This window comes from Megalobrama amblycephala, linkage group LG10 (genome assembly GCF_018812025.1).
Source record: "Megalobrama amblycephala isolate DHTTF-2021 linkage group LG10, ASM1881202v1, whole genome shotgun sequence".
Classification (NCBI taxonomy): Eukaryota; Metazoa; Chordata; class Actinopteri; order Cypriniformes; family Xenocyprididae; genus Megalobrama; species Megalobrama amblycephala.
Window position 1 is genome coordinate 17,981,240 of NC_063053.1, and position 143,875 is coordinate 18,125,114.

General features: G+C 37.4%; 11 protein-coding genes and 1 non-coding gene across 31 annotated transcripts in view; 8 read left to right on the top strand and 4 right to left on the bottom strand.

Annotated features, from left to right (window-relative positions):
• Window positions 1–5,575: 5,575 nt before the first annotated feature.
• On the bottom strand, window positions 5,576–9,655 carry LOC125276972 (steroid 17-alpha-hydroxylase/17,20 lyase-like). Its single transcript, XM_048205072.1, is given in 9 exon segments — window positions 5,576–6,281; window positions 6,357–6,464; window positions 6,727–6,782; window positions 6,784–6,884; window positions 6,975–7,184; window positions 7,409–7,495; window positions 8,689–8,918; window positions 9,003–9,141; window positions 9,221–9,655. Coding segments are annotated over 9 exon segments (1,548 nt in total). The 5' UTR covers window positions 9,554–9,655; the 3' UTR covers window positions 5,576–5,997.
• Window positions 9,656–30,916: 21,261 nt separating this feature from the next.
• Window positions 30,917–32,601, top strand: borcs7 (BLOC-1 related complex subunit 7). The gene is made up of 5 exons (XM_048205131.1): window positions 30,917–31,109; window positions 31,348–31,410; window positions 31,516–31,559; window positions 31,866–31,886; window positions 31,972–32,601. Exons 1-5 carry the CDS (start codon window positions 30,978–30,980, stop codon window positions 32,021–32,023), a joined length of 312 nt encoding a protein of 103 aa, XP_048061088.1. The 5' UTR covers window positions 30,917–30,977; the 3' UTR covers window positions 32,024–32,601.
• Window positions 32,602–35,540: 2,939 nt separating this feature from the next.
• On the top strand, window positions 35,541–50,731 carry cnnm2a (cyclin and CBS domain divalent metal cation transport mediator 2a). Of its 2 annotated transcripts, XM_048205100.1 has the most exons (8): window positions 35,544–37,439; window positions 42,805–42,948; window positions 43,569–43,706; window positions 43,826–43,995; window positions 45,846–45,939; window positions 46,316–46,378; window positions 47,828–48,006; window positions 50,004–50,731. In XM_048205100.1, the coding sequence occupies exons 1-8, from the start codon at window positions 35,987–35,989 to the stop codon at window positions 50,199–50,201; spliced, it is 2,439 nt and encodes an 812-aa protein (XP_048061057.1). In that variant the 5' UTR covers window positions 35,544–35,986; the 3' UTR covers window positions 50,202–50,731. The 2 variants fall into 2 exon arrangements, with proteins under 2 accessions (XP_048061058.1, XP_048061057.1); XM_048205101.1 differs by lacking the exon at window positions 46,316–46,378 and having other exon boundaries at window positions 35,541–37,439.
• A 2,799-nt stretch (window positions 50,732–53,530) lies between these two features.
• On the bottom strand, window positions 53,531–68,555 carry nt5c2a (5'-nucleotidase, cytosolic IIa). 2 transcript variants are annotated; one of them, XM_048205102.1, is made up of 19 exons: window positions 68,496–68,555; window positions 67,308–67,425; window positions 66,301–66,339; window positions 64,634–64,707; window positions 61,193–61,310; window positions 61,010–61,105; window positions 60,599–60,690; window positions 60,442–60,499; window positions 60,235–60,328; window positions 60,081–60,134; window positions 59,869–59,952; window positions 59,684–59,725; window positions 59,215–59,322; window positions 59,064–59,130; window positions 58,797–58,967; window positions 56,836–56,887; window positions 56,491–56,551; window positions 55,767–55,943; window positions 53,531–55,664 (listed from the first exon to the last, which is right to left on the bottom strand). In XM_048205102.1, exons 2-19 carry the CDS (start codon window positions 67,406–67,408, stop codon window positions 55,419–55,421), a joined length of 1,734 nt encoding a protein of 577 aa, XP_048061059.1. In that variant the 5' UTR covers window positions 67,409–67,425; window positions 68,496–68,555; the 3' UTR covers window positions 53,531–55,418. The 2 variants fall into 2 exon arrangements, with proteins under 2 accessions (XP_048061059.1, XP_048061060.1); XM_048205103.1 differs by lacking the exon at window positions 66,301–66,339 and having other exon boundaries at window positions 68,496–68,552.
• Window positions 68,556–69,527: 972 nt separating this feature from the next.
• inaa (internexin neuronal intermediate filament protein, alpha a) lies at window positions 69,528–73,079 on the top strand. Its single transcript, XM_048205105.1, is given in 5 exon segments — window positions 69,528–70,189; window positions 70,191–70,361; window positions 70,363–70,971; window positions 72,137–72,261; window positions 72,362–73,079. Coding segments are annotated over 5 exon segments (1,413 nt in total). The 5' UTR covers window positions 69,528–69,925; the 3' UTR covers window positions 72,606–73,079.
• A 3,458-nt stretch (window positions 73,080–76,537) lies between these two features.
• pcgf6 (polycomb group ring finger 6) lies at window positions 76,538–84,087 on the bottom strand. 2 transcript variants are annotated; one of them, XM_048205126.1, is made up of 10 exons: window positions 83,771–84,087; window positions 83,384–83,483; window positions 83,138–83,234; window positions 82,791–82,846; window positions 82,621–82,680; window positions 82,362–82,482; window positions 81,620–81,647; window positions 81,258–81,356; window positions 79,109–79,195; window positions 76,538–77,499 (listed from the first exon to the last, which is right to left on the bottom strand). In XM_048205126.1, the coding sequence occupies exons 1-10, from the start codon at window positions 83,879–83,881 to the stop codon at window positions 77,452–77,454; spliced, it is 807 nt and encodes a 268-aa protein (XP_048061083.1). In that variant the 5' UTR covers window positions 83,882–84,087; the 3' UTR covers window positions 76,538–77,451. The 2 variants fall into 2 exon arrangements, with proteins under 2 accessions (XP_048061083.1, XP_048061084.1); XM_048205127.1 differs by lacking the exons at window positions 76,538–77,499; window positions 79,109–79,195 and adding an exon at window positions 79,213–79,735 and having other exon boundaries at window positions 83,771–84,021.
• A 614-nt stretch (window positions 84,088–84,701) lies between these two features.
• polr1c (RNA polymerase I and III subunit C) lies at window positions 84,702–88,170 on the top strand. Its single transcript, XM_048205125.1, has 9 exons — window positions 84,702–84,861; window positions 85,106–85,177; window positions 85,281–85,388; window positions 85,536–85,668; window positions 85,807–85,926; window positions 86,966–87,118; window positions 87,292–87,441; window positions 87,528–87,644; window positions 87,736–88,170. Exons 1-9 carry the CDS (start codon window positions 84,778–84,780, stop codon window positions 87,852–87,854), a joined length of 1,056 nt encoding a protein of 351 aa, XP_048061082.1. The 5' UTR covers window positions 84,702–84,777; the 3' UTR covers window positions 87,855–88,170.
• A 6,360-nt stretch (window positions 88,171–94,530) lies between these two features.
• ldb1a (LIM domain binding 1a) lies at window positions 94,531–118,404 on the top strand. Of its 11 annotated transcripts, none has more exons than XM_048205110.1 (13): window positions 94,531–94,646; window positions 94,846–94,885; window positions 97,394–97,494; window positions 111,379–111,481; window positions 111,676–111,720; window positions 112,089–112,164; window positions 112,354–112,456; window positions 112,582–112,754; window positions 113,082–113,204; window positions 114,727–114,810; window positions 114,923–115,046; window positions 115,437–115,585; window positions 116,125–118,404. In XM_048205110.1, exons 3-13 carry the CDS (start codon window positions 97,467–97,469, stop codon window positions 116,353–116,355), a joined length of 1,239 nt encoding a protein of 412 aa, XP_048061067.1. In that variant the 5' UTR covers window positions 94,531–94,646; window positions 94,846–94,885; window positions 97,394–97,466; the 3' UTR covers window positions 116,356–118,404. The 11 variants fall into 11 exon arrangements, with proteins under 11 accessions (XP_048061067.1, XP_048061069.1, XP_048061063.1 ...); XM_048205112.1 differs by having other exon boundaries at window positions 115,437–115,579; XM_048205106.1 differs by having other exon boundaries at window positions 94,532–94,646; window positions 112,351–112,456.
• Window positions 112,880–113,013, top strand: LOC125277684. The gene has a single exon (XR_007186968.1). It is a non-coding gene; the product is annotated as a small nucleolar RNA SNORA13 (small nucleolar RNA).
• A 987-nt stretch (window positions 118,405–119,391) lies between the features above and the next one.
• prom2 (prominin 2) lies at window positions 119,392–136,062 on the top strand. Of its 2 annotated transcripts, none has more exons than XM_048205098.1 (25): window positions 119,392–119,548; window positions 120,071–120,092; window positions 120,233–120,520; window positions 121,526–121,587; window positions 122,218–122,423; window positions 124,331–124,451; window positions 124,712–124,775; window positions 124,893–124,982; window positions 125,154–125,350; window positions 127,225–127,299; window positions 127,907–127,970; window positions 128,853–129,009; window positions 129,143–129,295; window positions 129,426–129,549; window positions 129,695–129,783; window positions 129,872–129,956; window positions 130,043–130,186; window positions 131,374–131,442; window positions 131,525–131,617; window positions 131,769–131,822; window positions 133,334–133,414; window positions 133,532–133,600; window positions 133,683–133,772; window positions 133,885–134,002; window positions 135,219–136,062. In XM_048205098.1, the coding sequence occupies exons 3-24, from the start codon at window positions 120,307–120,309 to the stop codon at window positions 133,999–134,001; spliced, it is 2,418 nt and encodes an 805-aa protein (XP_048061055.1). In that variant the 5' UTR covers window positions 119,392–119,548; window positions 120,071–120,092; window positions 120,233–120,306; the 3' UTR covers window position 134,002; window positions 135,219–136,062. The 2 variants fall into 2 exon arrangements, with proteins under 2 accessions (XP_048061055.1, XP_048061054.1); XM_048205097.1 differs by having other exon boundaries at window positions 119,393–119,548; window positions 133,885–133,997.
• Window positions 136,063–137,489: 1,427 nt separating this feature from the next.
• On the bottom strand, window positions 137,490–140,811 carry LOC125276977 (Hermansky-Pudlak syndrome 6 protein). The gene has a single exon (XM_048205099.1). It carries the CDS (start codon window positions 140,809–140,811, stop codon window positions 138,346–138,348), a length of 2,466 nt encoding a protein of 821 aa, XP_048061056.1. The 3' UTR covers window positions 137,490–138,345.
• A 207-nt stretch (window positions 140,812–141,018) lies between these two features.
• The window catches only part of nsmce4a (NSE4 homolog A, SMC5-SMC6 complex component), a 7,532-nt gene continuing 4,675 nt past the window's right edge, over window positions 141,019–143,875 (top strand). For 2 of the 6 annotated variants that reach the window (XM_048205118.1, XM_048205123.1), the window contains exon 1: window positions 143,300–143,455. The gene's annotated coding sequence lies outside the window, so the exon portion shown is untranslated. Of the gene's footprint in view, window positions 141,160–142,914; window positions 143,067–143,299; window positions 143,456–143,546; window positions 143,595–143,875 lie in introns of those variants that run through there. The other 4 variants (XM_048205119.1, XM_048205120.1, XM_048205121.1 and 1 more) reach the window with 4 other exon arrangements.

Here is a 143,875-nt window from a genome sequence, read left to right on the forward strand (position 1 = left end):
AATTTCATTGCATCAACACATCTCAAAAACGTTGGGACAAGGCCATGTTTACCACTGTGTGGCATCCCCTCTTCTTTTTATAACAGTCTGCAAACATCTGGGGACTGAGGAGACAAGTTGCTCAAGTTTAGGCTTTAGGCTAATACAGGCTTCTAGTTGCTCAACTGTCTTAAGCTGGGCACACATTTAACGACTAGTTAAAACATTCTAAGACTGTGCTGAACATACAAGCGATTGTTTCCTGCGACTGAAGCCGATTTAAATACTTACACATGGAATTTGAACACCAACTGTAATCGCAGACTGAACGCGACTGGACGCGTTTGAGCGCGATCAGTCATAAGTATCAATTTACATTCATAATCGGCCTTACAATCGTTAAGTGTGTGCGCGGCTTTAGGTCTTCTTTGTCGCATCTTCCTCTTTATTATGCGGCAAATGTTTTCTATGGGTGAAAGATCTGGACTGCAGGCTGGCCATTTCAGTATCCGGATCCTTCTTCTACGCAGCCATGATGTTGTAATTTGATGCAGTAGGTGGTCTGGCATTGTCATGTTGGAAAATGCAAGGTCTTCCCTGAAAGAGACGACATCTGGATGGGAGCATATGTTGTTCTAGAACTTGGATATACCTTTCAGCATTGATGGTGCCTTTCCAGATGTGTAAGCTGCCCATGTCACACGCACTCATGCAACCCCATACCATCAGAGATGCAGGCTTCTGAACTGAGCGCTGATAACAACTTGGGTTGTCCTTGTCCTCTTTAGTCCGGATGACATGGCATCCCAGTTTTCCAAAAAGAACTTCAAATTTTGATTCGTCTGACCACAGAACAGTTTTCCACTTTGCCACAGTCCATTTTAAATGAGCCTTGGCCCAGAGAAAACGCCTGCGCTTCTGGATCATGTTTAGATATGGCTTCTTTTTTGACCTATAGAGTTTTAGCCGGCAACGGCGAATGGCACGGTGGATTGTGTTCACCGACAATGTTTTCTGGAAGTATTCCTGAGCCCATGCTGTGATTTCCATTACAGTAGCATTCCTGTATGTGATGCAGTGCCGTCTAAGGGCCCGAAGATCACGGGCATCCAGTATGGTTTTCCGGCCTTGACCCTTACGCACAGAGATTGTTCCAGATTCTCTGAATCTTTGGATGATATTATGCACTGTAGATGATGATAACTTTAAACTCTTTTCAATTTTTCTCTGAGAATCTCCTTTCTGATATTGCTCCACTATTTTTCGCCGCAGCATTGGGGGAATTGGTGATCCTCTGCCCATCTTGACTTCTGAGAGACACTGCCACTCTGAGAGGCTCTTTTTATACCCAATCATGTTGCCAATTGACCTAATAAGTTGCAAATTGGTCCTCTAGCTGTTCCTTATATGTACATTTAACTTTTCCGGCCTCTTATTGCTACCTGTCCCAACTTTTTTGGAATGTTTAGCTCTCTTGAAATCCAAAATGAGCCAGTATTTGGCATGACATTTCAAAATGTCTCACTTTCAGCATTTGATATGTTATCTATATTCTATTGTGAATAAAATATAAGTTTATGAGATTTGTAAATTATTGCATTCCTTTTTTATTCACAATTTGTACAGTGTCCCAACTTTTTTGGAATTGGGTTTGTATCTTTTAAGTTATTAATCAACATTTATATTTCTGTTAAATTATTTGAATGACTTCTTCAATGTATGTTAAAGCATCTATTTTCCTCTGTAACTCTCACTGAGAGAAAGAACATGTTATCAGTATGTTTTGTTAAAGTTTACTGCTCAGAGCAGAGCTCAGATCAACTTCAACCTCGAAGAAGCTGTGAATCATGTATCTGTGTATATGCGCTGTTTTGTGCAGGTCCCTTTGTACTGGACAACTGGCATTCTTCTTAAGACCAGCAGATGCCATGTTATGACCCCAAAAGGACATCCGGTACCTAAATCCAGGGTCCTGACAAAGGGAGATATGCTTCTGACTATCTGTCCATGTGTGGAAGATTACCAAATTTGTCTATTTTTCTTAGCCAATCAGAATCATCCAACCTGAAGTAATGATGTAGTTAGATGACTCTGTTAGAGTATAATTGCTATGGAAATGTGAATGTACGCAGAGCGGCCTACGACCTCCTTGTGAGACTGGCTTCTGCTGATGAAACTGCAAACTATTCTTCATCAAATTTTTCTTCAATTTATTAATTTTTTTAAACTTTGACTCTGTGTCTTTATTCAACATATCTGGTTTCAAGGGTCCTAAACTGTTTATCCCAAACAAATGGCACTTTCTACAATACAAAATTGGACTTGAACATTTTTTTTTTAATTGACTTTTTCAATATATGGTCAAAGGAAGAGGTGCTTAACCTTAAAAAATGATGATCACTAACATAGATCAAACTAAACTTTAAATGAACTTGTCTTGAAGATGTCTTTTTTTCTGTAAATTGCATAAAGGGTTTTCAATTTTTACACATATTACATTTGTTTTGTGTGGTTTTTGCTATTTTCTAGAAATAATTACATAAAAACATTAGCCAATAACAATAAATAAACATTAAAATCACATACAAAATGAATAACTATTTTAGTTAAAACTAAAATAAATATTTAGTTAAAAACTAAAACAAAAATAGATAAAATATATAATTGTTGGTTTATAAATCTAACATATGAATGAATAATTTGTATTTTTTTCTCACAATAACTCCAGTAAAATTAAATAGGCCTAATTTAAATATGTTTTTAGTACATTAATGGATCTTGAGAGAGGAAATGTCATTGCTGGCTATGCAGGCCTCACTGAGCCATCGGATTTCAAGGCATTTGATACCATTGATCATAATCAGCTGTTGGCTAAAGTAGAACGATATGGTATCAGGGGCATTGCTCATGATTGGTTGAGAGATTATCTTAGTGGCAGAGATCAATACGTACATGTAAACAACTTTGACTCTGAAAGAACAAACATAATGCATGGAGTTCCACAGGGCTCTATACTGGGGCCAAAGCTGTTTATAATGTACATAAATGACATTCCGGAGGTCCTGACAAAGTTAAATTGTATCTTGTTTGCCGATGATACTAGTCTCTATTGCTCTGGACAAAATTTAGAGTTCCTCTTGGAGATAGTGGAAAAAGAGCTGTCCAAATTAAAAACTTGGTTTGACCATAACAAATTACCAATGAATTTGAATAAAACTAAATATATTATTTTTGGTAATAGAAAAATTAATTAAAATTAATCATATAGAAATCGAGAGAGTGTGTAACACAAAATTTCTGGGTATCTACAGGTGCTGGTCATATAATTAGAATATCATCAAAAAGTTGATTTATTTCACTAATTCCATTCAAAAAGTGAAACTTGTATATTATATTCATTCATTACACACAGACTGATATATTTCAAATGTTTATTTCTTTTAATTTTGATGAATATAACTGACAACTAAGGAAAATCCCAAATTCAGAATCTCAGAAAATTAGAATATTGTGAAAAGGTTCAATATTGAAGACACCGGGTGCCACACTCTAATCAGCTAATTAACTCAAAACACTTGCAAAGGCCTTTAAATGGTCTCTCAGTCTAGTTCTGTAGGCTACACAATCATGGGGAAGACTGCTGACTTGACAGTTGTCCAAAAGACGACCATTGACACCTTGCACAAGGAAGGCAAGACACAAAAGGTCATTGCAAAAGAGGCTGGCTGTTCACAGAGCTCTGTGTCTAAGCACATTAATAGAGAGGCAAAGGGAAGGAAAAGATGTGGTAGAAAAAAGTGTACAAGCAATAGGGATAACCGCACCCTGGAGAGGATTGTGAAACAAAACCCATTGAAAAATGTGGGGGAGATTCACAAAGAGTGGACTGCAGCTGGAGTCAGTGCTTCAAGAACCACTACGCACAGACATATGCAAGACATGGGTTTCAGCTGTCGCATTCCTTGTGTCAAGCCACTCTTGGACAACGGACAGCGTCAGAAGCAGCTAAAGACAAAAAGAACTGGACTGCTGCTGAGTGGTCCAAAGTTATGTTCTCTGATGAAAGTAAATTTTGCATTTCCTTTGGAAATCAGGGTCCCAGAGTCAGGAGGAAGAGAGGAGAGGCACACAATCCACGTTGCTTGAGGTCCAGTTTAAAGTTTGGTATGGGGTGCCATGTCATCTGCTGGTGTTGGTCCACTGTGTTTTTTGAGGTCCAAGGTCAACGCAGCCATATACCAGGAAGCACTTCATGCTTCCTGCTGCTGACCAACTTTATGGAGATGCAGATTTCATTTTCCAACAGGACTTGGCACCTGCACACAGTGCCAAAGCTACCAGTACCTGGTTTAAGGACCATGGTATCCCTGTTCTTAATTGGCCAGCAAACTCGCCTGACCTTAACCCCATAGAAAATCTATGGGGTATTGTGAAGAGGAAGATGCGATATGCCAGACCCAACAATGCAGAAGAGCTGAAGGCCACTATCAGAGCAACCTGGGCTCTCATAACACCTGAGCAGTGCCACAGACTGATCGACTCCATGCCACGCCACATTGCTGCAGTAATTCAGGCAAAAGGAGCCCCAATTAAGTATTGAGTGCTGTACATGCTCATACTTTTCATGTTCATACTTTTCAGTTGGCCAAGATTTCTAAAAATCCTTTCTTTGTATTGGTCTTAAGTAATATTCTAATTTTCTGAGATACTGAATTTGGGATTTTCCTTAGTTGTCAGTTATAATCATCAAAATTAAAAGAAAAAAACATTTGAAATATATCAGTCTGTGTGTAATGAATGAATAAAATATACAAGTTTCACTTTTTGAATGGAATTAGTGAAATAAATCAACGTTTTGATGATATTCTAATTATATGACCAGCACCTGTATATTGATGACAAACTCAACTGAAAATTACATATAAACTATCTAAAGACAAAAATATCTAAAATTATTGGTATAATGTGTAAAATTAAATCATGTATAAAGCAAAATTCACTATATTTATTATATAATTCGCTCATTATTCCGTACCTAAATTATTGTGTGAAAATATGGGGGAATAATTATAAATCTGTTATCAAACCTATCTTTTGTATTGCAGAAGAAAGCTATTAGAATTGTTAACAGAGTTGATTATTACGCCCCAACCAACCCATTGTTTATTAAAATAAATGCGTTGAAATTACAGGATTTAGTTGATCTTAGCACAGCTGTAATGATGTATAAGGTTCACAATCTCAAGCTCCCAGTCTGTATTCAGGAGAGGTTCAAGCCCAGAGAGACTCTGCATTTTATAAGAAGACTCAACCAAATGAAAGAGTATCAAAGAATGTTCCATATGAATAAAAAAAGCTGTTAAAGCCAATTAATTTCTGTGAGTGATTCAGTTATTCAGATAACTGTTTTTTTTTTTTTAGTGGCCTTGGTTCCATACGTATTTTTACCATTCATTTATCCCATAGGAATGAAAAAAATAAAATAAAAATAAACCATGAACCAAGCCAGCCAGCTACAAGGTGAATCACAACATTATAAAATTTGATTTATTGCAAAGAGCATTTGAAGATTGGACAAAAAGACAAAAGGAACAAGACTCGCTATTTCACTTTAATGAGGGAAATAATAAACAAACATAATTAAATTAAAAATGGTGGATAAATATAAAATGTTGATGTTTATAGAAACAATGTATATATGTTATATATATGATAATGTAGATTGATTGGCTTGAACGAAAAACATACAGTATACCATTGATTAACAACCTCATAACTCACAGCAGGTCTGTCTGTAAAGGTTTATAAGTGCGTGTTAAAAATCAATTCCCCTGTGGAGCAAATTGATCGGATTTTTACTTCCAGAACCCATCTGCTACACTTTATTCAATACTGTTGAAGATGGATCTATATTGTCTCAAGATATGCTTTTTAGTCATGTTTGATTTGTGATATTTGATAGTAGCCTTCATCAAAAATGTTTACAAATATCACAGAGTAGAAAAGACAGACATTTATTTAGCAGTGCTGCCTTAGTGGGAATTTTTCCCAGTCTGCTCTTAGTTTAGCAACGACCTTGTATCTCTCAGGTTGAAGAACCACACCAAACTTGCCCTGGAGGTTGGGCAGAGGCTGGCCAGCGGGCATCTCTAGGGTGAACCTTTGCAAAATCCATGACAGGAAGAGGAAGAGTTCCATCTTTGCCATGGCCTCACCGAGACAAACACGTATCCCTGCGCCGAATGGCAGGTAGCTGGCGGATGGGCAGCACAAACCATCACCCTCCTCGTTCAGAAATCGTTCTGTCAGAAGATGCAGAAGATTTTGGTAACTTTCAAAGACATACACGTCTTTTAGATGTCATTGCAGATTCTTACCTGGGTCAAACAGCTCAGGATTCTTCCATTCCTTCTCATCATGATGTAAAGACCACAGATTAATAATGACTCGGGTCCCTTTCTGCACAGTGTATTCTCCCACACTGTACATGAGAGAAGAGAAGACATCAGGACTCTACTCCAGTCTTCAGTGTCACATGATCCTTTAGAAATAATTTTAATACGCTTATTTGGTGCTCAAGAAACATTATTATCAATGTTGGAAAATGTAATACTTAATTCCTCAGGATTCTTTTGAACTTTTTATTCATCAAAAGTTTTATTTGATATAGAAATATTTTGTACCATTGTCACTTTTGATCAATTTAATGAATCCTTGCTGAATAAAAGTATTATTATCTTCAAAATTTTTCTTGGAGTGCCACATGAGGGATGAGGGGCGTGACGGGTCGGATCCTCATGACTTATAGTGGCCTCTAGGTAAGGCAAATTCCCTCTATCACCGAGCTGAGGTTGTCTGTCTTTTCCAATCTTATTGTCTAGCTCCTCCTGAATCTTTCTCTGCACCTAATGTCAAATGCAATGTTTCATTACAAGAAAATATTAACTGATTCAGTACAAGCCAGCTCAGCTGTGTCTGTGAGCAGCTTTATTTACCTGTGGATTATGGATAAGGTAAGCTATTGACCATTTCAGTACAGTGGTCTTGGTTTCCACCCCTGCTCCGAAGATGTCCCCCACAGTCATGAGCAGGTGGTCTTCAGTTAAACCAACATCTTGAGTGCTGGTGTTGTTATTTTCTGAACTGCGTTTGGCCCTCAGAAGCGCATCCAAGAGGTCCCGCTGGGCGTTATCACTGTAATCCACCTGTAGAGGGAGACAAATTTCAGGGAATTAAGCGAGGCTTTCCCTTTAAATGGACTTGAATGAAAACTGCTGTTTGTTGAGTCTGCACTAATTACAAACACGAGGAGTTGACATATCCTGGTGTCACATGCATCTAAAACGGTTTCATAATTATTATTCATGCAGCTTTTATGATCTCATGTTAGTTACAGACTATTTACTTTTCTTCTGTATTTTATGTTTACCTTGTGTTCCTCGTATTTCTTTTGAAGCAGTTTGTCTCTGATGGAAACACACTGTCTTAAGATTCTGAGGTCTTTATTTGGGAATATCTTGGAGGAAGGAATACATAGTTATTAGAATTCAAAACATAAGACAAAATTTGTTTTTAATAAGTCTCAGTTAACAAATCAGTTACTACATAACTAGGACGTCTTAGTGTCATAACTGGCGTTGATGGTTCCGTGAAGAACCTTTAACACCCATGGAACATTCCCATTCCACAAAAGGTTCTTTATAGTGGAAAGAGGTTCTTTATATTATTAAAATGTTCTTTACACTAAGAAAAACATTGTTATTTTAAAGAGTTAGTTCACCCAAAAATGAAAATAATGTCATTTATTGCTCACCCTCGTGTCGTTCCACACCCGTAAGACCTTTGTTCATCTTCGGAACGCAAATTAAGATATTTTGTTGAAATCCGATGGCTCAGTGTGGAATATTTTTTGTGCCCCAAAAAATAAATAAATAAATAACGACTTTCGGAGCGCCAAAATCACGTGATTTCAGCAGCTTGGCGGTTTGACACGCGATCCGAATCATGATTCGACACGCTGATTCCTAAGGCTCCGAAGCTTCATGAAGCAGTGTTTTGAAATCGGCCATCACTACAAGTCATTATTTTGTTTTTTTGGCGCACCAAAAATATTCTTGTCGCTTTATAATATTAATATTGAACCACTGTACTCACATGAACCGATTTAAATATGTTTTCAGTACATTAATGGATCTTGAGAGAGGAAATGTCATTTCTGGCTATGGAGGCCTCACTGAGCCATCGGATTTCAACAAAAATATCTTAATTTCCGAAGATGAAGGTCTTACGGGTGTGGAACGACATGAGGGTGAGTAATATAAATTACATTATTTTCATTTTTGGGTGAACTAACCCTTTAAGAACGGTTGTTTTGGGAATGGTTTTCAATGGCATTGCTAGTAATTACAGCAGATCATCATATTAGAATGATTTCTGAAGGATCATGTGACACTGAAGACTGGAGTAATGATGCTGAAAATTCAGCCTTGCCATCACAGGAGTAAATTACATATTAAATATTGAAACAGAAAACAATTGTTTTACATTGTAATAATACTTCATAATATTACTGTTTTACTGCATTTTTGATCAAATAAATGCAGCCTTGGTGAGACTTCTTTCAAAAACCTTACCGACCCCAAACTTTTGAACTGTAGTGTAAATCGATCATTCTTTTAGCTATAAGACACATACTGAGTTAAATCTCACCTGCAGCCATGGAAAAATATCCACCAAGCTGTCCTTAGCGACTGTATCTATGATGCCCTGGTTGTACTGGAGCATGGACTCAAACTCAGCATCCCCACGTTTGTATGAGGAGTTGAAACACAAAGCACACACCACGTTTGTGACGGCACGCGTCAGCTCCGGTGCCAGATCCACAGCGCTGTTCTGGGTTTCAGTCAACACATCACACAAAGAGCTCGCCTCCCTGAAAACTTTAGGTAAAGAAGAAGAAGAATTGAGTAGCAGGTTCTGTGTAATCTACCATCTTTACATATTTGTGTTGCGGTGATACTCACTTATCTTCTCAATAGAAACTGAACCTTCACCAAACATGCAAAGAGCTCCATGCACCAATTTCCGATGGAACTTCCATGTGGAACTGTAGTCAGCAAATGCTATATCTTTCCTATCTCGAGTTAACAAGTCTGATGTAACCTGAAGACAATTATAAAAAGCCTCATTAAGAAACACTTCTTATTAGTGAAATTCAATTCTGGTGAAAGTGATTACTTACAGTTCGTGGCCTCCCTGCAAATATTTTTCCTTTTTTGATCAGGACCTCTTTTGCATGATGGTGGTTGTTCACGATAAGGATTTTGTGGGAGCCCATCATGAGGGAATAAAGATCTCTGTATTTCTTCTGCAGTTGTTGAAAGACGATGTGTGGAGGAAGGTCGCTCACTAGGCTGAGGAGACTCCCAATGATGGGCAATGAGGGGAGGCTTGGAGGAGATCTGTCGCCTGGCACAAATCCGTACATCTTCCTTGTGAAATACAGCACAGCCAGAGTTACTGCAGATAACAGACATGAACAGAGAAGCCATGGCAGGATGAGTGGTTCATACATTGTCAGCTACATTCAAAAGTGTCCAGCAGCTCTTAAAAAACCCAGCTCCAAAACAGCACTGACGGGAGACTTTTATGCAAAATCTTCAATGCCACCTCCTTGACTCTGAAATAGTTTAGCTTCAACTATCTATGTATCAAGGCTGTTTTCAACAAAAATGTTGATTTAGGACTTACAAGCAAGCAGCATGAGGGACAACATGATTTTCACCGGCATCGCTGAATCACCCGCTGACGAACCCGAGAAAACAGTCAAGGATTTTATGGTTAAGCAGCTCAAACTCCCAAAAGAAACTGTCAACAGCATCGCTTTTCACCGTGTTCACCGTTTAGGAAAAAAAACTCAGTAACGCCACCCGACCCCGCTCAATCATTGTTAAATTTGAACATTTTAAGCAAAAAGAATTGGTTTATCGGCAGGGCAAACAGTTAAAGGACACTCACTACGGACTTAACGACCAGTTTCCACAAGAAATCATCCATAGACGTAGCTAAACAGCTAATCCCCATCCGCAAGCAAATTATAAAAGAAGGCAAAAGAGCAATACTTATAGTGGACAAATTGTACATTGATGGACAGTTATTCAAAGACAAGGACATCACACATTCTCAGCCACTTATAATTCAAAACAAAGAGGAGTATCTTGATAAGCAAAAAAAAAAACAATTTGTTCATAATACAACTATTTCTGACCTAGAAGGACGCTTTATTATCATAAACATAACAATTAACAATAACCCAGTAACAATTGCCAACATTTACGGCCCAAATTCAGATAACCCTGCCTTTTTCCACACTTTTTTTTCTTCTATTTCAAACCTTTGTAAGGGCCTGGTAATTATAGGAGGCGATTTTAACACCGTAATTGACTCATCACTTGACAGATCCGCAAATAATAAAAGACACTGGCAATCCACCGACACAATAATAGGCTACAGTCCATGAGAGATTTTGGCCTTGGCGGTGGTTGGAGGCTACAGCATCCAACTGACAGAGAATATAGCCTACATTTTAGGCTACTCGCCAGTTCATCACAGCTACTCTCTCATAGACTTTTTCCTAACTAGCAATTCAATCATACCTACTATCTCTAAGCACAAAATCCACTCCATCAGCATCAGTGACCATGCTCCAGTAACATTCATATGGAATCCAGCTAATTTAAATAAACACATCAGTAGATGGCACTTTAAGAAATCACTCCTTAAAGACCCAGAGTTTGACAGTTATCTTAAAAGAGAGTGGACATCCTTCCTAGAAATAAACGACTCACCAAAGTTATCAGCTTCATTACTTTGGGAAACAGGCAAAGCAGTATTACGAGGTAAAATAATTTCATTCTCTGTCCATAAAAAGAAAATAGAAAAACAAGAAGAAATCAGACTAGAAAATAAAATACTTAAGAACTTGAAATATTACATGCAAATAACCCAACCGAAGTAATATATAATGAATTAAGAAAACAAAAATTCTTACTAAACGAAATCATAAATAAAAAAACTCAATTTCTAATTCAACCTACCTACCAAAACATACCATCATAGCAACAAATCCAGTAAACATTTGGCCAATCAGATTAAAAGAAACTATTAAGGACTCAGCAGGGAAGCCTACCAACTCTCCACAAGAAATAAATACATTATTTCAAAACTTCTATGCTAAACTCTATTCATCTGATAATAACACAATAAAAGACAATATTAACTCATTTTTCAATAATATTCAACTCCCAAAACATAACACCGAACAAATCAGTGCACTGGATAAACGAATCATAGAAGAAGAACTCCATTTTGCCTTAAGTCGAATGCCTAGCAGTAAAGCACCAGGACCCGATGGCTTCCCTGCTGAGTTCTATAAACATTTCTGGTCCATTTTATCTCCATTATTCATCAGAGCAGTAACGGAAATAAAAGAAAATTCAAGATTACCAATGCACATGAACACAGCCACTATTTCACTTATCCCTAAACCTAATAAAGATCCAACCCTTCCGCCAAACTACCGTCCTATATCTCTCATCAACGTAGACATCAAAATAATCAGTAAAGTTCTTGCACATAGAATTGAAAAAATTATCCCATTCATAATCCACCCGGATCAGACGATGATGGTTTTATTAAAGGTAGGCAGGCATCCAACAACACACGCAGACTATACGATTTAATCCATTGGTCATCACTACAGCAGGAAAATACCATTATAGTCACTTTAGATGCAGAAAAAACTTTTGACAAAGTCAATTGGAACTTTTTATTCACCACATTACAAAAATTTGGCTTTGGTGAGTCGTTTATTAATTGGATTAAAATTTTTCTGCCACAGTCACAACCAACGGACTAACATCACAAAGCTTCACACTGCACAGGGGGACTAGGCAAGGATGCCCACTCTCTCCTTCTTTATTCACCATCTTCATTGAACCCTTAGCAGCAGCCATCCATCAGAACCCGCTCATCAGAGGAATCCACACACCCCAAACACAACATAAAATCAGTTTATATGCTGATGACATCTTACTCTTTCTGCAAAATCCTCAATCATCTCTGCAAGAAATAACTAAAACCATTGATTTATACTCTACAATATCAGATTATGCAATAAATTGGAATAAATCTTCAATTCTTCCACTACACCAAATGGGATGTGGTAGCCCAGGTATCACCCATTCCTCTATGCACAGGCCACATCACTTATTTAGGTGTTAGGGTTTCCTCCAGGCTGTCAGAGCTGACTGGACTCCACTTCACTCCTGTACTGAAAACAATAAAAGATGACCTTCACTGCTGGCACAACTTACCACTTTCCATCCAGGGCAGAATAGCTATAATCAAAATGACAGTACTTCCAAAAATAAACTATTTATTCTCAATGCAGAATAATAATAATAATAATAACATCTAATATTAGCAGATTTAGTTAATATATCCTCCCCGAAAAAATTACTTTCCAAAATATACAAAATTATAACTAATTCAAATAAAACCATAACTTAACCAGCAATCAAATGGGAAGAAGACCTTTCGATTTCTCCTGATAGCTACCGACTTCTGGACTCAAATTTGTAAAAATATTTACTCCATGACTAAAAACGCCAACCTTCAGCTCAGTATAAAACTCTTCATAGAACACACTGCACTGGGGAAAGGCTGTCTAAAATGGGATTCACATCACACTGCTCACAAAACTGTCCGGACACATATATCCATGCCACATGGCACTGCCCACCCATTACATTTTTTTGGAAAGACGTCACTGAATCCCTATCCCGTCTCCTGGGCTGCACACATCCCATTATCTCCCTCCCTCTGTAAACAAAAGGATGCTCCCTGTAGCCTTAGCCATCGCCAAGAAAGCTATCTTCTTGAACTGGAAATCCCAAAACACTATTCACATAACGCATTGTAAAAATTTGCTCATAGACTACATCTCCCTAGAATATTTTTCACCTCATTACAACTGTATATCGGAACCACAACACTCCAGATCAGACCTCCTTCAACTATTACAAATCTGACACACTCATTCTGTTTAATTATATATTCATTTATTGTTATACATATTTATACAAGGTTTTAGTAATAATGTGAGTATTTTCATTATTATAATTATTATTGGCATTATTGTTACTAATATTATCAATATCATAGAAACATCTAGCAGTAATGGAATGATGGTGGTGTGATGATGTTTTGCTTGATACAAGGACGGTAACGGTATAATGTATATCTTTAATAATTACAAAATAAATAAATAAATGAATTAAATAAAAAAAAAGCAGCACACTGACACAGAAACTAGGAGAGGTTATTATTATTATTATTATTGTTATTATTATTATTATTATTATTGTTATCACTGTCCCATCATCGCAAAACATTATCATCATCGCCATCCTTAGAATTACTATTGTTTTAATTACTATTGTTGTTGTTATTATTATCATTATTATTATTTTATTATTATTGTTGTTGTTGTTATTATATTATTACTATTGCAGTTGTATTGTCAATACAAAATTATCATCATCACCATATTTAGTATTACTATTTTTACTGTTGCAATTATTATTGATACAAATGTTATTATTATTATTATTATTATTGATTTTACTTTTTCTGTCAAACACAAATATTATCATCACCATCTTCAGTATTAGTACCACTACTGTTATTATTATCATCAATGTTATCTATTATTGTTACTGATATTACTATTGCCGTCAGCACAACTTATCATCACCATCTTTAGTATCATTATTGTAATTACTGTTATTATCATTAATGATACTACTGTTGCCATCATCACAAAATATTATCATAATTATACATGCTATTACTGTTTAAATACTTCTACTATTACTATTATTATTTGTCATTTCTGCTTATTTTCCATTGCTGTTACTATCACTGCTGTTTTATTGTTGTTTTAGTGTTTTGTTGTTGTGTTTTGTGTTCACCCTATGTTGTAAGTTTTGCACTCCTAATAAAAAAACAAAAAAAGCAAAGATGTTGATTGTTTCTCCATATTCAAAGATGCATAAAAGTGTGAGCACAGCTGATTGTTACAACAGAGACGGCACAGAGGCAGATGTAAAAGCAAACACTTGTATTTATTGATATCAGCAGAGTAAATGGTGAGTATTGAGCAATGAGGTATTCAGACTGAGAAGCAGAGAGATAATACTGTCTTTGAATTGTATGCAGGTTGGAGAATGACGATGGCGTTGGAGACAGGAGACTGGGACCACTCACACACAGATGGGGAATCACACGAGGAAGACTGGAGACGCTGGAGACAGGTAAGTATCGAGCTGGAGTCCTTGAGGTAAGCATTCAGTAGAGTGAAGTGCAAACAAGACCGGACAGTGAGTGTATGTGAGCGTGAGTCTTTTGTAGTGCGGGTGATTACGGTTCTGATGATGTGCAGGTGGTGATGATTAGTATTCTGGGGATTGAGTGCTCTGGTATTGAAGGGAGGTGGAACCTGACGTGTCTGTGACAGTAACCCCCCTCCCACGGCCCGCTCCTGAGGGCCGAGGACCCTGGCGTCGTGGTGGTCGTCCTCTTGGACGTGGGGCAGGTCTGTCCGGGTGGTTGGCGTGGAAATCCTGCAGAAGACTGGGATCAAGGATATCATTCTTGGGGACCCATGAGCGCTCCTCGGGACTGTAGCCCTTCCCAGTCCACCAGATATTCCAGTAGACCACCACGGCGCCGGGAGTCCAGTATTTCATGAACCTCGTAGGCTGCACCATCATCCAGGATGAGTGGAATGGGGGGCTCGGCGGCTACCACGTCAGGTTCTGTGGAGGGAGAAACAGAAGGGTGGTGAGGTTTGAGAAGAGATACGTGGAAGGTGGGATGAATTTTGTATTGTGGAGGGAGTTGCAGGCGATACGTGATGGGGTTGATCTGTCTGATGATGGTGACGGCGGGGACTCAGCTTCTTGCAGGGCAGACGCAGTCTGATGTCCCTCGTTGACAGCCAGACCTTCTGCCCCGGTTGGTAGGATGGAGCGTTGGAGCGCCGAAGGTCGGCTGTCATCCTGCGTCTGCGCAGGGCTCTCTGCAGCTGGTGATGAGCTGAGTCCCAAACCCTCTCGCTCTCCCGGAACCAGTAATCGACTGCTGAAACGTTGGAGGGTTCCCCGTCCCAGGGGAACAGTGGGGGTTGGTAAAAGAGTACACACTGGAAGGGTGTGAGTCCAGTGGATGGTTGCCGTAAGGAGTTCTGTGCGTACTCGGCCCAACCCAGGTACTGGTTCCAGAAGTCCTGGTGGCCATGACAGAAGGTACGCAGGAAGCGGCCGATCTCCTGGATCTTCCGTTCCGTCTGCCTGTTTGACTGAGGATGGTATCCTGAGGACAGACTGACGGTCACACCCAGGAGGGATAGGAAGGCCTTCCAGATGTGGGAGATGAATTGGGGTCCTCTGTCTGAGACAATGTCCTCGAGGATACCGTAGTATTGAAAAATATGGTTAAACATAAGTTCAGCAGTTGCCATAGCAGTTGGTAGACCTCTCAGGGGGATCAGACGACAGGCTTTGGAGAAACGGTCTACTACTACTAGGATGCATGTGTGGCTGTCAGATGCTGGGAGATCCGTAATAAAGTCCACTCCCAGGTGTGAGCACGGTCGCTCAGGAACGGGCAGAGGATTGAGCTTGCCGGCTGGCAGATGGCGAGGGCTCTTGGAGATGGCGCACTCCCTGCAGCCCTGCACGTACCTTCTGACGTTGCTGGCCATGTTGGGCCACCAGAAGCGTTCCTTAAGCAGCGAGAGGGTCTCATTGACCCCCGGGTGGCCAGTGCCAAGTGACGAGTGAGCGGAGTGAATGAGTGGAGTGCGTCGTGCCTGGGTGATGAATTGCAAGCCTTGAGGGCAACCCAGCGGAGCGTTGGAGGAGGCATTGGAGGAGGTTTCTTCTGACCACTGAATGGGATTCACGAAGATTGACTCTGGAAGGATTGTTTCAGGAGTTTCATTCTTCTCATCAGGAGCGTGGAGACGGGACAAGGCATCAGCCTTAATATTCTTGGAACCTGGACGATAGGAGATAGAGAAATCAAACCTGGAGAAGTACATGACCCAACGAGCTTGACGGGGGTTAGGTCTCTTAGCAGCTTTGAGGTATTCCAAGTTCTTATGGTCTGTCAATACTTGAAAAGGGTGTTTGGTACCCTCCAGCCAATGCCTCCATTCCTCCAGGGCAAGCTTGACGGCCAGGAGCTCGCGGTCACCGATATCATAGTTGACCTCCGCCGGGTTGAGCTTGCGGGAGAAGAAGGCGCATGGATGGAGTCTACTTGGTGTCCCCTGCTGCTGAGATAAGACCGCTCCCACTCCTGTGGTGGAGACGTCCACCTCTACGATGAATGGCAGGTTAGGATCGGGGTGGACGAGGAGGGGAGCAGTGGTGAACGCGTGCTTTAGGGCTTCGAAGGCGTTGGTGGCTTCCTGGGACCAGGACAGAGACTTGGGCTGATGACGGAAGAGATTGGTGAGTGGATTGACGATTGAAGTGTAGTTCTTGATGAATCGGCGGTAGAAATTGGCGAAGCCTAGGAAGCGTTGGAGTTCTTTGATGGTTGAAGGAGTGGGCCAGGATTTGATTGCTTCTGTTGGGGATAAACAGTTTAGGACCCTTGAGACCAGATATGTTGAATAAAGACCCGGAGTCAAAGTTTAAAAAAATAATAAATTGAAGAAAAATTTAATGAAGAATAGTTTGCAGTTTCATCAGCAGAAGCCAGCTTCAAGTCTCACAAGGAGTTCGTAGGCCGCTCTGCGTACATTCACATTTCCATAGCACTCTAACAGAGTCATCTAACTACATCATTACTTCAGGTTGGATGATTCTGATTGGCTAAGAAAAATAGACAAGATTAGAAATTTTCCACACGTGGACAGATAGTAAGAAGCATATCTCCCTTCATCACGGTGATGACGAGGGGGACCCTAGATTTAGGTACCGGATGTACTTTTGGGGTCATGATGTGGCGTCTGCTGGTCTCAAGCAGAATGCCAGTTGTCCAGTACAAAGGGACCTGCACAAAACACTTAGCGCACATACACAGATACACATGATTCACACCTTCTTCAAGGCTGAAGTTGGTCTGAGCTCTGCTCTGAGCAGGAAACTTTCCCCAAAACATACTGATAACATGTTCTTTCTCTCAGTGAGAGGTACACAGGAAAATAGATCCATTAACATATATTGAAGAAATAATTTAACAGAAATATAAATGTTGATTAATAACTTAAAAGATATATATTGAAGCAGCAGTGGATTCCAGAATCCACTCCTTCAGTCCCCCCTTAAAAGGCCGATGTGAAGTCTTAAACACCACATCTAGGTCTTAACAATTTAGGCCACTTCAAAATTTAACATTGCTCACCCATGCTCCCCTGGCATGTTACAATTGTATAAAATAGACAATAGGTTTTCCCTCAAAGGGCTTAACTAGAACAGAATATTCTAAAGAGCACATAGTGCATTATTGACCTTCAGTCCTTACACATGGTCTTTACATCAATCTTTGTGATTTGGTTTATCATCAAATTCCTTGACTACAAAACAAATACACATTTATTCTCTGGAAGCTGGGCTAAAAGAGTAATCACTGTTACTGCATTCCTGGCATGGGCCAGACCCTCAGTCACTCCTCAGATACTAAATACAGACATTGCCTGTAATCATAAACACCAGGAAATATACACTAGTTTTTAGAAAAAATATAATTTCCAATTCATTATATATTACAAGGTGATGGATCGTAAATCCACTCCTTTCACTAAACCCTTATAGATCATTTTTAAGATTAAAAACAAAATTGTGGTCTAACTTAAAATAAACAAAAAATAAAAAAAAATAAAAATAAATAAAGATCATAATCCATCATAATCCATCTGAGTATTTTAAGTTTCTTAAATCATTGTTCAGTTTACAGTCTATAGACATTGCCTTTAAAAATAGAAATAAAAGAAAACATGACCATAACCATTTCAATTATCCTTTTTCAATAGAACATTGAATTGTTACTTTTACTTAATAATCCTTTTGTTAAGATTTCTTTTCACAACAGATCCATTATAGCCCACAAAAAAATAAACAATATAAATAAAAATAAACATAAACCTAAACCTTTGAATTTCAAAACATTTCGTTAAAAACCTTTCATCAAAATGAAATAATCATCAAAACATATAAATTTAGTTAGAGTAGCAATTTCTTTGTCTTGACTGATATATTTTATCATGACATTCACTGTTAATAATACAAATTTGTACTATAAGACATTATCAATTTCTTTAAAGCTGTTTTTGAAACAGTTTCTCTTTTTTTTTCATTTTAACTGCTTATAATTTTGTCTCTCTATCCCATCAAATTGTTAGTCTGCAGATCTAAAAAATATTATCATCATTGTCTCAGTCCCACTTATCTCTACTGTGTTTCAGAAACCAAAGTATTACTTAACTCAAATCTCAACCCCTAGGTTACACGGACAGCCTTATAGCTTCTTTCACCTTCAACCCTTATTACATAAATTATATTTCTCTAGGCATCTAATGTCATGCATCCATTTAATGGATGAAAAATAAAACTTTTATCAGTTATATTCACTCCTCCTTTGTTTGCCCACCGGCCTTCCATAAATTTGAGGGGTTTCTCTGGATAATTTACTAGTGACTTAGCCAATGTGTCACTTTGTCTCTGCCGTCAAATCTTATAACATTTACGTTTATCATTCTGATCAAACAAAGACAGTGTTTAAATTTAGACCCTCAGTTGAATTTAGACAAGGCTTTTTTTTTTAACCCATGAACGGCAATCTTCAATTCCACAATTCCAATTTATATAAATGTTCTTTAACATACTAATCCAGAGAATAATTAAAAGCAACATCATAAATGACAAAAGTCATAATTACCATTAGCAGACAGAGCTGGATATCCAATCCACTTAAAGCTCGTCCCATGTTCTGTATCATCTTTTCATAAGATTCATCCGAAATATCGGCTTGTCAAAATTTGTTGTTTCACTTAACCCATCTGTAATGATAAAACACTCATTCCAGAGGTTAATGACATACACACACTGGGGACAGAATCGTTTCCCCAAACTAACACATACCTTACACTCACTCACACTAGTCACATGAATATGAACTGCTCATTGTCAAGGTTTACTTTTAGTTTTAATTCTAAAAACATATTTAAATTTCCCATTTTCCTGTAGGTTTTACTCTTAGTCTCAAAGAATGTCTTTTCACTATAATTTGTTTTCAGAAAAGTCAGCTGGGTTGTTTTGGTTCTAATCTCAGTGCTTTGTTTAAGCTTTAGCAGGCTGATAACAGAGCACCATCCTTTTCCTCCACTCAAGCAGTCTCTCTTCAGAACTCCCAGGTGAAAGAGACTACTGATGTGTTATCCGTAAGGACTAACACATGTTGGTCTCTGAGGTCTGGAAGGAAGTATTTCAATGCCAGAAATACCGCCACCATTCCCAGGCCATTATATGCCACGTGAGATGATGGTCCCGCTATAGACCTCGAGTTGAGTGACCACTCGGATTCCCCCTCGGTGAGAATCCCTTGGTTTTGAGCCACCACTGCAGCGGTCTCATGTTCAGCAGACCAAAATGTTGGACGTTTCTGCCATCAGACCTAACAGTCTCTGAAACGGTTTGACAGTGAGTGACTGGCCTTGCTTTATGTCCGAAATGGTAGTGAGAATTGATGATATACGAGCCGAAGATAGACAGGCTCGCATAGTCACCGAATCCCCTACCACACCCAGATAAGCGGTTCTCAGAGCTGGAGAAAGCACACTTTTCTTTGTGTTTAGTCTCAACCCCAACCTTTCCATGTGAGCGAGAACAACACCTCGATGTTGAACCGCCATCTGCTCTGATTGAGCCAGAATCAACCAATGCTATGTGTGGTAAAGATAATGTTCTTAAGTTTAGGAAGGAAGAGGACAGGGTTGGTGTTCAACTGCTGACTGAGCTTTATTTCAATAATCACAAACGTCCAACAAAAACTGTGCAACGCACAACAGCAAAACAAAATAATCCACAAAGGGCTTCACTCCAGTCACGGCATATACAATCCACAATGGGCTTCACTCCAGCAGTGTTGTCGTGCACCAGCGGCTCAGTCAGCAGTTCCCCTCTCTCTCACCGACTCCTGCTTCTCACGGCGTTTTAACCTGTCTCCGTGCCAATTACTGAAATGAGAAACAGGTGTTCGTGATTTACATTTAACCCGCTCACTCACCAAAGATCTCCCGATGCTCTCTCCCGCTGCAGACCTCGCTGAACCATGCCCCCCTCGCCACACTATGTAGTTGAGAATGCGGATGCCCTGCATACGCAAGGGCGTCAGAGCCGCATCTACACATTTGGTACAGGTCTAGGGTGACAATGCTAGGCCGAAGGGAGGAACCCCATATTGGAATGCTTCATGAAAGCAAACCTCAGGAACTTCCTGTGATCCGGAAGGATTGATACATGAAAGCATGTGTCTTTCAGATCCACCATCACAAACCAGTCCTCGGACCTGATTTGTGACACGATATGTTATTGTCAGAATTTTGAACTTGAGCCTTGCTACTGTTCAATTAACTGACGTAGATCTAAAATCGGACGCAATCCCCCGTCTTTCTTTGGCACAAAGAAATAGCAGCTGTATACCCCAGACTCCCCACTGGGAGGAGGGACCCTTTCTATAGCCTCCTTTCGCAAGAGTGTCTCTACTTGTGCCAGTACCAGAGCCTGCTCGGGGTTCACCACAATGGATAGACCCCCGTTGAATCGGAGTGGGCGTGTTCTGAACTAAACTGCATACCCCTTTTTTACTGTGTGCAGGACCCACTGAGATATTTTTGACAGATTTCTCTGACAAAAAATCTACTAAGGGTACCAGCCTCTCAAGACTGGCCTCTGGTGGTGTGTGTGCAGCCAGCACAGTGCCCTGAAGCGGAACCCCGGCAGGGAACGACTGACATAGCTGCAGAGGAAACGCGCCACCCTCGGGTGATACGCAGGGAACTACTGCGCCCCGTCATTACGGCGGGGTTAGCAGAGCGCCCTCCTGAAGGCACCGAAGACACACAGGCACCGTAAAAAGAGGTGAACACAGTCTGACTTCGGAGGTTTTACTCAGGAAACCAGCCTCTCAAGGCTGGGCCCTAATTTGTTTTGTGCAGCCAACACAATGCCCTGAATCGGCGCACCGGCGGGGAACCACTGATTTGGCTGTCACAGAAAGTGCGAGCCACCCTCGAGTGACTCGCAAGGAATTACTGCACCTCGGCATTGCGGCGGGGTTGGCAGAGCGCCCCCTTGAGGGCACCAAAGGCAGACAGGTACCATATAAAGAGGTAAACACCTTCTGGCTTTGGAGGGAAAACTACACAGGGAACCAGCATCACAAAGTTGGGCCCTGGTGAGTTTCGTGCAACCAGCACAATGCCCTGCGGGGGCACCAAAGAACAAACAGGCACCATATAATGAGGTGAACACTGTCAGGCTTCGGTTCTGGCGAAGCTCTAACAGCAATGACGGTCCTCAGACCCGTCTTGCTTTCAAGGATTTCGCCAGTGAGCGTTGCCCCGCCTTCCAACTCCTCAGAGGGGAAGTAGGGATAGCAATGCTCTGTCTGGTGTTGTCTGCGCAAGAGGTTCATACCTGGCCTTGGCTGCCCGCCCAGCAGCCACCATAACCGTGCTTTCTCATACCCATACATTTTGATGTAAAATATATAGTATGAGAAAAAAGCTTTTTTCCCAACCCCGACACCTCAGTGTGGAGGTCGGAAAAACTGAAAACCTCTCACGGGAGATTGAAGTGGCGAGTCTTCAGATTCTCCCATAGCCAGGCTAACAACATCCAGCTCCTCAGAACTAGACTCCATTAACGTGTCTGTATTCACCGGAGCGGAAGAAACCGCAATGCGTGCTTCCTGCCTCCGAAATAGATATCACTTTTTTTTTTTTTTTAGATGCAGCAGGTGAAGGCAGAGATAGGGCATGGCCCGTCTCAAACCCATCTGCTACACATATGCGAACCCCAAGACCTAAGACGCCGCCCAGCCTCGACAGAAACGGGACCCAAGCCCGGAGAAACGTGAGCCGAGCCACTCTCCTCAAAGAGAGCTCGGCGGGAGCGCAGCGTTCTCTCATAGAAAGCCCTCGCTTCAATGCACACAGGCAGCCCCCTCAAGAGCAGCCTGGACATATTGCACTCCCAAACAACACACATTCCATGTGTATCACCTCCCGGGAAAAAACGCGGGCAGGGATGAACACATTTCCTGAAATGTTGTTTGCTCGCCATAATCACAATATAAGCAATATATTGGGACAGACAACAATAAATAGGCTTACAGATCACACGTAGCGCTTGCTGAAGACACAGAAGCTGAATGCGAGTGTGTTTAGGGCGGCTTTATGGTTCCTGGTCGGTGACGTCACCCGCCTATGACGTACCGTCTTCCTATTGGTCAGATTGCATACGTGCTTCACGACGACATCACGCAGAGGCGTTCCCATACCGGCAATGCAGCGCGAGTTCCCTTGAAAGGGAACCAACTTTACCCAAGTCTGAGACACTTGATGAAATAATGGAGCTCTTCTGATGTCACACTGTGGATATAGCTTACTCTAGTTTTTCATTGATTTTTTTTTTTACAGTAGATCACATCATTATTTGTGACTGCAGCTGCAGATGCATAAAAATGAAAATGAAAAGGTCATCCTCCTCCTCTTCTCTATGGGCTGCTTCTGGATGCTCGTGCAAATCATGAATAAGACCTTTAAGTGAAGGCTTTCTATGAGTCCAGTATTGATATTTGTCTTTTTGAAATGATAGTGCAATGTCAAAACAATATGGACTGTTTTTGTCTTATCTTTCTAAGCATAAATTTGTGTAAGAACATTTGCTTTTAGACTTTTAGATCTTGCATTCATTGTACACCACCTGTACAAATTGTATTTTCTTTATTTATGTCTTGGTTTATGGTGTTATTATGTTGTTTGTGCTAAACTTGAATATATTTGTATAAAATGGCACAAATAATTGTTTCTGCACATTTTGCTAATTATTTTGTGTGTTTGTAAGCTTGGAGCAACTTTATTAAATGTATGTGGAAAACTATGGCAAATGGATAAAATGTGTCCTTTGTTGAAAGTCCAACACAGGGGAAATTATAAGATTTATCCCAGATATCAGCAGCTCCTCTGCAAGAGCAAGCAGATGGATGTCCTAGACCTAGAGCGAGGCCTTGAGCATAACTACCTATTTCAACAAAGTTTTGACTTTTGCAATTCTTGTGTCAAGAATTCTGCATATATTTTTTACATTTCAGTCAAAATGTAACAGGATCAAAGATACTGATTTCAAAATTGTAACGTATTGTATTGTAACAATTGCATGTATAATATGTTGACAGTTATATAACTTTTTAATAAATAATTCAAGAAAATAATTAAAACATTTGAAAATTTTGAGAAAAATGTAGTTATGCAATATCAACAGCTTTAATAAATACAAATTCATTTTAAGTGCTTGCTAAACGGTCTTGCAATTTGCACATCTGCCCATTCATACTCCGAATCGTGGAAGACCTTGAACTGGAAAGAATGTTTTGTACCTCCCATAGTTCAACTTATCAGTAACCAAGGTCTATAGTTATGTAGCCTTGCAACCTGCCAAGAGCTTGTGTAAAAGCAAGTCTGGATTTAATCGTTACTAAGATGTGTTTTTCAAAAGGATAGTCTTATAACCTAATATATACAAAATAGTCTTTACATTGTTTTATGTGGAATGTCCATAGAAATCGCTCAAAGCAACATTGAGTGCTTTCTCACACAATGATAATCCCTCATTTAAGAATATGCCATTTTAGTTTTATCTTTATTTGGTCTATGCAAAAACACCAGTTTTCATTCAAAATATGACATTCATGTACTGTATAATAAAGCTAACTAGAAGAATTTACAGAGCTAAGCATTGTTGTAGTGGTGTTGTGCCCTTCAAATCTGCAACATCCTCTTGCACATTTTACATTGCCCAGTTTGACTAATTTATATTCAAGTGATACTGATTTTGAAAAAGTCAGGAAGGAGTTTGCAGAAAGTTTGCAGGAGTTTACAGCTCCTCAGTCAGGCAGCGAGAAATATGGTAATTCAAGAAGATGCCATTCTGCATTCTGAAGATGTAAGTGATATAAACGCATAATTATTTTTATTAATAATAGTCGTAAGCCTGTTTCATCTTTAATAAAGCAGGTTTAACTTCTCCAATTATCTTTATTCTTACAGAGTCTACGGAAAATGTCTATAATAACGACCCACTTACAATATCAGTAAGTATGAGTAGCCTACTGTATTTATCCTTAACATCTTGTACACTACCAGTCATATGTTTGGACACTCACTCTTGTTTCTCGTGATTTTAAACACCTTTAGATCCTAAGGCTGTAAATGCATAAAATAATTGAATTAGTTGAAATAAAAGGAGTAAGCAAATGCCTCTGTATAAATTTCGTTACAAAACAAAAAATAGGATTTGATTTTTTTAAAATCTTTTTGGTCTTTTTGTAAGTCCCAAAATGAATTCCTAAATAAAAGAGATAGTCTGTCTAATATATTTCTTTACCTTTTAAATCCAGGCAAGAGGCCATTCAAAAGAAGTAAGTCATAATATTTACATTATTAAAATGTATAAAAAAAAAAAAAAATGCTTTCAATAACTCTTCATCTTTAATGTCTTTCACAGTGTAGAGCACTCCAAAAACCTGCAGGACCAGCTGAGACACACTTGGGTAAAGTTGGATTTATATTTGCACATTCGGACATCCGTATTCAATAGCCTTGTTAATCACACTACATTGGACATTCAGTGGACATTCACAAGTAAATATGCCATTAAAACAATACTTGCCTATTTTGATCGACTGTGAAAAATGTTTTAAGTTGACAATTGTTGGTTGTCAATATCATGTTGCTGCTTAAAATTTGCAAACATTAATTTATTGCACATTTATTGAAAGTCTGAATTTATCAGAAGTCTGAATGTGCGAATATAAAACGTCTTGGTTATGTATATAACCTTAGTTCCCTGAATAGGGAACGAAACGCTGCGTTGCCGCTATGGGAACGCCTCTGCGTGATGTCGTCGTGAAGCACGTATGCAATCTGACCAATAGGGAGACGGTACGTCATAGGCGGGTGACGTCACCGACCAGGAACCATAAAGCCGCCCTAAACACACTCGCATTCAGCTTCTGAAAAGGTCTGAAGCAAGTCGCTTACGGGCATGCAGGGAGTATGGCATAGCAACGCAGCGTCTCATTCCCTATTCAGGGAACTAAGGTTATATACATAACCGAGATGTTCCCTTTCAAGGGAACTCGCGCTGCATTGCCGCTATGGGAACGAGAATACCAACTTCCCCATATGAGCAAGTGACCGTACATGTGAAGCCGAGGTGCACACATTACAGAAACACCTGCGCCCCTAGAGCGGAGCCGAGGTCTAGTTCATAGAACCTCATGAACGTATGCGGCAATAACCAACCTGGTACATCACAGATGTCAGATAGGGAAACCCCAGAAATAAAAGCCTTAGAGGCAGCCATACTCCTTGTTAAGTGAGCCTTGTTAAGTGACTCATAAGCAAGTGATATGGCCTCAACCACACACTTGCTCACTCTCTGCTTAGATGCTGGGAGACCTTTCTTAGGTGCACCAAAAAACAAACAGCTTAACAGCCTTTATCCACATGACAGGTCTGTGGACATATGCATCTAGTGCCCAAACTGGACACAGCAGATTAGCTTTTCCTGGTCCGATGACTTAAATGGAGGAGGACAGGAGGCCTGCAGTATAATAGGTCTCGCAGTATTAGCGAGAACCTTAGGAATGTATCCCGGACTGGGATAGAGGAAAGCCTTTACAGGCGCAAATTAGAGGCACGATGGAGAAACCGACAGGGCTTGAATGTCTCCAATTCTCTTGAGAGACAAAAAAGTTAATAGGAACACTATCTTAAGTGTTAAACTTTTCTGACACTACTTCGAAGGGTTCGAAGGGAGTCATAGAAAAAGGCCTGGAAGGACAACGGCCAAATCCCAGGTCGGAACTCTCATGCATACTGCAGGTCTAAGCCTCAAAGTGCCACACAGGAAACGGTAATAAACGGGTGTCCCCAAAGATACCCCACTTAAAGGAGCGTAGTAAGCAGCTAAGGCCGCCACGTACACATTCAGCGTGGAGGGGGATAACCCTAACAAAAATCTGTCCTGCAGGAACTCTAGTACTGCGCTAACCAGGCAGTTGACTGGACCCCACTGGTGATTTTCGCAGCAAGAAATGAATAATCTCCACTTTAGTGCATATAGTTTCCTCGTGGAGGGAGCTCTGGACTGGAGTATGGTCTCAACAACCTCAGTTGAGAGACCGGAGTGTATGAGACGTGCCCCCTCAGAGGCTACGCCCACAGTCTCCATAACTCCGGGCGGGGATGCAGTATTAGACTGCCCGCCTGAGAGAGAAGGTCCTTCCTGATCGGAATTTCCAATGGAAACCCGTCTAGGAGAGAGACCAGGTCCGAGAAGATACTCGGGTCAGCCAGTACAGGGCTACTTAGTAAGAGGGCCCCGTCCTGGTGAACTCTCTCCAGAACTCCCGGAAGCAGAGCAATTGGGGGAAATTCGTACAGCGGTAGCCTCGACTACGGCTGTACTCTAGCATCCAGCCCAAGAGGTGCTGGGTTTAACATCAAGAACCACAGTCGAAAGTGAGTCGTCTCTCGAGACGCAAACGGATCCACTTGAGCTTAGCCGTAGTTCTTCCTGATCGGGTCAGGAAGCCTACTTCCTGAGCCTACTCGGGATTCACCACAATGGATAGACCCCCGTTGAATCGGAGTGGGCGTGTTCTGAACTGAACTGCATACCCCTTTTTTACTGTGTGCAGGACAGATTTCTCTGACAAAAAATCTACTAAGGGTACCAGCCTCTCAAGACTGGCCTCTGGTGGTGTGTGTGCAGCCAGCACAGTGCCCTGAAGTGGAACCCCGGCAGGGAACGACTGGCATAGCTGCAGAGGAAACGCGCCACCCTCGGGTGATACGCAGGGAACTACTGTGCCCCGTCAATACGGCGGGGTTAGCAGAGCGCCCTCCTGAAGGCACCGAAGACACACAGGCACCGTAAAAAGAGGTGAACACAGTCTGACTTCGGAGATTTTACTCAGGGAACCAGCCTCTCAAGGCTGGGCCCTAATTTGTTTCGTGCAGCCAACACAATGCCCTGAATCGGCGCACCGGCGGGGAACCACTGATTTGGCTGTCACAGAAAGTGCGAGCCACCCTCGAGCCACCAGCATTGCAGTGGGGTTGGCAGAGCGCCCCCTTGAGGGCACCAAAGGCAGACAGGTACCATATAAAGAGGTAAACACCTTCTGGCTTTGGAGGGAAAACTACACAGGGAACCAGCCTCACAAAGTTGGGCCCTGGTGAGTTTCGTGCAACCAGCACAATGCCCTGTGGGGGCACCAAAGAACAAACAGGCACCGTATAATGAGGTGAACACTGTCAGGCTTCGGTTCTGGCGAAGCTCTAACAGCAATGACGGTCCTCAGACCCGTCTTGCTTTCAAGGATTTCGCCAGTGAGCGTTGCCCCGCCTTCCAACTCCTCAGAGGGGAAGTAGGGATAGCAACGCTCTGTCTGGTGTTGTCTGCGCGAGAGGTTCATATCTGGCCTTGGCTGCCCGGCCAGCAGCCACCATAACCGTGCTTTCTCATACCCATACATTTTGATGTAAAATATATAGTATGAGAAAAAAGCTTTTTTCCCAACCCCGACACCTCAGTGTGGAGGTCGGAAAAACTGAAAACCTCTCACGGGAGACTGAAGTGGCGAGTCTTCAGATTCTCCCATAGCCAGGCTAACAACATCCAGCTCCTCAGAACTAGACTCCATTAACGTGTCTGTATTCACCGGAGCGGAAGAAACTGCAATGCGTGCTTCCTGCCTCCGAAATAGATATCACTTTTGTTTTTTGTTTTTTTTTAGATGCAGCAGGTGAAGGCAGAGATAGGGCATGGCCCGTCTCAAACGCATCTGCTACACATATGCGAACCTGAAGACCTAAGGCGCCGCCCAGCCTTGGCAGAAACGGGACCCAAGCCCGGAGAAACGCGAGCCGAGCCACCCTCCTCAAAGAGAGCTCAGCGGGAGCGCAGCGTTCTCTCATAGAAAGCCCTCGCTTCAATGCACACAGGCAGCCCCCTCGAGAGCAGCCTGGACATATTGCACTCCCAAACAACACACATTCCATGTGTATCACTTCCTGGGAAAAAACACGGGCATTTCATTTCCTGAAATGTTGTTTGCTCACCATAATCACAATGTAAGCAATATATTGGAACAGACAACAATAAATAGGCTTACAGATCACACGTAGCGCTTGCTGAAGACACAGAAGCTGAATGCGAGTGTGTTTAGGGCGGCTTTATGGTTCCTGGTCGGTGACGTCACCCGCCTATGACGTACCGTCTCCCTATTGGTCAGATTGCATACGTGCTTCACGACGACATCACGCAGAGGCGTTCCCATAGCGGCAACGCAGTGTGAGTTCCCTTGAAAGGGAACCAACTTTAGTCTGAGACACTTGATGAAATAATGGAGCTCTTCTGATGTCACACTGTGGATATAGCTTACTCTAGTTTTTCATTGATTTTTTTTTAACAGTAGATCACATCATTATTTGTGACTGCAGCTGCAGATGCATAAAAATGAAAATGCAAAGGTTATCATCCTCCTCTTCTCTATGGGCTGCTTCTGGATGCTCGTGCAAATCATGAATAAGACCTTTAAGTGAAGGCTTTTCTATGAGTCTAGTATTGATATTTGTCTTTTTGAAATGATAGTGCAACGTCAAAACAATATGGACTGTTTTTGTCTTGTCTTTCTAAGCATAAATTTGTGTAAGAACATTTGCTTTTAGACTTTTAGATCTTGCATTCATTGTACACCACCTGTACAAATTGTATTTTCTTTATGTCTTGGTTTATGGTGTTATTATGTTGTTTGTGCTAAACTTGAATATATTTGTATAAAATGGCACAAATAACTGTTTCTGCACATTTTGCTAATTATTTTGTGTGTGTTTGTAAGCTTGGAGCAACTTTATTAAATGTATGTGGAAAACTATGGCAAATGGATAAAATGTGTCCTTTGTTGAAAGTCCAACACAGGGGAAATGATAAGATTTATCCCAGATATCAGCAGCTCCTCTGCAAGAGCAAGCAGATGGATGTCCTAGACCTAGAGCGAGGCCTTAAGCATAACTACCTATTTCAACAAAGTTTTGACTTTTGCAATTCTTGTGTCAAGAATTCTGCATATATTTTTTACATTTCAGTCAAAATGTAACAGGATCAAAGATACTGATTTCAAAATTGTAACGTATTGTATTGTAACAATTGCATGTATAATATGTTGACAGTTATATAACTTTTTAATAAATAATTCAAGAAAATAATTAAAACATTTGAAAATGTTGAGAAAAATGTAGTTATGCAATATCAACAGCTTTAATAAATACAAATTCATTTTAAGTGCTTGCTAAACAGTCTTGCAATTTGCACATCTGCCCATTCATACTCCGAATCGTGGAAGACCTTGAACTGGAAAGAATGTTTTGTACCTCCCATAGTTCAACTTATCAGTAACCAAGGTCTATAGTTATGTAGCCTTGCAACCTGCCAAGAGCTTGTGTAAAAGCAAGTCTGGATTTAATCGTTACTAAGATGTGTTTTTCAAAAGGATAGTCTTATAACCTAATATATACAAAATAGTCTTTACATTGATTTATGTGGAATGTCCATAGAAATCACTCAAAGCAACATTGAGTGCTTTCTCACACAATAATAATCCCTCATTTAAGAATATGCCATTTTAGTTTTATCTTTATTTGGTCTATGCAAAAACACCAGTTTTCATTCAAAATATGACATTCATGTACTGTATAATAAAGCTAACTAGAAGAATTTACAGAGCTAAGCATTGTTGTAGTGGTGTTGTGCCCTTCAAATCTGCAACATCCTCTTGCACATTTTACATTGCCCAGTTTGACTAATTTATATTCAAGTGATACTGATTTTGAAAAAGTCAGGAAGGAGTTTGCAGAAATAGCATTTGATTGCCAGCAATTACGTCTGCATTATTTAATACTGTGGATTTGATAAATGCCACTTTCTACAATATAAAATTGGACTTGAACATCTTTTTTTAATTGACTTTTTCAATATATGGTCAGAGGAAGAGGTGCTTAACCTTAAAAAATGATGATCACTAACATAGATCAAACTAAACTTTAAATGAACTTGTCTTGAAGATGTCTTTTTTTCTGTTAATTGCATAAAGGGTTTTAAATTTTTCCACATATTACGCTTGTTTTGTGTGGTTTTTGCTATTTTCTAGAAATAATTACATAAAAACATTAGCCAATAACATTAAATAAACATTAAAATCACATAGACATAATGAATAACTATTTTAGTTAAAAACAAAAATACATTTAGTTAAAAACTAAAACAAAAATAGATCAAATATATAATTGTTGGTTTATAAATCTAATATATGAATGAATAATTTGTATTTTCCTAACTCCAGTAAAATTAAATAGGCCTTATTGTTTATATTTTATGGGTTTCAGAATACAAAATTAAATGTGCCAAATAAACTGTGACTGAACTTGACTTTACTTGACTGAATCTGAAGAGCTTTCTTTTTAGATATATTTTTCACAGTAGCCTAACTTGAACCTTCCTTATCCTCTCATCAAGACTGTGTCATACGCGTTCACATTTTAAATTGTCCCTCTGCTGGTGCCGTAGTAAACAGTGATGGCTTCCTCCGAGACACAGTCGCGTTTCGGCCAATCTGTTAAAGGTTTATTGTCTGATAAAGTGACTTCTTGCAGTGGAGATGTGATCGCTCTGACCCGGCAAGTGTTGAAAGGATCCCGGAGCCAAGAAGTAAATATACGAAACGTTTTCTAACGCGATGTTGTTTGTGTAACGGTTTCCTTCTTATAGCAATAAACACCAGAGAGGAGCCTCAAAACTTATTACGCTGCCTAGACTGCATTTTTGAATAGCATAGGCCTAAATATTGGGTATCATATGATGTCCAGACATGCTGTCTAGACATCTGGCAAGACTCCGTATAAATGCAATTGATAAAATAAAATATATACATTGGTCTACTTTACAGCTCCTCAGTCAGGCAGCGAGAAATATGGTAATTCAAGAAGATGCCATTCTGCATTCTGAAGATGTAAGTGATATAAACGCATAATTATTTTTTATTAATAATAGTCGTAAGCCTGTTTCATCTTTAATAAAGCAGGTTTAACTTCTCCAATTATCTTTATTCTTACAGAGTCTACGGAAAATGTCTATAATAACGACCCACTTACAATATCAGTAAGTATGAGTAGCCTACTGTATTTATCCTTAACATCTTGTACACTACCAGTCATATGTTTGGACACTCACTCTTGTTTCTCGTGATTTTAAACACCTTTAGATCCTAAGGCTGTAAATGCATAAAATAATTGAATTAGTTGTATAAAAGGAGTAAGCAAATGCCTCTGTATAAATTTCGTTACAAAACAAAAGATAGGATTTGATTTTTAAAAAAATCTTTTTGGTCTTTTTGTAAGTCCCAAAATGAATTCCTAAATAAAAGAGATAGTCTGTCTAATATATTTCTTTACCTTTTAAATCCAGGCAAGAGGCCATTCAAAAGAAGTAAGTCATAATATTTACATTATTAAAATGTATACAAAAAAAAAAAATGCTTTCAATAACTCTTCATCTTTAATGTCTTTCACAGTGTAGAGCACTCCAAAAACCTGCAGGACCAGCTGAGACACTTGATGAAATAATGGAGCTCTTCTGACGTCACACTGTGGATATAGCTTACTCTAGTTTTTCATTTAATTTTTTTTAACAGTAGATCACATCATTATTTGTGACTGCAGATGCAGAAAAGTGAAAATGCAAAGGTCATCCTCCTCCTCATGCAAATCATGAATAAGACCTTTAAGTGAAGGCTTTTCTATGAGTCCAGTATTGATTTTTGTCTTTTTGAAATGATAGTGCAATGTCAAAACAATATGAACTGTTTTTGTCTCATCTTTTTAAGCATAAATTTGTGTAAGAACATTTGCTTTTAGACTTTTAGATCTTGCATTCATTGTACACCAGCTGTACAAATTGTATTTTCTTTTATTTATGTCTTGGTTTATGGTCTTATTATGTTGTTTGTGCTAAACTTGAATATATTTGTATAAAATGGCACAAATAATTGTTTCTGCACATTTTGCTAATTATTTTTTGTGTGTAAGCTTGGAGCAACTTTATTAAATGTATGTGGAAAACTATGGCAAATGGATAAAATGTGTCCTTTGTTGACATTCATGTACTGTATAATAAAGCTATCTAGAAGAATTTACAGAGCTAAGCAATGTTGTAGTGGTGTTGTGCCCTTCAAATATGCAACATCCTCTTGCACATTTTACATTGCCCAGTTTGACTAATTTATATTCAAGTGATACTGATTTTGAAAAAGCATCAAGTCGATTAGTCGTCAGTAAGTGTTTTTGTTAGGGGTTTGGCTCCCTCTATAGGTAAAACAGCAGCCAAACACATTACCATACAGGTCCTTCTCAAAAAATTAGCATATTGTGATAAAAGTTCATTATTTTCCATAATGTAATGATAAAAATTTAACTTTCATATATTTTAGATTCATTGCACACCAACTGAAATATTTCAGGTTTTTTATTGTTTTAATACTGATGATTTTGGCATACAGCTCATGAAAACCCAAAATCTCAAAAAATTAGCATATCATGAAAAGGTTCTCTAAACGAGCTATTAACCTAATCATCTGAATCGTCTAATTAACTCTAAACACCTGCAAAAGATTCCTGAGGCTTTTAAAAACTCCCAGCCTGGTTCATTACTCAAAAACGCAATCATGGGTAAGACTGCCGACCTGACTGCTGTCCAGAAGGCCATCATTGACACCCTCAAGCGAGAGGGTAATTTCTGAACGAATAGGCTGTTCCCAGAGTGCTGTATCAAGGCACCTCAGTGGGAAGTCTGTAGGAAGGAAAAAGTGTGGCAAAAAACGCTGCACAACGAGAAGAGGTGACCGGACCCTGAGGAAGATTGTGGAGAAGGACTGATTCCAGACCTTGGGGGACCTGCGGAAGCAGTGGACTGAGTCTGGAGTAGAAACATCCAGAGCCACCGTGCACAGGCGTGTGCAGGAAATGGGCTACAGGTGCCGCATTCCCCAGGTCAAGCCACTTTTGAACCAGAAACAGCGGCAGAAGCGCCTGACCTGGGCTACAGAGAAGCAGCACTGGACTGTTGCTCAGTTTTGCATGTCATTCGGAAATCAAGGTGCCAGAGTCTGGAGGAAGACTGGGGAGAAGGAAATGCCAAAATGCCTGAAGTCCAGTGTCAAGTACCCACAGTCAGTGATGGTCTGGGGTGCCATGTCAGCTGTTGGTCCACTGTGTTTTATCAAGGGCAGGGTCAATGCAGCTAGCTATCAGGAGATTTTGGAGCACTCCATGCTTCCATCTGCTGAAAAGCTTTATGGAGATGAAGATTTCGTTTTTCAGCACGACCTGGCACCTGCTCACAGTGCCAAAACCACTGGTAAATGGTTTACTGACCATGGTATTACTGTGCTCAATTGGCCTGCCAACTCTCCTGACCTGAACCCCATAGAGAATCTGTGGGATATTGTGAAGAGAAAGTTGAGAGACGCAAGACCCAACACTCTGGATTAGCTTAAGGCCGCTATCGAAGCATCCTGGGCCTCCATAACACCTCAGCAGTGCCACAGGCTGATTGCCTCCATGCCACGCCGCATTGAAGCAGTCATTTCTGCAAAAGGATTCCCGACCAAGTATTGAGTGCATAACTGAACATAATTATTTGAAGGTTGACTTTTTTTTTTTGTATTAAAAACACTTTTCTTTTATTGGTCGGATGAAATATGCGAATTTTTTTGAGATTTTTTTTTTGGGTTTTCATGAGCTGTATGCCAAAATCATCAGTATTAAAACAATAAAAGACCTGAAATATTTCAGTTGGTGTGCAATGAATCTAAAATATATGAAAGTTTAATTTTTATCATTACATTATGGAAAATAATGAACTTTTACCACAATATGCTAATTTTTTGAGAAGGACCTGTAGAGCAAATAAATAGGAAGATTACAGGTTTGCAGGCTTTAGTGATTACATTGATGCAATGACCCTATTATAAATGAAGGCAATAGGTTATGATATCATTTTTTAATATTGTATTGTCTATATAAAGCCAAAAAAAAAAAAAAGTTGCTGCTGTTTGGATTGTAATAGGCAAATGCTTATGAGTTAATGACTGGATCATTATTATTGAAGTGATTATTATTATTTTCCTAGCATGTTATATCTTTGGTAACAGTAACAGGAGTGTGTAGTTTTTCATTTCTTAACCAATCATGTGGGAAGACACATCATGGCCATATTCCAGAATGACAATGTCAAGATTCATCAGGCTCAAATTGTGAAAGAACGGTTTGGGAGAAGCATGAAGTATCATTTTCACACATGAACTGGCACCTCTGAGACACTGAAGATCTTTGGGATGTGCTGGAGGAGACTTTACAGAGCGCTTGACTCTTGCATTGTCAATACAAGATCTTGACCAAAAACTGATGCACCTCTTGATGGAAATATCATAACATTTTGGTGCACCAATTTTTGGTTAAGATCTCAAACGTAATGAGTAGGCCTATACATTTAGCAGTTTTACATTTTTACTGTTTTAGTTCAGTTTACTGGTTCAGTTTTGTCATATTTGAAAGGGTTTCCATATACATCTTGAGATTGCAAAGATTTTTGTGCTATTTTCATTTTTTGAATAAACTTATTAAAATACTTAAAATGTTTAAAATAAGGGATTTAATTTGTTTTTATCATATAGTTCTAAATATAGCTATTATGTAAAATATATTGTTTGGTCATATCCAATTTAAAGCCTTTAAAAATGTGACAGAATAAAGGCAATTAAAAAAATGATTATCTTTTTTTATTTTCTTAAAACATCAAACACTTTTGTTATTGTTATTGTTGAATTGAGTGGTTCTGTGCGGGAATCAAAAACAGACTTTCCTGACGTCTTGTGGGATGTGCTGTAATACATGAAGAAGGCGTCGCGAGTTTGTTTATCTGTCAGAGACGCACACGCGCTTACAAGCAAACAGAAAGCAAATATTTTTATTCCGTTCCGTTATTTTATTGTACATTTCCTCATGTGGGCTATGATTTACCCTACTGAAACAGTCATACTGTTTTTGTTTGTTGCTGTTGTTGTCTTTTTTCAGAATTAACCTCGAAATTTCAATGGAATAGTGCAATGTAGTGGCCAGTAGTTTCAATGGTAAGATACCGTTGGCCGCCGGCGACCACTCCCACCTTTTAGGTACTGCTCATTTTACCCGCTGATTGGCCTTTGGAAACACCCACTACCGGGTTTAAGGCCGATAGTAACGCCTCTCCGCCGACATCTCGCGCGATATCATTGGATGCGCACGAGCTCAATTTGCATACGCTACCGGATTGGCCAAAACGAACGTCCGTCATTAGGTATCTGTACTCACAGCAGTTCACATAGAGCGTGCTGGTGTGTCATCGTGGTGCAGAGAGGCAGCGATACGCGGTGAGTAATGCCGGCCTTGTTGCTTGATGTCAGGACGGCTATAGAGAGGATGAAGGCGGACGCGGATTCCCTCTGACCGTGGCATCCTACATTCATTGACTAAAGTCTGCCCATTGTCAACATGGCAGAGCAATGGACCGCAGTGCCCACTTCTAATATGGCGGCGCTGAACCGGGCTAGATCATTGACTGTTATATTCTTAATTGTCAGCAGTTGTCTGATCAGTAGCGTTGATGGCAAAGACGCGCCAGAAGAGACTGTCATCATTGGCCTCCGGCTCGAGGACACCGACGAGGTGTCGTTTATGGACGGAGGCATTTTGCGCGTCAGCGAGAGATCTCGTGTCAGGTTAAGGGTCTATGGGCAAAACATAAACAACGAGACGTGGTCCAAACTCGCCTTCACGGAACACAGCAGCAGCAGCGCACCTGCGGAGAGCCAGAGCCCCGGAGACGCACCTGCCTCGCATCCCTGCGGCATCCGATCCTCCGATATCATCATCCTTCCTAACGTTGAGGTAAACAGAAAGACGTCTGGTATTATTGAATTAGAGGTGAAGCCTCTGCGAAAAACAGAGAAGAGTAAATTGTATTACCTGTGCATCGCCACCACAACACCTGGCGCTCAGGACTCGTGGTCCGAGAACACCTGGATCTATCACGACGGGCATGACACGAAAGTGCTCGTGGTGGAGGAGAAAAAGTTCCTGCTGCCTTTCTGGCTGCAGGTTATTTTTATTGCCATGTTGTTGTGTTTGTCCGGCATGTTCAGCGGGCTGAATCTGGGACTGATGGCGCTGGATCCCATGGAGCTCCGGATTGTCCAAAACTGCGGGACTGAGAAGGAGAAGAATTACGCGAAGAAAATCGAGCCAGTCCGAAGCCAAGGAAACTACCTTCTGTGCTCTTTGCTCTTAGGAAATGTTCTGGTCAATACCACTTTGACCATTCTGCTCGATGACATCGCAGGATCGGGGCTGATCGCTGTGGTGGTGTCCACTATAGGTATCGTTATATTCGGAGAAATAGTGCCACAAGCCATCTGCTCCAGGCATGGGCTCGCCGTGGGCGCAAACACAATATTCCTGACTAAATTTTTCATGATCCTCACTTTCCCTGCATCCTATCCCGTCAGTAAACTCCTGGACCACGTGCTGGGGCAGGAGATTGGCACTGTGTACAACAGGGAAAAGCTGCTGGAGATGCTCAGGGTGACCGATCCGTATAACGACCTGGTGAAAGAGGAGCTCAACATCATCCAGGGTGCTTTGGAGCTCAGGACTAAAACCGTGGAGGATGTCATGACGCCTTTGCGAGACTGCTTCATGATTGCGGGTGATGCCATCCTGGACTTCAACACCATGTCTGAGATCATGGAGAGTGGCTACACGCGCATACCTGTATATGAGGGCGAGAGGTGTCATATCGTGGACCTGCTGTTTGTCAAGGACCTGGCCTTTGTGGATCCAGATGACTGCACGCCTTTGAAAACCATCACCAAGTTCTACAGCCACCCTCTGCATTTTGTCTTCAATGATACAAAGCTGGATGCCATGCTCGAGGAGTTTAAAAAAGGTAAAGTTGTTTAAAAAATAAATAAATAATGCAGCTGTATAATAACACAATTATGCTATAGGAGTTAAAAAAGTAAAGTTGTATACAATTGCATTGTTTTTTTTTGTTTTGTTTTTTTTAAAAGCTACACCCTTAATTTAATTGTTAAAGAATTCAGCTATATAATAAATTATGTTCGAGGAGTTTATAAAAGGTAAGGCTGTGTATATAATTGCATTGTTTTATTTTTAAGCTACATCTTTAAATACATGTTGAATTAATCTATATTATAATAAAAGCATGTATTCTTTTTTTATGAGTAAATTTACATTTGAACAGCATTTTCAAACTTTCAGTTACCACTAAAGTTAGATTACATGTTAGAGTCTCTAGGAAATAGAAATCACAACAGTGTGAGATGGTTGAGAAAACCATTGAAAAAAGAATCCTACCATTAATATTTATTGCTTTGTTACCACTGATCAGTGTATATGTTGCCGCCAATCTGTGAAATCCAGCATTGTATAAAATGCCTGAAGTTTGTAGACAAAATATGAAATGGGTTATATTTCACACATTTCCTATAGGCATTCAATACAATGCCAAAGGGCCAGCTGGCTTGTCATTCTGTATAATACCTAGCTAATAGTATAGAATGCCTAGGAAAGGTATGCAACATAATCACAAAAACCAGACATTTCATACTTTGCCTACAAACTTCATGCATTCTATATATTCCCTAGGATTCTATACAATACCTGCTTTTCACACATTGCCGGTAACATATATATATTTTACATATAATCACATAAAGTCTTTAAGATATTTGGCCAACTGTGCTAGGGTGACCGGTATGAACCTCTTTTCACTTTAAAAAATAAATTAATATTAATTAACACATTTCAAAATCATGTTCATAATATTTCTAACTAACTAATTTGGTCACACTTTAGTTTAGGGTCCAATTCTCTCTGTTAACTGACTATTAACTATGACTTTTTCCTCAATAAACTCTATAAATAGTTAGTAAGATAGTTAAGTTTAGGTATTGGGTAGGATTAAGGGATGTAGAATATGATCATGGAGATTAAGGCATTAATATCTGCTTTAAAAGTACTAATAAACAGCCAGTATCCTAGTAATATGCATGTTAATAAGCAACTAGTTCATAGTGAGAATTGGACCCTAAACTAAATACCCTAATTTCTAACTTCCTAACCAAATCTTTGTTAAGCATTTTATAATGTGGTAATGCTAGATAATTTCTTAATGACAGTTATTATGATGCTTTGAGGGCCCCTGGGTTTGTAAAGGTTTTAACCATTGCTCTAAAGTAACACAAAACAGAGAGCTATTGGAAGTGTTAGATTTCATTGCTCAGCAACAGTATTTGAAGATGGGACCTGTTGATGAGATGATCTGTGGGATTCAATGAAGATGGTTCAAGAGGAGTTAATTAAACTTCCTAAGCTGTCTCTGACTCCGATTTAACATTGATCTTTGGAGTTCATGAAAAGACTGTAGTCTGATCAGGCCTAAGCTTTCATTTTACAACACAGTCATCTCATAAAGCTGTTTTACGATTGCTGTTCAGGGAATCATTCCTTCAGCATGCACTGAGTAATCACTCTAGCTTGTGATTTTCACTCATTACCCCAAGCAATCAGAACATGACGTCTAAACCAGCTAATTATTCTATGACAGAAAAAGTCTTAATAGGTTTAATCAGTTGTCTCAATGTAAGTTCAAATTTCAATGTAAGTGCCGTTCGATGGTGTAATATTTAAACATGCTGTCACCCAGTTGTGGACACAGACCATAGTAGGACCGTGGCCTGACATTCCACAAATTGTGGCTGAACAGGAAATGGACTTAAACAGATTTGGGCAACAATTGAGGTATGTGTAGTACAGTGTGGAGCTTGAGTCCATCAACAAAGCCTGTCTTAGAAGCCCCCACATCTCCTATGTAAAGGACTCCGTATCACCCGCGTAAGCCTTTCTCTCCATTTCTTTGTTGTGACTCGACATAGCTTTCAAACCATGTTTACTCAACACAAAAGTAATGATATGCTGTTATGGCGAAAGCATGTTGTCACCTGATTGTCAAAGGGCAAGTGACCATGAAGCTGCTGGATTCTGATGCTCTATATCCATATGTATTATTTCTATCCGCATTCTAGGTTCCTCTTGGATCTTACGCATCTGTACTGTAGCTGTTTGTTAAATATTTTAATTTCCAGGCTATTTATATCTGGCTGTTGTAGCATTTTGCACACTGATGCGCTTTATTGCTTGATTTCAGGTTGTTGTTTGTTATGTAAACAGCTTTGTTTGTGGCTTTTTTTGCTCTAAGTCTTATAAAATGACTCTTCTCAGGAATGAGAGGTATTTGCGTTCAAAATGTTGTGATGTTGGAATGTGTAATCCTGTAAGCAGGGTCAGGAATTCACAGGGTTAATTGATGTTTATGTTGACAATACAACACACATTTGGCAGATTAAAACATAAATCGTGTTGTAAACAAGATGAAGCCACTAGTTTCCAGTAAAGGCTCTTTTAAGATTTATGCATTGTTGTTACAGTTACAACTGAGCGGTAAACCGATGCAGGAAAAGTTCCATGGGAGGAAAAACGACTGGACCACCAACTAGTCTATATATTTAAACATTTATTATATATTATATTATGAATATTATTTGATAAAATATATTACATGTTGAATAATATAAACTACCATTCAAAAGCCAGTATGATATTTTTATTATTATTAAAAGAAATTAAGAATTTTCAGCAAGGACACATTAAGATCAAATAAATGCTGTTCTTTTGAACTTTCTATTCATCAAAGAATCCTGAAAAAATGTTTCATGGTTTCCACAAAAATATTAAGCAACACAGCTGTTTTCAACATTGAATATTTGAAATGTTCATAATAATCAGCATATTAGAATGATATCTGGAGGATCATGTTACACTGAAGACTAGTGTAAAAAATTAATTATTAAAAAAATAATAGATTATTAAAATTAAGCAAAATTAAATTTCATTTTTAATTTATATTCTTTTTTTTCATCTTTTGCCATTTTACAAATGCATTCTTCTACAAATCTCCTATTCTGTCGGACACATTTTATTAATGTTATTTTAGATTCTCAGGTAATTATCTCAGTTAAATGAGCATTTTTGTCTTCAGAAGTCTCTCTGGTATAGATTAAGTGATAGATATATATAAAACAGTTTAGTGTTTATTAACATGTTTATGAGCACTGAAGTGTTCAGTCTTGTCATTAGACATTAGACTTAACTTCTGAGGAGGTCTGAGGAGATTCTTCATTATTGAGTAAGCAAATGTTGATCAGATTTTATGTTTGAAATAACCTTGCACGCACTGTTATACAAATTATGTTGCTGTGAGTCATAGTTAAGGAGAAGCACTGGGGTTGAATTTACTGTGCTGAAATGTCCATTTCCGGGGTGAAATATTATTAAGACTGACGTAAGTCTTTTCCTTGGGAACCTACATTCACAGTCATTGTACTGTTTAAAAAAGGACTATATAAAAAGGAACATTGCCTTGATAAGTGCCTGTGATATTTGTAAGATGTTCCAGTGAAGCATCACAGACGTGCCACCCACAGTCCCACCAACTATTTATAGGGAAATTCCACTATGGAAAATATCTAAGGAGAAACCTCATTCCATAAATAAGGTGGGAATGTACAAAATTTGTCTGTATGTGTTGTCAAGAAACCATGTGTTCATTTGGAGCCATCAAGTTGTTTACTTGATCCAAAATGTTTAAGCACTCCATCAATTCATCTTAGAGGTTTTTCTTTATTTATTTTTTGGGAAAGAATGTTTTATGTTCGACAGCCATGTCTCAAGCTTAGAAAGGAAGTGTCTTATTATTCTCACATGTAAGAGGTCATATTCTTATGCCTTGGGACTGGGAACTATGGTAGAATTGTATCAACATCTCAGAAGGATCATGTGACACTGAAGACTGGAGTAATGACTGCTGAAAATGCAGCTTTGCCATCACAGGAATCAATTAAAATTATATTCAAATAGAAAACAGATATATATATATTTCTCAATATTACTGTTTTTGCTGTATTTTGATCAAATAAATGCAGCCTTGGTGAGCATAAGAGATGTTTATGTTCAAAAACATAATAAAATTTTATCAACGCCAAAATTTTGTCAGCATAATTCAGAACACAAGTGCAACAGTCAGAGCTCATTAAAAACTATAAAGGTGAAAGAACATTATGCCATTTGAATACACTCTCAAAATGGTCAAAAATGAAATAGTTAGACTTCCTATTATTTGCTGTTAAAGCCTCTGTGACACTGTGTGGGCATTTCTTGGAAACTCTAAACAATGGCTCTTCTTCTCTAGATTCTTTGGATATAGGACCTACTTGTGTTCTCAGTTGGCTGTAACTGTACTGAACTGATGAAAGATCATTTATTGTGTCTTATTTGCTTCATGTGTGTGTTGAGGAGTGACTGTCTAAAACTCTCCTAAGATCAGATAGATCAGGGGTGAGAGATGTGGGCGTCCTCTGAAAACCAACTCAGTTTAGACTGTAACAAAGAGGGGCTGTTAAACAGTTTTTTATTTACAAAATAAGATTATTTTGTTTTAAAAGTCATGCTGGTTTTTAAATGGAAATAAGCCTACATTTCCTCAGGCAAGTGTTGGTGCTTACTGATTCCAACAGGCCTGAACAAGATCGGACCGAGATCGGTCAGTCATTAACTCGGGTCTCTCTGCCACCCGGTACTTTTTAAAGAAACCTTTTTCTTTCCTTTTTTTTTTTTTTTTTTTTTCTTTTGCTGGTATACACTGATATTTATGGAAAAGTTTTATACAGACACCCTACATAATGGATTGCTACACTGTCACGCCGGTGAGAGCATCGCCCAAGTGGAATGGAAACTTCATTTCAGATCTAATATTAGCTCTGGCTCCGGAAAATTCCTTTTAAATGATCACTAGCTGAGAAACAGGAAAAGAATTTTCTTTAACATTTCGGTTGACAGTGCTGGGCAGGAATTTTTTAAGCAGCTTATCGAGGAGGTCCTGGGAAAACAGATGTGGAACCATGAGAGATTTGCTAAGAAAACGCGACAGATCCTTGTCTGACTCCAAGAACCTCTTGTTTGAATAGTCACAATTGTCAAATAATAACTCTCTCATAGATTTTGGTAAGCATGTGTGGCATATTTTAATCATAAACCAACAGAACTGAGATTCTATGGGTTTTAGTGCATTTATGGTTGTAGAGGGTTCAGGGGGACCACCATGTTTGATATGGTCTGAAGAGAGATACCTCATAACCTCATAGTGTAACTGTATTTTGTTTTTGCCCTGGCAGGTAAATCCCATCTGGCCATTGTCCAAAGAGTGAATAATGAAGGAGAGGGTGACCCATTCTATGAAGTTCTGGGCATCGTCACGCTAGAGGACGTCATTGAGGAAATTATCAAATCTGAGATTCTTGATGAGACAGACTTATACAGTGAGTAACGTTTTTTTTACAAACCAAGCAGACACTTTTTTTTCAATAACGCTCATTAAATTAAAATTTTAAAATGCTTTGATGAGCATGCATTTTTAAAATTAATTTTGATATATTTTTTTAGCTGGGAATAAAGTAAAAAATGTCAGGGTCAAATATCAAAAAGTCTCTTAAAATATCTGATAATTTGACTTTTTTTTATCACAAAAGAAGTTGTGACTCCCTAAAACCTAATATTTGTTAATCATTTATGATTATTGTAAAAACAACAACAACATTTGCTTTGTTTGTGTGTGTTAAAATATTAACATTACTTTTTACTTGATGGTTGCACCACATGACATTGAACCTTTACTTGAAAATGGAATAAAATGTATTCAAAACCAGATGAATCAACATCAATATAAACACTGTTTCTGTTTTAAACTAGATATTTTAAAAGATTTTACCTTTCTTTAATGTCATTGACTCCTATACATATTATCATTACATCCGCTTCCTGGGAATTGAAACCCATAACCTTGGTGTTACTGGTGCTGTGCTCTAACTTTCTCATTTATTTACATATTACAATGCAGGTAAACCTTCTAACCATGTCCTTTTGTTATTCCCAATGACAGCTGACAACAAGACGAAAAAGAAGATAGCTCACAGGGATAAGAAACAGGATTTCTCTGCTTTCAAACCCACAGATAACGAGTTGAGGGTGAAAATATCTCCGCAGCTTCTTTTGGCTACACTGCGTTTCCTGGCAACTGGTACTGATGTCCAGCATGTAACTACATGTGTCTCTGCATTCATAATCATAAAAATAATAAGAAAAAATCCCACAAACTCATAAAGCATTGTTAAACCCTGTTTTTTCTTCTTCCCCCAGAGGTGGAGTCCTTTAGTGCAGCTCAAATGTCAGAGAAAATCCTCCTGCGCTTGCTGAAACATCCTAACGTCATCCAGGAGCTCAAATATGATGACAAGAACAAGAAAATGTCAGAGCACTACCTCTTTCACCGCAACAAGCCTGTGGACTACTTCATCCTCATCTTGCAGGTCAGAACATTCTCAGCTGTATCTCAATGTTATGAGTTCCGATTGAGCGAAAGGTCACAACCTTTGCAGACCTTGAGCTATGAACAATGTCATGGCCTTTGGAGGATTGAAATCTTGAATCTTGAACCTATAGTGAGCTGCCTACCAAAGGCTTGCAAAGGGTTGATGGCCTTCTAAAGGTCCTGATATACTCACAGCAATGTTCTTTTTCGTTCTTCGAGTTCGAAATACGTAACCAGCGGTATACTGTTAGTGAACATCCTGACACTGCTGAGAGCGGCGTTTAGATGAATATGTAAATATGTGCTTTGCTTTCAAAAACAAAAACAACAAAAATCACAGTGGTGAGAAAACAGTAGTTAAGAAAGCATCTGATAGCAACATGGATGTGTTTGCATGAGCTCTGCAATTCGGCACTCCAGTAAAGTCACGTCACGTCTATTTATATAGCACTTTATACAATAGATTGTTTAAAAGCAAGCAGCTTTACAGTATTAAACATGAAAAAAACAGTCAATGTCTCTTTCACTTAAAATTACAACTTCATTTTCTACTATAAGGTCATGTGTCCACCAAAGCATTTTTAGCCAGATGAAAACACTAGGTGCTCTGCTGAAAACGCATATCTGTGAGCGCTTGAGACAGCGTTTTTTTTTTTTTTTTTTTCTTCAGTTGAGACTCTTCGCTTACTATGATATGGAATATCCGCGGAAGTGTTACTAGTATCTAATTTCACAGATAGTTTGTTTCTGTACTGTTTCTATATAAAAATGTCAATATAGTGTAAAGTATTTGCTCTGGCTCTTGTTTTAAATTGCTTTGCTTTATTATTATTATGCTTCTTGTTGTCATCTGTTGACATTGTACAAGCAGAATGTGGCGGTTGGTCGGTGTTATATTTGTCCCGCCCCTCCTCCACTGTGATTGGATGGCTGGGTAAAAAGTGACACTGATGAGTGCTGCATTTTACGCAAAGTTGAACATTCTTCAACAGCTACTGGTAAAAAACAGCCTGAAATAGATGCTCAGCGCCTCTTTATGGCACTCCCATTTAAAACAATTGGAAAAATATGCTAGCCTCAGAAAAAGCACTTTGGGGCTCTCTGGTGTATCCATGTTTTCGCTCATGGTAGTCTGACCTTGACAGACTGAACAGAAGAAATAAACCAGAGAAGATTTCCACATCGAAGAAGGTGCTAATACCCCTACCTGTTACATAATCACAAAAAAGACTATAGAATTACACAAGACATATCACTCGTATTGTTTTGAATGGGAGACAGTGTAACGCGCAATATGGCGGAATAAGTCCCACCTTCTAAATAAGAACCAATCGCCGACTGGTAAAGTCATCGCGTCACTGCAGCGGCCGTTAGAAGCACTGGTTTCTATAGAAACAGTCAGACGCGAGCCTCCGAAATGAAGCGCAAGAGACGCGCATTTGGGTTTGCGCATGCGCATTGGCTTGATCCAGCCTGAAAAATAATTTTTTTTGTCATGATTCGAGAGTTTGGAAAAAACATTTATGAGACAGTTGTTGTCAGATTTCATTGGTGATTTCAAATATGAAATTTAATCGTAAGGTTGGCGAACAGTTTTGGAGAATTTGATGTTTCCCCATTCAAAGAGATAGGAGCTGCATGATGCCCAGGATGCCTGAGAGGCGTTTCAAAGATGGCCGCCGAGTGAAATGACTTATTTTAAAGGGACTTTGATAATCACCACAGATTAATGATAGTTCGAAGGTGTTTACCAGCAAGACTGAACTTTTCTGGAAAGTTTGAAAATGAACTAAAATGAACTATTTATATTCAACCACTATTCAAAAACATGTATCTCTGTTGCCACAGGGGAAGGTGGAGGTTGAGGCTGGAAAGGAGGGGATGAAGTTTGAAGCTGGCGCCTTCTCGTATTATGGAGTGCTGGCTCTAACCTCCTCACCAGGTCTGAACAATGGATAGTCTCACTTATTGCACATACCTCTCTAGATGTCAGGACTTTAATGAAACTATATGATCTTTGGTCATGAAAGAAAGAGAAGTTTTTACACACTTTCGTATGGCTGATATCTTTATTTCATATAACTCTTTCTACCAAATCATGCATGAAGTTCTTTTCTATCGCATTTATTATGGGATTTCTTTGAGCATGAGGAATACATGCTCCTGGCTTTCTTTAATCAATCAAATTATGCAAATGCACACTATGCAAATGATTACTCACTTGATTCTTGATGGAATTCTGTGTAAATCATGTTTTCCTCCCCGTGATTTTCTTCTGTCTTTCCCTCGCTCTCTCTTTTCATTCTCCTGCTCTCCAGTTCCTCTCTCCTTGTCTCGAACCTTCGTGGTGAGCAGGGCAGAATCGCTGGCAGGATCTCCAGGTACCACATTAGTTTCTTCTCCGTTTTACTCCTTCCTCTGAATCATCTTTTTCACATCAGAATATTTGAATGGTGCATCATGAGTTTTCACTGTTCAAGATCCTCATTATCTTTTACAGAGAAAGTGAATGTTAATGGTCTGATAATGATAATGTAGGCCAATAAGCAAATGGCTCATAAAAACACATTTTTTTATGTGTATTTATACAAGCATTCACCTTCTGATGGTGTCTGTTCTGTTGTTTGCTCTTTAGTTTTCAGATTTCTGTTGTTTTCTTTATTTTATTCGTCCAAAAGATCAATTGAGACAAATTTCTTTGCAAAATTGCAAATATCAAAACTGTTTTACAAATAGCTTTCATTAACTTTATCCATATACACTACCATTTAAAGGTTTAGGGTAATTTTTAAACTTGTGACAGTAAAGACATTTTGAATGTTACAAAAGATTTCTGTTTAAAAAAAAATGCTGTTCTTTTGAATTTTCTATTAATCAAAGAATCCTGAAAAAAGGGTATCACGGTTTCCACAGAAATTTTAAGCAGCTCAACTGTTTTCAACATTGATAATAATACATTTTTCTTGAGCACCAAATCAGCCTATTAGAAGTATTTCTGAAGGATCACGTGACACGTGACACAAAATTCAGCTTTACCATCAGGAATAATTTACATTTTAAAATATATTAAAATAAAAAACAGTTATTTTAAATTGTAATAATATTTCACAATATTACTATTTTACTGCATTTTTTATTAAATAAATGCAGCCTTTGTGAGCAAAGTCTTTCCACCCCCAAACTTTTGTTCATGCATCTATTTATGTAATTTGTTCACTCATTTTTATATTTAATATATTTCTCTTAATTTGAAAAAATCCACACGGTTAGACATCTGACCCTGGGATTATATACATTCCAGTGTAATGACTGTTGTACTGCTTCCCCACAGACACCCTTTGAACTTTTTCTTTAAGAAGTGGAGAACCTAATCTTATTTTGATTAAAAACTCTTCATTACGTGTGAGTTAAGCAGATGTTCTAATCTTAATTATGTCACTTTCTGACAAAGTTTAAAAATGTGCAAACATGCAATGAATTCTATCCATTGTTTTATCAGCAGAACAAAAGTTAGTGACAAAAGACTGCTAGAAGCCATGGGCTTATGTTTGTTGTGCCTTATTTAAGTGGATTTATTAGGCTATTTAAGCAAATCCTCACTGGGTTTCTAGCAGAGGAAGATCAAATGGCTGCTACATTGCAAATATGGATTGTAAATAAATGAAGCTCAGCTTTTGTGTGTAAACACAAAAACATTCCACAGCACGGTTCATGAGAAGATACAGGGCATCCAAAATGAATGGAACATCAGACAAGCATCTTTTGTTTGGTTTGTTTACATCACAGCAGCTGACCACTGACCTGCATGTCACCCTTTATTTGCTATACAGAAAATAAGTCACCTCCACGACCGTTCGGACTCAACCACTCAGACTCCCTGAACAGGAGTGACCGGATGGAGGCGGTCACTCCCACACTGGGCAGCAGCAACAACCAGCTCAACTCCTTCCTGCAGGTCTATGTGCCGGACTATTCTGTGAGAGCTGCCTCTGACCTGCTTTACATCAAGGTTTGAATGCTGCTGAGAATTTATATGGCTCTTCTGAACTCAAACTAGTTTATCTGGAATGCATAGAATTGCTTAAAATTCCTCAAGCCTTCTAGAACCTCAACTGAAGTTTGGGACACTTTGTGCCTTGTAAATTGTCTGACCACAGTTGTGTATTATTATGCCTAAAACTGATAGTCGTATTATATTTTTATATTTAGCAGAAGCTTGTATCCAAAGTACGGAGAGGATTATGGCCAGACAATAATAAAAAAATATCACCATCTCGAGATTAAAAGTTGAAATACGTTGAGAATAAAATAATTAAATTTTGATAATAAAGCAGTGTTTCGAGGAAAAAACTCGTTAAATTTTGAGGAAAAAAAGCCGAAATAAAATGTCGACAATAAACTCACTAATTTTGGAGAATAAAGTCGTTGTGTTTAGTGAAAAAACTTGTTACATTTCAAGAAAAAAGTCAAAATAAAATGTCAAAAATAAACACGCATTCGATCAGTCATATTTATTGCATACTGATTGTAGAGGACATGACAGAGTTAGATCACTTGGTCAAGCTAGGCCTATATTTTAGGCTTTCTTTCAATAACAAAGAAATACCGCTTTAGCTAATTATAACTGAATAATAAGTAGCATACAAACTTTAAAAAGAATTTTCAAGCGGCTGGGTCTTTTTAGAAGAAAAAAACAGTACAATTTGCACGATGTAGGCCTACTCAAGAAAACTGGACATTCTAAAACGCTTAACGTGAAAAACACTTATTATTAAAAGATCAAATTCTATACACATCTTATAATAAACCATATTATGTGCAGATAAGCATAATGATTTCACCCTAGGCTGGATGAGCGTGTATAGACATTTATTTTTCTGTGTAGGCTATTTAATAAAAGTCTGCTTATGTAGAGAAAATTTGTGTTATGAATCAGTGTATCGAATCTGCTGTTTGGAGCGCCAAAGTCACGTTGGCAGTTTGACACGCGATCTGAATCATGATTCGATACACTGATTCATTTATGCTCGAATCTTCCTGAAGCAGTGTTTCGAAATCGGCCATCACTAAATAAGTTGTTATTTTGTATTTTTTGGTGCTCCAAAAATATTCTCATCGCTTTATAATATTAATATTGAACCACTGTACTCACATGAACCGATTTAAATATGTTTTTAGTACCTTTATGGATCTTGAGAGAGGAAATGTCATTGCTGGCTATGCAGGCCTCACGGAGCCATAGGATTTCAACTAAAATATCTTAATTTGTGTTCCGAAGATGAACGAATGTCTTACGGGATTTTTGGGTGAACTAACCCTTGAAGACATACATATGCCTAAATTGACATTATTTTAGTAACATATTATTTACATATTATTACATATTTTTTACAATAAATATCCATCCAAAGCAGTTTTATAGTTTGAGCAAGCTAAATGCAATGAGGAAAAAGTCACCACTGAAAGATTTCTGAACATATTTCACAAAGAATGAGAGAATATGAGAGAATAAGCAGGTTTAGTTTTTATTTTTCACCGTCAATAGAATCAAATAATTTCATTAAAATAAAACAATTAAAAATAAAAAGATGAATCTGATGATTGCCATCTTTAAAAAGCTGAATGAAACAATAACAAAATTAAATTTGGCAGATGTGTTAAAAATGGTTATCCATTTTATTTTTTTAATAAACATATTAACTTACTCAGATATAAAAAAAGAAATAAATACATTTTACCAAAAAACAAAACAAAAAAAAAACAACTGGACCAACTTCTGACTTCCATGTTTTAGTGCATTTGAAATTCATTTGGCTCTAAAAATATGAATCTGAAGATATCCATTTGAATTTCCATAATGCTTCAATTCAAAGCAAACTATGAAAAAAAAAAAATAAAATACAACCAAATGTTAATAATTACAGATATTAGCAGTGCTGCATCACAAAATGTCCAGAATAGACCAGAATAATTATAGCTCATTAATTCTTATTCCCCCTCTGTCAGGTGACCCGCCAGCAATATCAGAACGCCCTGATGGCGTCTCGCATGGACAAGACGCCTCAGTCCACGGACAGCGAGTTCACCAAGATCGAGTTGACCTTCACCGAGCATCAGGATGGACCACTGGACGAGTCGGCCACTCTTTTGACCACCAACGCACATAAACCCAACCACACTGCCCACAACGACGGGGCTATTTAACCACCCTCAGCGGAGAGAGATGGCGTGAGAGCACTCGGCTCCATTAGCCTTTCCCGAGAGGCCTTCTCCTACACTGGGCAGCTTCAATTTGACATAACGAGTCCTCTCATCACGGTCGATTTCAAAGGGGAACATACGCAAAGACTACAATGTGAAGGGCCGCATATCCCACACAATGCATGCACTAATGACCTTAACACCTTTTGTAGGCAGCGGATCAGTCAGGGACCACAAAATCATTCTCGCTTGAGGACAAACACACTTGAAATACACACTTCACTTAGAAGGAGCAAGGTGACGACCCACACCACACCTCGACCAGACACGATACTAGAAGGACAAAGAAATAATGGTGCCTTTAGACAGCGCTCGGTTACTGTCAACAAAGGAGATCTAGAGGCCCCCGAGGGCCCGGGCAACACGGAGCTCTCCCAAATCTTCCATTCGACCCAGGAAGCCTGAGCAGATGCAGCCACAGATGAGATATCAGCGACCAGGAGGCTTGGAAACACTCAACGGAGATCAATAACGCTAAGCTTTTCGGAAAAAAAAACCAGGATGCATCTCGGTCTGTCAGCAGAACTGAGACGTCTCATGACCAAAGACATTTGGCAAGGACAGCAAATAACAGGCAGAATAACTGTGGGTCCTTCAAGAGAATTTGTTACAAAATGGCAGCCTCGGATACGACACGCATTAGCAGGCAAAACAGCATTTGCCTGGACTGTGCCAAATGACACCAACGATTTCAGTGATTTCTTCTGCCCAGGTTAATCCACGTCACGTGCATATGTGCTACGTACAGCATTCGCAGTACAAAGAAATCAGATGTGTTTACATATGAGGGCCTTTTTCATCTATATATACAGTATATATATATATATATATATATATATATATAGAGTGAGAGAGAGATTTTTTTACGTCAATCCTGATTGCGCTGAGGTACAGCGTCACCTATTTTAAGGTGAATAGAGTATACGTCTCATGACTGGTTCCATTTTTATGTACGTCGGACCACTTATTAACGATACGTTTTTGATTTTCAGTGCTTTTGTTGTAATCATGTAACTCTTCATTTTTAAAAGAAACATTTTGTACGTCACAACTACCTTTCTTCAGATAGTTTCAAGCTGCATTTAGGACCTCAAAAAACACGTAAAGGACTATTTCAGGAACTTACACTGTAACTTATATCTCATCTTCAGATTCCATATTTGATCTTTTATCTTACTTTTATTATTTTTAGCTATTCATGTAGGACTCTGCCATGGGATTGTAAAAGAGGTACTTGTAATGATTTATCGATTTTAAAACAGATGAAAAAGGAAAATAATTCAGCATTAATGTATTTATTTTGGTTTTATTATGACAAGATTACACTAACGCTCTTGACACAAAGGGGAACGATTCTCTGGCTGATGTTTTTATCCGCTGATTTTTTTTTTTTTTAATCAGAACCTCCCGAGACGCTTCTGTCAGAAGTGTAAAGCCGCTGGATATCAGGACATTTACGTCTTAAGTGTTTTATGTAGCAACCTCTCAGTGCAATAGTGCAACAGCTATGCAGGGACAATCATGACCAATTAATGAGCTTACTGTTAGGACAAAATAACTGAAAGTAAACTAGCAGAATTTAATAAGAGGCTGAGAGGCAGAATAAGTTTGTTAGATTAACACAGTAACTACTGTTAAGGGGCTTGAGATGTGAAATAGTGATTGTTGAACACTAGCAAAGGCTTCATTCCTGTTCTTCTGTTACATTGACTGCTTATTCCAGTTTGTTCACACTGTGTTAACGAGGAACGCCCTTTCATTTCACTTAAAGCATTTGGTGATGTCCTACAGGTCAGATCAGTGTTTTCACATTTGATCGCCTGCCTTAGAAAAGAGGAAATGTCTTCAAAAAAATGTGGTGCTCTAACATGCGGTTTGAGTCTGTCATACACTGCTGCTATTTTCAATCTTGAATGTGTATAGAGATACTGTACAGTCATAAATCAGAGAGTACTATTGTATGCTTACATAATATAAACCAGACAATGCTATATCAGATTTAAATATACATATTATATATATATATAATGCAGATGGAAATTGCTATAATAAAACTGTTTGACAACTTTATGACTGCCTGCATTTGTATTTGGTTATTTATTTATTTTAATGTTTTTAAGATTGGTCAGATGGTGGCAGATGTTATGCTGATTAATGTGTATAATATAATGCAATTTAATTATAGCAAATAAAACAGCCACAAAATTGCTGCAAATTAACATTTTATGCAATACGTACTCTGAATAATGTTATCTAAAATATTTTAAAATCGAAAATTGGTAAAATTGGATTTATTTTGCATGAATGTTAATCATGATGCGCGCCAAGTTGACCCTTTTTGATTTCTGAGGTGTCTGGTTAACCTGTTTTTCTTGAAATGTTGTGCTTTTTCTAATTTAGCGTAATGAAAACAAAAATCGACATTTATGTGCGCACAAAATTTCCATTACTATTATGCGGTCTCATTTTTTACATGTTGGTTGTAGAATCTTACGATCATTTCTTAAATGTGCGTACGTGTGATTCAGAGAACGAACGTAAGCTACGCACAATAAACCTGCGTACGCCTGTCTTTCCAGATGTGAAATCTATATAAATCGCAAATGATCCTGAAACTGTACGCAGATTAATTGTTTCAGGTCTCCGCCTTGTAAACGCCGCATAATTAATATCATTAATATATAAAAGAGCACTTGTCAACGTCGAAATCGTTTGAGAATGGCGAGCGGGAAGAATTAGATTTAAATATATATATATATATATATATATATATATATATATATATATAGATTTCAAAATACCTGCAGTAGCCTACACCGACTCTCTGACATAACCGTTACGAAAATTAACCATGGTTAAAATTGGTATTGACTACTATTTCTACAACCACAACAAAACCAAATGGTTTTTGTAGCAAAACCATTAGTTCGTGGTTACCATGGAATAACCACAAGAACCATGTTTTGGTTTTATTCGTAGTAAAACCATGGTTAATTTTCGTAAGAGAAGGAAAATGCGTATATCTGCTTAGACCCTGACGTTTTTATAAATCTAAACTTTGGCGTGGATTTAAGTGTACGCACACATGAGGCCCATGATGTTTGTGGGTCAGTTTGAAATTAATTATTGATGGTTAAAGGCAGTTCCACAAGTTTTAAATAAAAACATTTGATTTATTTTGGTATATCAGTTTCTCAAATACCCTGACCGAGGCCGAGGGTATTTATAAAAATGCATTTGGCACATACTTTTCCGAAAAAACCTACACCGCATTGCTGGCGGACATTTTTATTACCATAAAATTGTCGTTTTTTACGACCATAAAACACCCAGTAGTACCCAGCTTTTGAACATATTACAGGGGTTAGTGAGGACAAATTTTCCATTTCGTTTTTTGAAGGTACAAAATACAGACATTGCTGAATGACCACCAGGGGGTGCTGCACGACAGGAACTTTATTCTCTTCATATACAACAAGCCACAGCACCGAGAACCAATTGTGTGTAGCAAACAATGCAAAACATAAAATTAAAATATTTAATGACATCTGAGTTGAAAGTCATCTGATTTATTACTACATTTAAACAACAGTAAGATCTAATCCTCCCAAACCGTCTGTCATAACAGTTCACTTTACAGTAAAGAATGACAAACTAAACAAGCAAAAAAAGAAATCCTGAAAAAACATGATGACACAATAGTAAAAGAAAACTGTTTTTAAAAAAGGGATTCACCAGCCTTGGGCACAAACAAAATCAAACAAATCAAGAAATTTGTAACAACAAAAGGTACAGATGAATCAAAAATACCATCCCCACTATACAGCAGATTTAACCTGAATAGAAAAGCCTAAAAATAAACATAGAGGGGTGTTTGATTAGGTCAAAGCAAACTCCAAATATATCACTATTACACAATACAGTCACCAAACCAATAGCATCTGTGAATTTAAATGAAGGACACTGACAACAATCTTTGGTAAGGAAATCAAATATATATCGGCAAGATGGCCCAAAACACAGCACAAATTCAACAATACTGTTCAAAATAAACCAATACAGTTGTAAATACAGGAGTGCACATGGTATGGTATCCCAAACCAACACAGACCCATCATAAATTCCCTTTTTGATTTAAAACAATAACAAAAGACATGGTTTGATAGTGAAAAACAAATTTTCCGGATCTGGACTGTTACTGTAGGGGTTAGAAATGTTCATAATGTGAGAGCGTGATTCATGAATGATTTTCCTTTTGGTCCAATGTCACCCATGAGGCTTTGTGCCATGCATTCAGACCAGCTCGCAATCGTAATTCATTGCCAACTGCCAAAAGCTAACCGTTACACTAATATCAAACAAAATGATTTGTTTAATATATCTGGTTGAATTAACTGTAGATCAGTGGATATAAAAATAGCAACGAATCTAAGCTCTAGATTCAAGGTTAAATGTTAACACAGTGATCATGGCGAGTGCATTAGTCATTTCAGTGTTGTCTTCCAAACGGTTATTACACTTCAGTTCCTAGTAACCTGAAACCCTGTATCTCACTCTGCATAAAATGGCAACAGTTGCATGTGTTCCATTTTTCACCCAATAATATGACAGCAATTTGCATACTATCACTTTTGAAACGAAGATGGCGATGTTACAGGCAGCAGTCAGAGAGGTACTGAGCAAGCTGCATCATTGGTGTGACATTTCCCAGCATGCTATATGGCTCATATCCAAAGTTTGAAGGCAGTCTACAATACATCATGGAGCCAAAAATGAGTATTCATGCTATTTTCTCAAGCTTAAGTCAGTGACGTACCTTGTAACTGTTATATGTTCTCTCAATATCATGCAAAAATATAATTGTAACTGATTCTGTAATTCAGTTTAAACAGGGATCCGTTCTCCCCGTTATCATTTTCATTTTTTTTCAATGCATTTTAAAGTGAGGCCCTCTGTAATCCTCATTCAAAAATAAGAAGCTAGAACTATCAAAACCCAGTTTTAGCTTCAGACTCTCATCAGACCTTAAACTCTTAATGTAATACACGTCGCAAGAAATAATCATCCTCTCTTATTTCTATACAAAATATATGGCTGAGTGTGAATGCAATGATCATACTCATTTAAACCGTAGACGCATCTCCAAGCAATGCCACAGGCTTATTCTTCCTCCTCCTCTTCCTCCTCCTCCTCCTCATCGTCATCCTCATCGTGACAGTGTGTGATCTCCTGCGGCGTCTGAGGGAAGAGGTGTGGAGGATTGATCTCGCTTATGGAACGGGTCAGCTGGTGTCTCTTGCACTCGCGGTCTCTGAAGTCGATGGAGTGGCGGTTGCGCGTGGCCATGGGCGACTCCGTGTCGTTAATGTCCACATGAGCGTGCTCCACGGTGGACTCGTGAGGCATCTGAATGTAAACCACAGACAAAAAAAAAAAAAAGTTTACTAAAGGTTTCCTGATTTTTATGACCAATGTATCAACTGTAGACATTGTGTTTGTTGAGCTTACCAGGACGTGGGCGGCTCTGAACAGGTAGCTGAAGGGGTAGTACAGGAGATTGATGAAGGACGCAGCGTACAGGTCAGCGTAACGCATCACTTGAGATGCAAACAGAGTCTGACGAGAGCCACTGCGGAACAGACTTCCCATCATCCCATAGCACATGTCCATGTCATGGGTCACTTTCTGAGGAGTTCAGGAATACAGAAACAGTATAATACTGAGTTTAATTTAAGTGATGGGAATTATTCTTCTCTGAAACTTACAAAATAAAAAAAGTTTTGCATCAGTAAGACATTATTTTTTATGAAAGATTAATACTTTTATTCAGCAAGGATGCATTAAATTGATCATTTTTTTAATCAGATTAAAAAAAAATTACATTTCATTACACTTTCTGCTTAATATTAAAATATAATTAGTGTCGTTGGAACTTCAATAAAAACCTAAATTTGGCATCCAAAAAAAATATTCCATGAAAATAAATGTTTTTGTGAAAAATATTATTTTATTCTTTGATGCGCTCCATCATACTAGCTCTATAAAGCATTTTAAGCTTAATGTGTCTCTCATGCACCTTTTTAAAAATGGATGCTTTGGGAGAAATTTCATGCAATTTTTCGTCATATTTTAAACGTAGAAAGGAAATGGATTTTTCACTACAGTAACATGACGTCACTGATAGGATTTACAGTGCACAGCGCCCTGCTTCCATTTGTATAAAGAAATATACCTTAATCCTCCTCTGAAGAGAGCTGATATCAGGTCTCTCATTGCTGCTGCTGTCCAAATGCCTGTGAACAAAAGAAAGAAAGGATGGAGAAAAATGCCAGGGGAAACAGAAAGATGTAGGGTGAGAACGGTGTCAAAGGAGTTAAATGTAATAGAAGCCATGAACTGTCAGTCTTTAAATAGCAAGGAATGCGCACCCCTTTATCTGCATGTCAAATGGCTGCAGACAGCATGGAGGGAGCGTCGTGTCCTTCTCTGGGTACACGAGTGCATGAATGCCCGCACGCACGAGCACTGGATGGTGGCAGTTTGAACATCTGAGCAAGAGTTCATGGATGATACTTACTTGTAGAGCTCTGCCAGGAAAATGTCCAGACTCTGTAGTTCCTCAAACAGTGCTGCAAAAAGAAAAAAGAACTCAGTGAACTATGTACATCTGCTCCATGGACGTCAAGTTCTGTGTCTGCAGGCTATATATACTAAATACCAATATATACACTTTAAATTTGTTTTTGTATTTTACGTTATCAAATTAAGATTATTTTAAGCAGGCAGCTAAAGACAAAAACCTGAGCACCCACCCAATTAATATTATTTTATTTTATTTTACAGAACAACCATAAAATTACAATACTAACATTTATGGTTGTCTTAATTTCTTTGCTTTTAAACGTTAAACCACTGAGCTTTTATTTAGGTGGAAAACCGCAAGGTGACCTTAACGCTTCTCTTTGTTGACAACAACAGATTTACGAGCAATTGTTATTACAAATTTGGGAAGATGGTTGCCGCATGTTGTGTTCCCAAATACACAACTCAAACACACAGCACTTGCAGAGAAGCATTTACTGTGAACTGAAACTGAGCACAGTGCTGTGCTTTGGCTTTACTCGGAAACATGCAGCGTATCAGACTAAAAAATTACATCACAACCGTAGCGATTTGATGATCGCACATCAAAGTCATTTCACATTCTCACGCTTTACCATCACAATGCATTGTCAACACGCATAAAAAGGTTACCGGGCAATTGGCGAGTAACACTGTTTCTACAGCGATTTTACTCGTATTTGGTGAATCGAAACATGCTTGGAGTGTTCCGTAGATGCCGCCACTGTCAGAAGCAGACCATGCATGAAATAAATGTATTGGAAAAAGTACATTTTTTCCAGTTTATTTAGTAATTAATTAAGGCCATTTCAAGATTTCAATCACAATACAGTAACCAACCCTCCCGGAAATATGTAAAGATTTTTTAATAAATACGGAAAAATCACATACCGGTTTAAAGGATTAGTCCACTTTTAAATACACTTTTCCTGATAAATTTACTCATCCCCATGTCATCCAAGATGTTCATGTCTTTCTTTCGTCAGTCAAAAAGAAATGAAGGTTTTTGAGGAAAACATTCCAGGATTTTTCTCCTTACGGTGGATTTCAGTGGCTACCAACAGGTTGAAGGTCAAAATTACAGTTTCAGTGCAGCTTCAAGGGCTTTAAACGATACCAGACGAGTAATAAGGGTCTTATCTAGCGAATCGATCGGTCATTTTCGAAAAACATACAACCGTTTATGCTTTATAAACAAAATATCGCATTGAACGTACTTTCAGCTTCCGCATTCTTCATAACGCTTACGCTGAATGTCCTACGCCTTCCCTATTCAAGTTACGGAAAAAAACGAAACTGGCGCCGCGTTCGTTCCGTAAGTAGAATATGGAAGGCGTAGGACATTCAGCGTAAGCGAAAATGACCGATCGATTCGCTAGATAAGACCCTTATTATTACTCATCTGGTATCGTTTAAAGCCCTTGAAGCTGCACTGAAACTGTAATTTTGACCTTCAATCTGTTGGTAGCCATTGAAATCCACTGTAAGGAGAAAAATCCTGGAATGTTTTCCTCAAAAACCTTCATTTCTTTTCGACTGACGAAAGAAAGACATGAACATCTTGGATGACATGGGGGTGAGTAAATTTATCAGGAAAAGTGTAATTAAAAGTGGACTAATCCTTTAAGGTTATTTTTAGTTAAAAATTGCAGTAATTTTGTTGTGTCATTTTTATTTGTCATTGTTTTTTTTTTTTTAAATATGTCTATATAGTTTTTATAAAAATTTTTTTTCCAGTTTTAGTTATTTTAGTCAAGTTAAACAAAATTAAAATGTTGCTTTTGCAAATAGCTACAATTTAAAAAAAAAAAAAAAAATATTTCAGATAACATTTCTTTTTTTTTCCCGCCAATTAGTAACAATTTTTTAAAATGATTTTAGTTTTAGTTAACTATAATAACCATGGCGCAGACTCACTGCTCTTGTCAGTCCACACGTGCAGCTCCTGAGCCAGCTCAGGAATGACCAGGAACGTTCTCCAGCCCTGGCGCTTCTTAGACTTCAGGATGTCTCCGAAGATGTGGTCACCGATGTACAGAATTTCCTTTCCTTTTGCTCCCAATAAATCACAAACTATATCTGAGGAACCTGAGGAGTAAAAAAAACAAAAGCCAAATTCAATCAGGTAGTTCAGACAATAAATATTAAAAAAAATATGAAAAATGACGTGAATTTTTATCTTACCACCAGAATACACTATGCCATGTTGCAAGGGACCAGTATATGTCCCGATCTTCAGTCTCCCAGTGGTCTACAGAACAGAAACATGGCTGAATCAATCACACGAAGCAGTCTATCACAGGAAGCTACTCAAAGTGAGTCTAGCGGAGCTTACCGTGTCCACCTGTCTGAGCACTGTACCCTCCCCAAAAAACACTGGCTTTCTGGCATCCACCAGAATAAGGTCAAAGTAGGACTGCCAGGGCTGATGGGGTGTACCTGCCTGTAATAAAGAAATAATAGATTCAATCTGTCACTGTCTTTGTGTATGCAATAAAAATGCAATAAAATGAGTTCTTATGGTCCCTGATACTCCCTATCTTTCTGTTCTTATTCCCTTTCCCAATACCTGTTAATAGCATATTTTTAATGAAAAACCTGATGTTGTTACAGACACATCATAACCGGCGAATTCATCCTCCGGGGGTTCCTCCACACAGTGCAGCTTGCTACACAAATTATATGTGAAATGTGTACTGTTCTTTATCACTGGACATTTTTAATGGGGACCTGAGACAAATAAACACAACAAAGTACCAATGATATGCTAGTGTACCTATATGAGAAATAAAAACAACACTTACTTTTGGACCATGTGGAAAATCAAACAAGTATGTCATGATTTTCTGAAAGATAAAAGGAGAGGAAATTATAGCTTACATATGATTTCTAATGAAAATCCAACAGATTTTGTCAGATTCTTAATTATAAATGTCAGATGGTTGTTTAGGGACTCTGGGTCTGTGGCGTCACATCTAGAATAACTCACATCTGTGTACTTGTAGTCACTGTTGGTAACAAGGAACACTTTGGAAACTTCATTCATTCGGCTTAGAAGCAAAGGCAATTTGGCCTAGAAGACACAAAATATATGAAAACAAAAAATTATTACATCTGTAAACTATAAACTATGATTAATTTTGAATAAACATACAAACTGACATAAGGTAACAAAAATTGCTGGTCTGCAAGAGGACTTACATCTTTTACCACATATTTCTCCAGGTTTTCAACCGTTTTCTCCTTTAGGGAGCCCTGAAATATCACACAGAAGTGGTTATAAAAAGTATGAAATTTATATTGAGTCCAGAAGGGGGTTTCTTTCAAATAAATGAATACTTTGAATAGCCTTTACCTTGAAATGGACCCAATCCACAGCATCTCTGACATCCTGAAACATGCTCTTGAAGGACATGAAAAGATCTCCATCTTTAAAGCCCATCTCACAACTGTGGAGGCAAAAATTATAAGTAGGACATATAAAATGGCAATTCAAATAATCTACTGCATGCTTATGCCAGAGTAGCAACAAAAGCGTTAAAACGAGGGAACAAAAACAAACCTTGTATATCTGGAGCAACTAGTGAAGAAGTCAACCAGGCAGGCAAAGAGGTATGTCTCTAATAACGCAGAAAAACAAATGATGTTAGCTTAGACATAGATTATAGATTCTATATATTCTTTTGCTTTTTTGATATCAGTTGATACAAGATTTTGACCTGGAAGGTTGAAAAGTGTGTTGAGGATGTAGAATCGCTCGGTATCTCCACGTTGAATGAACTTGTTTGGGTATAGCTCTCGTATCTCTGGGCTTAAACAAAAAATTACAAATACACAAATTATTACACACACAAAAAAAATAAATTAATAAAAAAAATACACACAAGAAAAGTCTACATGAAATCGCAAGTGACAAATTAACTTTCTTAATGTTATTAATGTGTGCTTTCTTCACATTTCTTGTCTTATTGAGAATGATGCACTAGTGCATGTTCTTACAAATAAAAAAAAAATAATCCTAAAAATGAAGCTTTTACTGATCTGTAGATGAATAAACACACAAACAAAGGGAGTCCCACGCTTCACTAACCAGGGTATCAGTAGCTCTTTAATTCTGAGTGCTGACTCACCCACGCAGGAAGTTAAAACCATGAGCGCACACAAGGATGTTTCCATATGCATCTACTTTCAGCAGGTTTCCATACGTTGTATCAAACACCAAGCCTCTGAAAGATGTAGAGAATGTGTGTGAATCAAAACATGCAGTGAAAATACAGAATTGTAACATGTTGGAAATGAAACTTTCAAATCACCTTGTGGGAAATGCAGGGTCATAGACAAAGTTTAGCAGCTCTTGTGGGTAACCAATGGAAACCAGTCGCTCCACAGTCAGATCAAAGCCAAGAGATTCATACTCCGGAGACTTATACACTATTAACAGAGGAAAGAACAGAGACAAGGTTATCTGATAAAGCCCAATATAACACATGAATGAGGTGAAAACGGTGATGACTAATGTTATCATATACACTACTGTTCAAAAGTGTGTAGTCGGTAAGACTTTTAATGTTTTTGAAACAAGTCTCTTGTGCTCACATAGGCTGCATTAATTGATCAAAAATACAGAACAAACAGTAATATTGTGAAAAATTATTACAATTTATTACAATATTTTAAAATGTCATTTTGCCATTACCTGTGATGACAAAGCTGAATTTTCAACATCACTACTCCAGCCTTCAGTGTCACACAACCCTTCAAAAATCATTCTAATATGCTGATTTGGTGCACAAGAAACATTTATTATTATTATTATTATTATTATTATCATTATTATCATTATTATCATCAATGTTGAAAACAGTTGTGCAGCTTAATATTTTTGTGGAAACCGTGATATATTTTTCAGGATTATTTCAGGAATAGAACGTTCAATAGAACAGCATTTACTTTATTTATTTTTATAAAGTATGAGACACTGCTAGAGGCCATTTATAATTTCCATGTCAAAATGAACTTAAAAGTACAATATGTAATATTTTTGCAGTAAAATATCCAAAAACCACTAGGCCAGTGTTATATATTTTGTTCACTTGAGTACTTACAATATCCCAAATGTTTCCAACTATTTGTAAATCGTGAGAAAATTGCAATTTTAACCAAGGCTCCGGGACGTGTGAGGAGTCGCCTTTCAATTGCGTCAATTGTTACCCTCGGTCTGCCTCAGTTTCCGGTTTTATTTTGTAGAAACCATGGAAACACCAAAGACGCTTTAATATATTACATGTTTTAATAGACAAGGGAACATCTGTTTTGATATATTTATAGACAGAAAACGAATTATTGTTATATAGCTCAACAGGTTTAGTCTTATTGTTTAAATCTAATTTTCTTGATTTTTTGCGAGTAACATGCTTTAACATGCCTCAGAGAAAAACACTATTTTGTCAAATAGCTAACATAACAATCAGATGCAGCTTTATTTTTATTAACAGTAATACATAATTTTATCATACAATACGTTTTAAAATTAATTGCGTGCCATTTATCAACACAAGCCATCCAATATTTAATATGATATTCTAAAATCGATCTATCTTACTGTAGTGTGCAACAATGTCTCACAGCAGCCGTCCTCACAGAGTAACGTTATAATCATTTTCAACACACTCAAATGTATCTATTATGATAAACAGAGCTGCGTTCCCTCATACTCATGACCGGAAAAGCGGAAGCGGCGCCGGCGACTGTGGCATAATAAAAGTTCTGCTGCTCGTGAGGCGTGTGTTGCGCAATCGCTCCAGCAGCCTCGTTCAGCTCCCACAACACTCGGTCCTGCTCTGCTTCATACTACAGTAACGTTAATAATCGCATCCATGAACATGATTTCTTCCCGACTCCAAACCCTATTCTTTTGCACCGTCCGTTGAGGTGGAGACCACATGTCCCAAGATTCCGCTCTAAAACTTGACATCATCAAGCTACGCCTTTGTTTTGAATAGGCTTCTAGCGACCTCTAGCGGACAAAATTGTTACATATTGTACCTGTAATTAGGCCTATGTGAAAAATATTACAAAAAAACTGATCATTGGTATTTATATCAATCTCATTATTTCTTAAAAAAAAAAAAAACTCTTGGTTGGGAAACCTTGTTTTAGTTCATAGTGCCTCTCATTTCCTATATTAAACCAAGCCGCTTTTCACAGCATACAATCTTCAATTAAGATTAATCTATACATGGATTTGCAAAGACTGCCATGTAAATTACTTCAAGTTGACAAGAGGGAGCCCACTTAAGGATCCTAATAATCCAAAGCTGAACGGCTTAATTTTCTGTAGAAACAAATTTATTTTAATTGAACTTTTTTCAGGACCAGTATAGGCACCAGACAACAACAAAACATTTATATTAATAGCCTATGTGCAATTTTTCAAGAAACCCCTTTGGCAAGAAACCCAACAATAGCCAGATTAAAGGATTAGTTCACTTTCAAATGAAAATTACCCCAAGCTTTGCTCACCCTCAAGCCATCCTAGGTGTATATGACTTTCTTCTTTCTGATGAACACAATCGGAGTTATATTAATAAATATCCTGATATCCGTAACTGGCGCAACGTCAGTTACACTTTTCTCCTAAGTTGAATACAGTGGTCTGGCGGAAGCTAGACATTTTACTTCATAACAAATACCCATAATATGGATATTTTTCTTACACAAACACATCGCTTCACTTCAGAAGGCCTTTATTAACCACCCGAAGCCGTGTGAAGTACATTTATGATGGATGGATGTGGATGAATGCACTTTCTTGAGCTTCAAACTTGATGGTCCCGTTCACTGCCATTATAAAGCTCTGATACGTCAGGATATTTATTGATATATCTCCGATTGTGCTCATCAGAAAAAAGAAAGTCATAATACACCTAGGATGGCTTTAGGGTGAGTAAAGCTTGGGATAATTTTCATTTGAAAGTGAACTAATCCTTTAACATTTCCCCAAAGAGATGACAGACATCTTCTTGAAAGAGAGGAAGGAAATGTCAACAAACGAGTCTGGTCAGACTTTACAAACATCTCAAGCTGTCTGTCCTCTCATACTGCCTTCAATGTTCAACTAAATAACAGAGAACACTTTTAACTAAAGATTTACACTTGGATACTAACCAACATAGAGTCAAAACGGCTGTGCAATAAAACCTAATTGGTGGCTCTCAGATAGATACTTGTATCAAAGTCTGGCTACAAGCACTTATTTTCAGTTTTTGTCTGCTGAAACATTTGCCACTCTAAACAAATTCACTGCATTGCAATTTTGAAGGGAGTTACAAAGCAAACACGTGTTGATCTTTAAGACTAAGCGGCTCACATTTGATGTTAATATTAGACTGTGCACTGGGAAAAAATGTAAAACCTTTTCCTGTGAACATTATCACTTGTTTTTCATTATAAACCCATAAAGAGGAAGTTGACCAATCAAACGGACAACATCTCATATCATGGATGTCAGTGCACCCACCCATCCAGAGCTTTAAGAGCAAAAAAATCATGCATGTGTCCTCAGACATGAGCTAACTGAAGACAGGTGCTATTTACAGAGCCATGACACCACCAAATACATGAGATCAAGGATTATCTTACAGTACCAGCCTATGGTACTGCCATTTTGCAATGCTTTACAATTCTTTTGAGCTGACTTCATAAATGACACTGCAAAACAAGGCATAATGCAGAGAGAGACTAGTACTTCTTACCTGCTAGAGTGTAGTCCATATCAAAGCCAAAGCATTTTATCTTCTCCATTGCCAAACTTCTATTGACAAAAACCCTGTGGAGGTAGAAATAGAATAAACTTAAGACTAATGCCATGCATATTCAATATACTCTTAGTTGCAAACAGTGTTAAATTCAGCAGACTGTATTATTCCATTGGCTTGAGCACAGCCTGTGAGCTGTTCAGCTCTAAGGGAGTTTAGGTTAGTGTAGATAATGAGTTACACTGACAGTGTGACCTGTAAAAGCAATAAATCATTTATGCATTTCTTTCAATTATATACATTCCTAGTTCAGCCAACAGCAGCAAAATATGAGGTGGAGCAAATGATAAGGTAATATTCCTTGATTTCCAGTTAAATCAAGTATTACAGGTGGAAATTAGCAGATGACTAGTCACTGTTTTAACAAGACACACCAAAAACAGAATGGCAAATAAAATAAAATAAGGGGGGAAAAAAACACCCTCATAGTCTGCTTTTTTAATCTTAAAAAAAAAAAAAAAACACTGAACATGTTTTCCTGACTATTTTTCTTTTCTTTTTTTTTTCTGATGACAGTGACACCACTCATCTGGTTACAAAAATAATGAAAAAACAAAAAAAACAAAACAAAACAGTAATATTGTGAAAAAAAATTCAATTTAAAATAACTGTTCTATTTTAATATAATAATTTATTTCTTTGATGGCCAAGCTGAATTTTCAGCATCATTACTCCAGCCTTCAGTGTCACATGATCAATCTAACATGCTGATTTGTTCAAGAAACATTTCTGATTATTATCAATGTTGAACAGTTGTGTCACTTAATATGATTCTAAAAACCATGATATACTTTTGAGTATAGAAAGTTCAAAATAACAGTATTTATTTGAAAATATTTTGTAACAATGTAAGTCTTTACTCTCACTTTTGATTCATTTAATGCATCCTTGCTGAATAAAAGTATTAATTTATTTAAAAAAAAAGCGTAGTTGTAGCTTTACACTGATATATGAATAATACTATATCAATGTATGAAAGGTTATGATTTATCACAATTAGTGGCAATCAACCAAAATATGCACTTACAATAAAAACAAATGTTTGCATTTGAGAAGCTTTTGGATATTTCATTATCAGTTAAGAAATAAAAGGAAAAGCTTGCTAAATAAGACTTAGTATTTTAAGTAAAAATGTATCTGTTATTGCCTTTCACATTTTAAAATTGTACTATTGTCAGTCGTTTTCTAAATTATGTTAAAAGCACTGCAACAACAATTCCTTTTCTTTTAGTTCACCTGATGCTAGTACATCTTTAACCTGCTAAACATCTGAAGTGAAACATTAAAAATTAAGCTGCATTTACACTAGGAACAAATCAGCTGTTACATCACAGTGAAATTATCTGTTAAGAAAGAGCATGAAGGAGGACGATAGAGCTAGAGGAAGAGAGAATGAAGGAATGATCTCAGAGATTCAAATCCCATCACAGGTCTTCCTATGGACAACTACATACAGTCACAGCACAGTGCAAAAGCATTTATGGTTTTGTTCATCTTGTATTTTTAGTGCTGTGCTGTGATGAGTACATTGGAGAAAAAAAAACATCAATTACAAAAGAGATGATAAGTCAGCACTGCAGGTCAACAACAAAACTTTGGCGTACCTCATAGAAGGATGACAGTGGGCCAGTTCCTGTGGTAAGCTTTGTAATAAAGGAATACATGGACTATATATTATATCAGTACAAACCGGCTAATACCACTACATGAAGAACTGTGTCCAGTATGCTTATAATAGACAACTCAGGTGTTCTTACCATTAGATTCACTGTGATTTTTTTTAATATTGCACTTTGTGACTGCCATGATGGGTTTTTTTCTTCAGAAAACTGCATATAACAATATAAGTCTGCATATAAATAAGAACCGACTGTTTGCCCTGACACAGCATTTTAGGAACTTGCAAGTATTATGCTGACAGGCCAAATGAAACTGCCAAATGGTATAATTAAATTTAACTTTTACTAAAATATGGGATATGAGTATCAGAATGTGCATATACACTATTAAAATGATATTTAAAAGGCAGTTCTTTTATTTAATACTTGAAAATATTCAATAAGTGAGCACAGTCAGAAAACATTTCATTCTTTTAATTCAGAAAATAAGCTTGCAATACACAATCCTTTCTTACAACACAAGAAAGCTGACATCATTTCAAAAAATTAAGTTGACGGATTTTGACAGACATACAAACATGTAACGAACATGAAGCAACATGCCACGGCAAGAGTAAATATGCTTCTAGTCATCTCTTTTCTTTTTTTTCTTTTTTAAATAAAAAACATTTACAAGTCACCAATTATATTGGACACCTATTTTACTTGTGTAATTAAATTAATTGTGAGCATAGAATATCTCAATGAGAAGGTCATTCATTATAGACCATAATCTTAAGATTTCCATTTATGTTCACTTTCACCAGCTGTTGCTGCAAGAAAAATATATAATATATAACAAGCCTGAATTTAGTTGTTTTGTCTTGAAACAAGTGAATTTAGGTATGACAATGGGTTTGTTTTCAAGTCACCAAGAGACTACACAATCCAATTTAACCAATATAATGGCAATGGCCTGCAAAGCTGAAAGCATACGTGAAATGTATTAATACCTGTGATGCACCTCTCTTCTGTACTTCTTCATGGATAAACCATCCATGTTGGCTGGTTGATCTGCATAATTCTGGAGCCGATCACTCCAAGAGGTCGTCATCTTTAACCGTTATAAATCTGAGAAAGATACCAACACTTTCTAAAATGCAAATCGTTGTTATGTTGTCTATTAATTAATGAAACAAACTATAATGCAATGCAAGCAGACTGGAAGATACAATGAATGTGAATATACACAGCACTGGTTAAGTATCTCAGAGGTTAAATTTTCACTACATTTAAGTTGTTGCACAATAGCTCAGTCTGCCCCTGCAGATGATAAGATATATGATATGAAGCATTTTAAACAGAATCTAAAAATGTTCATCAAATCTGTTCTAATGCTCCGTGTATAATAATCATATTGAGCTGATGTAACAGTATTTCCTGTCTAAAAAATAAACAGTCATGAACAGGAAGAACAAACATAACCACAGAAAGCTGCATGATACAATGTTTAAATCCATTGCAAAGTACCAGCTTCATTATGTTTCTTTAGATCAAATTAAATAGTAATAGGGCTTCTAACTTCAACACTGAAGGACAGCTTCACAGAAGCCACGCAATATTTTACAATATGTATTTTTTCATCAAATACCAAAATAAATGTAGTTATCTTTCATTCTCTATATAAAGGTTTGGCTGTAACTAAAAATAGTGAAGACCACCAATGAAATGTATAAAATACCCGCAAATAATAAAAAAAATGACATAAAAAGTATAAACATAAACATTACTGGCATCTTTGTCTGATATAAGAGACAATGAGAGGGGCTCATGCATTTATATAAGACTCATGGGACCTTTGAATTCAAAGCACCTGCCAATTCATTTAAATAAAGACTATATTGTATCTTCAGACTATGCCGTAGAGTCAGTGAAAAGATTTATTAAGGATATTAAACCATAAATGTGAGCATATCTTTCCGCTTGTTCATGCAGTTCCGTGATGGTAAAGTTAGCACACCAGCTAACTAAAATTCCTTTAGTTTTGATCAACCGGAAACTAATGTATTAAAAGGGTGGGAACTGCCTTACGAATGAGGCTATAACACTTATATACACAGCTGTTCTGCAACGATTTAATGACAGAACTACTGATTATTGAAACGCGTTATATCTCCTCGCAGTGTCAGTGGGTTACTTACCTCACCTCCTCTGACCAACAACTGCAGCTCTGCGCTATCTGGGTGCTGCGCATGCGCAGAACCTGCGTTTCAAAGCAATATTAAAAGCTCCTTTAAATGTAATTTATATGAACGCTTCATTGTTGATAGTATGTGGAAGTGGTCATTCAAATAATAGATTACATAATCTAATGTAAAATGAATCATGAATCTAAAAGTCACAGAACATCTACAGTAATATTTCATTTTCTATTTTTTATTTCATGTCTGTTGATAGACATTTCTTGCTTTTATTGAAATTTTAATGCTTATGTAGTGTAACTATATAAAGTATATACAGACGTGTTAAAAAAATAAGTAGAAATCTGTGGAAAACATGCACCTTCCCATGCACATACACACTCATCACAGAAAACATTTGATTGGAAGACAAAGATCGCCATCTACTGGTAGGTGTTACCAGATTTTTAACACAAGGCAAGTTTTGATCATTTATAGCAGAGATGGGCAACTGTCCAGCAGAATTTAGCTTCAACCCTTACCAAACACACCTTAACAAGCTTTTTTGTATTTTTATTTCTTTTCCAGGGTTGGAGCTAAACTCAGTGGCCCTCCATGACCAAAGCTGCCCAACCCTGCATTATTTGTATGATTTGGACAGTTCATATCAGGACTTGCAAAGTAGCTGAATGAAAAAAAAAAAAAAAAAAAAGTAGGCTACATTTTTCTTTTTTTAAACCCTGTACAAATATGTAAATAAATTACTTTCAGTGGGATATATATATAATATATATATATAACTAAATATAACCCTGCTTGGGAAAAAAAAATCTTAAATTTAAACCATCTAAAACAAGCAAATAATACTTGACTGGTTTAAGCTGCTTATCAACAGAGTTAAGAGTAAAGGCAATGACTGTTATTTATTAATTCTGTAAATAATTTTTAGATTTTTGGGCTCTTTTTGGTCAGAATAGGAGATCAACTACAAAACTTTAAAAAAAAAAAAAAAAAATTCAGAAGTTTTAAATATTGTAATGGAGGTAAATTTTGTGTCTTAAAAGTAGCCTAAGTCTGGTGTTTTATTTGTAATGCACAGACTGAAATGGCACGGGCATCCAAAATATTTTAAGCCAAAAAACAATCCAGACAAGATCTTAAATCAAGGGTAAATGGATTTAACTGTTGAATTTCTGGTCCATTCAACGCTGCGCAAACATGGACAGTTCCATCGACACTTACAGCTGTTTAAATGGCCAGAAAATCTGTGTTTTATGTGCAAATGTCAAACCTGTTGAACACATAACTAAATGAACGTTTTGATGCTCTTGAAAAAGGTTTCTTATCATCTTAACTGTCACCACCAGAGGGAACATGATATGGGAATGGGACAGTCCGCCGGTATATAACGACATGCACACCCATTTTAGACTCCTTTAGTTGTGACGAAGATGAGTTACGGATCAGATCACAACATGTCCTCGTCCTACAGAAAGATGTTCGGGGAAACCCCTCGTTTCACCGGTTCCACCCCTAGAATGAGCTCCATGTCTTCCAGCGGCTTCAGGTCTCACTCTTTATCCCGCAGCAGCGCCTCTCCAGCGGGCTACTACAAGAGATCGGGCCGGTCATCTTCCTTCTCACCGGTCCATTTCGACAGCGTGGATTTCTCTCAAACATCCGTGTTAAACAACGAGTTTAAAATAGTCCGAACCAAATGAAAAGGAGCAACTGCAGGGTCTCAATGACCGCTTCGCTATGTTTATCGAGAAAGTGCGCAATCTGGAGCAGCACAATAAAGTGCTGGAGACTGAACTCGTGAGTCTGCGCCAGAGGCAGAACGAGCCGTCCAGACTAGCTGACCTCTATCAGCAAGAGATCCGGGATCCTGCGAGCCCAGGTGGACGAGATAAACAATGAAAAATCTCATATTCTCATCGAACGAGATAGTATCGAGGAAGAATTGCAGAAACTTCGAGGCAAGTTTGAGGATGAGATCCGAGCGCGCGAGGAGGCAGAGCAGACGCTCAGATCCTACAAGAAAGATGTGGATGATGCCACCATGGTGCGCGTGGACCTGGAGAGAAAGGTCGAGTCGCTCTTGGACGAGATCAATTTTCTGAGGAAGGTGCATGATGAAGAGGTGACGGAGTTGACTAATATGATCCAGGCAGCCCAGATATCTGTGGAAGTGGAGTTATCCAAGCCTGATCTGACCTCGGCCCTCAAAGAGATCCGTGGGCAGTATGAAACCCTCGCCTCGAAGAACCTTCAGTCTGCTGAGGAATGGTACAAATCAAAGTTTGTCAGTCTCAATGAACAGGCCACTAAAACCAACGAGGCCATGAGAGCCACTAGAGAGGAAATCAACGACTACCGGCGACAACTACAGTCCAAAACCATTGAAATTGAAACCTTGCGCGGCACAAACGAATCTCTTGAACGGCAGATTCGCGAGATGGAAGACGCACACAATGTCGAGGTCGCAAATTATCAGGTAGACACATAAAAATTACTTATCATATTGAATGTTGAACATGTATGAATTAACATAGAAATGTAATTAAAATGTAATACTAGGCCTACTACTAATATTTAATTTTAAAAAGTAAGAGGAATAGTTCTAGATCTGTCAGTCTGTCTGTATATCTAGGCAGGCAGACACATCATTTATTCAAATAACAATAATGTATTATTCTTGAGGAGTCCCATTTAAGTTATATATTTTTTTTACATTTAAATGTAATTCATCATATTTGAATAAGTGAGACATTGTAGACAAGCTCACTGGTTTCTGGAGGTGTGTTGACATAAAACATGCTCAACGTTTAAACACAATATTGAGATTTTACATTCATTTTATGTAACGGTATAAGGGAAAGTGTATGTTTTAGGTGCTGTTTTTTTTTTTTAACCATTTTTAAAACCCCTTTTGCCTTCATTAGTTCATTTAAATGGTCCTGCTGTGTGACACATAAAGGTTTAAAAATATAAATATGTAATGTAATCACCAAGTTAATAGAAGCACATGAAAAATGTAAGTTAAACTGTAAAAATGTTGTTTAAAATAGTTTGCGATGAATTATACCACAGGACATGGCTGAAACTGCTTGAAATGCCATGTCAACTACCCGAGTTCTCTGTCCATGGTGCTGAACTAATCGCACACAAGAGGTGGCCGAGGTTAATTCCTCTAAGAAGAGCCTCTTGATAAAGAGGATTTTGCAAGGGAGGTTTCTGCAAGGTCATGTTCACTTGCTGACAGAAAACTGAAGATATCTTCAGTTTATGTCAATACTGATGTGATTGAAATACCTTGATGTGAACATTAAATACATTGCCATATAAAGTATCCAATTCATTTTGATGTGAAGCTTTACCCAGACATGATCTATGACCTTTCGTCTCTTGAGAGTGAAACTGTAAGTCAGATTAGTGTCTCGGCACAGTCAATGCCAAGAGATAAAGGTTCACATCAGCTTTTACAAGCAGGACAGTCTAATTTAGGTGCTAAGCTAAATAAATTACTCAACAGTGAGGTGGTCACGGTTAAGATTATGTTTTATGTAATGCATTTCTTTATTTTTATTTTTAATTCTATCAGAATATATTTGCGCCAATGCTAATACCGCTGTATTTTTCCCCCCAATTCCATTAACCAGGAAACAATTGGGCAGCTGGACTTGGACCTTAGAAATACTAAGAGTGAAATGGCCCGTCACCTCAGAGAGTATCAGGACCTTCTGAATGTCAAGATGGCGTTAGACATTGAAATTGCTGCGTACAGGTAAAGCACCAATGATTCAGTGTTATTGCACATGGAAAGAACTGATGTATGAGAATGAAAATGCAAAATAACTGACCAGTCTTTGTCGATGTCCTCATAGAAAGTTACTGGAGGGTGAAGAAACCCACTTTAGTTCTGGGGTGACTTTCTCCAGCACACCCAGCATCTCTTATGGGTATCAGAGCCGCTCTGCTTTCACCTCAACCCGCAATCCCAAAAAAGAGAAAGAGGAGGAGGGACACGCCAAATCCAAGGCAGCAGCCAAGCGGGAGGAAAACACAGAGGAATCCGCTGTGATTAAGAAGGCAGAAAAGAGTGATGCTGTTGATGTTAACTCTAACTAGAATATTTATAACGGTTGTTAAATATAGCTTCCATAGCAATTTTCCCAGCAGTCTTTTGAGTGTTTGGCACAGTAATCACTGCTATTAGCTGAAAACTGCCACTTGTTGTTTATGGTAATTAGTAACACGTTTAAGAAATTGTTATGGTGATATAATGTTTCAAAAATCATATCTACAGTATGTTGGTTTAATACTCCAGAACTTAGGCCTCAAATATTTACTGTGTTTCTTAATACTAGTTTCAGAGAGTATTTTAGTCCTGTTGATGTTAGGACCATAAATATGAACCTCAGTATGGAAGGATGACCAAGATATAGCCAGCATGAACACTGATCTAACGATTATGGATAAATTCACAATAATTTATGAAGGGTTTGTTGGAAAGCACAATGGCATATAACAAATAAGGGACCAAACCACTGAATTAACTGTAACACATGTATGCCTTAACTATAATAAAGTCAGTAATTAAAATGTTTGTGCACTTGTCTTTTTCCATTCATAAATCACTCAACATCACTATTCTTATCTGTCCGATATTAATAAATATGTATCAGATGCTTTGAATGTTACTTTACTGCTTTAAATGGATATTCATTCTTAAAACACACTAAATTCTCAAGATTTAGCACAGTTACCTGCAACTCATTTACTTTAGCCATAGTGATCTTGATTATTCTCAAGACTTTATGGTTTGAACCTTTATAAACAATGTAATGTTAGAGCCATGCTACCGTTCAAATGTTTGTGGTCGGTAAGATTTGTAATATTTTTCAAAGAAGTCTCTCATGTTCATCAAGGCTGCATTTATTTAATCAAAAATTAAGTAAAATGAGTAATATTGTGAAATATTATTAGAACCTAAAATAACCTATTATAAACCGTTCAGGCATAACATTATGACCACCTTCCTAATATTGTGTTGGTCCCACTTATGCTGCCAAAACAGCCCTGACCCGTTGAGGCATGGACTCCACTAGACCCCTGAAGGTGTGCTGTGGTATCTGGCACCAAGATGTTAGCAGCAGATCCTTTAAGTCCTGTAAGCTGCGAGGTGGGACCTGCATGGATCGGACTCGTTTGTTCAGCACATCCCACGGATGCTCGACTGGATTGAGATCTGGGGAATTTGGAGGCCAATCAACACCTCAAACTTGCTGTGCTCCTTAAACCAGGGGTCTCAAACTCAAATTGGCGGGGGGCCGTTTCTGTGATTGACACCTCATAGGAGGGCCATATTAACATTCAAGCGCAAGAAAGCGCAACATTTCTGAAAATGTATTTTGCATTATTTCTCATTTACATCAAATTTGCCTACGAAAATATCTTTATACCTATACTATAAATATTCTATTTACCATACTAAACAGCAGTGTCTCTCTCATTGTTACAGAGTGTAATATAATTATATAATACTATTACTAATATAATACTACTAGGCCTAATATACTATTAATTGCAATAGTCTGGTGCAACTTCTCACATCCAACAAGGTGCATGGAATAAAAAAAATATAGTAATTTAGGAACAAAACCAGCAAAACTTGTGGAGTGGAGGGGTCAGAAATAAACAAGCTATAGCTATATATATAACAATGAGAGATTTTTATTTTTTGGCAAAATAAATAAATAAATAAATAAATAAAGTTGTTTGTTTGTTTGTTTGTTTATTTATATATATATATATAAATATATATATATATATTAATATATAAATATATATAAATATATATTATATATATATATATTATATTATATATATTATATATATATATATATATATATATATATATATATATATATTATATATATATATATATATATATATATATATATATATATATATATATATATATATATATATATTATATTATATTATTATATATATATTATATTATATTATTATATATATTATATATATTATATTATATTATATATATATATATATTATATTATATTATAATATAATATAAATATATATATATATATATACACACACATTATATTAAACTTTATTTTGCCAAAAAATAAAAATCTCTCATTGTTACATACATTATTAGTTTTTAATATTTAGTAGAAGTATTTTCCCTTACTTTATGTTAGCTTAAATAACATTAAAATGTTGCACTGACCAACACTGTACTGAACAAATACAATCCCTGAATACATTTGTACACTCTTCTGTTTCTTGACAGACACCTGGCAGCGCATTTGTCCCAGATGCCGTTTGAGCATAGGTAACGTTTAATGGCTGCATCGGACGCGTTTCGGTGGCCGTAAATGGCCCGCGGGCCGGCAGTTTGAGACCACTGCCTTAAACCATTCCTGACCATTTTTGCTTTGTGGCAGGGCGTATTATCCTGCTGAAAGAGGCTACAGCCACCAGGGAATACCATTTCCATGAAAGGGTGTACATGGTCTGCAACAATGCTTAGGTAGGTGGTTTGTGTCAAAGTAACATCTACATGGATGGCAGGACCCAAGGTTTCCCAGCAGAACATTGCCAAAGCATCACACTGGCCTTCTTTCCATAGTGCATCCTGGTGCCATGTGTTCCCCAGGTAAGCCACGCACACACTCCCGGCCATCCACGTGATGTAAAAGAAAATGTGATTCATCAGCCAGGACACTTTCTTCTATTACTCCGTGGTCCAGTTCTGATGCTCACATGCCCACTGTTGGTGCTTTCGGCGATGGACAGGGGTCAGCATGGGCACCCTGACTGGCCTGCGGCTATGTAGCCCCATACACAACAAACTGTGATGCACTGTGTATTCTGACACTATCAGAACCAACATTATCTTCTTGAGCTATTTGAGCTACAGTAGCTCGTCTGTTGGATCAGACCACACAGGCCACCCTTCGCTCCTCACATGCATCAATGAGCCTTGGCTGCCCATTACCCAGTCACCGGTTCACCACTGTTCCTTCCTTGGACCACTTTTGATAGATACTGACCACTGCAGACCGGGAATACCCCGAGCTAAAGTTTTGGCGATGCTCTGACCCAGTCGTCTAGCCATCGCAATTCTGCCCTTGTCAAACTCACTCAAATCCTTATGCTTGCCCATTTTTAACTTTCTGCCTAATATATCCCACCCACTAACAGGTGCCATGATGAAGAGATAATCACTTCACCTGTCAGTGGTCATAATCATTCTAATAAGCTGATTTAGTGCTAAAGTAACATTTCTTACCAATGTTGAAAACAGTTGTGCTAATTAATATTTCTACAGAATCCATGATTAATTTTTTCCTGGTTTCTTTGATGAATACAAAGTTAAACAATTTATGTGTAATCAAAATCTTTTTTAACGTTACAAACGTCTTAATGTCACTTTTGATCAATGATAGCTGATCAATAGCTGACGTCCTATTTAAAGGCTAATGGATTCTGTCTCTCTCCACACACAACAGTGAAAGAATTTAAAGATATGACTGATTATATCTTCCCCCTCCACACGACTACTGCTTTGTGTCATTCTGAAATACTGTCAATCACTGAAAAATATGGCAAATGCCCTGTCAAGAATCATTGTCTTGTTAAAAAAGGTCAGTAAATCCACATTATAATCACCAAAATTTGTATTAGTAAGGTAAAAAAAAAAAAGCTATATCCATGGTTAATGTTATATTCCCACTTGTAAAACATTAAAAAGCAATATTAGATGAACTAAAGCTAGCTGGGCTTTGATTTGAACAGTTTTGTACCTGCAATCCTACACTGTGATAAACGATGTCTGAACCTTAATGTGTTGTAGCATGCAGACAGGTGAAATCATGCATGGTGTTTGAGGCGGTTCCCTTGGAAACCATTTCCGACAGTCCCTGTGGGTTAGTGAGCAGCATCTCTCACTCTTACACCGAGCCTCTGACTCTCCAGAGTGTTTTGTGATAATGGTTTTAACAAAGAATCAGGTGAAAGACGCTTCATAACATTTAGACTAGTGTTCTATTTCAAGTGTGAATAATAACAGCAGAACTTGAAATCAGCAGCACACAAACAGCAAATTAGAACTGGTCATAATATTTCACAAAACTAAAAAGATGACTGAGTGGAAATGAGTGCATAATAGTTGCATAGTATTTATGCAATGAGGTCTGTTTGGTCATGCACAGATTTACATTTAGTTGTGAAGCTGTTTTAACAATTAAAAACGCTTCAATTATAATATTGCAAAAGATGAAAAAACATATTTGAAAGGTCATTTTTCCAAGGCCATGTAATTATACAATATGGCTCAAAAAGTACAAAAGGATTTCCATCTGAGATGAACAAAGAAAACAACAACAACAACCAGAAACACTTAAACGCCCCCTAGAAGAGTTGAGAAGAGAAAGACAAACCAAATGAACATCTTCATTCTTGCAAAGAAAATACTTAGAAATCTAACAATTTAGGTACTAATCAGGTACTTTAGTGTTTAGTACCAATTTACTTTAATGCATAACGCATTTAATCCCAAACTGACATGCAAAAACCAAGCAATTAAATTCATATCAATACATTCTCTGAGACAAGGTGTAAAAAATTGCTTACTGTTTTCCCCTAGTAAACATATAAAAGAGCATCTACAAAAACCTTACGGCTGTGGAAATTGTAATAAAAAAAAAAAAATAAATAAAAAAAATTTGCTGGAAATAACTCATCAGTGCTAATATTTCTTAATGCATCTGCAGAGAGAATGCTGGCATATTCTTAATCTTTTTCAGCAAAAGGCATCCAGGAAGACAAAGAATCATTGCATAGGATAACTGTTGTATGATAAAATTCAGTTTAGCCCTTGAAATAAAACCACTGTGCATTGTAGTTTTCACAGTAGATGGTTTTTCTGTATCTTCCCTCTTTACTCAGCAGGTAGAACGAGTCCGAAATGTAGAACCAGCATGCCATCCTAAAAGGGGAGAATAAGAAACGTGTGCATTAAGGAATACAACGTATGCAGCAAGGTTTTGGGTCAGTAAGAAATTAATATTTTTATCCAGCAAGTACACATTAAAGGGTTAGTTCACCCAAAAATGAAATTTCTGTCATTAATTATTCACCATCATGTCGTTCCACACCCATAAGACCTTCGTTTGTCTTCGAAACACAAATTAAGATATTTTTTATGAAATCTGAGGGTATCTGATCCACTCATAGGCAGCAACGACAGAAAGGTACTAAAGACATTGTTAAAACCGGCTACGTGACTACACTGGTTCAACCTTTATATTATGAAGCGAGAAGAATACTTTTTGTGTGAAAAAAAACAAAACAAACAAAACAAAAATAACGACTTTATTCAACAAATTCATCTGTCCCGTCATACTGCTATGCTATTTCCATTGCAGAGCTTTAGTGTTTACGTCTAAGCGTGGGCTAAGTATTGGCTGGCTCCTGCATCAGCATCACACGCATTCGTCAGGTCGATGCTGAGCCGCCGTATAGGCAAACACTGAAGCTCTGCAATGGAAATAGTGTAGCAGTATGACGGGACAGACGAATTTGTTGAATAAAGTCTTTATTTTTATTTTGTTTTTGTGCACAAAAAGTATTCTCGTCACTTCATAATATTACGGTTGAACCACTGCAGTCAAGTCACCGGTTTTAACGATATCTTTAGTACCTTTCTGGACCTCAAAAGGTGCAATGTCGTTGCTGCCTATGTGTGGATCAGAAACCCTCTGATTTTATAAAAAATATCTTAATTTGTGTTCCAAAGACAAATGAAGGTCTTACGGGTGTGGAACGACATGAGGGTGAGTAATTAATGACAGCAATTTCATTTTTGGGTGAACTAAACCATTAAATTGATCAAAATAAAAATGAAATATAAGAAATAATATTTAAATTTACTGTAAAAAAAAATATTGTATTTGATCAAATAAATGCAGCTTATATGTGAAAAAGGGACTTAATGGTCCCAAACTTTTGAACGCTATTGTAAATTATGAGATTACATTATGATGCCCGATTAACCACAATGAATGATCACAGATGAAGTTTGAAAATTGATGTGTAAAGTCTTTGTGACGGTTACAACAAATACAGAGCTAAGCAAGAGATAACCAAAAATGGTTAATTTATGGTCTCAAAAACTTGTTCTGATTCTGGCTTCTCTCTTTTAACACAAAAAAAAAATTTTTTTTATAATTTCATAAGATAACAAAATCTTTAATACAACTGAAACTGCAAAAAGACCTCTTTAAAAAAAGCTTTTGCTGTAAACTGCTATTCTGAGAGGCAGCAGCACTTGAAGCTGCAGGTGAGGCTCTAATGTAATTCTGTGTGAAGGGCGAGACAGGAACTGTGTAAGGCGCCTGTAGTTCACACTTATTAACAGCTTACTTCAGGCTCAATCTCTCTAAAAACATCTCAGCAACACTGACTTGAACAATCCTTGAGCAATTCCCAGTAGCCAATGTTCCTCTTGTATGTCTAGACTATATTTCTCTAGCTGTATTTAATTTTATGCATCGATAATGATATAAAAAAAAAGGTATGTTATATCAGACACCCACCTGCAATGCATTTTGTCCCATGGTGTTACAAACTTCTCTCAAAGACTGGTATTGCTTAAGAAGATGATCTCCACATACAACATCAACCTGCCATATAAAGCACAATGTAAATGTTCGTGAATCAAGTATGTTTTTTTTAATGTGTTTAATCATTCGTCATGCAAATTATTTTAATCTGATCAATTTGGAAAAGTAATAGCACACCTCTCCTCAAAACATTGCATAATTTGAAGTATCGTTTCTGATTATAGCACAATGTCAAAGTTTAATCTGGAGAGTTCACAAAAAAAAAAGGTAAAATGAGCAATAGCAATGAAAACTAAAAAAAGGTTTGAAGTTGGATTCCAGTGGATTCAAACTATTTAGAGGAGTGCTTTTCACAGTGACCCTAAAATGCCAGATGGAAATGTACTTCAAGCCTCCATATGTATATACAATACAGCTTCAGTCTATTCCCAAAATGATTACAATTTTTAGAGTCTAGTATGTGGAGCAGGGCACAGCGGGCTGTCCCGGAGCAAAGCACACAAACGCTTGTGTCTCCTTTTTCACCTCTATCCCTGTAGATGTCCCTGGCACTATGAGGTGCTCCACGCAGGGCCAGATCAGACTTAGCCAGGAAAAAACCTTAAGCCAGTAATCCAGATACAACTGTTAGCCTCACAACATGTAAGCAGCCTTCACTAACAACTGCTGCATGTGGCCACACACAGGAATACTGCAATTAATGCTGATTACCAAAAAAACAAAACAAATCCCATTTTCAGGACCGATTTTCTGTGGATTTAAAAGCAGAAATGGGAAGCTTATTTTATAACAGCACAAATTCGTCTATTAAAACCTGTGTATTATTCGAGCTGTAAATGGTTTAAATCAACAGTTTTACAATCATTTTAGGGTATTAGGGTTTATGGCATTGATTGTCATGGCAACTAATTTGTGAAATTGGATATAATTATACACATAAAAGGTTAGTAACTGTACATTAAAATCAGGTTAACATGCATATTATATAGTATTGAAATTATGAGTATTTAAATAGTTAGTATTTCAGCCTAATTTACTTCCATTGTATGTGCCTCACCGTAACAGAATTTTGCTTTTTTTTTTTTTTTTTTTTTAAGAAGAGAGTCATTCATTTTTGTGGTCAACTTTAAACTTTTTGCCACAAATGCAGTCAGTTGAGCTTAACTTGAACTGAACACAAAATATACCTTTAAAACCTAAATCAAAATTATACATACTATGAACAATTAACAATGAAAATAGTGTGAATGCAGAAGTATATTCCTGGCTGTGAATCTACCATATGTGGGATACATTGTAAGTTATACTATTAAGTACTGAGTATAAAATAATTAACATGTATTTTCTATAGGGTAAGGGTTTGGTTTAGGGTTACTTGCCACAATTTACTCTTATTATCATAGCAAGTACATGTAACGTATAACGAGGACACCGTAAAATAGTGTTAACGGTTAAATATATGGCTCTCAAACTGGACACTTCTCTGTCAGTCTGCAGAAGTGACAGCTGAATAATGAAAACAAGGCTCTAGATTTTCTTTTCAAACAGAAACACTCTTATTCACAACCATAGACACTCATTTCTATGCTTGACTGAGCTGTGGTTCTTTTCAAGGACTCAAATCCTTATCCAGAATTGGGATTAGAAAGAAAGTAATTAAACAGCAACGTGTCAGGATTGTGAAGTGTGAAAGAGAGTCACTGAAGTGTTGAGAGACAAATGGAACATCCTAATAACATTTCTTTAATCACACTTTCATAAGATGACCTCATGGTAGAAACCCTAAAGGCGGTAAGCAAAAATTTTGCTGAATTTAGTCAGATAAGGAGGCAGAAAAGAACATTTTTCCATTAAATGACTCAGCATATTTTTGCTCTGTGTGAAGGGTGAAGGGTGGTGGCCGTCCTGTCAGTATGAATTATTGAGCGACGGACACAGCTGGGGGGTGTTCATCCAACCTTTCTTTCAGACCTCTGACATTGCTGACTGTCTGAGGCAGGATTTATGCGTCTGGTTTAATGAAAACAAGCTGTTCAAGACCAAGACCTTACCCTGATACGGAGTGTGGCTTATAATTCAAAATATGAGATTAAAGATAAAGAGAAAAAAATAGCTGTTCCACCTTGCAGTTTTGACTCAGCTCCATCTTCCTCCTGATAAAAAGCTCCACATGACGGACAGTGGCTTCTCCGGACACACGCACATACTTCCTCTCAAGGGGCTTGAGAATGAAAATATAATCATGACAAATTCAGCAAGACCTTCATCATAATTTCAGTTCAATTCTATACAATGAATCAGCCGTTTAGATTTCATAAAAACAAATAACATTGCAATGTGTTGCCTGAATGTAAGGTGCATCGCCTCAAGGGAATACAGAAAACAACAACACAAAAATCCCAGTAATGTGCCAAAAGCAAAAAAAATAAAAATAAATATAAATAAATAAAAATCATCAATAATTGAAAAAAATGTGAACATTACCTTATAGTTCTCAACACCCTCTTCAGCTCTGTAAATCAAAGATATATAAAAATATGTTACATGAAACATTAACAAATCACATGTTTATGTAATTGCATAAATAATAATTTATACTGTAAATAATAGATCATAAAGCATTTGCAATTGTTCAAAATCACATTTTCGATCAAGAAAAAAGCACATGGCTTCTCAACCAGGAGGTTGAGAATAACTATTGTTTTATCGCAGATCATACAGAATATTCTAGAATCAATGTTAATTAATTTAATAAATAAATATTCCCAGATTCTGTTAATAAAATAAAATTGAAAACAAGTAACGTTGGCATAATCATAGAAGAAATACCAGGGGAAATATCTTAGCCAATATACTTTGAATATTGTGTTGGACAATAGGGGGCCTAGTCAAAAAGTTTGAGACCTGCTGCTTTAAGAGAGTCTTTTGATTTTTGACAGTTTAGCTCCATCTAGTGAACATAACCTACATGGCATTCAAAAATTTTAAATTCAACATGAAATCAAAATTTACTCCATTATTTTCTTAATGCATGTAGCTGGCTTTATTGCATGATTCATCAGTGCATGTTATTTCAAAAACATATACCTCGTCTTTGTTATCTTTTATAAAAAAATGCAACTTCTTACTCTGCCTCTAAAATTATTGCATTTAGATGCACTGACTGAAAGCACTAGAACAGAATAACATCACTTATATATGCATAATCACAATCAACATTACTGACCCCACAAACTCCAACATCAGAGACACATCTAGCTCTGAGGGAATAGTAAAAACAGACTGAGGCAGCATGTCTCTCTTCTGTCTCTGAGGAACCTTCACTGGGTATGTAGATGGAGCTGCCACTAGAGGGAAAAATAAGAGAAAAATGATTGCATCACCACATTCAAATCTTAATATTTCTCAGAACAGCATCTCTTAAACACTAAAATTCATATATATTCAAAGAATAAACTTTAGCAGAGTGATTGCTTTGAACAAACCTGGCTTAGGAACATCTAGCCCTCTCCGTTTATAAAATTCACATATACGTGACCTTTCATCTTGAGAGGAAAAACACAAACAACTTATTTTCTGTGAAATGTTTCTCACATATCTCTCAAATGACAGACTGGGCCAACAAATGTGTAGCAGAAGAGAGTTTAACACTAACCTCCTTCCAAATATGGAACCATCTTGAAAACAATGTCTTGTAATTGTCGGTCAGGTCTAAGAGAAAAAGGGGTGAAATTTGACTCTGAGCTTGACAACCATGTTAAAACATGACCAGTAATTAAACACTAAAGCACATACGAATCCCTAAAGACCATGGGACATATTTGAGGCTATTATTGCTAGCAGTAATTAGACACAAGGGATTGTCCGGAACATAACAGCTAGACTAAATCTCTAGCGATAGACCAAAACTGGTAAACAACACTACGCCCTACACTCATATACACATAGGTTGAAACTGACAAGAAAAATAATAAAGAAAGACATCAATAAAACTAAAGTTACCTGATACTGTACAGTGGCTGTGTCTGGTGTACGATAATAGAGCAGTTAGGACACCTGTTGCTGTAGAAAAAGTGCTTGACAATACAGCTCTTACAAACTGAGGAGGAAAAAAGGGCAATAGTTAAATAAACAGGCGTGTTGCAAAACGTTGCAGATCAAAGATTATATGACAAAATAATAATAATAATAATAATAATAAATAATAATAATTTGATAGCATAACATTGATGGGAAATGTGGACTTACAAGTGTGAAGGCACTCTGTGATGGTGGTGGCATCAATGAAAAATCCATTGCAGAGGGCACAACGAATATAAGGATAAAATTCCCTAAGAGGCAGGGTACGCTATAAATACAATAAAATAAAATAAAGTAAATAAATATATACACACACAAATATATTTGAGTATATATATATATATATATATATATATATATATATATATATATATATATATATATGCGATTTTAACGCTTATAAATACAAGTATTATTTATATACGTATAATGTATATGCATATAAAACAAACATATTTATTAGTTGAGTAGGTCATATATGCAATAACAACTTATACACAAGTTAAAGTACTTTTGAAATAAAAACTCGACTAATTTGCTGATTTAGTCCTGTACCTCGTCGTGAGGATGTTGTTCATTAGCTCTCTGGCTCTCGTCCTCTTCGTCTGACTGAAAGGACCCACGCGTCGATCCCTCCTCCACAACTCTGCCCACAGTTCCGTTCATAGTGCACGCAAAGTGTGAAGCGCTTAAAACAACTTCTGAATAACAGCTACGAATGCCAACCTTGTCTGTCTGGAGAGGCTGTGTGACTTCATTCGAGATGAAGCGCAAATAGTTAATTTCAGTTGCAAGTTTAGAAACACTTCAATCTACTTGTGCACCTTCACGGTGTGCGCGCAATACTCCAGTGACGCAATTTAATGAGGCTAGAATAAAAGTCCCCAAAGGAACGGATAAATAAATTGATCAATTAATAAAAATAAAAATGTATAAATAAAGAAACAAATATATTATAAATTATTACTGCAAAAGATTATTATATTTCCCTTCATAGTTCGCTTATCTACTGATCTACTTCCCCCATCCAGACCAGAAAAATGTTTTATGAGATTGAGGGTAATCTGATAAAGACTTTACAAAAGATTTATTGAAGTTTACGGTTATGTAAAAAAAAAAAAAAAAAAGATTTAATGAGAAAAGCTTTAACTAAATTTGCGCTATGTTTTAATTAACTGAATCAACACAATATTATGAACTATAATAAATATTAGGCTATATTTTTCGTCGTATTCAAAATACACACCACCAAGTGGTCAATAGTAAAACTTTAGGTAGAGTTTGCATTCGCATATGTAGACACCTTGTAGGATTGTGAGCAATTTAAATTAAAAATGCATTTGTCTGTTGAAATATTGAAGGGTTTAAAGAACGCCAAAGTAAACCTTCCTTTAAACCTATATATTATTTGCCTATTTTTTTATTTATGTTTGGCTCCCCTTATATTTTCTATGTTTATTGTTTTGTTAAATTAAGCATTTATAAAATGACAAAGGTGAAACTTCTTTTTGAATGGAGTGTTTGGATGGAAGTTTTCTACCCTCTATCGACACAAGAGAGGGATGACAGCAAAGATGGCGGCGCCTATGAGCAACGTGGATGAAATTCGCGATAGAGTAATATTGGGTGAATTTGGCGTAAAAAATGTAAGTTATGCACTCTAAGGGATTTATTTTCATTTGTATAGTGTTCGCGGTGTGTTAAATGTTGATATAGGCTGTTTAATTGTCAATTTAAGTATCCATCATTTAATATAACGTTGCACATGGCATGTCGGTTTCTTAGTACATAAACTGCAGTTTTTGTTTGCTTATTGTATTTATATGATCATGCTTAATAGCGTGTATTTCGGTAAGCTACATATGTAACTACTATTTACTGTATTTACAGGTCCATACTACAGATTATCCAGGGAATTATCCTGGTTACGATGACTCATGGGACTTTGAAATATTCAAAAAGGTGTGTGAATTGTACAGGATTTCCTTTATAATAATGAATATCGTAGGTGCTTAGACGGGCATTTTATAGTGACCGATGCAAAATGTGTATATTACTCTTCCAGAACTTCAGGATCGATATAGTTAATTTTGATGACAACACGTTGGAGTTTGATATGATTGGAATTGACGCTGCCATCGCCAATGCTTTTCGCCGTATATTACTGGCTGAGGTATGTTTTACGAGGCTATGTCCTTGGTCTCTGCTTATATACATGTTGTATTACCATCATAATGAACTGTTCTTAAAATAGGAGGTGGCAGTCATAATATTCTTTGAACTGTAGTGTTTATTTTCCTCATCTCGTTTAACAATTTAGGTCCCAACAATGGCCATTGAGAAAGTCTTCATTTACAATAACACATCAATAATTCAGGATGAGATTCTAGCTCATAGGCTTGGTCTTGTGCCCATTAAAGCAGACCCTCGTCTTTTTGAGTACAGGAATTCTGGTAAGTTTCAAAGTCGTTTTTGTAATGGTGCCACAAATGCCAAAACTGACGGAAGTTGTTAAAGACTGTTGATTATTCTATGTTTTCACATAATATAATTGAATATAATTTGACAGTTGAGTGTGTTGTGTTTATCAGAGGATGAGGAAGGCACAGAAATTGACACAATTCAACTTCAGCTGAAGGTAAAATGCGCCAGGAATCCTAGAGCCCCTAAAGACTCTTCAGATCCCAAGGAGTTATATCTCAATCACATGGGTGAGTAAAATGAGGTTTAGTTTTTTAATTAAGCTATTTTTGGGATGACAAAAACAGACATTTTATTTTTCCCCCTGAGGTTTACTTTATAATATTAATTTTGTTTTCCCCTGACCAATTATCCACCCTCACTCTGGACCTTAGAAGATTTTTGTTGTTGTTGTTGCTGTGCCCTATAAAACTAATTTAAAACTTGTAACCCATCTCTATGTATGTTAAATGTGTTATTCCAAACTCATATTATTTTATTCTTCTGTGCAACCATGGCTGCACGATTATTTCTTTTTTTAATTGTGGGTTTAAAAAAACATGGAATTAAAAAAGACTCCACATTTGCTGTGCTGGTTTGGAAGGCTGCACCGTTTGGAGAGATAAAAAATATTATTAGAATATTTCACTGTAAACAATAATATTTTATAAAATGTATTTTTTCTTTACAACTGTAAAATTACAATTCTGATATTAATGGTTGTCTTAATTTCAAGCTTTTATTTCACTGGAAAACTGCAGCGAACCCTTAAAGCTTCTCTTTTGTTGGCAACAGCTGGTTTATAAGCATTTTTGGCAAGTTCGGGAAGATGGTTGTTGTCTTCCTGAATGCATGTTATAAGTGACCCAAACTCAGAGCAGATGCTGAGATGAGTTTGCGTGGAGCAGATCTGGGATGCTTAAAATGCTGGATCATGACATGAGCTGCTTGCATGTGAATGAACACACGCGCTACACACTGAAACATGCAGCTCATATATTTACTTAAATGAATCGCAGCCTGTACAATTTGATAATTGCAGTAAACCATATTGCATTTTAATCTGTTTTATTTACATCAATTGTACAGCCCTACATGCAACACAAAAGATGATAGGCAGAATGACAGTTTCAGTCACTGTCACCTTTCCTTGTACGGAAAAAAAAAAAAAAAGGAAATGAAAGTAAAACAACAGTTTGTGTAAATAACTCACACAGATATTAATTCCCAACCATGACAGAACATTCTAGTTATCACTGCACTGTTTACTGAACTCTTGTTTGGTTTCAGTCTACTCAGGTGACATAAAATGGCTCCCAGTTGGAAACCAGGCCGACGTATTTGCAGATGCCAAGATTGGTCCTGTGCATGGGGACATTCTCCTGGCACAACTCCGACCAGGGCAGGAACTTGATATAGTCATGCACTGTGTCAAAGGAATAGGTTAGTAATATAAGAGACTCCTGACCAAGAAGATGTTTGATTTCCAGGGAGGCATATATATTTTTCTTTAATAAAGTTTTAGTTATTATATAACTCCAACTTCCAATCCTCAATTTCCTGGATATTATTTATGAATTGTGTGATTAACTGGAGATCTTTGTTGCACCTCACAGGCAAAGATCATGCCAAGTTTTCTCCTGTGGCCACCGCAAGCTACAGACTCCTTCCTGAAATCACATTATTACAGACCATTGAGGGAGAACAAGCGGAGAGGTTAAAGCGCTGCTTCTCACCTGGAGTTATTGAGCTAGAGAATGTGAACGGTAGGACTATTCCACTTTATTTACATGTCGTCTTGATATTTGTTGCTTTTGTTGTTGAATTATAATCCAATAATTTTACATTTCAGGAAGGAAGGTAGCTAAGGTTGTCAACAGTCGTTTGGACACATGCAGCAGAGAAGTTCTCCGACATGATGACTTAAAGAACTTGGTGAAACTCGGCAGAGTGCGGGATCATTTCATATGTATGTTCGCAACCAAAAGTGTTGCATTAGGTTTGTTTTGTGGTTATTTACCAAAGGCATTGTCACATTTTCTTCTGTGTTTTCTTTTCAGTCTCAGTTGAGTCCACAGGGATCCTCCCTCCTGATGTCCTGGTTACCGAGGCCATTAATGTCCTCATCTCTAAGTGCCAGAAGTTTCTCACAGAGCTTGATACAACAGAAATGGACTAGATGGAAGAAAATTTGGAAGAAGAAATCTAGATGGAAGAAATTGTACATAACTTTTAAAGCTTTAGCTAAAAAACCTCCCTTAACAAGTGTGAATTCATACAGATTCTAGCAAGCAGTTGTTTTTTCAACTGCTTTCAAGGCTTTACAAAAAAAGTATCCAAGCAGTTTCTGTTTAGTCAAGTTAATCTGTTTTGTTTGAGATGTCCGGCTATTACAAAACATAATTCTGTAAATCACATATTTGACAACACATTTTTGTGACATATTTATGTTTTTCCAATGTATATTAAACTTTTGTTTTTGACAAAATGACAAATTGTCTATAAATTCTTGTCTTTTCTCTCAAGCTTTGGAGTCAAGTTTGTTGTAGGAATTCTGGTAAACCTGGAGCCTGTACCATGATGGTAGATGAACAAACTCAGGGTTATAGGATTAGTTTCGAGTTGACAAAACCAAACCACTCCAGTCTGGCTTTGTTGGTACCATGATGCTGATCATCAACTTTCTCTGTCAACTCAGGCTTTGATCCTGAGTTTGTGGAGCGCGTGCACATGAATCTGTGACATCAGTGGCAAACAGCCAATCACATGCCTTGCAACAGAAATAAACTGTGATTCAAAGCCAGCGTGATTCAAAACTCTTTAGCTGAAAATGAAGAATTTAAATGCATTTACACTAATGGAAAATACTTGTCTGTGAAAGAGGACAAATAAAAGAAATGATCTTTCTCTATCAGTGCGAGTGAAAGTTGTGAAGTTAGTTTATATAGTTGATAATATATAGTAATAGAGACTTAAACACAAGGTCACATGTAGTAATTTTTAAAGAGTATATTTACTCCTTATTTAGGCCTATATTTCATATGATCTATATATATTAATATTCATTGAAACTAAGTGCTTAATAACTACTGTTACACTAAACTTGGGTGTGTGTAATGGATTAATAAAAATATAGATCATATAATTATACAAATCATATAAATTATATTATCATTAAAACCAGACAATTTCATCGTTAAATATTTGTTTTTACTATATAATGACCTTTAATTTGGAGGAAGAGAAACTGGGGGAGTGACTTTATTGTGTTGAGTGTGTCAGTGTCACTTAGCTTACATCTGATTGGTCCAATTTCAGTTTGAAATCTCTAACCCAGAACAGGTTCTCTGTCCCGGAGCAGGTTAGCCATGGAGCGTAAGTTACTATGGTGATGAACACCACTAAAAGCCAAGTTACTTTCATGGTACCTAAAACCCAGGATTGGCGCAAACTAATCTGAAACTTACCTGGCTAGCCAGCTAATCCAGCTTCATGGTACAGGCCCCTGGGAGGTTTTTCTTGTGACTTTTTCTCATTTAGGTTCATGAACATGCTTGTAAAATGTCGACACTAATGTATTTTACAACGTGCTTCTATTACAATTATGGTGTTTGTGGGTCAATTTGTTATTTATTTTTTTTTTTTGTTAATTTTGTATTAGTTTCTCCACTACTGAAATGAACATTTTATGCATTTGGCAGATGCTTTTATCTGAAGAAACTTAAACTGTATTATATATATTTTTAAATTAAAATTGAAACAAGTGTATATTTTATATACCCAGTAGATAATTTCTTTCCCTCACATGTCATGTGCTGGGCTCTATAGAATACAGTTTTTCTCATGTTTTTTTGTTTTGTTTTGTTTTTTGTAATGTGAGAAGTATTAATGTTAAAAGTTTGCTGTTTTTACCTTTTTTTTGTTGTTGTTTTGTGGTGAATTGTATTGAATCCAATTAGTGTCAGTTTAACAAGTTAGCAATGAAATGTGACTGATCAGGCCATCACTCTTTGCATGCATATAGATTTTTGTTTCCATTTCTTTTGCATCATCCATCTTCATAGTTTCCAAAAAAGAGCTAAGCATTGTCCAGTTTTATTTTGTCTGCCAGCTCGCTCTATATCAATGAAATCAAATGCTGCATCTTGGTGAATGATTATGGAGGCAATCAATTCAGTCTTCTGAAATGTACTTAGATTAATTACAGGCATACCTCTTGACACTGTTTAAACATCCCGTGCCAGTAGGACTAAATAATGCAGTACAACCGAGGCATTTTCCTTTCATTGTGAGGGTGACCTGAAAATTTGCCTTTGTGTTCTGTTCAGTGAACTTTAGTGAGAGGTATTTTAGTAGTGCTTGCCATTTTAATACCTTTCCATCTTAATACCTATAGGTATCTCAAAATACCTATATTTTATACGCTATCTCACAGAAGTGAGTACACCCCTCACATTTTTGTAAATATTTTATTATATCTTTTCATGTGACAACACTGAAGAAATGACACTTTGCTACAATGTAAAGTATTGAGTGTACAGCTTGTATAACAGTGTAAATTTGCTGTCCCCTCAAAATAACTCAACACACAGCCATTAATGTCTAAACCGCTGGCCACAAAAGTGAGTACACTCCTAAGTAAAAAAAAAAAGTCCAAATTGGGCCCAAAATGTCAATATTTTGTGTGGCCACTATTATTTTCCAGCACTGCCTTAACCCTCTTGGGCATGGAGTTCACCAGAGCTTCACAGGTTGCCTCTTCCACATCTCCATGACGACATCACGGAGCTGGTGGATGTTAGAGACCTTGCGCTCCTCCACCTTGCGTTTAAAGGATGCCCCACAGATGCTCAATAGGGTTTAGGTACCCTCAGCTTCTTTAGCAAGGCAGTGGTCATCTTGGAGGTGGGTTTGGGGTCATTGTCATATTGGAATACTGCCCTGCGGCCCAGTTTCCAAAGGGAGGGGATCATGCTCTGCTTCAGTATGTCACAGTACATGTTGGCATTCATGGTTCCCTCAATGAACTGTAGCTCCCCAGTGGCGGCAGCACTCATGCAGCCCCAGACCATGATACTCCCACCATCATGCTTGACTGTAGGCAAGACACACTTGTTTTTGTACACTTCACCTGGTTGCCGCCACACACGCTTGACACCATCTGAACTAAATAAGTTTATCTTGGTCTCATCAGAACCATCGACCATGGCGAGGCCTGTTCTGAGTGGAACCTGTCCTGTTAAACCACTGTATGGTCTTGGCCACCATGCTGCAGTTTCAGTTTTTGTTTCAGGGTCTTGGCAATATTCTGCCTACGTCATCTTTATGTAGAGCAACAACTGTTTTTTTTTCAGATCCTCAAAGAGTTCTTTGCCATGAGGTGCCATGTTGAACTTCCAGTGACCAGTATGAGAGTGAGAGCGTTAACACCAAATTAAATTTAACACCTGCTCCCCATTCACACCTGAGACCTTGTAACACTAACGAGTCACATGACACCGGGCAGAGAAAATGGCTAATTGGGCCCAATTTGGACATTTTTACTTAGGGGTGTACTCGCTTTTGTGGCCAGCGGTTTAGACATTAATGTCTGTGTGTTGAGTTATTTTGAGGGGACAGCAAATTTACACTGTTATACAAGCTGTACACTCACTACTTTACATTGTAGCAAAGTGTCATTTCTTCATTGTCACATGAAAAGATATAATAAAATATTTACAAAAATGTGAGGGGTGTTCTCACTATTGTGAGATACTGTATACAGATAATCACCAATAGATATGCAATGATAATTTGCCATCAGTTCTTCTAAAGTGCACATGCTGAGGTTTCTGTCTGCTTTGAGTTACAAACAAACATGCTGACTGAATTACTAGAGCTAATGTCCAGCATATGCTGCTGTTGCCAGAGGCAGATGCGTCTAAAGTAGCTTTGCATTTGCACTGTAGGGCATTGTTTGGCACAATGAGAGCTGGAGTCAGCACAATGAAAGCATTATGCGTGAAATCCTGTTTTTTCTTTGCCAGATGATACAAACATCAGAGCACCTGATGAAGTTCATTCAGATTTATGCACGATCCCGATACTTCACTTTGCATCTAATTACTTTTGTTGAGCTCAACAGGATAAGTTCTTTGCTATTTCCGCACATTAATTCTGCCTTTTCCAGGTGGCCTTAGTCACATTTTGGCGTATTATTATGGGTGGGCACAACATCTGCAGTAGATCATTTTGAGCTGTATTCTACCAAACACCCGCCCACCCATAATGCACAAGCAAATAGCTACATAATCGCATACAACGTGTACAGGACTGTTGAAATTGGGCCGGGGTGTCTTCGGAGACGGCGAGTCACAGAGGGACGTGGCACAATAAGTGGGTCACCTTCCATTGTGCGGCTCGCATCATTAGAATGGTTCTGCTGAGACTGGTTGAGACTGGAGTCATTTGGCACTCTCCATTCCTCTCCATCTTGTCTCATTACTCAGCTTTGCTCTTGGCAAGCAGCGGACACCACTCAAAGCATAAAAAGACAGAAGAAAAATCTCATATCCTTGTTGGCCATAGCTGTTGTTTATAAAACATACTGTATTTTTCTAAGCAAGGAAATTATGGTGAAGGGATCACCCAGTTCTTTGGCCTACTTGGTGGAATTTTCTTTAACAGAGCTTGACAGCTCATTAAGATAAAGCTTATTATATTTTTGACTGTCTGGATATTACCATTTTTTCCTAACTACTTCAGTTTTCCATTGCTAATAAAACAAATTGCTTTTGATTTCAATTTGGGTCAAATAATTTGACACATCTCAGTTTTGACATTAATGGCAGTGGAAGTTTAATGCAAGAATATGGGCTGATTTTTGCCTTATCAAAGATTTACTTTGCTGAAAAAGCCTACTTAATCCAACCTAACCTTGTATGCTCATCTTTCACATTGGTCAGGCAGATCTGTTAGCTGATATCAGAGGGCACTTAGTTTTCTCACAGCCTGACCAGCAAAAAAGTGCACAAAACCTTTTTGAAACCAGTCAACAGACCAGGCTGGGAGACCAGCAAACCAGATTAGGCTGGTTTAAGAAGTTTTTATTGGCTGGTTTTAGAGTTTAGAGGGTTTTGTGCACTTTTCAGTTGGTCAGGTGAGTAGACCAGCTAGCCACCTAGCTAAATGAGCTTGAGTTTTGGGGACCTGTTTAAACCAGCTAAGACCAAAAAACCAGCTTAGATTTTTTTTTTTTTTTTTTTTTTTTTTTTAGGAGACTAATGAATCTCTCATTTGGCAATCCTGCTGAAAAAAACCCTACTCAAACTAAGGGTACATTTACATGACAACAATGTTCTAAAAACAGAAAAGTTTTTCCTTTCCGTTTTTCGCGTACAGACGACGTCAAAATTATACCCATTCACACGGATCTGTGAAAACATCTAAAAATGCTGTATTATGCATTCCAGGCCAGTAGTTGGCAATGTCACTTTGTAAAGAAACTCTACACGCCTATAGACTGAACATGTAATACACATGCACATGACGTTACCGTTTTCACAAATTCACATTTTTGTGGTTTACAGGGAGACAATAACGGCATCATCTTCAAAGACTTGCATTTTGAATCTTGTTTTCAAAAGTTTGCATTTTAATGCCCCCAAAATCATGTAAATCATCTGCCAAAACGTATAAAGAGTTTTCCGTTTTTAGTTGAAAACGGTGTTGTGTAAAAAGCCCCTAGGCTGGTTTGCTGGTCTTAGCTGGTTTAGGCTGGTCTCCCAGTCTGGTCAACCTGTTCTTCAGCAAGTCTCCCAGCCTGACCAGCTGAAAAGTGACCAAATCCCCTATAAACAAGTCCAACAGACCAGGGCTGCATCGTAGAACCATTGCCACAAATGGGGTTGTGATCAACTTAGGTTTATGATGCTTTTGGGAAACGCTGCCCAGGCTGGGAGTCCAGCAAACCAAATTAGACTGATTTAAGATGTTTTTAAGATGTTTTAAGATGTTTTATGTCTTTTCAGCTGGTCAAACCAAGAGACTAGCTGGCCATCCAGATAAAAAGAGCTTAGGCTGGGGACCAGTTTAAACCGGCTAAGACCAGCAAAAAACTTACACTAAAACTTACACTAAAACTTTACTACAAAACGTTTTGTAGTAAACTAATGAATATATCATCTGAAAAAAACCCACTTAAACTATCCTTAGCTGGTTTAAGCTAGTCTCCCAGCCTCATCAAGCTGCTCTTCAGCCAGTCCAGAAGACTAGATTAAGCTGGTTTAAAATGTTTTATTATTATTATTTTGGCTTGTTTTACATCTGATCAGTCAATCAGCTTAACCATTCTGTAAGTCCAGTTCAAACCAGCAAAGACCAACAAACCAAGTTTTTTCAGCAAGCTAATAAACATTTCCCATTTGACAATGCCATATAAGCTCTTCCCATTCAACATAATTAGGCAAACTCTTTGCCTCGTCGTTTAATATACAGTCTGTAAGGATCCGTCTCCGAATGCTGATTTACGACCCATTTGCCGTGTTCTCAGATAATCTTTGCATTAAGCAACGTCCTTCCTCGTCGCAGGTCACAGGTGGCTGGGCTCCCGGGGCCCAGAACGAGTAGAGTTAATTGAACACGAGGCGCCCGTCCGCCTGCCTACGTGCTCGCCGCCTGAGTGAAACTGTATTTCCAGTGAGTGAGAGACAGAATAATGCCGTGCCTTGTGTGCCCCGGCGAGCTATCACTGCTCTGCCGTTGCCATGGTGACAGTGCCCTCGCTGGGTACAGCGGGCTGGAGAAGTTGCTCTGGCTCTGCGTCATATTTATTCCAGTGGATCCGTGCGCTCTCTCCCGCCTCCTCCTTTTGCTCTCCTCTACGTTCTCTCTCTCTCTTTCTCTGTCCATGCTTTTTAGGGCTAATTGACCCAGCTCCAGATCATCAATACACCGAGCTTCGACTACCACAAACAGCACAGACCCCGAAGAGGTAAATTGTGGTGAGACAAACAATGTGGAACATTTCTTAACTTGATTAGATTCATTTGTTTTGTTTTTAAAAATTCAAGTGGTGATTAGCTGACTTGTTTTTCTTTTTTGTTGTCTTTTTCTTTTTTGTTGTCTTCTCGCGCACTTAATTGGATCAGGAGTTGATTATAGATCCTTCCTCTCTGTTTGTTTCTCGACAGCACGACAGCACCAGGAACGCCGCCGTAACTGCGAGGGAAGGTGAGTGAGTGTCAGCGCACGCAGGTAAACATCTAGGCTTCAACAATGGTGGTGTCAGAGGAAAGACAGAGGAGGGATCATCTTTGTTTTCAGCAGAGCCGTGAGTTGGAGTGTGAGAGTGTGTGACTGAGGACGAAGGAGAGGGAGGGAGGGAGACCTGATTGTGCAGTCTGTGGTGAAGAGCATCTCCCGAGGCTCAGCGCTTCAAAGCCAATCTGTGGCTCTGAAAACAAAAAGCCATTTCCTATAGCGGCGCAAGGAAACCCCTCAATGTGAAATTATTCTCCATGGAGTGGCTCTCTTTGTTCTTCGCTCACTGCGTTTTGGACCGCGGCTCCTCTCGGCTGAGGAAAGTAAATCAAATGAGTTCATCAGAGGCATTTTAAGAGTAAATAATTGCGGGGAATACATCCGATTTTATATCTGATTGGCTGGTCGTTCGTGCCTGTGTGGGATTGAGAGTGTTGTCTCAGTGTCAGCATATTGATTTTGAGTGACAGGTGACATGTAATAACAGCAGTGCGATGAAAGCAGTGCACTGTTCCCTAGATACGCTGGATGGGAGTCTGTGAAATCAAGAGGTTGCTGAGTGCTCGCTCCCACCCCCCCTCTCTGGAGTTGTCAGGCGGCTTTGACAGGGGACGTAAAGGACCAGTGGTGTGTGAGATTCGGTAGTTAGAAGCACAGCCCACTGGAGGGACAGGCTTTGAGAAGGGAGAAGCAGGGCAGAGCGGGGGAGGCGTCGGGTCGATCGTGGGGCTGACACAGAGTGGGTGCCATGTGGACAGGGACCTCTGTCTGTCCTTTGGGACTATGAGATAGCCAATGAGTCTCTGAAACAGGGAGGATTGAAGATGTGAGCCTGCACTTAGAGACAAAGACAAATGCTGAGCTTTTTTTAATTACAAACTGAATAACTTCTAAATTGTAGTGTTTTCTGTGAATGCTCGGTCAGTTTTAAACACTGGCTCCTTGAAGAAATCAGACACCTTAGCTCACTCCCTGGGCCGTCTCTTCGATGTCCCAGTGCCACAGGTACGTTTTGAATTTTTAATCTAAACTGTCTGTAGCCATTAACTGAACCATTTTCTTGTCTGTATGAATAAATGACAGTTGCTACATGTATAAAACAAGGTATTTCTATGTTTTTTTGACATGTACCATGGAAAGACCGTGGTACTTTGATGTACCGTGTAGATATCATGCTATATGAATATGATAACCATTAAGAAAATCATTATGAATAAATAAGTTATTATACTTAGAAGAAAGGTTACCATGTTTTTGGACATGTGCAATGGAAATGGCATGCTATTCCTAAAAGTAACATGATTGTAGATATCATGCATTATGAATATAGAAACCAATAACAAAATCAATCTGTTATAATTAAGAGTAAATCAGAGCTATAATTTCAGAAAAAGGTATTACTATGTTTCTGGACATTGAATAACCATGGTATTCTTAGAAGTACCATGTAAATACCATGCTATCTATCTATCTTTTACTCTAAATAAATAAAAAAACTACAAATGTTTTAAATGCTTACGCATATTAAATTATTAGTGTTTTATATTATGATTTACTATAACACATATTTACTAATAACTTTTATATTTACATATATTGCATTTACAATATATGCATAAAAATGTTTATTATACAAATATTAACATTTGTTAGATGATGATGAAAGTAATTTAAATGAAAAAATGAGGGAAATGAGCATGAACCACTAAATATCCAATACTGACTGATACAGATCTTTTTTTTTTTTTTTTTTTAAATCTAGTATATTTATTGGCTGATAACTGATATGATACCAATATATTGTGCATCTCTACACCACACTACTTTTTGTGAATGTATCAAAGAAAGAACAACGCACAGCAATGCATAGGTTAGTGACATTCACAGAAAATGCGGAGAGGAGAAGGACAGCTGTATGAGGAGAAGGGAGATCAGTCATGCAGCATATAGAGTGTGTGTGTTTCACTCTGGCAGGGGTGAGCTGTGCAGCAGACCCCAGGGAGCATCAGGAGGGCAGGCTGTACGTGTGCATGTGTGTGTTTATGCTGTGTGTCGTAGCTCCACTAGGCGGTAATGACTCCGTGCCTCTGGGCTCTGGCTGCCTCTGTTTATCTCCGTTAGCAGCACAAGGCAAAAATAGGCAATACATGGAGAGAAAAAAAGAACAGCATCACATGGCCAGTGTGCTCTAAAATGTGCCTCACAGGTCACTTTGACAATGTTGGCTCTCGCTTCCCTTCTCCCTCCCTCTCTGATCCTCTCCTGTGTCACACACACACTCTCTGTCTCTCTCTCACTCTCATATTTTCTCCCTCCCACAAGTATTGCAATTTGCATATTAATGAACCTGGGCGCAGTGTCGAGCAGGAGTGTAATTCCTACTTCCTGTTTCTCGCTGAGCTCTTGTTTCTACATTTTGATTTTTGTGCCCTCCTCCTACTGACTCCCCACCCCTTTCTGCCTGTTTCTCTTTCTCAGAAGAAGCCCATGCTAACAGTGCGTGGACTGAACAACACCATTTCATTAAGAGCAGTGCCAAACATGTGAGAAGATGTCTGTTGGAGGTTGTGCTTGCCCAGGTAAGAGCTCTAATTCCATCTCTTCTGCATGGATGGCTTCAGGCAGGAGTTGCGAAACAACATGGGGTTTTTGGGAATGAAAGGGAGAAGACTATACCTGGAAGATTTCACATCTCTCATGCACCAATAATGTGGAGCCACTTAGGTCATATGTTGCATTCTGCACTGTATCTATGGCCTGTTTATTTGAATGGGAAAGGAGCATTAAATAAATAAGCATTCCTGTACGGCGACATTTGTTTTAGAAGTTCGTTTGTGTATTTTATTTGTGCATGCATTAGTTTGTGCAAGAAATTTGTGTGAACTCAGAGCAGAGACTTCCTGGACATTGCTGTGACTTGAATAGCCTCCCTGACTGGTGTGTATAGTTGCACGGAGTGCTTTCCTTTCTCATATGACGTCAGCTTTCACTCGCAACTTAAAGTGCTTTGCATAGAGAAACAAGTAAAGGCTTCTGATTGAACAGGACATTGTGGCAGTTTAACCTTCTGACGGTTATGAAAAACATATTCTCTTTTTTTCCCTTAATGAATCATGTTCTTTTTCCATTTGTGCTGATGGCAGGGAATAATATATGGATTGTTTCTGTAACGGAAAAAACTTCCAACACAAATTCATTTATCTGCATTGCAAACATTTTTTCACATATTGAAGGAGTTTGAAATCAAAGGCATTGACTTTTTTGGCAGCTGTTCTTACTTTGAGACTGTTGAATAGAGACATCTGTCTTAACAAATGTATATAAGAGGAATTGCACAATTAGTCACAGGCATAAATCAGTGTTTTTTTGTTTGTTTGTTTTTTAAAATATATATTTATATATTTGTATAAATAGTTATATTAATTTTTTAGTATTATTACTTTTTTGCATACCAATTGGTTTTATATTTATTCATAGTTATATATATTTCTAATTTCTATATATTTATTCATGTTTATTTATATGTATTATACATAACTATCAAACTGATAATTTATGTAGGAATTCATTTAATTTTTTATAAAAAGTTTTAAATATTTAAAGTACATTTATGCATATATATGTAAATGTATCATTTGTATTTATAAATTTCTGTTATAATTATGCATATATATATATATAACATATCATACAAAGTGTATATATATATATATATATATATATATATATATATATATATATACATACTATTTGTATTTAAAAAATCTTACATTTTTATGTTTTAAAAATATTAATATTTACATGAATATATCCGAAGCAACTTACTTGCATTTAAAGTATGCATTTGATGAGTTCAAATCGAACCCATGACCTTTGTGTTGCTAGTGCCACACTCTACTATGGGACAGAATCTTCATAAAAATGTTAGCACCACTGGCCTTGGCTGAGATTCAAGTGATGCTCTTGGAGACATGGCTCCATGCTGGTGATCTAACAGCGAGTATCCTCATAGGGAATCTCTAAACCAGATTTAACAGAACTGTGTGGTCAAATCAATGGCAACATGAAACTTTGACCATACACCTTGTGTAAAATCGTTAAGAGTGACACAATGATGATATAAAGCTGCTTTCCTCATTCTTTTGCCATCTTTAACCTTTTGGAATCTTAGTCTCTTAAGTCCAAAGGTTACCTGTGAATGAATGTGCGTAGCTTGTTCGAGTGTGGTCAAGCATGATGGAAGCAGTGATGTAGCATATGTTGACTTTGCTGTGGAGCCCAGTGTGCGCCGTCACCTAAATAGAGAGGACAAATTTACACCATTAGACACAAGGCAGCCTTGTTTCTGACCCAGTCTTTCTCTCTCACAAGTTATAGTCTCTGAATCACTTAAATACGTTTTTAATAGAGTCCATATGTTCAGTCTATAGGAGTTTCCAAGTACCAAACTTCATGTTCCTGAGATCTGTGGCATCGTGGAAAGATAATCACAATTACAAGGAACAAAATGCTTGTCCTCTCCCTCACTGTGATAAAGATTAAAAACAGGGTGAATGGCATCAAGGCAAGTTTGGACCGGTGTGGGGATTGTTTCTGTGCCATAAACACAAGGCAAGCAGTTTCTTCAGACTCTCTCAAGTCAGATTTTTATCTCAGCGCAAGAGCCAACCACAAAAGCCTCTCTGGCAACCCCATTGATAAACAAGCCAAAATTTGGCACATAACATTTGTTTAAAATCAAGTCACAAGGGTACATTTTTACGAGCGTAGTCATGGAAATTTCCACAGACATGTGTCCTGTCTGATTGCTTTCCTTTTTTGTGAAGAGGGAGGCGGGAAAGAGGGCGAAGAGAAGAAAGAGCGAGACTGAAGCGGAGGCTTGGAGTGCAAGAGACGGCTCTTTCTTGCTTTTGTGTGAGGTCCCACTGCGCCATTTCATAAAAGGCAGAGGAGCACCGTAAAAATCTGCTTGTGATGTTCACCTCTGTCAGAAACACGATGCAATCTGTGCTTACAGCGCACGTCCCTCCCCTCAACACAGGTTTCGTTTGAAGTCTGGTTTGTTTACATTCCTATGCTCGTGTGGGCTGCACGTACAGTGGGCTGCCGTGATCTTCCTGTCTGGATTTGCGGATATATCGCTGAGCACGGATTGCACGCTTTTAATGGCCTCTTTTATAGCTTTGTTTGAGCTAGATAACAACCCATACCAACGCTTTTACATGTGAGCTATTTACATGATACTAAGCTCCATCCAGCTGCTCTCTGCCACTCGACTCTCTACCTCTTACCCACAAGTACTTGATATCAGCATGTGTCCTGTTACCTCACGCAGAAAGTCACATGGCCCCTTGATTCGAAGGAAATTACTTTAAGCAAAGCTAAAATAGTCACAAAGCGAGCCTGTTTCAAGTTGCACAACAGCGAAAGGGTTAGGGTGTGCCTGTCAAGTTAAGAGAAGCTGCGCTGATTTACCATCTCTCTGCTGGACTGGCAATGCCTGTGCATGGTGCGTTTAGTGTGCATTTGTGTGCGCGTGTGCAACGTCTCCCCCCTCTCCAGCCCGTGGCTCACAGATCTGTCTCATTACAGAGCTAGAACAAAATGGCTTCCTGTGCAGAAAATCAGCTCCCCTCAACTTGTCAGCATTAGACGGGGATGTTAGAACTCGTTATGTCACGTGTCAATGATGGTGAGGAAATATTAGATGAGAGCTGGCATTTGCCAGCTGCACAACTCCACCACTGTAAGAATCGATGCGCTGTCTGAACAAAAAGGACACGTGATTTTATGGACTAAATGAAGATTTATTAATGGTGCATCGTAGGATAAGCGTTACTTTTGCTATTGCTTATATTTGTACCTCTATTAGTATTAAACTTTGGCGTGTGACCGTTTGTGCGATGGAAATGAATGATACCTTAAAATGTGCAGCTTTATGATGAGAGCTGTGCTTTTTCCCATAAGTTTTCAAACTGGGGTCCTTCTGGGAACCACAGGATGCAAATGGGTGCTTGGGATTCTGCAGAACATTTGAAAGGAAATTAATTGATTTATTTTAAATATGCATTTTTTTATTTTTTTTTAACCACATTTGCTGAATATTTAGGTAATTTAGGGTATTATGTGATTTAGGGCAGTCAAAAACCTTTTTTAACCACATTTACAGATTCTGACAATTAATTGTTCAATTTCAGGGCAGTGTAAGTCAGCCAGCATAACTTAAAGTGTAAATTAAACATTTTTACGCAGTCATTTTTTTTAACCACATTTATAGAATTTGACATCATTAATGTTTCATTCTGCTTTCTAACGAATTAAAAATTATTGTATTCTATTGGCAGCTTTATTTCTTTGTAGGCTACTTGTGTTGTTTCTCCTAAAAACAAAAAATCCGTTATGAAATTAATATCTTGTATTAATATCTATATTAACAGTTGGTTTGTCTGTTTTTGCTCCGCCATCGAAAATAGTTCCAAACGAAGCCAGCAACACAGCAATGGCTTATCCGTTCTTGAATGAATCAATGACTCACTCATAAAAACAATTGGGATGAATTCGGAATAGCGTACAACCATACTTCTCTTAATATATCTTTTAAATATATGATATTAAAACTAAGAACAGAAGGATTATTATGCGATTAGGCTTCCGAATTCACCGTAGCTTTGTCCTTGACTGAATCATGACTCGTTAGGCTATAGAGAATCACTTGTCGCCACCTATCGGTGTAATTTAGTTGCAGTAAGAGTAGTAAAAGTAATTTGCACAAGTCATTAAAGGTGCCATCGAATTGAAAATTTAATTTACCTCGGCATAGTTGAAGCGAAAAATGGCAGATGGAGCGATAATAACTGACATGATCCATGATCCATGATATTTTTAGTGATATTTGTAAATTGTCTTTCTAAATGTTTCATTAGCATGTTGCTAATGTACTATTAAATGTGGTTAAAGTTACCATCGTTTCTTACTGTATTTACGGAGACAAGAGCCATCGCTATTTTCATTATTAAACACTTGCAGTCTGTATAATTCATAAACACAACTTCATTCTTTATAAATCTCTCCAACAGTGTAGCATTAGCCGTTAGCCACGAAGCACAGCCTCAAACTCATTCAGAATCAAATGTAAACATCAAAATAAGTACCATACTTACGCGATTAGACATGCTGCATGACGAACACTTTGTAAAGATCCATTTTGAGGGTTATATTAGCTGTGTGAACTTTGTTTATGCACTGTTTAAGGAAAGCACGAGCTCTGTGGGCGGGGAGCGTGAGCATTTAAAGGGGCCGCAGCCTAAATCGGCTCATATTTAATGATGCCCCAAAATATGCAGTTAAAAAAATGAATTAAAAAAAATCTATGGGGTATTTTGAGCTGAAACTTCACAGACACATTCAGGGGACACCTTAGACTTATATTACATCTTTTAAAAAGATGTTCTACGGCACCTTTAAAATATAGAAATATATACAAGTGTAAAAATGTAGTTTTGTAATCACAAAAAGGGCAGTGCTTTAGTTGATCCCAAATAATTACATAGATAAGCGATTGTAAATGTAAGAAAGAAATGTAAAAAATCAGAACTGCAGCAGTAAAAGGAAAAGTAAGCAAAGGCATCTGTATATTGTAGAGAGACGAGGATCAGCTGTTTGCTTCTCTATGATTTCCAACTCAGTGGTTCCTGAGACCTCAATAAACTCCCATGACCCGTCCCTGCGGCTGCTGTTGCCAAGGGAAACACACTGAGTCTGATAACAACAGACCCTCACACTCTCTCTATACCTGAAGTGTGTGTTTTATGTAGGGAACACCTAAAGTGCCAGAACTGGTTTATTCCCAATGACAGCAAATGTGTTTTCCTCAGTGTGTTTTACCGCTCATTGATTTTTCTCTGCATTCTCATCCAGTATTTCTTCTGCTGCTTTCTGAGGTCTGACACTGGTGTTTGATAGCATAGAGTGTTTGCCAACAAAGTCAACAAACACCACAGTTACTTACTAGTCATTTATCAGACACTTTCATATCCAAAGTGACTTACAGTATATTTATTACATGTTCAGTCCCCATGGAGCGACCTAAGGTTAAGTGCTTTGCCCACATCTTTAACCAGCAACCACTGCAGTGCAGCAGCAGAGTATTCACTGTGTATTTGTTAAGCGTGGACATTTCAGAGCCTTCTTATTTTCTCTCACAGCAGTGCAACGCATGTTTCCAAGTGATTTAACAGCTTAAAGAGATGCTTGCAACAAAAAAAGCCAGTCAATTTAATCCACGAGTGGGTTCACTTAGCTTTGCATATGTCTCTGGCAATCAAAGGCCTGTAAGACTTTTAGGTGGTAATGAGTGGTTTGTGATGAAAAGAAAGGAATCACCTGTAGAGCAGGAGCTATATAAGGCCTGAAGAGGCAGTTTGATCCCTGCTGGGTCATCAGAACATCATCATCTGTTGAAACAGAGGCAGGCTTTTAAAGTGTGCACATTGCTTTAGTAAAGGTGAGTCATATTTAGCATCAGAAAGATTTTATTGTTTTGTTTTGAAAGAAAGAAAGTAATACTTTTATTCAGCAAGGATGCATTAAATTAATCAAAAGCAGTAAAGACATTTATAATGTTACAAAAGATTAATATTTCAAATAAATACTGTTCTTTTGAACTTTCCATTCATCAAATAATCCTTAAAAAATATATCACGGTTTCCACAAAAATATGAAACTGTTTTCAGCATTGATAATAATAAGAAATGTTTCCTAAACATCAAATCAGCATATTAGAATGATTTCTGAAGGATCATGTGACACTGAAGACTGGAGCAAATGATACTGAAATTTCAGCTTTGCCATCACAGGAATAAATTACATTTTAAAATAGAAAAAAAGTTATTTTAAATTGTAATAATATTTCACAATATTACAGTTTTAATGGATCAAATAAAGCCTTGGTGAGCATAAGAGACAAAACAAAAAAAAAACTTACCAAAAACATTTTGTTCAAAAGTTTGGGATTTTTGAAAGAAGTCTCCTGAAAGAACATTTTAAGAATAGCCTAGCTTTATGATTAACTACATAACAAATTTAAATAATAAAACTTATAATAAATATATAATAACATAAAACTTGATAAAACATTTAAATATGCTTGAATTTCATGTTTTCCTACTGTAATTTTGTACCGAAATATTTTTGATAAAAAAAAAAAAAAAACACAACTTTTCCATGATTTTTCCAGTTTGTGATGACTGGATAATAGTGGTGTGACGAGACAGGTATCTCACGAGACAAGACGAGACTCGAGATTGAGTTCACGAGACGAGACGAGACGAGACAAGATTTTTACACACTATTTTTAAGAAAACCTCAATGGTGAAATACATGACTAGAAAAAATATTCTGTAGGTGTATTTGAAATGTTTTAAGTAATCATCTTGTAATGAATGTCATTTAAGTTCTACTTTCTGAGTATGAATTATCATATGCAGTAAAAGACAACAATACTCAAGTACTGTAAAAGGTTTTGCCACAAACTCAACTGACTGATTTCTCTTCTGTATGATTTCAGTCTCTTCAGACCTTACTGTACATGATTTATGAGCTTCTACAACTTTTGACCTCCTAACTGAACTCCTTTCCACAAACTGATCATAGAAATAAAAACAGTATAAATAAAAATGGTAACACTTTACAATAAGGTCTCATTTATTAACATTAATTAACCAACATCAACTAACAATGAGCAATATATGTGCTACAGTATTTATTAATCTTTATGTTAGTTAATAAAAATAGTCATTCATTGTTAGTTCATGATAGTTCACAGTGCATTAACTAATGTTAACAAATGAAACCTTACTGTTTGTGCTTAATAAGATTAAGAGAAAACTGTTATTCATTTTTATGGTAACACTTTACTATAAGTGCAACCATAATCGCACTCTCAATATTCAAAGTGCAAATAATAAGACCAAATAATAAGACCAAATTTTTCTTTGATACAGAGCTAAGAGATGGTTACAACTACACTGCCCAGCCTAAAATAGCTTTCATATTGAGAGATATTTGCATGCATCAGGGAGCCGCTTTCAAAATGCGGGGCATTGAAATCGTGTTTGAATGCGCGCTCACGTTTACTTTCACTTTCAGCGCTCGCGCGTTCTCTGTAAATATGGAGCGGCGGCGACTGTTATCCAACTGAATTAAATGTTTTTTATTTAAATAGCTACAAAGCAAAACGACAGCGGAGGCGTAATGTAAACGTAGCGGTGGCATATTCTTTCCTAATCATCCTAATGCTCTGTCATGGCAATTTCACGAGACTACTTTTCGCCTCGACGAGAAATCTCGTCACACCCCTACTGGATAATAATTCAGATCTGTAAGATCTCACAAAGAAGTGCAACACTTCAGAATATAAAATATTTAAATTAACTTTTGAAACACTACAAATCTTCATGACTTTTAAAGACTTTATTAATTTCAAATTGAAATTCCCTAAAATTTTCAGGTTTTCCAGGACCATGGGAACCCCAAACAAAATATTCACACATTCAGTAATATAAATCCTAATAATCAGGATTTAGGGATTGATTACACAGATTTCATTAAAAATTCAAATGTGTAGACTACCTTTTGTGAACAGCACATCATGAGATTACTTTCCTGCACATTCCTCTGAGTGGAGGACAGACTAGATATGATTTGTACTGCAGTCAGTCCCCCACAGTAGTTAGTATGGCCCTCACATATGTCGTCTGTCGCCAGAGCATTATCGCGCTCTGCCAGCCGTGTAGCTGTGAGCAGCCTGGGTGAGCGCGAGGCACATGGCTCCTCCTGTGCTTGTGTTTGGGAGAGATGAGGCAGTGGCATAACAAAGAGCCCCTGGAGCACTGCGAGGGAAGCAGAGGCCTCATCAGGGAGAGAGATTTTGTCAGCCATGGCGGTGAAGGATGGAGTTTTCTCCACAGAGGCAATCCTTCATTCAAACCAGAGGAGTTAAAATGAGAACAGCTTCACTGCTGCACACGAAGGACGTTCATAAAGCTTCATAAAGTTAATAAATGAATTCAGCAACAGCCCCCGGTGTAAGTTGAGCTATTATCTTTTAGTGTCTGAATGTGCCATTTAACCGAGCAGCTTATTAGATCCTCAAGTCTTCAGACTTTTAAAATAACATACCCATGCTGAGTTACCTGTCATCCTGATTACACACGCTCACTTAAATAAGCATCACTCGTGTCGTAGAGTGAAGTTAACTCGTAGCTTTCTCGCTAAATTTGTGCTGCACTCCTGTGAATTCAGGAGATTTAGGGTTTTGCGCGTTCGTTACACTAGAGGGCGATATTGATCTATCTGAGACGGGGTCTGAACCATCACACGTGCCTACATGTGACCCACAGCAATTCATTGTGAATTCATTATGCTGATTTGACCCACAGCCAAAGAGAAAGAATTTTAAGTCATCATCTATTCACCCTCATGTCAATTGTCTGACTTTCTTTTATTTGCGGAGCATAAAAAAAGTTTTTTTTGTCCATACAACAAGTCAATGTTCTTTAAAATATCTTCTTTTGTGTTCCACAGATACACACACACACACACACACACACACACACACACACACACACACACACACACATATATATATATATATATATATATATATATATATATATATATATATATATATATATATATATGGATTTGAAATAACATCAGTGCGAGTAAACTGACCAAGTGTTTATTTCATTTCATTTCATTTCATTTAAAGAAACTGGCATTTTGATCCAAGTGACATACTTGTGATATAATTAACAGGAAAAAAAACAAAAAACTATGTGATTTATTTAGTGTGATGCAAAGACATTTTAAAACATTATTATTATTGTCATTATTATTATTAACATTGTTATTATTGATTTTTGCAAGTGTCTCTTATAGTCTTTTATCAGTATTTCATTAGGTTTACTCTCCTCTTTACAAAAAAAACATGCTGAGCTTTCTCTGTGAAAACATTATTAAAGCACTGATATCACAAGGCAAGAGTTCAGCATGATAGAATTTGCATATCAGTTTATTGCCTTTGAACATTTGACAGCATTTGTTTTTGTGACATCGCCATATAAAAGTGCCAAATTACAGAGACAGTCCCTTTGCAGCAGAGGCGTTAATGCTGTTCCTGGAGATCCCTTTATTTCCATAACTGCTCAGACTCCTGCCTGTAATTTTGAATTATGATTGATCAGAGGTGGAAGTTGATGACTGATTAGAGGACTGAGCCAGCAGCCTTTCAGCCAGTTACCTGCCCAGATGTTACAGGGATAGTTCACCCAAACATTAAAATTTTGTCATCATTTACGTACCCTCAAGTTCTTCCAAACCTGTATGAATTTCTTTCCTCTGCTGAACACAAAAGATATTTTTAAGAATGTCGGTAACCAAACAGTTGATGGACCCCGTTGGAAGTCAGTGTGGTCTGTCAACCGATTGGTTACTGACATTCTTAAAAATATCTTCTTTTGTGTTCAGCAGAAGAAAGAAATTCATGCAGGTTTAGAACAACATGGTGAGTAAATGATGACAGAATTTTTGTGTGAACTATCCCTTTAACCTCTTTTGCAAGGCAACACCACTATCACCCTGTTTCTGTAAGTCATGATCAAAAATAAGAGTCAGTCATAATCTTTTGCTTATTTTCCATGTAACTCCTAAAATATTTTAATTCATTTAAAATAGTCCCAAGGTCTTAGGTCTTACTAATCACCATGGTGTTTGTAAAGAAAACACAACAGGTTACAAAAAACATCTTAAACCTCTTATAATTCTAAATAAGTTTTCTACACCTCTAAGTTTATTGTCCAATAAGCTTAGATTATTTAAGGACAATGGCTTATGTGTATTTCACCATGACCTAGTATTATTGTAATAAATCATTTAAACCTTAAAAATTCCGGCAATTCAGGTTTTTATAGACAGGTTCACAACTTGTTTACAAGTTGAAACATCCAAATGACTTCAATTGTGACGTTATTCATGAAATGGCCAATTCAAAAACATAAATGAAGACTTCAGATGCAAAAGCCTCTAAGTGCCATCTGAAATTTTCTTATAAAATGAGCATTTTTAACAAGCTTGTATGTTTAGGTTTAGTAATTTCACTTTAAAGGTGCTAAATAGGATGTTTTGTTTTATACATTTTTGCAATATTACTTGAAACTGTCTTTACTAACTGATAAAAGACTATTTATTAGGTGCACTGAAAGTAATAATATTAATATACATCATCCGTGCACAAGGTAGGGCCTTAAAAACATCAGCCAATCGTTTACGCGATCATCGCGTAAACGATTGGCCCTCTGGCTTGTCAATCACTGCCATGACGTTCCTTGTGAGAGACGAGCGCGGCTGCGCGCTCCAGTAACTTTCCACACTACAGGCGCCGCATGCAATGTTTTTGTCAGGAGACAGGAGTAACAACTGCAGATTATGAGTTACCTGCGATGAGTCCGACATAATGAATCCACTAACACGACACAGCGAATGCCGGTGGTAAACATTCGTTTTCCAATTCGTTCCTTTGAAATGAGCTGTGAAGGAGGGGGGCTGTTCTTACGCGTGCGCTCATTTCAAAAACTCAGTCTGGATTCTCAGTCGACGAAAAAATCCTCTCTATCACCTTTAATGGCAATTAATAGGTCCTTTTTATTGCCATTAAAGTGAAATAACTGAATATAAACATACAAGCTTGATAAAAATGCTCATTTTATAAGAAAATTTCAGATGGCACTTAGAGGCTTTTGCATCTGAAGTCTTCAAATATAACAATTACAAAAAGTATAGAATCTTTATATATATATATATAAGTTTCCAATTAATTTAAATAATACAAATACAAAATAATTTTAGAGAATGTTTAACCATAGGCAGGGTCTTCAGAAGATGTGTAAACACAGCATCCTCTCTGCACTCATTTAACTCATGTTACATATTTAACAAGTTTAGTCAACTAGTGTTTTAGTCTATGGTCTTGTTTGTCTTTTGACAACATTTACAGTAGTGTTTCTACGCGTACTGTACTATAAAGCAGTGAGTAGTAGCGTGTGTCTGGGGGAGGGGTGGGTTTGATTGGATGGGAATGCGAGGGGTTGATGCTCCACCAGAGCAGGGAGTGTTGAGGGGGGTTGCACGGAGAGAAAGAAGGGCCTGTACCATTGTTCATGATCAAGAACAAAGGGTTGCACGGGCACTTTTCCTCGTTGCCCCTTGAGTCCGGTTCTTGTTTAACACAGTCTACTACTACCAGCGCCGCAACTGCTTTTTGTACCTGTTTTTTGCACACCACGATGGTTTGAAGGAGCTGATGTTTCAGCTCACCTCGCTTTAAAAACAGCGACCGACAGACCGGGATTATAATCAGGAAACACCGGGGAGAGAGAGCGTCGGATTCCTGCTTGGATTCCTGCAGGTGTGCTTGAGCTTCAATGCAACGTAAAGTCATAGAAACGCTTAGTTTTAACACGAGAAAGCGCGGAAATAAATGCTCTGAATGTCGTCGCCATGGTGATGCTGTTTACGCTGTTCGGATAATCGGCTAACCTGTGCAGGGCCTCGCCTGTGCTCGGACTCAGCCAGGCCTGGCTAAGCTAGGCTATCAAGTTTGTCGTTGTAGTAGACAAATAGAGACGTGCTAGGAACAAGTTGCTACAGATACATATTCGATAAATGTTTGACTTAAGAGCAGAATCTTTTAATAGTAGTTCAATGCACTTTGTTATGAAATGTATCTAGTATGGCTACACCTTAATAGTAGCTTAGCACAAATGTGTTCAGCAACAGAGAGGAGAATTAAGTGGTTACTATTAATCTGTGTGAATATACAGTAAATGCAGTATTTAATCATGTGCAATATCACGAGTTTTTAATTGCTTTAAATGATAATTTTTAGGATTTAAATGGACTCTTTAATTATTTTGTTTGTAGATAGCATTATAAAACGTTGTTATTCTGGTAAATGCAGTGAGGGTTAAGTTAAACTGTGTGTGTGTGTGTGTGTGACGTTAATTGTTAATGACGTGAATGAGATTTATACTGATTACATTTCTAAAATGCATTATAAAAAGCACCTCTAATGTTTCCAAAAGATGGGATAGAATATATGTCTTTATTCAATGTTTTATTCAAATTATGCTGATTACTAAAACCAAAGACTATAAAACTCACAGAGCCAGAACATTGACAGGATGGTACATGTACATCAGACTAGAAGAATGGCAGATCTGTATGTGACCTTGCCTCCTTTTCTCAGTTAACTGAGAAAGCATAGAGTGTATGCAAAATCTGGAAACATCAGGAATATGTAAAATTGTAATTTCCAGGCCTGACAAAGTCATGGATATTTCACTTTATTTTACATAGTGTTAACATGCATATACGTACAGTGTACTTACCTAAGAAAATACTGAGTAATATAAGATAACTGTTTAGGTGTAGCTTCAGGGTTAGTGCCTAGTTATTACCCAATTGTGACATAGTATGTAGTATGTACATGGGGAACAGGACTGTAAAATAAAGTGCTACCGATATTTCAATAGTGAATATAAATGTTTCTTGTTGCGCTAAGTTCTAAATATTTCATTGGCTACTGAAATATCCATAAAATGTTTTAAAGTAAATACATATTCAGAAATAATGAGCAACAGAAAAATCATAGTCATGGAAATTAGTCAAAAGGTGTGTGATGGGGTCATCCTGAACTAGTAATTGCATTCCAGTTTAATTTCAGTGTGTGGTCATTATATATTGTAACTAAAATATGCAAGAAACATAAAGTGCTGCACGAATGTTGCATTTAATAAATTGCGAATTGAATTGTGCAGCATATTAGATTAGTCTTTGTTTGGCTTATTTTTGGGTTTCTGCTTTTAACTGGCTGTCATGATGAATTGCATAGCAGGACTAACAGGACTGAATCCTTCATTTGAGATGGGGGATGGGCTGTGCATAAGCTACAGGGAAATAATCACAATGTCATGTGATCACATGGTGTTTGCTTACCAGGGTGTGGGGAAATTATCTTGGAAGTCTTTAAAAATATATTTATCATATTTATTATTTTGGAGAAATAATGAAATATTTAAAGATGTCATTTCCTTTAGTCTCAGATCAACATGCAAGTTAACTGCAAGGCTAGTCAGTGAACAAGAATAACTTAGTGTCATCTTGAATTTAGATATATATATATATATATATATATATATAATAAAAAGACTGATGTTGTGGAGAAGTCAGGACAAAAATAGACATTTCTTGTTTACCTACAGCTGGACTAAATGCATCATGATGGATGTCTTTGTAGGCATGTCTGTATATTGTGTAAATGGACTCTAAATATAAAATGTGCAGTATTTTATGTTTCAATGGACTGTGTTCTCTCTCTCATTGTCTTTCTGTGTTTACTTCTATAGGCTGTTCGTCCAAGTCATTCAAGCTGTACTCCCCAAAGGAGCCTCCCAACGGTAGTGCCTTCCCTCCATTTCACCCAGGAGCAATGCTGGATAGAGATGTGGGGTGAGACTTATATTGTGATCAATGTTTTACGTGATGAAGACTACATGTGTGTGTCTAGTAATTGGCCTTTTTTCTATTTTTGAAGAAATAGTTTCTTGACATCTAGCTAACACCTATCACACTGATTATACAGTAGACATTTCAAATGAAAGTCACTTATTATTAAAGTTTTCATAATGCTCCTTATATTTCAGTCCAACACCGATGTATCCCCCCTCTTACATGGAACCTGGAATAGGGTAAGCTCTTATTTGGCAGTTAATATCTTTGTCCATGGCAGTATATTTTCAAGAGACAGAGAACAGGGTGTAAATGCATACAAAAGCTTTTGGCTTCACTGCATCTTTCAGTGTATTTTAAAATGTAATTTACTCCTGTGATGGCAAAGCTGACTTTCAGCATCATTACTCCAGTCTTCAGTGTCACATGATCCTTCAGAAATCATTCTAACATGCTGATCTGCTGCTCAAGAAACATTTTTTATTGTCAATGTTGAAAACAGTTGTGCTGCTTAATATTTTTGTGGAAATTGTGATTCTTTGATGAACAGAAAGTTCAGCATTTATTTGAAATATATTTTTTCTTGATAATACATGTCATGTTACAGGAGGCACACACCGTATGGAAATCAAACAGACTACAGAATATTTGAGCTCAACAAAAGACTACAGAATTGGACAGAGGTAAGAGAAACCACTTTATCAACATTCATGGTACAAATGCAAAGCAAACAGATGCAATTTACATGCATATCATACAAAATCGGGCAATGTAAATGTTGCTTGTTTTGCCCATTTTTTTAAAGTTTTTTTTTTTTTTAATTAAGACTATAGTTGAATTGTGTTGGGGGGTGGTTTGTGCTTTCTCAGCAGGATTGTGACAATTTGTGGTGGGATGCGTTCACTACAGAGTTTTTCGAAGATGATGCAATGCTGACTATCACTTTCTGTCTGGAAGATGGACCCAAACGATACAGTAATATCCTGTTTTATGAAGTCACTTCAGCGATTTGACCTGAGTGATCTAATATAGATATAAGGAAACTCATTCATTCTGTTTTTTCCCCCTGTAACTCAGTCCAAATTTTTTCTTGTTTTCAGCTATTGGTAGGACGTTGATCCCTCGGTACTTCAGGAGTATTTTTGAAGGAGGGGCCACTGAACTTTTCTATGTGCTGAAACATCCCAAGGAGTCGTTCCACAATAACTTTGTGTCCCTGGACTGCGATCAGTGCACCATGGTTACACAGAATGGCAAACCCATGTTCACACAGGTATCATTTTCTTCTGCGTTTATGGTCAAAGTTTTAATACGTTAACTAAGCGTATCCTTTGGTATGACCACCATTACACAACGCACATCTTGTAAAGTTTATTGTCAGAAATAAATCCTAAAAATAGCCTTTATGTGTTGCCTGTTCATTTCTTTTCAAAATGAATGCGGTGTCAAAAAAGGCTTACATTAACTCTTGTTGTGATCTTAAATGGAAAAAAAAGTACTTCCATTAAATAAGTTCTGCAATAAGAACATAACCATTGAATCATTGTAGGCCATCTCTACCATTGCCATTTAAAGTACATAAGTCCTTTCATCTCCTCAGGTGTGTGTGGAGGGAAGACTGTACCTGGAGTTTATGTTTGATGACATGATGCGTATAAAGACGTGGCACTTCAGCATCAGACAACACAGAGAGGTTGTGCCGAGAAGCATCCTGGCAATGCATGTGAGTTTGGGATATTTGTTTGTGCTGTTTTCAGTTCACATCATTACAGTACCTGCAAGTCTGCACTATATTGAGATTATTAGAACAATACTTTTGTCCTAAAACCCTCTATCATTAAGTATTTACACTACCATTCAAAAGTTTTGGGTTAGTATGATTTTTTTTTTTTTTTTTGCTGTATACACTTTTATACAGCAAGGATGCATTAAATTGATAAAAATTGATAGTACATACATTTTTAATGTTACAGAAGATTTCTTTTTCAAATCAAACTTTTAAACTTTCTATTCATCAAAGAATACTGCAACAAATGTATTGTGGTTTCTAAAAAAACATTAAGCAGCACAACTGTTTTCTACGGAAGAGGATTAGGGCCAAGCAATAATAAAAAAATAAAACCATCTTGAGATTAAAGTTGTTAAATTTTGAGAAAAAAGTTGAGAAATGTTGAGAATTTTCTGAGAAACTTTTTTTCGTAATTTAATGACTTTATTCTCATAATTTAATGAGTTTATTCTCAACATTTTATCTCGACTTTTTTCTCGAAATTTAACGACATTTTTCTCATAATTTAACAAATTTGTTCTCGTAATTTAACGACTTTTTTCTCGTAATTTAATGACTTTTTTCTCGTAATTTAATGACTTTATTCTCAACATTTTATCTCGACTTTTTTCTCGAAATTTAACGAGTTTTTCTCGTAATTTAACGAGTTTATTCTCAACATTTTTCTTGACTTTTTTCTTGAAATTTAACGACATTTTTCTCATAATTTAACAAATTTGTTCTCGTAATTTAACGACTTTTTTCTCGTAATTTAATGATTTTATTCTCAACATTTTATCTCGACTTTTTTCTTGAAATTTAACGTTTTTTTCTCGTAATTTAATGACTTTATTCTCAACATTTTATCTCGACTTTTTTCTCGAAATTTAACGAGTTTTTCTCGTAATTTAACGAGTTTATTCTCAACATTTTTCTTGACTTTTTTCTTGAAATTTAACGACATTTTTCTCATAATTTAACAAATTTGTTCTCGTAATTTAACGACTTTTTTCTCGTAATTTAATGATTTTATTCTCAACATTTTATCTCGACTTTTTTCTTGAAATTTAACGAGTTTTTTTCTCGTAATTTAATTACTTTATTCTCAACATTTTATCTCGACTTTTTTCTTGAAATTTAACGAGTTTTTTAAAAAAAACAGTAATTTTAAATTCTAATAATTTTTCACAGTGTTTCTGTAGTGTAATATCTACCATTAATTCAGACCATTTTTCCAATAATTTGTAGATAATTTCAGCTGTAGATGTGATATTTATTATTTTTTTTACTTCGTAATTAAGACATTTTAAGGAAAAATGTAATGTCTCCCATAGTATGCAGTATTTCAGCTCTAGATTTTTTCTTCTTTTTTCTTAATGTCATGTTTTTTAAAAAAGATTCTTTTTTACAATGATTTGTGCTTATCTTTGGTAAACCATGGGCTATTTGTTAATTTACTAAACGTCTTCCACAACAGGCACAAGACCCTCAAATGCTTGACCAGCTATCAAAAAACATCACAAGATGTGGCTTATCTAACTCTACGCTGAACTACCTCCGAGTAAGTTCATTTCCATCCGTCTACAGAACGGTAGATGTGAATTAAAATCCATCTCCAGCTGCAGTGGCTTTACGTATCCATTGTCATCTAACAGATTTTTCCTCTCCCACAGCTTTGTGTAATCCTGGAGCCCATGCAGGAGCTGATGTCCAGACACAAGACGTACAGTCTCAGCCCACGAGACTGCCTCAAAACATGTCTGTTTCAGAAATGGCAGAGGATGGTGGCCCCACCAGGTGAGAATCGAGCCACTTTCATCTGAAAGTCAAACAAACAGCCAGGGTTTTTATAGTAAACTAAAACCATAAAAAGACTTTTGTTACTTGAAATAAATGTTAACTGAAATCAAATATAAAAATTAAGTATAAAAAAAATTATTTTTCAGCTAGTTGCCAAAGCAACATTTCTCAACACTGATTAAAAAAAACTATATAAACATATAACTATATATAACTATATATAACAACTATAAAAACAACCAAAACTTTAAAATGTAAATAAAAACTTATTCAATATATATATATACTATAATACTGTATATATTATTATAAACTATAATAGTAATAACTCTGCATCCAGTGGGATCCCATGCGAGTTTCAAATATTGCCCTCTGTTCTTTCTTCAGCCGAGCCTGCGAGACAAGCCCCCAACAAGCGAAGGAAACGAAAAATGTCCGGCGGCAGCACGATGAGTTCCGGAGGGGGCAACAACAACAACAGCAACAGTAAAAAGAAAAGTCCAGCCAGCAGTTTTGCGCTCTCCAGCCAGGTACCTGTAAGCATCTCATTTTGATGTCCATTTTGAGCTGTGGGAGATGGGTAGCGGGAGGAGGGTGGACCAGTGCTTATATTCAAGTTACGTATAATACTAGGAAGACAGACCCAACATAGAGACAAGTGGACATGATCCAATGCTGGGCAGTCCCTGGTCCTTTAGGGCCGCAGGTCTGTGGGTTTTTTGTGCTTTTTGTCAGTCTGTTGGGTGTTTTGAGCTCCAGAGACGCAGCCAACACTAGAGACCCGAGGTGGAATGAAACCCGTGCAGCACTCAAGGATCCGGGATGCCCACCATGGCAGAGCTATTTAGTGTTCAGCATGGTGAACGTAGCCTTTTTCACATACAGCATGCTGCTGGCTTAAGTTCCTGTGGCTGGTGCACCGTGCTGATTTGGGCTTGTAGTGGGCAGGATAGTGGAGGTCTAGTTCCTCAGTGCCTTCTGCAGTTGCTATGTGGTGTAGAAAGCCACCGCGTCCCCCTACGGAGCACCCCCGGGTTGCGGGGATAATGTTTGCGCCCCTTCCTGTCCCCTGCAGGATGTGATGGTGGTGGGAGAGCCCACTCTGATGGGAGGGGAGTTCGGGGACGAGGATGAGCGGCTCATCACGCGGCTGGAGAACACACAGTTTGATGCGGCCAATGGCATCGACGACGAGGACAGTTTCAACAGTTCCCCCGCCCTGGGCACCAACAGCCCCTGGAACAGCAAAGCTCCCTCCAGCCAGGAGAGCAAAAATGACAACCCCACCTCACAGTCATCACAGTAGAAGTATTAGGGGCTAGCGAAAGGCTCGAGAAGCCGCTCGAGGACACGACCCGGTCCTAGTCTTCTGCTCTGAAGAGTCCTCAATTGGTCACATGTGAAATTGGCCCTCCTCATCCTCCGTCGCCATGAGACATGCCGTTTTGTTGGTTGTTTTGTTTCTTTGAGAGTCGTTTCCAACACCATCCGTTTCTGTGTGTCGATCAGGCTTAGCGATCAGGCTGTGGGTTATTGTTCCAACCTCGGGTCTCTCTGTGCGTGCTGTGCTTTGACACGCAAGGCCGTTTCTGTTGTGCTCACTTGACAGGAAAGGATCACTTTTTATCTAACCGTTTAGTGATATGACCATTGTGTGCACCTCAGATTCAAACCCAACACTCCATTTTTAAAAACTCAATTATTTGTTTTGTAGGACCTGGTTGGAACAAAAACCTGTACAGTTCCGGAGCTTGAGGACCGGAGTTGAGAACCACTACGTAAAGTCCTTAAAGTAAAACTAAATAAAGTGTAAAGCATCGAGGTTCTTGAGTTTGGTCATACCCGAAATGGTCACTGAGAGCTTGCCTGACCATTATGCCAGACTCAAAGAAGTTTTTTTTTTTTTCATTTTTTTTTTTTTTTTAATTGTTTGCATTCTGTTTGGTTTCTTGTTCTTTTTTTATTTTTTATAACGATTTCTAAAGATAAAAAATAAATAAGCAAGCAAACAAAAACTCTAAATATCCTTTGCACTCTTGTCACTGTATTTTGGATCTATTTTTCTTAAAAAAAATGATTATGATGAATTTTGTTCTTATTAAAACAAAAAAAATTGATAATCTTTAACTGGAAAACGCTGTCAAATCTCAATGTAAAATAACAAATTTTGTATTGTTACTGTTGTCAATATTATTGTAAGTAGATGCTACTTTGCTCTAAGCTTTACACCTCTCTGTCTTTCTGTTTCTGTTTCAATCGTCATTGAAAATGAGATTACATGATCATAGCATGTATGTCTGGGAACTGCATGTGTCAGACATTTGCTATTGCAGCTGTAACAGTCTCATTGTTCGCAGGATCTAAATCCTGCACAACACCCTGTTAGTACAACGGCTGGAGGGACATTTAGTCCTGAGACCGTAGCTATGAAGATTTTGTTTCTTGGAGATTTTTAGCCTATTGAAAAGAACAGACCAAGCTCAATGCCTTTGTGTAAACCCAGTCATTCACACGAATTGCTAAAATGTAATTTCAATATACCAGCCATTGTTTTTTTTTTTTCTTCCCTGATGCTACAGACCAAGGAGCAAGATCCTTTAATCTACACATTTATATTACGATTTAGTTTTTTCATCATTTTGTTTGTGTAATTGTGATTGTATATTTAAGATTGTAGCCAAGTTCTGTATAAGTGTAATTCTATTTACTCTTCTTTAGGACCCCTGTGCCCTTCACCCATTCATATGTCAAAAGTAAAGCTGAACCTCTCATTTCAAATCGTTTCTAGATGCATTAAAGGTACAACTACCTTTCACCTATAAAGGTAGATTATAGTTTTTAAGTCAATGTACAATGTATTTATTTTTTTAAAGTGTTTGCCATTGCATTCTATATCGAGGCAATACATGTTGCTGTGTATTTGATGTTGCCTTTGTACATTATTTCATTTTTATGTTATTTCATTAACCTAAGATGATATATAAGTTCTTGAATAAGAGTTCTTATTAAACCTTGGATAATGTAAAAATAATCCTAGAAGCCCCTTTTGAAGTTACAGTGTATTGGGTTTTAAAATCAACAGAGGGCACTCCATTGTAAGGCTTCCATTGACCAGTACAAATGGTCGGAGACTATATAGCTACATGTAACCATTCTACAGCATACAGATTCATTTTTCATTTATTTGGTCAGTGTTGTTTTGGGTTCATTTCTCATGTCAGCTATAAAGCAGGTGTGCTCTTTCCTGTGTTTTCAGAGCCCATTTGTTTGTGGTTGTTTTACAAATATATTTTTTGCCTTGTGTCTCCCATTGACAATTGATGTATGGTACCAATAAAACACATTTTCACAGCTATCATGCCTGGAGCGTGGTTAACGCACATCAACGATACATTAAAAATATGTGAGGTTTCCTTATCATCATTTCTGATAAGAAAAAAGTGAATAGCTGTAATAGTCAATGCTGTATTCCAAGGAAGATCCTCTGCAAACATCTCCGGATGTAAAAGTTTTTTTTGTACTTTATAGTTAGAGCTGGGTTTGCCAACCTGGTTGTTCATAGTAGTGATCGAAGGCCACCAGGAAATATGTCCTATTTTTTTACAGAACTCTGTAAATTGTTAGGGCAGTTTACAGACACAATAAGTCCCTTGATGTAAATGCTTAGAAATGTTATTAGTTATACTTTAACTTAAGTTATACTACCTTATAATTTGTTGGAGTTTCATTGACTAACTCTCGTGTTGTTCCAAACCTATGTGGGACATGAAGATTTTCTATTTATTTATTTTATTTATTCTACACATAATGGAACTCAATGGTCACCAAAACTGTTTGGTTACCAACATTCTTCAAAATATATTTTGTGTTCCACAGAAGAAAATAATCAACATGAGGGTGAGAATATGATGTCAGAATTTTTTTATTTTTGAGTGAACGGTGTCTTTAAATAAATGTCTAGATTGTAAAAAAGAAAAAAAATCATGAAAAGGCTAAAATTCACCTGTATTCAGGGTGCAAATTATTTTGTAATTAAGTATAGTGTTATTTAGTGTAATTTTAAAGTTTTCTTTTTTTGTCTTGTTTTTTGTCATCTTGGACATTTAAAATTTTGTCTTTGATCACCCACTTTTTTAATCCAAATTGGGAAAAATATCTACAACAAAAAGTTAAAAAATAATTATAGATTTACATTTTTTTTAAAAATAACTATAAATAAATGCAGTCACCCTTTTTAATTTGATCACTTCCTTCTGAAAACTGACCAGTCTTTCTATACTCAAATCCTCCCTCCCTCTCTTTCTCTCTCTCTATCTCTCTCTCCCTCCCTCCCTCCTTCCCATTCCAGTCTTTCATTCTTTTACTGATTCACTCAGTACAGCTAAACTTCAGTGTTGACATCAGGTTTCTCTCAGAGGGATAAAGACATTGGATCTACAATACAGGCTCATTTGAACTGAACTAAGAGGAACAAGCTCAACAATAGCTGGACTTTAAAGGTAAAACAGGTACTAGAGGTTTTTGTGTGTGTGGCCTGAGCAATAGAAGTGCTTTCTATCGCTCTAGCTTCCCCTCATTTTACTTCTCAGTTTACTGTTTTTAGGTAAACAGTACAGTTTCAGTTCAGTTACATTGATCTGTTTAACCTGTTTATTTAACTTTTTCTGGTTGCACTTTGTTTTATAGTACGTGTACTTACACGTATCTTACAGTGTACTTTCATAAGAAAATACTGAGTAATACAAGGTAACTACATGGGATAAGGCTAGGTTTAGGTGTAGATTCAGGATTATTGCCTAGTTATTACCCAGTTATTATAATTTCTGTAGTAAGTACATAGCATGTACATAGGAAAGAGGAGTGTAAAATAAAGTGCTACCATTGGTTTAAAGAGAGAGTATTAATAAGTAAGAAATTGTACAACAAACAAGTCTGAAGGTGATTTTATTTATCTAAAAATAATTCTGTGCTGCCTTCAGAGCATTTTCATTCCTGACAATGTTTTTGTTTTTATACTTTAGCAAGGAGGATGTGTTTAAGGATGTAAGTACACCTGCCGTTCATCTTTCTCTGATTATTACAATAATTGCCGTAATTATAAGACAATGGTCATGCTTATGATGACTTTTTAAGAAGCTTTTAGTGAATAGACTAATTATTGACTGACCTTTATCATCTCACAGGTGACGTCCGACACTCATAAGAATCAAGACATGACCTAAAAACCCACTGACTAGTGACTAGTAGAGATCAAAACATGAGGTCCAGAATGAAAGGAGTTTTTTGGAGTGGCGTTTTGCTGTCTCTCTGCACTTTTGTAAGAGGACAACCATCCTGTCCTATAGAGGCGATAAGAACAGAGCTACAAAATCCTAATGAAATACCATCCCAGCTGACCTACAACAGTGCTTTTATGTCTCCAATTGTACATTCATTCCTGGATTCTGTCCAGCCCAATCCATTCCCTAAAGGTGAGTTTATGTAATGTAGTTTTGATCTGCGTGTTTGACAAAGGTGTATTCGGTACAAACAGCAAATGCAGTTTTAGGGTTGAGCAATCTCTCAGCAACAGTTTGGTTACCAATGTGTTTATCTGTACGCAAACAAGATGCTATGTGTGGCACAAATGAATCAGACTTGATCTTCTGAGAGTGTAATGGTTGTATTAGACTCATTAGAGGAGGTTAATAGGCTGGGTTGAGGCACATGGTTAGATGGTTCTCATTCAAGTGAAATAAATGCACTCAGTTAATTGTCAGAAGCAAAAACCACTGTGCAAATAACCATGCAAATGTCCATGAGATTTGAATCATCACCCCTCCCCTTTCCAAATGCTTTGTTTACCTCAAAAATATGTTATTGCTGTGCACCTTTCAAGTATATGTATACTTACAGTCTAAGTTAATTATTACCTGCAAACTCATTGTATGCGGAAAGAAAATTACTTTTCATATTACATGTTCAAAACCGTTCATAAAATGTTAACAATGTATCTTTGATTTATAATTATAGGATCAAACATGCACTGCTACATTAATACATCCCTTCCACAGACATTTATTATTTTTACAATAGAATGAAGCATATTACTTCAAAGAAATGCTGCTGAATGAGAAATTACTCCATAGAAACCTTATTGAAAGTTCATGTTACAATGACAAATGTCTATTCATCATCACCCATCAATAGAGTTTTATTGTGCATAGTCTACTTTTCTTCTTTGACTCTAAGTATATTTTTTTATAATATCTACTAGCTGACATCAATAGCTATTTAGAAAAAACAACAACAGGAAATTAAGAATGTAAAATTGTGTTAATGTTATACAGTCGAGAGTTGCTAGAGCTTTGACCTTGGCCACTTAATCACTGTTGGCCTCTGAGACTCTCAAAGCACAATTAAAATGCTAGAACACTGATTATGTGTTGTGTAAATGAATATTAAAAAGAAATGTACAATGTTTTGAATTTTCGTAGATCTGCTGGTTAAAATTATAAAAGGCGGCGGAACCACACAAATGCAGGACACGATTAAAGAGGTATGTAATAGGTCACACCTGCATGTAAATAAACAGTTTGATCATAACACCTCAGATTTAGGCAATAGATATTTTAATTTCCTGTGCAGAGGAATATGTACTTATGGGCTTTCTTTTTATTAAAGGTGGTCAGAACACATAACTAATAACTATTTTAGGAGGTCTATTCTCATCCACTAGAGAGAAGCCCTTAAGGGGCATTGTAATGTAATAGCTAAAATTATTTTTATATCATATATCCTGTTTGTTTTAGTGAAGAACAAAATGTGTAACTTGTTAGTCTTTGGCTTATCATTCTAAATTCTCAGTAAAACACTATGTCATGATGGTAATACACTATAAATATGCACTGGGACAGGTTTCTCAGGATTTCAGCATAAGTAAATGATGCCAACAGCTATATTTTGTTGTGTAAACACTCACTATTTGCCAGTTTCGATGGCTGATTTGATGACACCATCATAAATGTTTTGGGTGCACACTTGAGCAGAGTACATAAGTACACATTTGATGTCATCAAGAGTTTTTTTTAATCAATCTCATCTTTACTGCTCAATATAGCTTGTTAAGTAGCTTAGAGTCATATACCCACAGTAACCAACCTGTCTAACCTCTTTCTCTTATGGCAAGGTTTTGCGCTATGAGATAGGTTTCCTGGTCTGTGTGGCCATTGGGATCCTCTACATTGTCCTGATGCCTCTAATTGGCCTATTCTTCGCCTGCTGTCGTTGCTGTGGTAACTGTGGGGGACGCATGCACCAGAAGCAGACAACGAACATCCACTGCAAGCGAAGAAGCTTTTACGGCTTCACGTTACTCTTCACTGTACTTATTCTGTGAGCTCCAGTTTGAGTTTAACATTTAGTGGTCTTAAGACAAACACTTAATTTTTTTATGTAACTGGTATATATTATTGTGTATATTATGTAATATACACTCATCGGCCACTTATTAGGTACACCTGTTCAACTGCTTGTTAACACAAATATCACATGGCAGCAACTCAATGCATTTAGGCATGTACAGACGTTCAAACTGAGCATCAGACTGGGAAAGAAAAGTGATTTAAAGGGTTAGTTCACCCAAAAATTAAAATTCTGTCATTAATTACTCACCCTCATGTTGTTCCATAAGTCCTTCGTTCATCTTCGGAACACAAATTAAGATATTTTTGATAAAATCCGATGGCTCAGTGAGGCCTCCATTGACACTGAGTTAATGTACATTTTCAAATGCCCATAAATTTAATAAAGAAATATTTAAAACAGTTGTTCAACCTTAATGTTATGAAGCGACAAGAATACTTTTTGTGCACCAAAGAAACAAAATAACGACCTTATTCAACGATGTCTACTGATGGGCGATTTCAAAACACTACTTCATGAAGCTACTTCGAAGCTTTACCAATCTTTTGTTTCGAATCAGTGGTTCGGAGCGTGTATCAAACTGCCAAAGTCACGTGATTTCAGTAAACGAGGCTTCGAAACTTCATTAGTTCACATGACTTTGGCGCTCCGAACCACTGATTCGAAACAAAGGATTCGTAAAGCTTCGAAGCTTTATGAAGCAGTGTTTCGAAATCGCCCATCACTATATATATATTGTTGAATAAAGTCGTTATTTTGTTTTTTTGGCGCACAAAAAGTATTCTCGTCGCTTCATAACATTAAGGTTGAACCACTGTAGTCACATGAACTGTTTTAAATATGTCTTTATTACCTTTCTGGGTGTTTCAAAATGTAAATTAACTCAGTGTCAATGGAGGCCTCACTGAGCCATTGGATTTTATCAAAAATATCTTAATTTGTGTTCCGAAGATGAACAAAGGACTTAAGGGTGTGGAACAACAGGAGGGTGAGTACTTAATGACAGAATTTACATTTTTGGGTGAACTAACCCTTTAAGTGACTTTGAATGTGGCATGGTTGTATTTCAGAAACTGCTGACCTACTGAGATTGTCATGCACAACCATTCACTAGGGTTTACAGAGAATGTCCAAAAAAGACAAAAATATCCATTGAGCGGCAAAAAATGTCTTGTTGATGCCAGAGGAGAATAGGTAGACTGGTTTGAGCTGATAGAAAGGCAACAGTAACTCAAATAACCACTCGTTAACTGAGGTATGTGGAAGAGCATTTCTGAACACACAACACGTCGAAACTTGAAGCAGACGGGCTACAGCAGCAGAAGACCACACTGTGTGCCACTCCTCTCAGTTAAGAACAGGAAACTGAGGCTACACTTCACACAGGCTCACCAGCATTGGAATGTAGAAGATTGGAAAACTGTTGCCTGGTCTGATGAGTCTCAATTTCTGCTGCAACATTCAGATGGTAGAGTCAGAATTTGGGGTAAACAACATGGGTCCATCCTACCTTGTTTCAACGGTTCAGACTGCTGGTGGTGCCATGTTACAAAACTCATATCATCTCAAACTGGTTTCTTGAGCATGACAATGAGTTCACTATACTCAAATGGCCTCCACAGTCACCAGATCTCAATCAAGCACCTTTGGGATGTGGTGGAACAGGAGATTCGCATCATGGATGTGCAGCTGACAAATCTGCAGTAACTGCGTCATGTCAATATGGACCAAAATCGCTAAAGGAATTTTTTCAGCACCTTGTTAAATCTATTTCACAAAGAATTAGGGTGGTTCAAGCCAGTACTAGCAAGGTGTACCTAATAAAGTGGCCGCTGAGTGTATATCACTATGCTAAATTAATATGAATTCCTGTGCAGGGCAGGGAACGTTTGCATGTTCCTGAGCAGTACTTACACTTCAGAGACTGTGAGACGCGGCTCCACAGAAATCACATACATCTTGGATAATTTCAAAAGCTATATTACTACTGTTCCTAAGGTACACCATTCAGAAGGGAGAAGTAAAATGTTGTATGGAAACCTCATGTTATATATCACATGTTGATAAGTCTCTTATGCTCACCAAGACTATATTTATTTGATTAAAAATACAGTAAAAACAGTAATATTATAACATAACTATTTTCTCTCTGAATATATTTTATCTTAATTTAAATGAAACTGAATTATAACAAAACTAAATTGAACTGAATGCAACTGATACATAATGGGTATCTGATATTTTGTTTTATTCAACAGCAAATCAAACAAGTGACGAATGAGAGCTCTGTGACTGTGAATAAGGTCAAACACAACTTAAATGGTATGTCTCGTATCTCTCAAAACCAGAGTCATGTAATGTAAAAATTGAGGCTGTATTGCCAATTATTAAAGTTTCTTTCCGAATCTCACATTGAACTCATGCATTTTTTAATCTTAGAAACAGGGCCTTTGCTTGGCAAACTGATCCAGGATGGTCTTAAAGATCCCCTCAACCCAGCATTCAACTCAATTACTGAAATTGCTGAAGGTATGAACAGTATGCATGTAGACATCAAATGATAAAGCAGTCCACCCACCACAGTCCCTTTCTTTTGGGAAACTCGCTCCATTAGCAGGCCTGTGTGCTTCTTGACTCAACTTTGCAGCATTAATATAATATTTTAAAATATATTTTGTTTTTTATGTATGTGTGTTACAGTGATAAACAGCACCAGCACTGGACTGCTGCAGCTTAATAAAACCTTGGATCTGTTGAAACCAAAGGTGGAGGCAATGCAAGCTAATTTATCAGCAGTGAGACAGCGGATTAACAACACTCTACATATGTCAGACTGTGTAAACTGCACTTCCTTTCAGCCAGAACTGGACAAACTATCATTGGATGGAAATCTTGAAGTAAGCTAAACCAGAATTGTCATGCCATGGGGACAACCAATGAAAAGTTCGGTGGGGAATTCTGTTATGTCTGTTCAGCGAAGCACATGGCATCCTGGTTATATCCTTAATCCGCATCAGACTTTGTGGTAGTTTCAGGTTGAGCTTTAAGAGAAAATAAATGCACAAACGTGCTGGATCATTACACAATCATTCTCACTTTCTTTGAAGCTCTAGACTAGGGCTATTCAATCCGGCCCGCCAATCATCTTCATCCGGCCCGAGGGCACCCCAACCTCCCTCCTCGACTTTTCCTGGCGGTGTGGCTAAATTTGATTAGATACGTGGTCGCAGTGGCGCCTGCAGCTGTACGGCTATATACCTTTTTACAGCCTATGCTATATACGCACTGTTCGTACCATGCATGCTCCTCCGACTGACCTGAGGAGTATGAGGTCTCTGTGGAACAGAAGTGGCCGTTTCTGTATTTGTGGGTGTTTATATCTCATACATCATGCAATGAAAATGATCCCCTTCACCCGACCCCACCCCTAAACCCTACCCACACTCTGACGTGGGCAAACCAGGTAACGCTCTCAAAAACGCCCCACTGTTTATGGCCTTGCCCATCAATCATTAATGTCCTGCAGAGACCTGTACTTGGACCTGAGAAACGCTTTCTGTGCGAATATTTCAGCGGTTATTATGTGTGTCCCATATTTCTGTCGACTGAACCAGTGACACCAATCATTCCTGAATTAATCATTCTTTTGGCTTAATTCTTTCTTTTCCGAGAATTGGCCAAATTGAATTTGTGGAAATGTGGAATATTTATATTGAATATTAAGTTATAGCCATTTATATTGCAATATATTTATTTATTCTTTGTGGAGGTGTGTATAGTTTTACATGCGTTGTTTATAGGCCTATATATCATAATATAATATCATTTGACAGTGATAGTGAGTAGCCATGTCAGTTTTTACCTGTTCCCCCAACCCGGCCCACCTCAACTTTTGATTTGATAATATGGCCCTCGAATGAAACTACCTGAATAGCCAGTTGTGGTCTCAGGTCAGTGACTGGAGCAGAGTGAGTTCTTTGTCAATCTTCTGGGGAAAACATAAGCACTACTAGAAACCCCACACAATATTTTGTTTTGGATTACATGACTACTAAATGGCATTTTTCTAGAAGTACAGAAAGGACTAAATTGTATTACCAGTAATCTGTGCGCACAAAGGCTCAAGCGCTCTTGTTGAAGGGAAGCAGGGATACAGGAACAAAGGAACAGACAATAAGGAGTAACACAAGAAGTCATTGTTAACACGTCAATGTTTACAAGCTCTTTCTCTTGGAAACCTAACTCTTATCTGGTCGAAAGACATTTACATAAATACAGGCTTTCTGTTGTAGAGAAAATTAAGAATGTGTCACTGGATATCAGCATAGTAGTGCATTTAAGTGCACAGCTTTTACTGCCCTCTAGTGTTTAATGTGGTGCTTTGCATGCTTGATACTTTTTTTTTGCTATGCTTGACAGAGACAGTCTGAGACCACATTAAATATATATTAAATGTTTTATTTTGATTATTTTATATTATAAATCCTGTACATTCAGAATACAGTCATATCAGTAGTTTAATAATAGCTAATTTATTATGTGAGGTGTGAGTGAGGTGCCTCATAGAGGCCGACAAGTCGAGATCACATGGCTGTATGAAAACTACTCGTATCTAATTGACTTCAGTGTGTGGAGTTTATGCTTGAGTGCTGCTGTCAAAGCAAAAGGGGATATCCTGACATGTATTTTTTTTCACTCCAATTGTTGTGCTGATAATGCAATTTATAATGAGAAAATCTCATGACCTTTGAATGTGTTTTGTCTCACGTAGTTTCCTGATCAAAATGACTTGACTTCTGCTGTAGACAAGGCAATAAATGCTAATGTCACTGGACAGGCAGCAAAGGTTAGTACCTTTTTTCACAGACATACATTTTCACTTCAGTGCATTTTTACACACAAACACAGACACGTACACACACACACACACACACACACACACACACACACACACACACACACACACACACACACACACACACACACACACACTGCCGTTTAGAAGTTTGTGGTCGGTATATGTTATTGAAAGTCTCTTATGCTCACGAAGGCTGCATTTTTATAATTTTGTTTAAAAATACAGTACAAACTGTTATATTGTAAAATATTAAAAGTTTAAAATGAAGAAAATCATTCTAATATGCTGAATTGCTTCTCAAAAAACATCTTATCACAGTTAAAACAGCTGTGCTGCTTAATATTTTTTGTAGAAATGGTGACAGATTTTTTTCAGGATTCTTTGATGAATATAAAGTTCAAAAGAGCAGCATTTACTTGAAATAGAAATATGTTGTAATATTATGTATGCCTTTACTGTGACTTGTTCAGATGAATGTGTCTTTGCTTAATGAAAGTATTATTTTCTTACTGACCTTTGAATGTACTGTAATTAACAGTTATGATGATTTTGACCTGCTATTGTTCAATGTCCTTTACACATGTTTGTTTCCCAGGGGAAAGAGTTTTTTGAAAGTATTCCTGAAAAGGTGAAAAATGAGACAACAAGTAGTGTGATGGGTAAGTGTAAATTAATTTAATCTACCTACTCCCACAAATGTTTTTTTCATTGAAAGGGTTAGTTCACCCAAAAATGAAAATTCTCTTAAAATTCTCTCACCCTCATGTCATTCCAAACCTGAAAGACTTTCGTTCATCTTCAGTACACAAATGAAGATCTTTTAAACGATTTCTGTCCCTCTATTGACAGCTACGCAACTACCACTTTGACACTTCAAAAGTTCATAAAGAGATCGTAAAACTAATCATATGAATTGAACGGTGTAGTCCAAATTTACTGAAGAGAAACAATCACTTTATATGATGAACAGATTGAATTTAGGCTTTTATTCACATTTATATACATAAACATTCATCAACTCACATCACTTATGGTAAACAGAAGCTCAAACATGCTTACTTGACGTGCGAGAACCAATGAGGTTCATTCTCGTGTTACACAACACATTTGAGCTTCCGCAAGAACCAATGAGGTTTGTTCTCACACGTCAAGCAGGTTCGATTGAGCTTCTGTTTATGTTCGCTAATCAATGTTTATATGTGAATAAAATCCTAAATTCAATCATATAAAGTGATCACGTAAATTTGGACTAAACCACTCAATTCTTTCAATCTCTTTGTAAACTTTTTGAAGCGTCAAAGTGGTAGTTGTGTAGCTGTCAATGGAGGGACAGAAATCCCTCAGATTTCATTAAAATATCTTCATTTGTGTTCTGAAGGTGAATGAAAGTCTCATGGGTTTGGATTGGAACAATATGAGGGTGAGTAAATGATGGCAGAATTAATTTTTTTGGTGAACTATCCCTTTAAGTAGTATAATGTACTTGAAATTCCTAATCATTCTAGTTGTTAAAGTGATCTTGTGTCTTGTGTCCTTTAAAGTGGCTCTGATTGAGCTTGACAGATTAGAACAACAGATCTTAGGTGTGACTAAAGACCTTCCCCTTGATGTATTGGATAATATTTTAATACCACTAACTGATGTGAAGAATTCGATCTCAAAGTATTCTCCTGAGATAGAGAAATCAACTAATATCAGGTACTTTCACAAATCTTTTATTAATATTCCCCATGATTCACTTTGTTTTCAAATACATTTTATTCAAATATATTTGAATTTTAAAATTTACAATAATATCAAAGCAAAGAATAAACGTTGTGTGTGTGTGTAGCCGGGCTATTGGATTGATCCTGAGTTGTCTGATTTTGCTGGTGGTGATCTGTAATGTTCTGGGTCTGCTGCTTGGTGCAGTTGGACTAAATGCTAAAAACAATCCCACTGAACGCTCCGGTACATCCAACTGTGGAGGGATATTCTTCATGGCGTGAGTACAAAGTCCCCTCGGTTTTGTGTTTGTGAAACAGACAACTGTTGTCAGTGTGCAGTTCCATTGTTATATATAGTACAATAAAATAACACTTTACACGCAATTACTTCCTCTTGTGTCATTTTAGAGGAGTAGGTTTTAGCTTCCTGTTCTCCTGGATCTTCATGTTAGTGGTGTTGATACTTTTCATAGTGGGGGGTAATACCTACACACTGGTCTGTGAACCGTGGCAGAACAAGGAAATCATCCAGGTATTTTCAGAAAAACTGACTCATTGTGTTTAAAAGTATGACTTTGACTAGTTGCTAGGAGTTAACCATCTCTGGTCATTTCCAGCAAATGTAAATTTTGCCATAACCTTGCCAGTAAATTTGGTAATCATATTGTGTTTCATAGGTTATTGACACTCCAGGGCTGATTGAAGGGTTCGACCTGTCCAAGATTTTGAATTTGACAACAAACCTTACCATTGCTAATGTGTACAGGTACATCTCATGAGGCAACATGACTGATGGCTGTCATATTTGCATAATTTGTTTAATATAAATCAATAAATCTGTTTTTTATTTCTAGTGATTGTCAAAATAATAAACCCTTGTGGACCACACTTCATCTGAATGAGGTCTTCGACCTAAATAATATATTAGATATTTCAAAGGTGAGAATTTATTACCTCTACTTTTCAGTATGCTGGTGTATCACTTATTGGACACTAATAGTTCAACTCTTTGATTTTCTCAACAGTATGAAAAGGAGATTTATAAGATCTTTGAGGGGACACAAATCAACATAGCAAACATCACCGTCCTCAGTCCGGAGGTAAAGTCCCAGCTACGCAACTTCTCTAGCAGTGCCAGCACTATGAACTTCAGCAACATTATACAGCAGGTAAACTGTACAGTTCATTCTCAAATGGACTATATATACACTACCATTCAAAAGTTTGGGATCGGTAAGATTTTTAATGTTTTAAAAGAAGTTTTGTCTGCTCACCAAGGCTGCATTTATTTAATTAAAAATAAAATAAAAACCGTAATATTGTGAAATATTATTACAACTGTTTTCTGTTTGAATATATTTTACAAAGTAATTTATTCCTGTGATGGCAAAGCTGAATTTTCAGCATCATTACTCCAGTCTTCAGTGTCACATGATCCTTCAGAAATCATTCTAATATGCTGATTTGCTGCTCAAGAAACATTTAATGTGTACAATATATTTTTTTCAGGATTATTTGATGAATAGAAAGTTCAAAAGAACAGCGTTTATTTAAAATATAATCTTTTGTAACATTATAAATGTATTTACTTGGGTATCACTTTTGGTCGATTTAATGGATCCTTGCTGAATAAAAGTATTAATTTATTTAATTTCTTTTCAAAAAAATAAAAATAAAAATTCTTACTGACCCCAAACTTTGCAACAGTACTGTTAATAATGTTACAAAAGCTTTGTATTTCAGATAAATGCTGTTCTTTTGAAATTTCTATTCATCAAGGAATCCTGAAAAAAAAAGTACACAACTGTTTTCAACATTGAAAATAATCATGTTTCTTGAGCAGCAAATCAGCATATTTGAATGATTTCTGAAGGATCATGTGACACTGAAGACTGGAGTAATGATGCTGAAAATTCAGCTTTGCCAACACAGGAATATATTACTTTGTAAAATATATTCAAATAGAAAAGTTATTTTAAATTGTAATAATATTTCACAATATTACTGTTATTACTGTATTTTTAATTAAATAAATGTAGCCTTGGCGAGCAGACGAAACTTCTTTTAAAATCATTAAAAATCTTACCGATCCCAAACTTTTGAACAGTAGTGTTCAAATATATATATATATATATATATATATATATATATATATATATATATATATATATATATATATATATATATTTGAAACACTATAAATATATTTATAATGTATATATAAATATATTTAAATATGTATATTAGTGATATATTTTTGGCCATTTTATTGTGTATTTTGAAATATATTTAAAATATGTAAAAATATATAAATGTAAGGTAAGGCTGGTAATTATTTAATTCTTTCATATTTCAGATTAATGATGTGTCAGGGACAAATCTGAGCTCAGCAGCAGAAAGTCTGGATGACTTGGCTGGTAAACAGGTGAATTTTACGGTCTTTTTAACAACCTCCTGCCCCAGAGTATGACTGATGTGAATCACGCACACTAATTTGTGTCTTTCAGAAAAACACAAATATCACTGAGCAACTGCGAGGGGAAGCTAAAGATCTGCGCGACATCCAGACTGATATCACCTCCAACATCATGCCTTTGCTGGTGTGTTAACATAAAGCAAAAGACTCAGAATTGAAATTCCAATTAAATGTGACATTATCATTAGGAAAAAATTAATATTAATATCAAAGTGTTTTTCACTAGTTTGCATTAGTTTGGTTTACTGTGAGGTTCATCCTTTTCTTCTTTGCAGCTGAAGCTGAACGCTACCATTAAGAATCTCAGCGCAGTAGCATCACAAATCAATGTAAGTAAACACTAGAGTCATCATATGTGCCAGAGTGTATCTGACTCACCGCCTAGAATATAGAATAATAGTATTTCATTAAAGATTCCACAAAATACAATGATTTGCAACTTAATGTTATTGCAGGTGGCATTAGGGAGCACTGGTAATTTTGTCACAGTTCACTAGCATATACAGTACCGTTTGAAAATAAATTTAATTAAATTAATACTTTTTATTCAGCAAGAATGCATTAAATTGATCAAAAGTGACAGTAAAGACTTTTACATTGAAATTTCTATTTCAAACACATGCTTTACTTTTGGATTTTCTATTCATCAAAGAATCTTGAAAAAAGAGAATCATGGTTTCCACAAAAATAAATATTGATAATAACAAGAAATGTCATTACAGAAATAAATTACATTTTAGAATATTGAAATGGAAAACAGTTACTTTAAATTGTAATAATATCACAATTCTAGAGTTTTTACTGTATTTTTTATAAAAATAAATGCAGCTTGGTGACTTAAATGAAGAGACTTCATTTAAAACAATACAAAAAATCTTACAGACCACAATCCTTTTATCTGTAGCAGGGCCGTGCACAGACCTTTTGAGGGGCATGTGCTGAATTTTACCTATATTTTACCTAGCTGACGACGGGGATCACTCAGTCGCTTTTTTGTCAAACTCAAATGCAGTTACGCCGGGTTTTTGACCAGCGAATATGTGCAAATGTGCAATTTGTCTGTCATTAAAACGAATGGCATCACATTAGGCTAGGTGCTACGTCGTCATCAATAGATTATGAGCGCTCAATTTTTCCTGTGGTAAAATACGTTTGGCCAGAATCTCAATTTATAAAAGATGTAATACTACTGTACTGTATGCACAGGCTATTTAAGGCTATTTGTAGGCTATTGGTATTGGCTATGACTTAACGTTAGATGGCAAATGCTAGCCCCCTCCCTCTCTCTCCGCCGCCGGTCTCAGGCCTCAAATGCATAAAATATGAAACTTTATAGTCATACTAATGTTTCTTTCGTAAAGACAACGTTGTAGCCTACTTATTCAAACAAAAAGATATTTATTTACCGTAGCAAGACGTTCAGCTGCTCTGCTGTGGAACTTCAGTTCGCTGCACTCAGGGGGCGGAGTTAAGAGGTTTGACTGACAGATTGAGCGAATCCAAAAAGATTTTGTCACAAGCTCTTTTTAATACTTTTATTAGGCTAAATATATTTGTAAATGTATTGATTTTTTTTTCAAGAAAATAAATAAATAAAATAAAACACCTCCAAAAAAAGGGCACTTCGGAGCGCAAGGACAAAAATGTGCTCTGCACAGGTTGAGCCCTACCTGTGCACGTGCCTGATCTGTAGTGTATAACAACGAGCACTAAACAACACTCAAATCCCACAAATATCTTTGTTCTGACTTTTAACAATATATTTTTTCTCTCTTTATAGCTCTAATTTAAAAATTCATTTACATTATCTTCAGATTTCTTCTCTTCATTAATTTCATAGGCAACTGTGGAGAATGTTCTTCAAAAAGTTGGTTTTGCTCAGGACATCCTGAACTACAACATATCACAAATAGTGAAAACTGTGAGTGCAAAATCAATGCTATATTTAGTTAAATAATCTCTCAACATGTTTACTGTATTAATGATGAAGCAATCGATGGTGTGTCATAAAATAATAGTCGTTGCTTCTTTTCTGCAGGAGAGCATGTCATTCATTGACTGTCAGCTGAAAATCTTTGTGGCATATGTTCAATGGGCAAATCAAACGGTATATATTTGTCTTTATTAATATTCAAGGTGCCAATTATTTTTAATGATTATTAATATTTTTGTGATGTATTCTTTGTCAGATCACAGAGAGGGTGGGTCGTTGTGGGCCTGCAGCTGCGGCAATAGACAGATCTGTGGATCTCCTTTGTAAACACCTAGTGGGATCTTTGGTAAGAATCCATCAGCAGATCTAGCTGCCACTTTTTGTTTTTAAAGTGCTGATCAATTTGTAAGTGCACATCTAATAAACCCTTAACAAATGATGTCCTATCTGTTCCCCAGAATGCCTTTTGGTTCAGTTTGGGCTGGTGTATGATATTCCTCATCCCCAGCATAATTTTCTCAGTTAAACTGGCCAAGTACTACCGCAGGATGAAGTATTCAGATGTTTATGAGTAAGGTATTTTTCTTGTTTCCTAAATGTAGAGGCAGATTATGTCTGATAGGGGTGTGACGAGACAGGTATCTCACGAGACAAGACAAGACTCGAGATTGAGTTCACGAGACGAGACGAGACAAGATTTTTACACACTATTTTTAAGAAATCCTCAATGGCGAAATACATGACTAGAAAAAATATTCTGCAGGTGTATTTGAAATGTTTTAACTAATCATCTTATAATGAATATCATTCAGTTCTACTTTCTGAGTATGAATTATCATATGCAGTAAAAGACAACAATACTCAAGTACTGTAAAAGGTTTTGCCACAAACTCAACTGACTGACTTCTCTTCTGTATGATTTCAGTCTCTTCAGACCTTACTGTACATGATTTATGAGCTTCTACAAGTTTGACCTCCTAACTGAACTCCTTTCCACAAACTGATCATAGAAATAAAACAGTATAAATAAAAATGGTAACACTTTACAATAAGGTCTCATTTATTAACATTAATTAACCAACATCAACTAACAATGAGCAATATATGTGCTACAGTATTTATTAATCTTTATGTTAGTTAATAAAAATAGTCATTCATTGTTAGTTCATGATAGTTCACAGTGCATTAACTAATGTTAACAAATGAAACCTTACTGTTTGTGCTTAATAAGATTAAGAGAAAACTGTTATTCATTTTTATAGTAACACTTTACAAGTGCAACCATATCGCACTCTCTCAATATTCAAAGTGCAAATAATTTTTCTTTGATACAGAGCTAAGAGATGGTTACAACTACACTGCCCAGCCTAAAATAGCTTTCATATTGAGAGATATTTGCATGCATCAGGGAGCCGCAAAATGCGGGGTATTGAAATCGTGTTTGAATGCGCGCTCACGTTTACTTTCACTTTCAGCGATCGCGCGTTCTCTGTAAATATGGAGCGGCGGCGACTGTTATCCAACTGAATTAAATGTTTTTTTTATTTAAATACAAAGCAAAACGACAGCGGAGGCGTAATGTAAACGTAGCGGTGGCATATTCTTTCCTAATCATCCTAATGCTCTGTCATGGCAATATCACGAGACTACTTTTCGCCTCGACGAGAAGACACGAAAGCCAGTGACACGAGATCTCGTCACACCCCTAATGTCTGAGCATTTTTTTAAAACCTATTTATATACCCACTGTCATGGATTAATTCAAAATTCCTCCTTATTTCTTTCTTTAAAGGAACATTAACTTCAGGATGAATCCTTTCCCAAAGGCCCACATCAAACCTGAATTATTGGAAAATGAGAAACCACCACCTTTTACATACGCACAGAATTAAATATGACAGTAAAGTTTGATTTACACACAATGTCCCACACATCAATAAATTCAAAATGGTGGACAAATAACAAAGCCCCTAAAGGAACTTGGTGATGGGGAAAAAATATGAGATGGGAGGAAAAATTATATGTGAGTGCTTTAGCATTCTCTCGCAAACGTTTTGCGTTCCCCCAGAGAAACTTTGCGTTCACTCGCAAAAAACTGAAAAGTTTTGCGAGCAATCGCAAAGTTTCTTGGGGGAACGCAGAAGCCATCTCATATTTTTCCATTGCCATGCTCCTTTAGGGGCTCTGTAATAAAGAATGTAGAAAAAATTATGCAAAGTAGCATCTGAGTACTGTTAGTGGCGTAGACTCCACCATAGATATAATTTCTTGTGTCAAATGATTTCAACACTTACTATTTAAATGAAAAGAACTTTACTGTTACAACTGTAATATGTTTTTTGTATTATAAGGGATTAATGGGAGATCAAGCATTAGAAAGCACTTTATGAGGTCCTGTAGGCATTGATATTTATTTATGCCATTTTTTTAAAAAAGAATACATGGGTATGCTGTTAGATGCAGTATACTGCTGACATTGTACATTTGATTAAAACCACAACATTTCTATCAGATTGTTCTAATGAGGAATTAGCAGACAGTGACTGCTGGCTTCTTTTGGAAGAGGTGCTGTCTAAACATTTCTATTGTCATGTATTAATCACAATAATAATAAAAGGTGCTCGTACTTCCATGTGGAACCTCTTTGTTTGGTGTAAAGCATCACTTGCCACTCTCTGTCTAACCAACCTATCTAGAAACCCTTCCCCCAGTCCAGTCCACCCTATATCCTGTGACCGAGGCCTTACGGTGCAACTGCCATTACAATAGTGTGCCAATCAGGGGGAAGCACTAAAACATGCATTCCACGCATATCTGTGCTGCTTAGGAGGGAGGAGGGGGACACACAAGTTACAGACAAAAGGATTCAATGGAGTGATAGTATAGTACCTTTCAAAAAAAAAAAAAAGCCATATAATAGCTTTAAAAGCATACCATTGCTCGATATTATGCCTAATACTTAGCATTTGGATTAGCAAGTGCTAGAGAGCCTATGCACTACCAGAGGCCATGAAACTGGTCTGGAAATATTTTAAATCTAATCCACATGCACTCTCATGCTGTGTATATAGAGCATGAGAAAAATGATTAAACATAACACAAGGCCATTAGATGATTACAGTGATTCTTGAGACATGTTAAAGGTTACAGAACAGAATTTTCTTTGGACAATGGCCTTTGAACTATGGCTCAGAAAACTAATATTTAGTAAACAAAAGAGAAAAATAGAAGTGTTTCAGCTCTCCAAATACAATTAGCTATGCTGCGTCAGTTCAGGGCAGCACAAGCCTGTCCAATGTGACTGAGTTTGAAGCTGGTCACTGTATAATAGAATTTAGTTCAATTGAATTTAAAGCAGTGCTGTGAATGCTGCTGCTGAGCACAGAAGGAATGCAGAGAGGGTGGGGCTGTACAGAACTAGTGAGTTTATAAAGCTTTGCATTGGAAACACATCAGAATTCCCCTCTCTGACCGCACAACTATAAATCACTATGGGCAGCAGAAGTCTGTGACACTTTAACTCAGAAAGAGACCTGAGTGGTAGCAATACATGAGAGTCATATTTAATTGCTTTCTACAATGATAAAATCCCTGTGGTAGCACTAAATACAAGAGCAATCCTGAAAACATGTATCCCAGGTGAAAAAAAGTACATTTCAATAATGTACTTAAAGTGCTGTTTTCACGCACTAATTTTGTACTTAATATTCTAAAAATTCTTTTTTAGTACTTCTTAAGATAATCTTAAGAACATCTAAGTGTACTCAACTGTGCTATTTTGAGACACCATGAAATATGAACTAAAATGTGCTTTTAATATACTATCTCTGTATTTAAAAAAATTATTTAGTTACCACTTATAGTACATTTGAACCCATAGTGTACTACAAGTGGTAACTAAATATATTTTTTTAAATACAGAGATAGTACAATAGTACAAAATTAGTGCATGAAAATAGAGCACTTTAAGTACATTATTGAAATGTACTTTTTTTCACCTGGGATGGCATTTATCACGAAATTTCCAAATCTAAGTAATAGATGCATCAGCATGCACATTATATTTTATATTACTGTACATTTTTTATTAATGACTACAACAATTCTTAGCTTACGTCATATACATGTGATTTTCTTAAAATAATAATTACACCAGCATATGATGACCAACTGTAGTGTCAATAAAAAAAAGAAGATATTGTTATGCTAAGGGTTCAAATAAATGATCTGAAGCATGAAATGTGAATAATGCTTAGTCATCTCTGACCTTCCAAAAAGATCAGGGTGACAGCATTGCTTCATACGATGACTCGTAAAAAAGACATCTGAAGGTTAGGAGAAAAAAAAAAATACTGTTTAAAACATAGCAGATATGTAAGATGAAATGCAGCAAACCAAATGAACATAAAAACAACATATATTACATTCTACATCAGGAATAATTCAAGCAGTAGTTAAACATTTGTGAATTGCAGTAATTACTATACAATTTTAATATTTAATGAAATATTATCTGATCCGAAGGAGCTCCGTAATTCTATTCAGACCATGCAAGGAACATAATACTTCTTAAAAGGTACAGTTCACTCATATATAATTTTGTCATCATTTACTCACCCTCATGACCCGTTTTACTTTCTGTCTTCTGTAAAATACAATAGAAGATATTTTTTGCCAATACATTGAAAGTGAATAGGGTCCAATTGTATGGACAAAAAGTTCTTCAAAATATATTCTTTTGTAATATACAGAAGAAAGAAAGTCATACATATTTAGAAACAACATGAGGGTGAGTGAATGATGACATTTTGGGTGAACTATACCTTTGAGACTCCTTTAATAAAAGTCTACTGAAAGGTTTTAGATATGATTTGTGAGTGGGAAAGTCAGACCAGGCTGGCTCTAGATGTTACTTTAGATCAAGAGGAAGTCCTCGGCTTGGTTTCCTGGTGCTCAGCATCTCTGAACAGTCCCTTTGGCTGGCGTGGAGGCGTGAGCGGAGGAATTGTGGGTGACTGAAGAATATCTGCGTACCTGTGGCTGGGTTTGGTCTCCCTTTGGAGAACTTTTCTGAGGAGCGGTTTCAAAAGCCCAATGGTGACCTGGCTGCCATGAGCTTCAAACGGTCCCGAGTTCTGCGTCGAATCCGGCAGGTTTTTCAGTACAATATTAAGTATGCTCGTCACAGTCATGTCCTCTGGACAAAGAGTCCACAGCAGGTCCAAATAAGGGTCCAGGTCTCGATGCTGGGACACTTCGCACAGCAGAGCATCGAAAATCTCTTTGTTCAGAATAAGGCTCTTCCGGCAAAACCTCTCAGCTACTTGTGTCACCCGTTCCCACTGGCTTTGCTCGATGAGAATCCGCAACGCTTGCATTATCGCTTTAGGCCTCTCGCTGCACAAAAGCAGCTCTACTTCCAGGTGTTGGTAGGTTTCTTTGCAAGGGAGCACAGTCAAGGCCCGTTTATAGAGCGGCAAGCTCTCAGAGCTCTCCTTCACACCATAACTCCTGGTCGTGCCCATCTGCTGTTGTGCCAATTCGAGAAACCTGGGGAGCCAGCTAGGCTGGAATTTGAAGATGGAATGGCACAACAGCTCAAAAACAGGCAGGTTCACCGTAGTGTGTTTCTGCTGACCGTTGCAGTGAGCAAAGTTCGCTGTGGGTTGCACGGGGCTGAGGATGATCTTCCACAACTCAGCAGGAGCTTTGGTCGACAATGATCCCTCACCGTTACACTTCAGATGGAGAACCGCTTGCATGGCGCGCCAGGAATAAGTGGGAAAGAGTTGGAAGATGCTATTCAGGTATTGAAGATTCTCCCTCTCTAGCTCACCGCCAAGCAGCCGGCAGATCTCCTGCTGCACCAACGTTTCACAATAGTTCTCTAGATCTTTCTCAGAAGCCTTCACCATTGATGTTTTGATGTCCTCCAGCAAAACGAGACTCCTAAGTTCTGATTCGAGTGAGCTCATGAGCCTTTCTTGACCTGAGGAATGTTTCTCACCAGTTTTGGTCTTCTGGTTGCTGAGATAATCCTTTAGGATGGCAGCCAGCGATATGGGAGCTTGAAACATCCCACCTTTTTTGAGCTTCTCCACCGTGAGCTGTGTGCTACTTAGACTTCTTTGCTGATAGTATTTGCACGCTTCCTCGAAAACAGCCTCAACCAAGAGTGCACTCGAGTCTTCTGAATGTGTCGGAGAAGGCTTCTGTCTTTGCGTGACCACAAACATCCCGGTTTCTAACAGCATTTGCGGAGAGTGACTGTCCAAAGAGTTTACAAAGAGAAGACCTTCCGTTTTCAGACTTATTCGCTCTAATTCCAGGCCACATTTGGTGTCAATTAAGAAGAGGGTCCTGCCTATTGTTAGTGCCAGGATTTCATTATATATATTCAGGCTACTTTGGGTCCCACTAGCACTTAGGCAGTTATCAGGAAGTTTGTAAATGTTGCGGAGACAGCCATCTCTCTTCATGATGCATACCCAACCAGTGCTAAGGAGAAGAAGGAGGTCTCCACATCCAGTGGGAGAGAATCCACAGATATCAGGAGGATTTAGTGTGGATAGAAGGCCAATCAAGTCTGTAACAAGCCTCTTGAAGTCTGATTCTTTGCTTGAGCTTTTCATAAGCGTGCAACTACAGGCACTATGCACTTTAAAGGCATCACGTTCAGGTGACCATACAATAAACACTTTAGAAAAACCTAGTGAAGAGTTTTCCCGCACGTCTGGAAGCAGATAGACCAAATCCCCAGAACTGATGGTCGTATATCGAGGATTATTATGCAATGCAATTTTCACATTTCCCAAACTGACACCCCCCTCATTAACTTCTACAGTCTTTTTGCAGATACAGAACCTGAAGTTGCTACACACACTATTGGAGTTCTCAGATGGTGGTCGCTCCTCACACCATATGATGAAATTCTGACACACAGACACAGAAACTACTTTTGCACGAGGGCTGTTACACAGATCCACAGTCTGGAGTAGATGCCAGCCTGATCCGCACTCCAGGAATTTCCAGAATTCTGCTTTTCCATTCTCAAAAATCACTCCTAGCACAGAGGCTTCATCATCTGGTTTGCTTTGAGGGATATAAATGACATCTACTATAGGCACATTTCGAGTTAGCACTAAATCAATGTGCTTCTGGCTTTGCATTGGATGGGCTCGCTGATATTTGTCATATGTCATAAGACCACTCTTGGGCTGACGCACAATGACATGAATGTGACGTCCATCTGGACTCAGACGCACATCGGACAGGCAGTTTTGAGAAGAAATGTTGGAGTATGCTCGTTTAAAAAACTCCTTTAGATCCTTTCCTTTCGTGAAATCGCCGAAATCAGTCACTTGTTCCAATGCGAGTCGCGTCATGTTTGCTGAAGCGTCGATCTGGAATAGGAAGCAAACGATGCGCGTGAAAAGAAAACACTTTCAGTTTGGACCGGCGATCATCCACAGTCTCCCTGAAACATGTCCAGTGCTTCGTTCACGCGTTAACTCCATCATATGACGATGTCATATTTATACAGTCCATAAATCCAGCGAAATACACTTAGATTTCTCTTGTGCTGTCTGCTTCTGTCCCACTCCTCCTGACATCACGAGTTTGTTAATTTCCGGAATCTAACGGCTGCGTTTCAAAACATAGTGAGCCCCGGATCCAGACAGCATTATTGAGCAACAACGGTCGCGACTAGCACAGCCAGAAATCCTGTCAAGGTAGGCAGCTTACTACGTTTTTAAACACGCCCTATGCGTTGTTTTTATTTTTTTTTTTGCTCTGTTGAAGGGAGGAGTTTCATTCATCTCCCTGCTCATATATAACGTTTGGAAAATGTACTAGGCCTATTATATTTATAGTTTATCTACCTACTGTGTCTATTGTGTGTGTTAAATCATAATCTCAGTTAATCACAATTTTATATTTAAGCATAGTATTTGAATCGTTTTATAATATTCAGTTGGCTTAAAAACTCGCAACTTAGTGTTAATTACATTTTCATTCTGTAAAAATGTGTATCCTAAAAGTCTTTGTGTGTGTGTGTGTGTGTGTGTGTGTGTCCTAAAAATCTAGTCATTTAATACATTTTTGTTACCTAACAAGATGAAAGAATTTTTACTATAAAATTCTTCATAATTACTATCCATGTAACTCTTTTCTTTCTAAATTTAAGTTGGACATTTCTTCACAGTGCACATTCTGTAATTCTAATCTTGAAACAATACCACATTTATTTTCTGAATGTGATTACGTAAATGCTTTTTGGAAAGAAGTAGCCTGGCTTGTTTTCTCTGCTTATAGCAAACTTTTTATTTTGGAAATAATTAATGTTCTGTTTTTGATGTGGGAAAAAGGAGATGGACAATGTGTTAAAATTGCTAACTATATGTGGCCTATTTCATCTGCATAAATGTAAAGTTACTGACTGTAAGCCCAACATTACACTTTTTTGTATTGATTTAAAACTATTTTATGACTCTCTTTGTTCATTGCTCAACAAGAAAGCTGCAAAAACTGCACAACTGCTAAAAAAATTATGTTTTCATTATAATACCTCCTGTGTATTTCCTGAAAATTAAAGTTTTTTATTATTATTATTATTATTATTATATATAATTTTTTTTGTCTTAGACATTTGTTATATATATTTTTTCTTGCTTGTTTATACATCCTTTTTTGTATTTTGTTTCAAAATCTATTTCATGTATCCCCTGTATGTTGTTTAGTAATAATGCTGCGTTCACGTCACCTCGTATTTACCGGAATCTTGAAATGACAACACGTGACGTTATATTCGTTGCTGTTCACGTCCTTTTGGTCCTTGGACTGGGAATTATGCGTTTCCATGGCACCACTATCAACGCCTAAATGAATCTACAGTGGTCAGGTGGTACAAGCGCCCACGTGGTACATCTGGGAGCTTTCAGAAAACTCCCAGCTTACAAGCTGTAACTACGATCTCTAACGAGGACGTGAATGCTTTTTACAAGCTAGAATCTCGTAACTACAGGAATTACAAGGCCGCGTGAACGCACCTTAATAATAAAAATGTTTCCCAAAAAAAAAAAAAAAAAAATCATGACGTAAATTTGTAGGCTAATAAGAGAGGCTAATCTGGGTTTTAGATTAGTTTTCGATGTAAATTAATGTCTTTAGATAACAATTATCGAATCGATTTTTAGGTTTTGTTCAACAACATAGATTACATACTCTGTGTTTTTTAAGGAAAGTTGCTGACAAGTTGCTTAATAAATACTACAACTACCACAAGGCCAAGGGTGAGAGCTAAATCGGAAAAAAATTGCCGCTCGTAAATATCAAATTGTTAATGCTTAAACAATATTTTACACATAGTATAGAAAGCCAAAGTAAGACCTAATAAATAAAATTATAAAATAAAATTAGAATACGATGGTCACAAGCAGAGCCATTGGCCCATAGATAGGTATACCTAGATTACACATTCGACCGCTCCAGACGCTTCGGCGCGCCCGCCATCTTGGAACGGTCAGCGACAGCGTGTCGTCACTCACAGTATGAATCAATGATGGCACAACATTGCGGAGCTTCTGATTGTGAAACACCGAGATTTAAATTCCCGAAGAAATGGGATAACTTTTCAGAGGTGAGAATGTGCTTGTTTGTGTTGTATTAACTCAATATTTCAGGTTTACTATGGTAACTTTCTAATGTCACGTTAGCTGATACCTTCGTCTTGTTGTAATGTGTTAGTTTAGCAAAATCATCTGCTAAAGTCTATTGCAGATATAGATGATCATATATGCGTCTAAATACGGTTACAGACGCACAAGTCAACTTGCTCTCTAGTGTTCACGGACCGGTGTTTTGACTGTTCCAATATGGCGGACGGTCCATAGAAACAGCCACTATTTATTTCCCGGTCACAAGTGTCGGAAATGACGCGAGGGGCGGTAAACACACTTCCTTCTACTCGCGCGAAGTTTTCATCGTAGATGTAAATGACGGACATGAATCCTGCAGTTTTTAAAGTTTGTACGTTCTCAAAATATATGCTAATTTGTGTACATCAGTGTTTATTGTTTCTTCTCTGGCTTTATTTTCCGATGTCTGGTCGCATTCTTAGGTCAACTGCAAAGAATCGCAAATACGATCACTGTCAGGAAATATTTATGTAAATAATGTCTATATTTTCATGGATTGCACGCACACATGCTCTAATTATTTTGTAAACAAACTTTTTAAAAGACTCACTAAAATCTGTGTATCAGTAAAACACTGTCTTTACTCACCATGTGATTAGCTGCATATTATATTAGTACACTGTAGTATGCTATGCTTTACTAAATTATGCTGCATACTATTCATTTGTTATATTATATCATATATGTTATGCTTGCACACTTGAGTGAAACCTACTTAATTTTGTAAAACATGTCAATGTACAACTGTCAT

Bases quoted from the DNA above. Each gene is read 5' to 3' on its own strand.
- borcs7 (XM_048205131.1), top strand. From the start codon at position 30,978: ATGGCTTCCTCCGAGACACAGTCGCGTTTCGGCCAATCTGTTAAAGGT. The intron at 31,411-31,515 runs GTAAGTGATATA...TTATTCTTACAG, and splicing joins CCATTCTGCATTCTGAAGAT to AGTCTACGGAAAATGTCTAT. The intron at 31,560-31,865 runs GTAAGTATGAGT...TTTTAAATCCAG, and splicing joins ACGACCCACTTACAATATCA to GCAAGAGGCCATTCAAAAGA.
- cnnm2a (XM_048205100.1), top strand. From the start codon at position 35,987: ATGGCAGAGCAATGGACCGCAGTGCCCACTTCTAATATGGCGGCGCTG. The intron at 43,707-43,825 runs GTACTGATGTCC...TTCTTCCCCCAG, and splicing joins ACTGCGTTTCCTGGCAACTG to AGGTGGAGTCCTTTAGTGCA. The intron at 43,996-45,845 runs GTCAGAACATTC...CTGTTGCCACAG, and splicing joins ACTTCATCCTCATCTTGCAG to GGGAAGGTGGAGGTTGAGGC.
- nt5c2a (XM_048205102.1), bottom strand. From the start codon at position 67,408: ATGACGACCTCTTGGAGTGATCGGCTCCAGAATTATGCAGATCAACCA. The intron at 59,953-60,080 runs GTAAGTCCTCTT...TGTGTCTTCTAG, and splicing joins AGAAATATGTGGTAAAAGAT to GCCAAATTGCCTTTGCTTCT. The intron at 56,552-56,835 runs GTAAGTATCATC...TTTTGTTCACAG, and splicing joins TTCCTGGCAGAGCTCTACAA to GCATTTGGACAGCAGCAGCA.
- pcgf6 (XM_048205127.1), bottom strand. From the start codon at position 83,881: ATGAACGGAACTGTGGGCAGAGTTGTGGAGGAGGGATCGACGCGTGGG. The intron at 83,484-83,770 runs GTACAGGACTAA...TTGTATTTATAG, and splicing joins AACAACATCCTCACGACGAG to CGTACCCTGCCTCTTAGGGA. The intron at 81,648-82,361 runs GTCAGTAATGTT...TTTGATTTACAG, and splicing joins CTGATGTTGGAGTTTGTGGG to AGCTGAAGAGGGTGTTGAGA.
- polr1c (XM_048205125.1), top strand. From the start codon at position 84,778: ATGACAGCAAAGATGGCGGCGCCTATGAGCAACGTGGATGAAATTCGC. The intron at 87,442-87,527 runs GTAGGACTATTC...TTTACATTTCAG, and splicing joins TGAGCTAGAGAATGTGAACG to GAAGGAAGGTAGCTAAGGTT. The intron at 87,645-87,735 runs GTATGTTCGCAA...TTTTCTTTTCAG, and splicing joins AGTGCGGGATCATTTCATAT to TCTCAGTTGAGTCCACAGGG.
- ldb1a (XM_048205106.1), top strand. From the start codon at position 97,467: ATGTCTGTTGGAGGTTGTGCTTGCCCAG. The intron at 97,495-111,378 runs GTAAGAGCTCTA...TTACTTCTATAG, and splicing joins TGGAGGTTGTGCTTGCCCAG to GCTGTTCGTCCAAGTCATTC. The intron at 114,811-114,922 runs GTAAGTTCATTT...CCTCTCCCACAG, and splicing joins CTACGCTGAACTACCTCCGA to CTTTGTGTAATCCTGGAGCC.
- prom2 (XM_048205097.1), top strand. From the start codon at position 120,307: ATGAGGTCCAGAATGAAAGGAGTTTTTTGGAGTGGCGTTTTGCTGTCT. The intron at 124,983-125,153 runs GTATGAACAGTA...TGTGTGTTACAG, and splicing joins AATTACTGAAATTGCTGAAG to TGATAAACAGCACCAGCACT. The intron at 133,998-135,218 runs GTAAGGTATTTT...CTTTCTTTAAAG, and splicing joins AAGTATTCAGATGTTTATGA to GAACATTAACTTCAGGATGA.
- LOC125276977 (XM_048205099.1), bottom strand. From the start codon at position 140,811: ATGACGCGACTCGCATTGGAACAAGTGACTGATTTCGGCGATTTCACG.